The following is a 144,179-nucleotide window of genomic DNA, read 5'->3' on the forward strand; positions in this document are numbered from 1 at the left end:
GAGGTCGTTGCGTCTTTTGTCGGTATAGCACTTTTGACGACTCCGGGCCGTCCGAAGCCTATCTCGGATTTGAACGATCTTCTCGGTGGTTTCGTGAATGAGTTCGGGTCCGGTGATTTGTACGTCGCCTACTTCAGCCCAACAAATTGGAGAACGACATTTTCGGCCATATAATGCTTCAAAAGGTGCGGCTTTAATACTCGCGTGATAACTATTGTTGTAGGAGAATTCGGCGAGAGGTAAGTGCTTGTCCCAAGCTTTTCCAAAATCGACAACGCAAGCTCGTAACATGTCTTCCAAGGTTTGGATTGTGCGTTCGCTTTGTCCGTCAGTTTGTGGATGGTATGCGGTGCTCATGTCTAAACGCATTCCCAACGCTTCTTGTAAAGTACACCAAAATCTAGAAACGAAACGGCCATCTCGGTCGGAGATAATCGATAAAGGTACACCGTGACGGGCGACGATCTCTTTAATGTAAAGTTGAGCAAGTTTTTTCATTTCGTCCGTTTCTTTCATGGCTAGGAAATGTACGGATTTTGTGAGACGGTCAACAATAACCCAAATAGTATCATATCTGCCCGTTGTTTTTGGTAGCTTAGTGATGAAGTCCATCGTTATTCTTTCCCACTTCCATTGCGGAATTTCGGGTTGTTGAAGTAATCCGGACGGTCCTTGGTGTTCAGCTTTGACTTTGGAACATGTCAAACACTTGGCAACATAAGTAGCTACGTCCGTTTTGACGTTCGGCCACCAATATTGTTCTTTAAGGTCATGGTACATCTTATTGGCACCGGGGTGAATCGAGTATCGTGACTTATGGGCTTCATCTAAAATAAGGCTTCGTAGGTCCCCATATCTAGGCACCCAAATCCTTCCGGCGTAATATCGGAGTCCGGTCTCCCTAATTTCGAATCGAGAGACTAGAATGTTCAAGAGCTCGTGTGAAACGTTTTCGTCCTTGAGAGCCTCATCTTGGGCTACCCGAATTTGACTATTAAGGTTGGTGTGGATGGTGATGTTTAAAGCTCGGACACGAAGAGACACCGCTCTTTCTTTTCGACTTAAGGCATCGGCTACTACATTTGCCTTTCCGGGATGGTAACGAAGCTCGCAATCATAATCGTTTAAGGTTTCAATCCACCTTCGTTTGTCTCATGTTTAGTTGCTTTTGATCGAAGATGTGTTGGAGGCTTTTGTGATCGGTGAAGATAGTACTCTTGGTTCCATAAAGATAGTGTCTCCACATTTTAAGTGCAAAGACAACGGCTCCGAGTTTGAGATCATGTGTCATGTAGTTTTGTTCATGAATTTTGAGTTGTCGAGAAGCATAAGCAATGACTTTCATTCGTTGCATCAACACACACCCAAAACCATGTTTCGAGGCGTCGCAATACACAACAAAATCATCGTTGCCTTCGGGAAGTGACAAGATAGGAGCGGTTGTTAGCTTCGTTTTCAAGATTTGAAATGCGGATTCTTGTTCTGTTGCCCAAACGAATTTTCTTCCCTTATGAGTTAACGCGGTTAGAAGACGAGCGACCAAAGAGAAATCTTTGATGAATCTACGATAGTATCCGGCGAGACCCAAGAATTGACGAATGTGAGTAGGAGTAGTAGGAGTCTCCCATTTACTAATGGCTTCGATTTTTGATGGATCGACTTTAATACCTTGATCACTTACAACATGACCAAGAAATTGAACTTCCTTCAACCAAAGTTCACACTTGGAGAATTTGGCATAGAGTCGTTCTTGTCTTAAAAGTTCAAGCACAAGTCGGAGATGTTCCTCGTGTTCTTATTCGCTCTTAGAATAGACCAAAATATCATCGATGAACACGATAACGAATTTATCGAGGTATGGTTTGCACACGTGGTTCATGAGGTCCATGAACACCGCCGATGCATTAGTGAAATCACAAGGCATTACGAGAAATTCATAACTACCATAACGAGTCCGGAAAGCGGTTTTGGAGACATCTTCCTCCTTAACCCTTAGTTGATGATAACCCGAACGGAGATCGATTTTTGAATATACACGTGATCCTTGTAATTGATCAAAGAGGTCATCGATGTGCGGAAGAGGATATCGGTTCTTAACCGTCAATTTGTTTAGTTCACGATAATCAATGCACATTCGTAGGGATCCATCTTTCTTCTTAACGAATAAGATCGGAGCGCCCCATGGTGAATGGCTAGGTTGGATAAAACCACGATCAAGTAGTTATTGGATTTGACTTTACAATTCTTGCATTTCGAATGGAGCGAGCCTATATGGTGCACGTGCTACGGGTGTGGCTCCCGGAATAAGATCGATTTGGAATTCAACCGGTCGATGAGGTGGAAGACCCGGCAATTCGTCGGGAAATACATCGGAAAAGTCACTAACAATTGGCACATCGTCGATATGCTTCTCATCGGACTCGACTTTCTTAACGTGAGCAAGGATCGCAAAACAACCCTTACGGAGTAGTTTTCTAACTTTGAGGCATGAAACGAGATTGAGTCCGGTGCAATTCTTGTCGCCATAGACAATCAAAGGTTCACCATTCTCGATAGGAATTCGGATTGCGTGAAGATCGCAAAGGATGTGAGATTTCGTTTTGACCATCCAATTCATACCGATTATTACATCGAAACTTCCTAGTTCCATGGGTATCAAGTCAATTTCAAATTCATTACCCAAAATGTTTAACGTACACCCCCGGTAATAGGTGTCGGCACTTAATAGTTTTCCGTCGGCCACTTCGATGGAATAAGTAGTATCTAAGGGGCGTGGTGGAATGCAAAGAGTAGGAGCTAAATCTTGGATACAAAACATTTATCGGCACCCGAATCGAATAAGCAAGTAACATAAGAGTTGTTGAGAAGAAACGTACCCGTGACTAGTTCATTGTCATCTCGGGCTTCCTCGGTGTTAATGTTGAAAGCTCAGCCGCATGTGTTGAGGTTGGCTTTCTTCTTCAGGCATGCATTTCTATAGTGACCCGATTGGCCACATTCATAACAAACACCCGGTCTTGGTGCATTGGGCCCCTTTTGAGCAACGGGAGCGGTGTTTCTACATTCGTGGGCCAAATGGCCACTCTTTTGACGCTTGATGCAATACGGCCTTCCACATTCACCCAAATGGTGTTTGTGGCACTTGTTGCAATACGGTAAGGCTCTGGCATAACCTTTCTTGCCGTCGGGAGTGAAAGGCTTTTGGTGTAGGTGTTGTTGTTGTAGTTGCTTGATGGAGTGGCTTCCCATTTTCTTTTGTTGCCACCTGACTTGTCCTCGGCCTTAGGTGCCGGTACTACGATTTCATCCACTGTTTCTATCAATTGGCGGGCCATCTTCAAAGCTTCTTGGTGGTTAGCGGGTTTGGATGACATGACCCCATGTTTGATGCTCTTTGGAAGACCATCCATGTAAAGTTCAACCCTTAGAGATTCGGGGTTCACAAGATTTGGGCACATCAAGGCAAGTTCGGAGAATCGTTGATTATAAGCCTTGAGATCGTTTCCGGCTGCCTTCAAAGTTCTTAGCTCTTGTTCGAGCCTTCGGGCTTCTTCACGAGGGAAATACTCGGTGATCATCTTTCCCTTTAGGTCGGCCCAAGAGAGGGCGTGAGCTTTATCGGTACCCACCGATTGGACATAAGTGTTCCACCATGTGAGAGCGACACCGACGAAAGTGTGAGAATAGTATTTGACCTTGTCTTGGTCCCGACAACCGCTTATGCTAAAGACGGCTTCCGTTTGTTCGAACCATCGAGTGAGAGTAACCGGTCCCTCGGTTCTATCAAAAGTGTGAGATTTGCACCCCATGAAAGCTTTGTAGGAGCACCCTTCGCTTGACTTACCGGCTCCTTGATTGTTGTTGTTGTTGTGGTTATTGTTATTGTTATTGTTATTATTGTTGTTGGTGGAGTGACCGGCCATGGCCGCCTCTACGGCGGTGGCCACCATTCGTTGTAGTGCTTGTTCGGGAGTTTCACGGCGTGGCAGACGGCGAGGAGGCATTGTTCCTTCAAAACAAAAGAATATCGTTGATTAGTATTCTTAATAATACTAACCGTGATATGGAATAAGGATAGAGAGAAAAATTTTCCTTGACTCGCCTTAAATTCTTTATGTCATAATGTCGGAACGTTCACATGAGTCACCGTAATATAATCCCGGCAATTATATTACCCTAATTCATATGTGCATTCGACATTATTTCATATAGTCAAAGTGGCGTGTCAACCAAATTAAACAACGTGAGATTAAGATAGAATAAGAATAGATATGCGTAGGAGAGTCCGAGTATAAATGCACAAGTAGTCAAGTAATTCCTACTTCGAGTCTATATGCCGGTTGTAGTCTAGATTCACTAATGTACTCTATGACTCGGGGTCGACACCAATGAACTCTAAATCCCTACAACCAACGCTCTGATACCATCTGTAGCGACCCGACAAAATCGTCATTGACGGCGCCGTCTACTTAGGTCCCGTTACGTGGTCATAAGTCCTTAAGACAATGTTTGACCAAAATATATGTCGCATTCATTTCAAAAGTGAGGATGTTTCAAGATTTACAAAAGTATTTCAACGACTAAGTATATTACAACGTTCAATAGTACAAATGAAATCTATGCGACATAGTTTAAATATCAAAAGACGCTCTACGTATGCATGTATACTCGACATCCAAGCAAGTATCAAAAAGTATGTGCGGAAGCATGTATCATTAAGCATTCAAGGACCTGAGAAAACATAAAAGAATCTGTCAACGAAAACGTTAGTGAAATCATAGTAGTATGTATAAAGTATGTTTTGAATCACAAGATTTAGTATGAAATGTTTGTCAAGCGTATATATCTCAAAAGATGTGTTTGTATCACGAGCACCCAATTATCAAGCTTAACTGGATCTTACCTCTGCATAATAGTGTTAGAACCTACACTATATATCGAAAGTACGTTTCATTCATCTGAATGAGGGTTCGTCAAACCCGCATGGCCACACAACATAAGTTCTCGCTTACACCCTACAAGTGTAACTAATGATAATTGGACTTGAGGATTTTTATTCTAACTCGTACGTATCTTTGCTTTCGTATTGTATTCAAAGTATGAAAAGTATATATACATGTGAAATGTATATAAGTATGTATTGTATATGTTTCTCATCCCACGATTTTAAAAGAATAAAAGTATTTGAAGAGTGGGACTATAATCTCACCTTGAGTGCACATATGTAAAAAGATACTTCAACAAGTAACGTGTGCAAAGAATAAAGCTAGTCTCCACCTAAACAAATAGGTTGTATCAATAACGGTAACACGATAGGTCAAAGATGTTCAATTAGTCCTATGGCTCGTTACGACTCGATTATATAGCATGTGAATCAAATTGTCAAGTTTCATGCAAGATACAAGTATAGAATCATGTTAGAAAGATTGCATAATCATTTGGTTAAGTTTGACAAAAAGTCAAACTTTGGTCGGGTCAAAGTCAACGAAAAAGTCAACGCATTCGGCTCGGGTCCCGAACTATTTTTCTGTGCTAATTATTCATATATAAGCATGTTAGAACAAGTTTCATGTGAATCGGAGGTCCATAGCATAGCAAACATTTTTCTTATAAGTGACAAGTGGTCAGCCCACTTTGGCGCGCCGCGCGGGGGGTATGGCGCACCGCGCCATTACTTGTTCAGAAATTCTGGCAGTTTTCAAACTTAAGGCACGAATCCAACTTCAAACCACTATAATTTACCAACCGTAATCACTCAAAACGCGTATCTTATATCGTTGGAAAGGTATTTTGACAAGGAATACAACTAAACACATTTCGTCAATCACATTTACCTTTACAACAACCAAAATCGTATTCAATGCTCATCATTTAACGCATTAAAGTTCATAAATGAAATTCAATGATTCGAGCAACCAATTTACATGAATGATATGACGTTTCAAAGATAATCAAGCATACAATACAACCTAACACTTACTAATAACATCTCATGTCATTCGAAGCATCAAAAGTTCATTTCAAGTTCATTAAACCCTAACCCAAATCCACCAAAATCAATAATCAAGTTTATGAAGTTTTCTAAAGCAACCTACACATCAAATTGAAGCTAGTGATACTAGTAACACATTTAATACTTGCACTTTATCATAACAATAACATTTAGGCAACCAAATCATCAATCAAACACACCAAACTTTTAAGTTCATGCTAGTTACCAAAAATAACAAGATCGTACATATAAATCATATATTCATGTTAGACTTGAGCCATAGACACTAATTAACAACTTTATAAGTTAAAAACATCAAGAACACAAAATCTAGTGATTTTAGAAAGTTACCCAAATGTAATGAAATTGGTATGAAATCGATAAGAAAGATGCAAGGATTCCGAATATGTAATTTGTTTTGTTGCTAGCTTCCTAATCCGAATTTGGATGATGAATTCTTGTTGGTGTTCTTGAGAGATTTGGTGAAAGTATTAGAGAAAATGGAAAAAGAAAAGAAATAAATGAATGGATGAGGAAGGGTGTTGACTAGTTGACCTAGTCAAAGGTTTGGTCAATTGGCAAGCCTAGTCCCTCAAGTTTCATTCGGGTGCGTGAATTACCTAAACGAGATAATTTAAAACGCGTATCAACGGAAGATGTTATAAATATATAACGGACTTTAAATAGTTAAACGGAAAAGTAAACGGAAAAAGGCGGGATGTTACATATGCTGCTGAGATAAGAAATATGATATGGATGTCGTTGGAAAGCTGGCGAAAAATTAATAACTTCCCATTTAGAAATCGTGTGGTTTCGATGAACGGATTAAAAGATATGGTCAACTGAATTATCATTAATTTTAGTATTATTATTAAAATGATTATTATTATTACTATCGTCGTTATTATCGTCGATATTATTATTATCTAATAATTATATTTATTATTATTATCATTATCATTATTAATATAAGTATTATCATTAAAACTTGTTATTGTTATTATTATTACTATCGTTATTATCATTAAGGTTATTATTAATATTATCATCATTATTATTATCAGTATTATTTTATCAAATAAATATGTGATACAAAGGTATTTTTACCACACGTAATATAATTACATTAATAATACATACCACTATATTTGTATGATATTAAGTGAACTTTATAAATTTTATTACGTGAGATATATAAAAGTATATTTTTATCATATATAAATATAAATTTTTATTTATTAATAAATGACTTGTATTATTTACTTTAATAAAACCTGATAAATATATTTAAATATATAAAACGACTATATTTAAGTTATATAATAAACATGGATAGATTTTGAAAGTCATTTTTGGATTAGATGACTTTGGTTGACTCTTGTATATCGGTCTCGAGCATTAGGATTGTGATACACTACGACTTGGCCTAAATTGTTAGACAGATATTGACCAACATATATATATATATATATATATATATATATATATATATATATATATATATATATATATATATATATATATATATATATATATATATATATATATATATATATATATATACACACACACACTTATTATAGGTTTGTGAATCCGAGGCCAACCCTGCACTTGTTCAGTATCGTCATATGTATTTTTACTACAAAATACAATATTGTGAGTTTCATTTGCTCATTTTTTAAATGTTTTTGCAATATATATTTTTGGGACTGAGAATACATGCGTTGCTTTTACAAATGTTTTACGAAATAGATACAAGTAATCGAAACTACATTCTATGATTGGATTATCGAATCGAATATCACCCTTTTTAGTCTGGTAATCTAAGAATTAGGGAACAGAAACCCTAATTGAAGCGAATCCTAAAGATAGATCTATTGGGCCTAACAAACCCCATCCGGGTTACGGATGCTTTAGTACTTCAATTTATCATATCCGATGAGAGTCCTGGAATGATGGGGATATTCTAGATGCATTTTTGTTAATGTCGGTTACCATGTGTTCAATCCATATGAATGATTTTTATGCAGACTGCAATAAGCCTGTATGATGTTTATGAAAAATGGAAATGAAAATCTTGTGGTCTATTTAAATAATGGAAATGATTGTTTATGATAAACTAATGAACTCACCAACCTTTTGGTTGACACTTGTAAGCATGTTTATTCTCAGGTTTGAAAGAAATCTTCCACTGTGCATTTGCTCATTTTTAAGATATTACTTGGAGTCATTCATGGCATATTTCAAAAGACGTTGCATTCAAGTCGTTGTGTTCAATAAAGATTATTATTAAGTAAATGATAGATTAAGTCATTTATAGTTTGGATGTATTGTGAAATGGTGTGCATACCTGTCAACTTTCAATGAAATGAAAGTTTGTCTTTTAAAAACGAATGCAATGTTTGTAAAATGTATCATTTAGAGGTCAAATACTTCGCAATGAAATCAATTATTATGTAACGTTTTTAATCGATAAGAACGGGGCATTTCACGTACGAGTGAGTTGTTAACTGCACGGTTGAGGGTTCTCAAACGTGCGAGTGAGGGTGTTACTCGTACGGTTGGCAGATCAGTTTGTTTAAGTGCTTAAGTGTTATTATATTGATGTTGTTGTCTTGTTGTTGGGATGATATCAAGACATGATTACTGACCGTGTTATGTCTGTTCTTAATGAAAAAGATAAAGAGAAAGCTCAGTAGATAGAATATAAGCCGTTGCTGGTAATTGGTGAGTGAGTCTATCTCCGGATAGAGTTTAAGTAGCAAGTCATGCTACTATGGTTTACTCTAATTACCTTGTGTAGTATAATGATTTCCATGCTAGTTGGATAATTGCATGCTATATGAATTATATGTTGTATATGTGCACTGTGCTTGACACCAGTAGTTCCTGAGGAGGTTGAGGACTCGCAACTGTTCCTAGAGAGGTTGTAGTCCGTATGAGGTCAACTGATTCAAGGGAGGTTGGTGTAGTGACCCGAACTTTTCCATGTTTATATATATTAATTGAGATTGATATTTACATGATTAAATATTTCCAACATGTTAAGCAATTAAACTTGTTAAGACTTAATTAATTGAAATATGTTTCATATAGACAATTGACCACCCAAGTTGACCGGTGATTCACGAACGTTAAAACTTGTAAAAACTATATGATGACATATATATGGATATATATATATAGTTAACATGATACTATGATAAGTAAATATATCATTAAGTATATTAACAATGAACTACATATGTAAAAACAAGACTACTAACTTAATGATTTTTAAACGAGACATATATGTAACGATTATCGTTGTAAAGACATTTAATGTATATATATCATATTAAGAGATATTCATACATGATAATATCATGATAATATAATAATTTAAAATCTCATTTGATATTATAAACATTGGGTTAACAACATTTAACAAGATCGTTAACCTAAAGGTTTCAAAACAACACTTACATGTAACGACTAACGATGACTTAACGACTCAGTTAAAATGTATATACATGTAGAGTTTTAATATGTATTTATACACTTTTGAAAGACTTTAATACACTTATCAAAATACTTCTACTTAACAAAAATGCTTACAATTACATCCTCGTTCAGTTTCATCAACAATTCTACTCGTATGCACCCGTATTCGTACTCGTACAATACATAGCTTTTAGATGTATGTACTATTGGTATATACACTCCAATGATCAGCTCTTAGCAGCCCATGTGAGTCACCTAACACATGTGGGAACCATCATTTGGCAACTAGCATGAAATATCTCATAAAATTACAAAAATATGAGTAATCATTCATGACTTATTTACATGAAAACAAAATTACATATCCTTTATATCTAATCCATACACCAACGACCAAAAACACCTACAAACACTTTTATTCTTCAATTTTCTTCATCTAATTGATCTATCTCAAGTTCTATCTTCAAGTTCTAAGTGTTCTTCATATATTCTACAAGTTCTAGTTACATAAAATCAAGAATACTTTCAAGTTTGCTAGCTCACTTCCAATCTTGTAAGGTGATCATCCAACCTCAAGAAATCTTTGTTTCTTATAGTAGGTTATCATTCTACTACAAGGTAATAATCATATTCAAACTTTGGTTCAATTTCTATAACTATAACAATCTTATTTCAAGTGATGATCTTACTTGAACTTGTTTTCGTGTCATGATTCTGCTTCAAGAACTTCGAGCCATCCAAGGATCTGTTGAAGCTAGATCCATTTTTATCTTTTCCAGTAGGTTTATCCAAGGAAATTAAGGTAGTAATGATGTTCATAACATCATTCAATTCATACATATAAAGCTATCTTATTCGAAGGTTTAAACTTGTAATCACTAGAACATAGTTTAGTTAATTCTAAACTTGTTCGCAAACAAAAGTTAATCCTCCTAACTTAACTTTTAAAATCAACTAAACACATGTTCTATATCTATATTATATGTTAACTTAATGATTTAAAACCTGGAAACACGAAAAACACCGTAAAACCGGATTTACGCCGTCGTAGTAACACCGCGGGCTGTTTTGGGTTAGTTAATTAAAAACTATGACAAACTTTGATTTAAAAGTTGTTATTCTGAGAAAATCATTTTTATTATGAACATGAAACTATATCCAAAAATTATGGTTAAACTCAAAGTGGAAGTATGTTTTCTAAAATGGTCATCTAGACGTCGTTCTTTCGACTGAAATGACTACCTTTACAAAAACGACTTGTAACTTATTTTTCCGACTATAAACCTATACTTTTTCTGTTTAGATTCATAAAATAGAGTTCAATTTGAAACCATATCAATTTGATTCACTCAAAACGGATTTAAAATGAAGAAGTTATGGGTAAAACAAGATTGGATAATTTTTCTCATTTTAGCTACGTGAAAATTGGTAACAAATCTATTCCAACCATAACTTAATCAACTTGTATTGTATATTATGTAATCTTGAGATACCATAGACACGTATACAAAGTTTCGACCTATCATGTCGACACATCTATATATATTTCGGAACAACCATAGACACTCTATATGTGAATTTTGGAGTTAGCTATACAGGGTTGAGGTTGATTCCAAAATATATATAGTTTGAGTTGTGATCAATACTGAGATACGTATACACTGGGTCGTGGATTGATTCAAGATAATATTTATCGATTTATTTCTGTACATCTAACTGTGGACAACTAGTTGTAGGTTACTAACGAGGACAGCTGACTTAATAAACTTAAAACATCAAAATATATTAAAAGTGTTATAAATATATTTTGAACATACTTTGATATATATGTATATATTGTTATAGGTTCGTGAATCAACCAGTGGCCAAGTCTTACTTCCCGACGAAGTAAAAATCTGTGAAAGTGAGTTATAGTCCCACTTTTAAAATCTAATATTTTTGGGATGAGAATACATGCAGGTTTTATAAATGATTTACAAAATAGACACAAGTACGTGAAACTACATTCTATTGTTGAATTATCGAAATCGAATATTGAAATGTCCCGTTCTTATTGATTAAAAACGTTCCATATTAATTGATTTCGTTGCGAGGTTTTGACCTCTATATGAGACGTTTTTCAAAGACTGCATTCATTTTAAAACAAACCATAACCTTTATTTCATCAATAAAGCTTTAAAAAGCTTTACGTAGATTATCAAATAATGATAATCTAAAATATCCTGTTTACACACGACCATTACATAATGGTTTACAATACAAATATGTTACAACAAAATAAGTTTCTTGAATGCAGTTTTTACACAATATCATACAAGCATGGACTCCAAATCTCGTCCTTATTTAAGTATGCGACAGCGGAAGCTCTTAATAATCACCTGAGAATAAACATGTTTAAAACGTCAACAAAAATGTTGGTGAGTTATAGGTTTAACCTATATATATCAAATCATAATAATAGACCACAAGATTTCATATTTCAATACACATCCCATACATAGAGATAAAAATCATTCATATGGTGAACACCTGGTAACCGACATTAACAAGATGCATATATAAGAATATCCCCATCATTCTGGGACACCCTTCGGATATGATATAAATTTCGAAGTACTAAAGCATCTGGTACTTTGGATGGGGTTTGTTAGGCCCAATAGATCTATCTTTAGGATTCGTGTCAATTAGGGTGTCTGTTCCCTAATTCTTAGATTACCAGACTTAATAAAAAGGGGCATATTCGATTTCGATAATTCAACCATAGAATGTAGTTTCACGTACTTGTGTCTATTTTGTAAATCATTTATAAAACATGCATGTATTCTCATCCCAAAAATATTAGATTTTAAAAGTGGGACTATAACTCACTTTCACAGATTTTTACTTCGTCGGGAAGTAAGACTTGGCCACTGGTTGATTCACGAACCTATAACAATATATACATATATATCAAAGTATGTTCAAAATATATTTACAACACTTTTAATATATTTTGATGTTTTAAGTTTATTAAGTCAGCTGTCCTCGTTAGTAACCTACAACTAGTTGTCCACAGTTAGATGTGCAGAAATAAATCGATAAATATTATCTTGAATCAATCCACGACCCAGTGTATACGTATCTCAGTATTGATCACAACTCAAACTATATATATTTTGGAATCAACCTCAACCCTGTATAGCTAACTCCAACATTCACATATAGAGTGTCTATGGTTGTTCCGAAATATATATAGATGTGTCGACATGATAGGTCGAAACATTGTATACGTGTCTATGGTATCTCAAGATTACATAATATACAATACAAGTTGATTAAGTTATGGTTGGAATAGATTTGTTACCAATTTTCACGTAGCTAAAATGAGAAAAATTATCCAATCTTGTTTTACCCATAACTTCTTCATTTTAAATCCGTTTTGAGTGAATCAAATTGCTATGGTTTCATATTGAACTCTATTTTATGAATCTAAATAGAAAAAGTATAGGTTTATAGTCGGAAAAATAAGTTACAATTCATTTTTGTAAAGGTAGTCATTTCAGTCGAAAGAACGACGTCTAGATGACCATTTTAGAAAACATACTTCCACTTTGAGTTTAACCATAATTTTTGGATATAGTTTCATGTTCATAATAAAAATCATTTTCTCAGAATAACAAATTTTAAATCAAAGTTTATCATAGTTTTTAATTAACTAACCCAAAACAGCCCGCGGTGTTACTACGACGGCGTAAATCCAATTTTACGGTGTTTTTCGTGTTTCCAGGTTTTAAATCATTAAGTTAGCATATCATATAGATATAGAACATGTGTTTAGTTGATTTTAAAAGTCAAGTTAGAAGGATTAACTTTTGTTTGCGAACAAGTTTAGAATTAACTAAACTATGTTCTAGTGATTACAAGTTTAAACCTTCGAATAAGATAGCTTTATATATATGAATCGAATGATGTTATGAACATCATTACTACCTTAAGTTCCTTGGATAAACCTACTGGAAAAGAGAAAAATGGATCTAGCTTCAACGGATCCTTGGATGGCTCGAAGTTCTTGAAGCAGAATCATGACACGAAAACAAGTTCAAGTAAGATCATCACTTGAAATAAGATTGTTATAGTTATATAAATTGAACCAAAGTTTGAATATGATTATTACCTTGTATTAGAATGATAACCTACTGTAAGAAACAAAGATTTCTTGAGGTTGGATGATCACCTTACAAGATTGGAAGTGAGCTAGCAAACTTGAAAGTATTCTTGATTTTATGTAACTAGAACTTGTAGAATATATGAAGAACACTTAGAACTTGAAGATAGAACTTGAGAGAGATCAATTAGATGAAGAAAATTGAAGAATGAAAGTGTTTGTAGGTGTTTTTGGTCGTTGGTGTATGGATTAGATATAAAGGATATGTAATTTTGTTTTCATGTAAATAAGTCATGAATGATTACTCATATTTTTGTAATTTTATGAGATATTTCATGCTAGTTGCCAAATGATGGTTCCCACATGTGTTAGGTGACTCACATGGGCTGCTAAGAGCTGATCATTGGAGTGTATATACCAATAGTACATACATCTAAAAGCTGTGTATTGTACGAGTACGAATACGGGTGCATACGAGTAGAATTGTTGATGAAACTGAACGAGGATGTAATTGTAAGCATTTTTGTTAAGTAGAAGTATTTTGATAAGTGTCTTGAAGTCTTTCAAAAGTGTATGAATACATATTAAAACACTACATGTATATACATTTTAACTGAGTCGTTAAGTCATCGTTAGTCGTTACATGTAAACGTTGTTTTGAAACCTTTAGGTTAACGATCTTGTTGAATGTTGTTAACCCATTGTTTATTATAACAAATGAGATGTTAAATTGTTATATTATCGTGATATTATGATATATAATATATCTTAGTATGATATATATACAGTTAAATGTCGTTACAACGATAATCGTTACATATATGTCTCGTTTCGAAATCATTAAGTTAGTAGTCTTATTTTTACATATGTATTTCATTGTTAATACACATAATAATATATTTACTTATCATTTAACATAATTAACCAAGTGTATCAATATCTTAATATGATTCATATGTACCTAGTAAGACGTTGTTATAACGATAATCGTTATATATATCGTTTTCGAGTTTCTTAAATTAATAGTCTCATTTTTATGTATATAACTCATTGTTAAAATACCTAATGAGATACATACTTATAATAAAATCATGTTAACTATATATATAACCATATATATGTCATCGTATAGTTTTTACAAGTTTTAACGTTCGTGAATCACCGATCAACTTGGGTGGTCAATTGTCTATATGAAACCTATTTCAATTAATCAAGTCTTAACAAGTTTGATTGCTTAACATGTTGGAAACACTTAATCATGTAAATAACAATTTCTTTTAATATATATATAAACATGGAAAAGTTCGGGTCACTACAGTACCTACCCGTTAAATAAATTTCGTCCCGAAATTTTAAGCAGTTGGAGGTGTTGACGTATCTTCTGGAAATAAATGCGGGTATTTCTTCTTCATCTAATCTTCACGCTCCCAGGTGAACTCGGGTCCTCTACAAGTATTCCATCGAACCTTAACAATCGGTATCTTGTTTTGTTTAAGTCTCTTAACCTCACGATCCATTATTTCGACGGGTTCTTCAATGAATTGAAGTTTTTCATTGATTTAGATTTCGTCCAACGGAATAGTGAGATCTTCTTTAGAAAAATATTTCTTCAAATTTGAGACGTGGAAAGTGTTATGTACAGCCGCGAGTTGTTGAGGTAGCTCCAGTTGGTAAGCTACTGGTCCGACACGATCTATAATCTTGAATGGTCCAATGTACCTTGGATTTAGTTTCCCCCGTTTACCAAATCGAACAACGCCTTTCCAAGGTGAAACCTTAAGCATGACCATTTCTCCAATTTCAAACTCTATATCTTTTCTTTTACTGTCCGCGTAGCTCTTTTGTCGACTCTGGGCGGTTTTCAATCTTTGTTGAATTTGGATGATTTTCTCGGTAGTTTCTTGTATTATCTCCGGACCCGTAATCTGTCTATCCCCCACTTCACTCCAACAAATCGGAGACCTGCACTTTCTACCATAAAGTGCTTCAAACGGCGCCACCTCAATGCTTGAATGGTAGCTGTTGTTGTAGGAAAATTCTGCTAACGGTAGATGTCAATCCCAACTCTTTCCGAAATCAATAACACATGCTCGTAGCATGTATTCAAGTGTTTGTATCGTCCTTTTGCTCTGTCCATCAGTTTGTGGATGATAGGCAGTACTCATGTCTAGACGAGTTCCTAATGCTTGCTGTAATGTCTGCCAGAATCTTGAAATAAATATGTCATCCCTATCAGAGATAATAGAGATTGGTATTCCATGTCTGGAGACGACTTCCTTCAAATACAGTCGTGCTAACTTCTCCATCTTGTCATCTTCTCTTATTGGCAGGAAGTGTGCTGACTTGGTGAGACGATCAACTATTACCCAAATAGTATCATAACCACTTGCAGTCCTTGGCAATTTAGTGATGAAATCCATGGTAATGTTTTCCCATTTCCATTCCGGGATTTCGGGTTGTTGAAGTAGACCTGATGGTTTCTGATGCTCAGCTTTGACCTTAGAACACGTCAAACATTCTCCTACGTATTTTGCAACATCGGCTTTCATACCCGACCACCAAAAATGTTTCTTGAGATCCTTGTACATCTTCCCCATTCCAGGATGTATTGAGTATCTGGTTTTATGAGCTTCTCTAAGTACCATTTCTCTCATATCTCCAAATTTTGGTACCCAAATCCTTTCAGCCCTATACCGGGTTCCGTCTTCCCGAATATTAAGATGCTTCTCCGATCCTTTGGGTATTTCATCCTTTAAATTTCCCTCTTTTAAAACTCCTTGTTGCGCCTCCTTTATTTGAGTAGTAAGGTTATTATGAATCATTATATTCATAGATTTTACTCGAATGGGTTCTCTGTCCTTCCTGCTCAAGGCATCGGCTATCACATTTGCCTTCCCCGGGTGGTAACGAATCTCAAAGTCGTAATCATTCAATAATTCAATCCACCTACGCTGCCTCATATTCAGTTGTTTCTGATTAAATATGTGTTGAAGACTTTTGTGGTCGGTATATATAATACTTTTGACCCCATATAAGTAGTGCCTCCAAGTCTTTAATGCAAAAACAACCGCGCCTAATTCCAAATCATGCGTCGTATAATTTTGCTCGTGAATGTTCAATTGTCTAGACGCATAAGCAATCACCTTCGTTCGTTGCATTAATACACAGCCGAGACCTTGCTTTGATGCGTCACAATAAATCACAAAATCATTATTCCCTTCAGGCAATGACAATATAGGTGCCGTAGTTAGCTTTTTCTTCAATAATTGAAACGCCTTTTCTTGTTCATCCTTCCATTCAAATTTTTTCCCTTTATACGTTAATGCAGTCAAGGGTTTTGCTATTTTGGAGAAATCTTGGATGAATCTTCTGTAGTAACCAGCCAATCCTAAAAATTGACGTATATGTTTCGGAGTTTTTGGGGTTTCCCACTTTTCAACGGTTTCGATCTTTGCTGGGTCCACCTGGATACCTTCCGTGTTCACTATGTGACCGAGGAATTGAACTTCTTCCAACCAAAATGCACACTTTGAAAACTTAGCGTACAGTTTTTCTTTCCTCAATACTTCTAGCACTTTTCTCAAATGTCCTTCATGCTCTTGATCATTCTTTGAGTAAATAAGTATGTCATCGATGAAAACAATGACAAACTTGTCAAGATATGGCCCACACACTCGGTTCATAAGGTCCATGAACACAGCTGGTGCGTTAGTCAATCCAAACGGCATAACCATAAACTCGTAATGACCATAACGCGTCCTAAAAGCAGTTTTTGGAATATCATCCTCCTTTACTCGCATTTGATGATATCCAGAACATGAATTGATCTTCGAATAAACCGACGAGCCTTGTAGTTGATCAAATAAGTCGTCAATTCTCGGCAGTGGATAACGGTTTTTGATGGTAAGTTTGTTCAACTCTCTGTAGTCAATACACAACCTAAATGTACCATCCTTCTTCTTGACAAACAAAACAGGAGCTCCCCATGGTGATGTGCTTGGTCGAATGAAACCACGTTCTAATAGTTCTTACAGTTGGCTTTGCAGTTCTTTCATCTCGCTGGGTGCCAGTCTGTAAGGAGCACGAGCTATTGGTGCAGCTCCGGGTACAAGATCTATTTGAAATTCAACGGATCGATGTGGGGGTAATCCCGGTAATTCTTTCGGAAATACATCGGGAAATTCTTTTGCAATGGGAACATCATTGATACTCTTTTCTTCAGTTTGTACTTTCTCGACGTGTGCTAGAACCGCATAGCAACCTTTTCTTATTAGTTTTTGTGCCTTCAAATTACTAATAAGATGTAGCTTCGTGTTGCCCTTTTCTCCGTACACCATTAAGGGTTTTCCTTTTTCTCGTATAATGCGAATTGCATTTTTGTAACAAACGATCTCTGCTTTCACTTCTTTCAACCAGTCCATACCGATTATCACATCAAAACTCCCTAACTCTACTGGTATCAAATCAATCTTAAATGTTTCGCTAACCAGTTTAATTTCTCGATTCCGACATATATTATCTGCTGAAATTAATTTACCATTTGCTAATTCGAGTAAAAATTTACTATCCAAAGGCGTCAATGGACATCTTAATTTAGCACAAAAATCTCTACTCATATAGCTTCTATCCGCACCCGAATCAAATAAAACGTAAGCAGATTTATTGTCAATAAAAAACGTACCCGTAACAAGCTCCGGGTCTTCCTATACCTCTGCCGCATTAATATTGAAAACTCTTCCACGGCCTTGTCCATTCGTGTTCTCCTGGTTCGGGCAATTTCTAATAATGTGACCCGGTTTTCCACATTTATAACAAACTACATTGGCATAACTTGCTCCGACACTACTTGCTCCGCCATAACTCGTTCTGACACCATTTGTTCCTTTCGTTCTATTAACCCCTGGTCCGTAGACCTCACACTTCGCCGCGCTATGACCATTTCTTTTACACTTGTTGCAAAATTTGGTGCAGAACCCCGAGTGATACTTTTCACACCTTTGGCATAGCTGCTTCTGATTGTTGTTATTGTTGCGGTTATTATTGTTGTTGGAATGATTGTTGTAGTTGCTGTTGTTGTTGTTATTGTTGGGCCGTTTGTTGTAGTTGCGATTGATGTTGCGATTGTTGGGATAATTGTTGCGATTATTGTTGTAATTGCTGTTGTTGTTGTATTGGTGATTCTTATCACCGTTTTCCTCCCGCTTTCTTTTGACTTGCTTCACATTGGCCTCTTCAGCAGTCTGTTCTTTAATTCTTTCTTCAATCTGGTTCACTAGTTTGTGAGCCATTCTACATGCCTGTTGTATGGAGGCGGGCTCGTGTGAACTTATATCTTCTTGGATTCTTTCCGGTAATCCTTTCACAAACGCGTCGATCTTCTCTTCCTCATCTTCGAATGCTCCCGGACACAATAGGCACAATTCTGTGAATCGTCTTTCGTACGTGGTAATATCAAATCCTTGGGTTGGTAACCCTCTTAGTTCTGTCTTGAGCTTATTGACCTTGGTTCTGGGACGGTACTTCTCGATCATCAAGTGCTTGAATGCTGACCACGGTAGTGCGTACGCATCGTCTTGTCCCACTTGCTCTAGATAGGTATTCCACCATGTTAATGCAGAACCTGTGAAGGTATGCGTAGCGTACTTCACTTTGTCCTCTTCAGTACACTTACTTATGGCAAACACCGATTCGACCTTCTCGGTCCACCGTTTCAATCCGATCGGTCCTTCGGTTCCATCAAATTCCAAAGGTTTGCAGGCAGTGAATTCTTTGTAGGTGCATCCTACAAGATTTCCTGTACTGCTAGATCCAAGGTTATTATTGGTATGTAGCGCAGCCTGTACTGCGGCTATGTTTGAAGCTAGAAAAGTACGGAATTCCTCTTCATTCATATTCACAGTGTGTCGAGTAGTCGGTGCCATTTCCTTCAAAATAGTCAAATGAAACAAGTTAATCATACAGAATATTAAGGGTAGTTAATAGTATTTCGTAGCATAATATGAACTCATTTATAAAAGCTTTTTCTTCATATTAGCGTTTTATAAGTTTAAATTCGGGTAGTACCTACCCGTTAAGTTCATACTTAGTAGCTAATATACAATTCAACTACTACAATTCTATATGAAAAACTGATTATAATAATATTTCGCGTTCAAACTTTTACACAATATTTTACAAACTTACAATACCGCTTATTTTACATATAGCATGAAATATAGCACACAATAAATTTGATACAAGATGGTTGTGAAGATAATTCTAGCTAGTACACAAGTCGTTCAGCAAAGGCAATAAAGACACGTAATTCATACGTCCAGAAACAAGTCATGCATTCTGGTTTTACTAGGATTACTTCCCATCCTTGGTCTTGTGGAACATAACCGTTATGGCCGTTGATAAGACAGTGTGTTGTAACGTCTTCAAAGGGACGAGGGTTACGTAATGTCCAACAGTCCCGTAACAGTCTAAAAACCTCATTTCTTACCCCAATTACCGACTCCGTCACTTGTGGGAACGTTTTGTTTAATAGTTGTAGCCTGATGTTCTTGTTCTCACTTTGGTGAGAAACGAACATTACTAATCCGTAAGCATAACATGCTTCTTTATGTTGCATGTTAGCCGCTTTTTCTAAATCACGAAGTCCAATATTCGGATATATTGAGTCAAAATAATTTCTTAACCCATTGCGTAAAATAGCATTTGGGTTCCCTGCAATATATGCGTCAAAGTAAACACATCGTAACTTATGGATTTCCCAATGTAATATCCCCCATCTTTCGAACGAAAGCCTTTTATAAACCAAGGCATTCTTGGAACGTTCTTCGAATGTCTTACAAACTGATCTCGCCTTAAATAGTTGTGCCGAAGAATTCTGACCGACTCTAGACAAGATTTCATCAATCATGTCTCCGGGTAGGTCTCTTAAAATATTGGGTTGTCTATCCATTTTGTGTTTTTATACTGTAAAATAGACAAGAGTTAGATTCATAAAAAAAATACTTATTAATACAAGCAATTTTTACATATATCATAAAGCATAAGCACACAATATTACATATATTACACCACACGAATACAGCTATCTTATTCCGGCTCGCCCGTTTCTTCTTCTTCGGTTTTGGTTCGTTTTGCCAAGTTTCTAGGGATATATGATGTTCCCCTAATACGAGCCGTCGTTTTCCACATTGGTTTAGAAAAACCTGGTGGTTTAGAGGTTCCCGGGTCATTGTTACAACTTAAGGACTTCGGGGGTTGACGATACATATAAAGTTCATCGGGGTTGGAATTAGATTTCTCTATTTTTATGCCCTTTCCCTTATTATTTTCTTTTGCCTTTTTAAATTCAGTTGGGGTAATTTCTATAACATCATCGGAATTCTCGTCGGAATCCGATTCATCGGAGAATTGGTAATCCTCCCAATATTTTACTTCCTTGACGGAAACACCATTGACCATAATTAACCTTGGTCGGTTGGTTGAGGATTTTCTTTTACTTAACCATTTTATTATTTCCCCCACTGGTTCTATTTCTTCATCCGGTTCCGATTCTTCTTCCGATTCCGATTCTTCTTCCGGTTCCGACTCTTCTTCCGGTTCCTCTTCGGGAACTTGTGAATCAGTCCACGAATCATTCCAACTTACATTTGACTCTTCATTATTATTAGGTGAGTCAATGGGACTTGTTCTAGAGGTAGACATCTATCACATAATATCAAACTCGTTAAGATATTAATATATCACATAATATTCACATGTTAAAAATATATAGTTTCCAACAAAATTTGTTAAGCAATCATTTTTCAAGTAAACACGGTCGAAGTCCAGACTCACTAATGCATCCTAACAAACTCGATAAGACACACTAATGCAAAATTCTAGTTCTCTAAGACCAACACTCGGATACCAACTGAAATGTCCCGTTCTTATTGATTAAAAACGTTCCATATTAATTGATTTCGTTGCGAGGTTTTGACCTCTATATGAGACGTTTTTCAAAGACTGCATTCATTTTAAAACAAACCATAACCTTTATTTCATCAATAAAGGTTTAAAAAGCTTTACGTAGATTATCAAATAATGATAATCTAAAATATCCTGTTTACACACGACCATTACATAATGGTTTACAATACAAATATGTTACAACAAAATAAGTTTCTTGAATGCAGTTTTTACACAATATCATACAAGTATGGACTCCAAATCTCGTCCTTATTTAAGTATGCGACAGCGGAAGCTCTTAATAATCACCTGAGAATAAACATGCTTAAAACGTCAACAAAAATGTTGGTGAGTTATAGGTTTAACCTATATATATCAAATCATAATAATAGACCACAAGATTTCATATTTCAATACACATCCCATACATAGAGATAAAAATCATTCATATGGTGAACACCTGGTAACCGACATTAACAAGATGCATATATAAGAATATCCCCATCATTCCGGGACACCCTTCGGATATGATATAAATTTCGAAGTACTAAAGCATCCGGTACTTTGGATGGGGTTTGTTAGGCCCAATAGATCTATCTTTAGGATTCGCGTCAATTAGGGTGTCTGTTCCCTAATTCTTAGATTACCAGACTTAATAAAAAGGGGCATATTCGATTTCGATAATTCAACCATAGAATGTAGTTTCACGTACTTGTGTCTATTTTGTAAATCATTTATAAAACATGCATGTATTCTCATCCCAAAAATATTAGATTTTAAAAGTGGGACTATAACTCACTTTCACAGATTTTTACTTCGTCGGGAAGTAAGACTTGGCCACTGGTTGATTCACGAACCTATAACAATATATACATATATATCAAAGTATGTTCAAAATATATTTACAACACTTTTAATATATTTTGATGTTTTAAGTTTATTAAGTCAGCTGTCCTCGTTAGTAACCTACAACTAGTTGTCCACAGTTAGATGTGCAGAAATAAATCGATAAATATTATCTTGAATCAATCCACGACCCAGTGTATACATATCTCATTATTGATCACAACTCAAACTATATATATTTTGGAATCAACCTCAACCCTGTATAGCTAACTCCAACATTCACATATAGAGTGTCTATGGTTGTTCCGAAATATATATAGATGTGTCGACATGATAGGTCGAAACATTGTATACGTGTCTATGGTATCTCAAGATTACATAATATACAATACAAGTTGATTAAGTTATGGTTGGAATAGATTTGTTACCAATTTTCACGTAGCTAAAATGAGAAAAATTATCCAATCTTGTTTTACCCATAACTTCTTCATTTTAAATCCGTTTTGAGTGAATCAAATTGCTATGGTTTCATATTGAACTCTATTTTATGAATATAAATAGAAAAAGTATAGGTTTATAGTCGGAAAAATAAGTTACAATTCATTTTTGTAAAGGTAGTCATTTCAGTCGAAAGAACGACGTCTAGATGACCATTTTAGAAAACATACTTCCACTTTGAGTTTAACCATAATTTTTGGATATAGTTTCATGTTCATAATAAAAATCATTTTCTCAGAATAACAACTTTTAAATCAAAGTTTATCATAGTTTTTAATTAACTAACCCAAAACAGCCCGCGGTGTTACTGCGACGGCGTAAATCCGATTTTACGGTGTTTTTCGTGTTTCCAGGTTTTAAATCATTAAGTTAGCATATCATATAGATATAGAACATGTGTTTCGTTGATTTTAAAAGTCAAGTTAGAAGGATTAACTTTTGTTTGCGAACAAGTTTAGAATTAACTAAACTATGTTCTAGTGATTACAAGTTTAAACCTTCGAATAAGATAGCTTTATATATATGAATCGAATGATGTTATGAACATCATTACTACCTTAAGTTCCTTGGATAAACCTACTGGAAAAGAGAAAAATGGATCTAGCTTCAACGGATCCTTGGATGGCTCGAAGTTCTTGAAGCAGAATCATGACACGAAAACAAGTTCAAGTAAGATCATCACTTGAAATAAGATTGTTATAGTTATATAAATTGAACCAAAGTTTGAATATGATTATTACCTTGTATTAGAATGATAACCTACTGTAAGAAACAAAGATTTCTTGAGGTTGGATGATCACCTTACAAGATTGGAAGTGAGCTAGCAAACTTGAAAGTATTCTTGATTTTATGTAACTAGAACTTGTAGAATATATGAAGAACACTTAGAACTTGAAGATAGAACTTGAGAGAGATCAATTAGATGAAGAAAATTGAAGAATGAAAGTGTTTGTAGGTGTTTTTGGTCGTTGGTGTATGGATTAGATATAAAGGATATGTAATTTTGTTTTCATGTAAATAAGTCATGAATGATTACTCATATTTTTGTAATTTTATGAGATATTTCATGCTAGTTGCCAAATGATGGTTCCCACATGTGTTAGGTGACTCACATGGGCTGCTAAGAGCTGATCATTGGAGTGTATATACCAATAGTACATACATCTAAAAGCTGTGTATTGTACGAGTACGAATACGGGTGCATACGAGTAGAATTGTTGATGAAACTGAACGAGGATGTAATTGTAAGCATTTTTGTTAAGTAGAAGTATTTTGATAAGTGTCTTGAAGTCTTTCAAAAGTGTATGAATACATATTAAAACACTACATGTATATACATTTTAACTGAGTCGTTAAGTCATCGTTAGTCGTTACATGTAAACGTTGTTTTGAAACCTTTAGGTTAACGATCTTGTTGAATGTTGTTAACCCATTGTTTATTATAACAAATGAGATGTTAAATTGTTATATTATCATGATATTATGATATATAATATATCTTAGTATGATATATATACAGTTAAATGTCGTTACAACGATAATCGTTACATATATGTCTCGTTTCGAAATCTTTAAGTTAGTAGTCTTATTTTTACATATGTATTTCATTGTTAATACACTTAATAATATATTTACTTATCATTTAACATAATTAACCAAGTGTATCAATATCTTAATATGATTCATATGTACCTAGTAAGACGTTGTAATAACGATAATCGTTATATATATCGTTTTCGAGTTTCTTAAATTAATAGTCTCATTTTTATGTATATAACTCATTGTTAAAATACCTAATGAGATACATACTTATAATAAAATCATGTTAACTATATATATAACCATATATATGTCATCGTATAGTTTTTACAAGTTTTAACGTTCGTGAATCACCGATCAACTTGGGTGGTCAATTGTCTATATGAAACCTATTTCAATTAATCAAGTCTTAACAAGTTTGATTGCTTAACATGTTGGAAACACTTAATCATGTAAATAACAATTTCATTTAATATATATATAAACATGGAAAAGTTCGGGTCACTACAAATATGCCCCTTTTTATTACGTCTGGTAATCTAAGAATTAGGGAACAGACACCCTAATTGACGCGATTCCTAAAGATAGATCTATTGGGCCTAACAAACCCCATCCAAAGTACCGGATGCTTTAGTACTTCGAAATTTATATCATATCCGAAGGGTGTCCCGGAATGATGGGGATATTCTTATATATGCATCTTGTTAATGTCGGTTACCAGGTGTTCACCATATGAACGATTTTTATCTCCATGTATGGGATGTGTATTGAAATATGAAATCTTGTGGTCTATTATTATGATTTGATATATATAGGTTAAACCTATAACTCACCAACATTTTTGTTGACGTTTTAAGCATGTTTATTCTCAGGTGATTATTAAGAGCTTCCGCTGTCTCATACTTAAATAAGGACGAGATTTAGAGTCCATGCTTATATGATATTGTGTAAAAACTGCATTCAAGAAACTTATTTTGTTGTAACATATTTATATTGTAAACCATTATGTAATGGTCGTGTGTAAACAGGATATTTTAGATTATCATTATTTGATAATCTACGTAAAGCTTTTTAAACCTTTATTGATGAAATAAAGGTTATGGTTTGTTTTAAAATGAATGCAGTCTTTGAAAAACGTCTCATATAGAGGTCAAAACCTCGCAACGAAATCAATTAATATGGAACGTTTTTAATCAATAAGAACGGGACATTTCAGTTGGGTCCATGCTCTGTTGTTTGTGGACGGATTCAACAGGATGGACTATCGGTAGATGCTAGCCTGATCAGCTAAGTCGTGTGCCCGTACAAGCCGCCGATCCTTTTATTGTTTTTGTTTATATGCTTGTTGGTTGTAGGCATGACCGTTGTTTGATTTATGATGGATGCTTAGGCTTAGTCTGTAGATAGATTCCATTTACTTCGCGGTGCACTAACCCTCACATTCCTCCTCTGCAGGTTTAAGTACTGTTGTTGGGATCGAGCTGTGTAGTTGAAGACATGTTTGACTTTTAACTCTGATGTGGATTGTTGTAACCGTGTTTGTAATAAAGTAAAATCGTTTGTGAGTGTTAAACTTAATTACGAGGCTTTCTGTAATTATTACTAATAATGTTGTGTTTGATAGATAAATGTCTTCCGATATGATTTAAAAAGAATACCGGTATTACATTTACATAGTTAGAAGTTTCTCTAAAATCATATTTACTAAGACAGCTACAGTTGTTTACCTAGTGCTCATATAAAGCCAAACCTATGCTAAAAGTATCGAATACATCCCAATAGGTTAAACAAAACTCGCTTGGCATAATTAGCATGCCGACATGCCCTGAACTAGCCAAACTTTATCGGCACTGAACTGATCACGATGACAAAAGTTTCTGTTAACAAACTTTAGAATCGAAAACACTTTTAAAGTACTTCAAGAATTCGATACGAATAGTAGTAATTTTTATGAGTATTGAATATATATTTAGACTTTTAAATTATGCAACTTTTAATTTTTAGGATATAAATTATTTTAATTTTTGCCTAAAAAAGTTATTGTAATTTTTTCATTTTTGAGAAATTTAAATTAATGTATTTTATATAATTAGTGTGTTAAATTCATTAATTATATGTATTTAATTTAATTTTATTATTAATAATAATAAAAGAATAAATACATAAATAAGCGGGACCTAAAAAATAGCAAGCCTTCTAAATAACATTTACAATAACAAAGTAACAAACATAGTAAAGCTGACATAAAAACAGAGGGAATTGATGAACAACCAAAATATAAGAAAACCAAAAGAGAGTAAACTAATTTTGAATTAATCATCTTTTTTTCTACCTTTAAATAACAAAGTCTCTCTTTGTAGTTGCTATATATAAACAAACACTAGTATACAATTTGCATTGTAGTTGCTTTAAAAATGGGGGACCATTGTAAGATTATTATTTTGTGGTCTAGCTTTGTTTCTAAACGTATCCTTCGGTTTATAAAGTCTATTTTATCTTGTCTGATTGTAAAAGACTTTTAAGTCTTCTCAATTAAAACCAATTCTAATTAGATTGCGTTTACAAACTCTAGCTAATATAGTTCCATTGTTGAAAAGTTAGAATGCTCGAAACAAGCTTCCAAAAATAAATAATTGATCATTATTAGTGTAGATGAAATGAACAAAGATTTGTTTTATGGAAGACATCTAGTTAGAAGTTAGCTGAGACCACCCCTACGGGTGAAACAACACCCGTCGAAATTCCAAGTGGCACGAAAATGAATACTCTTACACACCAATAGGTTTCCATATTACTACCTTGGATCTGTATGTTTTTTGGATTTAGGTAACTAGTAAATCTTTTATGTATGGTTGATAGAACTCTAACATTTCTTATATTGGATTTGACTCCCAAAACCCTAAGCCATATGTAGAACTTTTTAGTAATAAAGCCAAACCTAAAGTGCATATAAAGCCAAACCTATGCTAAAAGTATCGAATACATCCCAGTAGGTTAACAAAACTCGCTTGGCATAATTAGCATGCCGACATGCCCTGAACTAGCCAAACTTTATCGCCACTGAACTGATCAACACGGTGACAAAAGTTTCAGATAACAAACTTTAAAATCGCAAAAAATTTAAAAGTAATTCAAGAACTTTGATACTTAATTGCATTGTACTCCAACCTGCAATCGGGACTCTGCATATAGAATAAGGCAACCTATCGAACACAACCCTTTAATCTTTTGGGTTAAATGATGTATATTAGGTGTTCATTTAATGTAAATAACAACATTTTTTTAGTATTGAAGTTACACTATTTCAAGTACTCGGCCATAATAAAAAAAAAAAGTAGGCATTGTAACCACTCTCTCTATATTCTTATGGAGAGCTTGTGCATGGAAGCATTCACTTTCTCATCAGTTATAATTTTGTGTGTATCATAAAAATCCAGTATTTCCATTGCTATGTTTCACCTGTCAAATAAATAATGAACGCGTCACTAAATTAAGACAAATATGGGTCCATGCATCTACGGAGAGACGTAATTGGAGCAAATAGGGTATGTTTGGCGAAAGTAGTTGTGATCAGTTATAGAAAAAAGCTTTATTTAGAGATGTGAGCAAGAAACGTTTCGTAGCATAGTTGTAAGTAAAATGACATAAATAAAAGCAAAAGCTTTAATCATTTTGGTTTCAAAAGCTATTACAACAATATATGACTATATCGTGTGATATTGACCCATTTGAGATAGAGGTGATCCTTACACCACTATTTTTAACTATATGCCAATATAAATGTGCATTAAAGTGTTGTACAATACAATGCTTTAAAGCATATTTGGTGATGTACATCGAAAACATGGTGGTGTAAGGATCATCACCCATTTGAGATTTTCCATTTTTAGCCAAGTTATACAATTTAATGAATTCCATCTATTAGATATATATATGGTCATAATCAAGAAGGAAACACTTTTTTGGGGGGAGGGGGAAGCAATTTTTTATTTTTTATTTTTTGCATTTTTTGAAAAAAATTTGTTCACGAACATTATAGATTAAATGAAAATATGAACATTTAAAAAAGACACTTTGTGATGAATGTCATTATTTTGGCGGGAAAACGGTCGGAAAAAAAAACATTCAATGCATTGAATGTTTTGCTGCTGAGTTTATTTACATCATTTTGTTTTCATCTTATGTGAAGTGTTTTTTTCGAATTTAGCCTGATTTAGAGTTTAGGGTTTGGGATTTAGGGTTTTCGGGTTTACTCCGTAAACCCTCAACCCAAACCCTTAACCCTAAACTCTAAACCGTTCGTGTTAAAATATTCAATCTAAACCCTAATTTCTAAACCCAAAACCCTAATTTCTAAACCCTAATAGCTAAACCCTAACTTTTAACCCCCTAATTTCTAAACCCCAATTTCTAAACCCTAATTTCTAACCCCTTAAAAAAAACTCAGAATCAAAACATTCAATGCATTGAATGTGTTCATTTTTTTTTCGAGCGTCTTACCGCCAAAATAATAATATTCATCACAAAGTGTCTTTTTTTAAATGTTCATATTTTCATGCGAACTTGATGCCTGAAAAAAAATCGAAAAAATCGAAAAAAATTACTTCCCCCCATTTCCCCCCAAAAAAGTGTTTCCCTCTTGATTATATATATATATATATATATATATATATATATATATATATATATATATATATATATATATATATATATATATATATATATATATATATATATATATATATATATATATATATATATATATATATATATATATATTGTGATGACCCGGGAATTTCCAACCAAATTTAAACTTGAATCTTATATGGTTTCGACACGATAAACAAAGTCTGTAATGTTGAGTCTCGAAAGTTTTGAAATCTATATTCATATAATCAAGTACCCATTGACCATGCCTGACGATTCACGAACATTGATGAATAAATAAATATGTGAATATACATATATGAAACCTATACATATGTAATATTGTAATATATATATATATATAATTAATAAATATTAAAGATTCAATAAATTACATAATAGGTAAATATTATATAATACATGATAATATATTAAAGTTAAATATAATTATTATATTAATACTAATATTACTACTAGTATTATTATTAAGCAATATTATTAATAATATTATTAAATAGATTGTTATTATTATTATTAGTATATATATTGTGATGTATAAAAATTAAATATTAATTGTATGATTACATAATATTAAAAGTAATTACAAGTTAAAACATAAGTAATATATTAACAATACTATAGTTACTTTCGTTATAACTATTAATAATAACATTAATATCTGTACTATTAGTTTTGATATAAAATATATATAAATATATGAAATTTGATAAGTATAAGTAATATTAATATTTTTATAGAAACATGTAACTTATTATATTACTAATATTAACATCATTAAAAATTATTAAAATTATCATTTAAATTATCAAGAATCATTATTATCATATACTAATATAATTATTATTATTATTATAAAAATAATACAATTTATTATTATTATTATTATTATTATTATTATTATTATTATTATTATTATTATTATTAATATCATTATGAATATTTTTATGACTATTAATATTATTATTCTTAAAATTTTTATTATTAGAATAATTATTATTAATAGATTTATTATTATTATTAATAAAATTCAGTATTATTATGTATTATTAATAAAATTTGTATTATTATTATTAATATATATATTAATTATCAAAAATTATTAAATATATAGAGAAAACAGATATAATCGAACCTATTATCAAATCTGTATTAATCTTTTCGGTCGACTCCAATAAGATTCTGTTTTACATCACAATCAACCTTTAATCAAATTTGTTTGTTGTCTGTAAACTGATTGCAAATCGAATTTCATCACAGTAACAATCCAAAGTCAGTAGGGGTCGTTCTCTTTTTTTTCTTTATTTTATTTATATTTATTATTCCCTTAATCTGATCAATTCTTGTCGATCAGCTCTTGTTATAAAACAAAGGAATACATATTGCTTAAGAAACTCGTTCCATTTTATATTCTCTGTATCAATTACAACAACCAACTAATGTTAACCAAATTTATTTTATTAAATTTTTACCATTTAAACCGTACGTCCCCTGTTCTTGTTTCTTTAAAATCAAAATCTCAGGTTCGTATTTAATTTCAAAATCCATAAATACCATTTTGTTAGGAATTTCAATAAACTATCTGCAAAGTTTGGATTTCCAATTCTTCATATCGAATTCGAATTCAAGAGTCAAAGTTTAAAAAATAAAAAGTCAAACGTTTGGTTCATGGGAGAATTCGAATACGTTTTTAGATTTCATGTTAAATTGAATGAACAGAAAGTTTTTAAAAGGAAATTCCAATCTATTTCATGTAGAAGTCTTCTTCTAAAAACGCCTTAATTCCAAAATCACGATTTAAGTTATTACTTTTATTTTATTGTTCTCACAGCCTCTGATGTTCTTCTGTTAGTTTAATTTTTTTTTATCGAGTCTGTTAAGCAAACGATACTAGTTTGATTTAGTTCAATTCCATGATTAATTAAAATTCGATGTTAGATTGGTTCAATGGTCGACCTGTGTTAGAATGGAAGGGATAACAGAAAATAAAATTTAGATAAATACATATGGATTTTGAATAATAACAGAAAAGTTAACATGGAGCATTGGTCAAGAGTGATTGTGGGTGAGCGGGAGGTCTAGGGTTCGAGCCCCGTTGTGAGCATTCTTTTTAATAAAGCTTCTAAAAAGGGTATAAATCTTTTATTTCATTATTATTATTATTATTATTATTATTATTATTATTATTATTATTATTATTATTATTTTTATTATTATTATTATTATTATTATTATTATTATTATTATTATTATTATTATTAATATTATTATTATTGTTATTGTTATTGAGTATTATTATCATTATTAATAATTATTGTTGTTATGATGTATATTAGTATTATTACTAATATTAATTATACTACTAATATTTATCACTAATATAACTAATAATATTGTTATTACTAAGTATCATCAATAAATATTACTAGTATCATTTTAAACATATCAATATCATTACTATCATTATTTACTAAAAGTACTATTATCTTAAACCTATCACTTTTATTAAAATTTGTATTATCGTTATTATTATAAATATTACTAAGTATCATTATTATTAATATAGTAATAGAATTATTGTCTAAACACCATTATTAGTATTGTTACTAATACGATCACTAAAAATTACTATTAAAACTATAATTATTATTAACATTACTAATATCGATACAAATATTATTTTTTTTTTATCATTTTACCAACTGTATTAAAATTATCATTTTTACTATCATTAATAAATTATTATTAGTAATATCATTTATGTTATTAGTATTACTAAAACTATCATGATATTAAAACTATCCTTTTATTTAAAAATTACTTTATTATCATTATTAATTTTATGACAAGTGAATAATATGCATGTGAGAATATATTTATATTACACATAAGTACGTATTAATAATATTATCAAATTTTTTATAATTAATCATATATAATGAATTAGGTATTCTTAATATAATATTAACCAGATAAATATATACATGATATATAACTTAAGGATATAAAATATATATTTGTACGATTACCATTACATGTATTAATATACATGATTGATATAGGTTCGTGAATCCGAGGCCAACCCTGCAATTGTTCAATATAGTCATATGTATTTTTACTACAAAATACATTAAGTGAGTTTCATTTGCCCTTTTTTTACTCTTTACATTTTTAGGCTGAGAATACATGCAAATGTTTTATTAACTGTTTTATAATATTTATATGCGTGAGTTTTCATTACTCCCCTTTTAAATGCTTTTGCAATATATATTTTTGGGACTGAGAATGCATGCGCTTTTATAAATATTTTACGAAATAGACACAAGTAATCGAAACTACATTATATGGTTGAATGATCGAAACTGAATATGCCCCTTTATAGTCTGGTAATCTAAGAATTAGGGAACAGAAACCCTAATTGACGCGAACTCTAAAGATAGATCTATCGGGCCCAACAAGCCCCATCCAAAGTACCGGATGCTTTAGTACTTCGAAATTTATATCATGTCCGAAGGAGGATCCCGGAATGATGGGGATATTCTTACATATATATTGTGAATGTCAGTTACCAGGTGTTCAATCCATATGAATGATATTTTTGTCTCTATGCATGGGACGTATGTTTATGAGAAATGGAAATATGAAAACTTGTGGTCTATTAAAATTATGAAATGTTTATTTATGTTAAATTAATGAACTCACCAACCTTTTGGTTGACACTTGAAAGCATGTTTATTCTCAGGTACGAAAGAAATCTTCCGCTGTGCATTTGCTCATATTAGAGATATTACTTGGAGTCATTCATGACATATTTCAAAAAACGTTGCATTCGAGTCTTTGAGTTCATCAAGATTATTATTAAGTCAATTATATTTGGATATATTATGAAATGCTATACATGTCTGTCAACTGTTGATGTAACTAAAGTTTGTCTTTTAAAAACGAATGCAATGTTTGTCAAATGTATTATATAGAGGTCTGATAATGCTAAAAACGAACATATATTTCATAGCATTATTCCTCAAGAAAGACAAGCTTTTAGTTGCAATTGTTCTAATTAAAAGTGATATTCGTTTAAATAATAAAAGGTGAAGATAAAAGACAGATTCGACGAATTGAAGACGCAAACGACCAAAAAGCTCAAAAGTACAAAATACAATCAATGAGGTTCCAATTATTGATAAGAAACGACTCAAAATTACAAGAGTACAAGATTCAAAACGCAAAGTACAAGATATTAAATTGTACGCAAGGACGTTCGAAAATCCGGAACCATGACCAGAGTCAACTCTCAACGCTCGACGCAACGGACTAAAAATTACAAGTCAATTATGCACATGAATATAATATAATATATAAATAATTCTTAAAAATTATATATATTATATTATTATTTAAAATCGTCGGCAAACAAAGAGCCAAGGCTGAATGAGCTGTAAAAACGAACTCCGCGACTTGCGGAGTTCGAAGGCTAAAAGAACCGCGACTCGCGGAGCCCCAAAAAAATGAAAATGCCTATAAAAGCCAACGCAGTTCGACGAATTTTAATATCAATATATATCCATCCATCTATCTATACGTAATATTTATATTTATAATTTATATTTTAATTTTAATTTTAATTTTAATCCTAATAATAAGGGTATGTTAGCGAATGTTGTAAGGGTGTAAGTCGAAATTTTGTCCGTGTAACGCTACGCTATTTTTAATCATTATAAGTTATGTTCAACCTTTTTAATTTAATGTCTCGTAGCTAAGTTATTATTATGCTTATTTAAAATGAAGTAATCATGATGTTGGGCTAATTACTAAAATTGGGTAATTGGGCTTTGTACCATAATTGGGGTTTGGACAAAAGAACGACACTTGTGGAAATTAGACTATGGGCTATTAATGGGCTTTATATTTGTTTAACTAAATGATAGTTTGTTAATTTTAATATAAAGATTTACAATTGAACGTCCCTATAAATAACCATATACACTCAATCGGACACGATGGGCGGGGTATTTATATGTACGAATAATCGTTCATTTAACCGGACACGGGAATGGATTAATAGCCACTAGAATTATTAAAACAGGGGTGAAATTATGTACAAGGACACTTGGCATAATTGTTAACAAAGTATTAAAATCTTAGGTTACACTCAGTCGACATCCTGGTGTAATTATTAAACAAAGTATTAAAATCTTGTTACAGTTTAAGTCCCCAAATTAGTTGGAATATTTAACTTCGAGTATAAGGATAATTTGACGAGGACACTCTCACTTTATATTTATGACTGATGGACTGTTATGGATAAAAACCAGACGGACATATTAGATAATCCAGGACAAAGGACAATTAACCCATGAGAATAAAACTAAAATCAACACGTCAAACATCATGATTACGGAAGTTTAAATAAGCATAATTCTTTTATTTCATATTTAATTTCCTTTATTTTATATTTAATTGCACTTATAATTATCGCATTTTTATTTATTATATTTAATTACACTTTTAATTATCGTACTTTTTAATTATCGCAAGTTTATTTTATCGCACTTTTATTATTCGCAATTTCATTATCGTTATTTACTTTACGCTTTAAATTAAGTCTTTTATTTATTTAATATTTTACATTTGGTTTTAACTGCGACTAAAGTTTTAAAATCGACAAACCGGTCATTAAACGGTAAAAACCCCCCCCCCCTTTATAATAATAATATTACTTATATATATTTAAAATCGACTTACTAAAAACTACACTACTCTATGATTAGGTACACTGCCTATAGTGTTGTAGCAAGGTTTAGGTATATCCATTCTCTAAATAAATAAATATCTTGTGTAAAATTGTATCGTATCGTATTTAATAGTATGTCGTTGTAAAAATATAAGCTATTTTATATACACCTCGCATAACATCAAGTTTTTGGCGCCGCTGCCGGGGAACAATCTAGCTTAAAAGCCGGAAGTGTAACGCTAAATTTTAAATAAAAAAAAACGCGTCGAATTAAATCCTGTACCTGAGTTGAATTTTAGAACCACGCGACTCGCGGAGTTTTCCTGCTTCGGGCACCGCAACTCGCGGAGCAGCCCTGACACACGTGACAGAAACCCTAATCAGCATTAATTACGGGTTTTATATTTATTAATTAACTTTAAACCCTAATTAGGTTTAATTTTAATATATTAATTAGTTTTACTTTTTATTTAATTTATATATTTAGTTAAATTAGTTTAATTAATGTAAAATTAATAGTTTTAATAAATAAATAATATAAAAATAATATTTTTATAAAAATTGTAATTTTTATAACTTTTTGTATATTTTTATATTTTCTCCCTTTTTAATTGTTTTAAGGTAATATTTGTATTTTTCGCTAGTTTTTAGTTTTAAACTTAGTTTTTTCCATAGTTATATTTTTATTTCTAGATTTTTAGGCCTTGCCGTAAAATTCCTTAAGTGCTTTTTCTTTAGACTAAGATTTAGGTGCTTTAGAATTTTGCGACGCCTTTTTAAGTTTTAGTACCTTTTAAGTTATTTCCTTTTGGGATATAGTTTTACTTGTATGCTTTAATATTTTTAGACGCCTTTTACCTATGTATCAATTAACATTCCAATTAGTAATCTCAATTTGCGATTATAATTTTAAGTTAGTGATAGTAATAAGGTTGGGTTAGTCGAGTATTTTTAAGTTCTATAAGTCACCCTTTTTCTTTCTTATTTTTATTTTTCAATTTTTTTCGACACACTCTTTTTCTTTCTTATTTCTCGCTATTCTAGTTTTAGGACATAGATTTTTATTCTACTTCTTATCTAAATTTCTTAAAATTACGAAAATTTATTTTAAGTGGTTAAATTGATTGACATCAAAATTTTCTGATTCGTAGTAATAGTTGGATTTGTACGTGGACCGGGTTATTGGAGCCAAACAGTCCTCAATTATATTGAGACCAAACGAATCCTGCCCCTCTGCTGTATCTTTTGGCTATTCGAAACGTGGACAAAATCAGAAAAGTCTATTAATTGGATAACTTATATAATTTTTCTTTCCTTTTAAAAACTAATAGGATATTCAGTGAATGCACCGAGCAAGACGTTCACCACCTTTTGTACGTTCACCACCTGTAACTAGATCAAGACATCTAGCTAATATTACGGCCGTTGATTTTTCTTTAGAATCGTCATCCAGTCGACCAAGTACTCCAATTCAAATTTCCGATAATCTATTTTTTGAACCCGACCTCACAATTGAGAATCCGGAGAATATTCAGGGACGATTCGTAGATCCTGAACCATTAATTTTTCCTCCGGAACCACCAATCATTCAAACAGAGATTGTTGAGGAACGAACCATTAAATCAGAATCCTCTAGTGATTCCGATTCAACAAATTCAATTATGGAGAATCTAGAACCTTTAAGTATGGAAGACCGAATGAGAGCTAAACGCACTGGCCAAGGTCACGCAATTACTCATCCAGACATTAATGCGCCAGATTATGAAATCAAAGGATAAATTCTACACATGGTGACTAATCAATGCCAATTTAGTGGTGCGCCGAAGGAAGATCCAAATGAACATCTTCGTACCTTTAATAGGATCTGCACTCTATTTAAAATAAGAGAAGTTGAGGATGAACAGATATATCTCATGTTATTTCCCTGGACTTTAAAGGGAGAAGCCAAAGATTGGTTGGAATCGTTACCTGAAGGGGCGATTGATACATGGGACGTTTTAGTTGAAAAATTTCTTAAACAATTCTTTCCGGCATCTAAAGCCGTAAGACTTCAAGGAGAAATTGTTACGTTCACACAGAAGCCAAATGAAACTCTATATGAGGCGTGGACAAGATTTGGAAAGTTATTAAGAGGATGTCCGCAACATGGTTTAGACACCTGTCAAATAGTACAAATATTCTACCAAGGATGCGACATCACTACAAGGAAAGACATAGATATAGCAGCTGGTGGTTCTATTATGAAGAAAACCGAAACTGATGCTTATAAAATTATTGATAACACTGCTTCCCACTCACATGAGTGGCACCAAGAAAAAGATATCGTTAGATCATCTAAAGCAACTAGAGCCGATTCTAGCCATGACTTAGATTCCATTTCCGCAAAGATAGATGCTGTGGAGAGACGAATGGAAAAGATGACTAAGGATATTCACTCAATACGAATTAGTTGTGAGCAGTGTGGAGGACCACATTTGACAAAAGATTGTCTCAGTATTGAATTAACAATGGAACAAAGAGAGAATGTTTCATATCTAAACCAAAGGCCTGGAAATAATTATCAGAATAATTATCAACCGCCAAGACCTATTTACAATCAAAACCAGAATTATAACCGAAATATTCCATACAACAACCAACAAGGTCCTAGCAATCAACAAGTATCCAATAATACTTACAACCAGTAAAGACCTAATTTTCAAAACAAACCACAAACCGATGATAAAAAGCCGAATTTAGAAGATATGATGACGAAGCTAGTTGAAACTCAAACGCAGTTTTTCACATCTCAGAAACAAACTAATGAACAAAATGCTCAAGCATTTAGAAATCAACAAGCTTCTATTCAAAATCTGGAACAAGAAGTAAGTAACCTAGCAAGGTTAAGAGGTGAAAGAAAACCGGGAAGTTTACCTAGTGATACAAATGCTAACCCCCGGAATGAAACAGCTAAAGCCATTACCACAAGAAGTGGTACAACACTTAAACCACCTAAAATACCTGTAACTTCTGATGAAGCTATTCCTACTCCACAACCTGAACAAGATAAGGAAAAAGAACCGGTAGTTGAAAAGGTTAATGAAGATAACACAGTTAAGGATAAACCTTATGTTAAACCATACCAACCACCACTTCCTTACCCGAGTAAAATGAAGAAAGAGAAACTTGAAGCCGAGCAATCCAAATTCTTGGATATGTTTAAACAGATAAATGTAAATCTTCCTTTCATTGATGTGATTTCAGGAATGCCTAGATATGCTAAATTCTTGAAAGATCTAATCTCAAATAGAAAGAAAATGGAAGAACTCTCGGCTGTTACTATGAATGCTAATTATTCAGCAGTGCTGTTGAATAAAATACCAGAAAAACTATCTGATCCAGGAAGTTTCACAATTCCATGTTTTCTGGGTAGTCTTAGTTCAATAGAAGCATTAGCAGACTTAGGTGCTAGTATAAATCTAATGCCGTATTCACTATACGCTAAACTAGACCTTGGAGAATTGAAACCAACAAGAATAAGCATACAACTAGCCGATAGATCAATAAAATATCCTAGAGGGATAATGAAGAACATGCTAGTTAAAGTTGGTACTTTAGTATTTCCAGTAGATTTTGTTGTTCTGGACATGGAAGAAGATTCTCAAGTTCCTCTCATATTAGGAAGACCATTCTTAAACACGGCTAAAGCAATGATAGACGTGTTCGGTAAGAAATTGACCCTAAGTATAGAGGACGAGAGTGTTACCTTTTCAGTTGATAGAGCAATGCAACAACCGCAATCTGCAGATGATACATGTTATTATATTCAAACTATAGATGCACATGCAGAATTATTAGAAGAATTTCCAGAATTACAAGGAACAGGAGAATGTTCTTTAGGAGAAGGTAATGAACCAATTGATGAAGCTGAAATGTTAGCTACACTAATAGCAAATGGATATGAACCAACAACAGAAGAAATTCAAATGCTAAAAGAAGAAGACAGATATCGATATAAATCATCGATAGAAGAACCACCGAAATTAGATTTAAAGCCACTTCCAAACCATTTGGAATACGCTTATTTACATGGTGAATCTGAATTACTTGTAATAATATCGTCTTCTCTTACTGAAAATGAGAAATCACAACTCATTTATGTGTTGAAAGCTCATAAACCAGCCATTACATGGAAGATTCATGATATTAAAGGAATAAGTCCTTCGTATTGCACACATAAAATCCTTATGGAAGAAGGTCATAAAACGTATGTGCAACGCCAACGAAGACTAAATCCTAATATGCAAGATGTAGTTAAAAAGGAAATTATTAAACTGCTAGATGCAGGTTTAATTTATCCAATTTCTGATAGTCCATGGGTAAGCCCAGTTCAATGCGTGCCTAAGAAGGGTGGCATGACTGTCATTACAAATGAGAAAAATGAGCTTATTCCTACTAGGACTGTAACAGGATGGCGTGTATGTATTGATTATAGAAAATTAAATGACGCCACCAGAAAAGATCACTTTCCCTTACCTTTCATTGATCAAATGTTGGAAAGATTAGCCGGAAATAGTTACTATTGTTTTCTTGATGGATTTTCCGGATATTTTCAAATTCCAATAGCACCCGAAGATCAAGAGAAAACCACGTTCACGTGCCCTTATGGTACTTTTGCTTACAAACGCATGCCATTTGGACTTTGCAACGCCCCTGCAACCTTTCAAAGGTGTATGATGGCGATTTTTCACGACATGATAGATGAATGCATGGAAGTTTTCATGGATGACTTTTCAGTCTTCGGTGATACATTTGAAACATGTCTAGCTAATCTTGAACGAATGCTGATTAGATGCGAATAATCAAATCTAGTTCTTAATTGGGAGAAATGCCATTTCATGGTTAAAGAAGGCATCGTTCTTGGTCATAAAATTTCGAAAGAAGGAATTGAAGTGGATAGAGCTAAAGTAGATGTAATTGCTAAACTTCCACATCCCACCAATGTTAGAGGAGTTAGGAGTTTTCTAGGGCATGCCGGTTTTTACCGACGTTTCATAAAAGATTTTTCTAAAATTGCCACTCCTATGAATAAACTCCTAGAAAAAGATGCTCCATTCATCTTTTCAGATGAATGCATTAAATCTTTTAATATTCTTAAAGAGAAACTCACTAATGCGTCAATCATGATAACACCAAATTGGAATCTACCATTTGAACTAATGTGCGATGCAAGTGATTTTGCAATGGGAGCCGTTTTAGGACAAAGGATTGAAAAAAGATTTCAACCTATATATTATGCTAGTAAGACGTTACAAGGAGCACACACAAATTACATAACTACTGAAAAAGAACTCCTTGCTATTGTCTTTGCTTTTGACAAATTTCGATCATATCTCGTTCTAGCAAAAACGGTGGTCTATACCGACCATTCTGCTCTTAGATACCTATTTTTGAAACAAGATGCTAAACCAAGATTAATCCGTTGGATCTTACTCTTACAAGAGTTCGATATTGAAATCCGAGATAAAAGAGGAGCAGAAAATCTCGCCGCTGATCATCTTTCTCGTCTTGAAAATCCCGAATTAGAAGTTCTAAATGAATCGGCCATACAAGACAACTTTCCTGATGAATATCTATTGAAGATAGATTATAATGAAATTCCATGGTTTGCAGACTATGCAAACTATTTAGTATGTGGATTCCTTGAAAAAGGATTATCGTACCAAAAACGAAAGAAATTCTTCAGTGATATAAAACACTATTTCTGGGAATATCCACATGTATTTAAAAGTTGTCCAGATGGAATAATACGCCGATGTGTATTCGGAGATGAAGCTAGTAAAATTTTAAACCATTGTCACACAGGACCAACAGGAGGGCACTATGGGCCTCAACTAACAGCAAGAAAAGTTTACGATGCTGGATTCTATTGGCCTACAATTTACAAAGACGCACACCTTCTTTGCAAATCCTGTGATGCATGTCAAAGGGCCGGAAAAATAAGTCAACGTGATGAAATGCCACAAAATGTCATCCAAGTATGTGAAGTATTTGACATTTGGGGTATTGACTTTATGGGTCCATTTCCAAAATCTCATAATAATCTCTATATTCTCGTAGCCATTGATTATGTATCTAAATGGGCGGAAGCACAAGCTCTCCCAACTAACGATGCACGAGTTGTAGTCAACTTTTTAAAACATCTTTTTGCAAGGTTTGGAACACCGAAAGCTTTAATAAGTGATCGGGGAACTCATTTCTGTAATAATCAACTTGAGAAAGTTCTTAAAAGATATGGAGTAACTCATAAAATCTCCACCGCATATCATCCACAAACAAGTGGACAAGTTGAAAATACCAACCGAGCTTTAAAACGTATTCTAGAGAAAACCGTAGGATCAAATCCGAAGGAATGGTCCATTAAATTGGAGGATGCACTCTGGGCTTTTAGAACAGCCTACAAAACTCCAATTGGAACCACACCTTTTAGACTTGTTTATGGAAAAGCATGTCATCTTCCTGTAGAAATTGAACACAAAGCATTTTGGGCTTTGAAGACATGTAATCTTGATATACATGAAGCTGGACGTCTACGATTAAGTCAACTAAATGAATTAGAAGAATTAAGACATGAAGCATACGAAAATTCGTTAATCTATAAGGAAAGAACGAAGAAATGGCATGATAAAAGAATCAGAAGTTTAAAAGAATTTAAAGAAGGAGACAGAGTTCTTCTTTTCAATTCACGATTCAAGCTATTTCCTGGAAAATTGAAATCAAGATGGTCTGGACCATTCATAGTCAAAAGAGTTTTCCCATACAGAACAGTAGAATTAATAAATTCAAATGGGATTGAATTTAAAGTTAATGGTCACAGAGTTAAACACTACATAGATAGTCCGATGGAATTCGACAATGAAGTTAATCACAATTTCGATACCACAGCTAACTAAGTGTGGGGAGAATCAAGTCTTTAAAGGATAATATGTATTTCTGTTAAAGTTAGATTGTCTGTTTTCGTGTAGTTCTCGAAAATGAAACCCGAATGGTCTTTCCCTAGCAGACCCTAAAGAACTAGTCTTCTCCCCCCATTCTGAATTTTTATTTTTTTTAGGTTTTTACGAAATGAAGACTGCCTGTGAACTAAACCATGGTCTAATGCTACACACTTTGATCACTAAACGTAATAATGACACACTTCCGAGTGAAATAGTATCAGTAATCAGAGAAAGATTGGACGGAGTAAGAAAAGAATCCAGATGCGAAGATAATAAGTTACAATTTGATAAAGGAAAATCAAAATCCGCAGCGAAAAGAAGAGCACGACACCTTGAAAGATGTCACAAATGCGGAAAATGGTCACATGGAGGTAAATGTTCAAATAATCAAACCTATTCAAATACCGAATTTGTTACTTTATGCAGAGACGGACCGTTCATATGTTTAGAAGAAAAAACACTGAATGCTCGAGGTTACGCCTATGTAGCCATGGAAAACCAATTAAACCGACTATCTTATGAATGGGATAGATCATATAACTAAGAATACTATCTCACAGGTAAGTCTGTACAGTTTTTATTTTTTATTTTTATTTTTAACCTTTTGATAATAAACGCTAATTTGTTCGCTATAAAGTATTAAATTGGTATTGAATAAAATTAGGTTTGGCGACCGAAATTATTGATATCATTCAAAAATTTATTACATCACGGCGAAATTTAACGTTTATTCTTAAGGTATAAATATCTTTAATCAATCAACCTAAAATATTTCAAAAATTCGTCATGAGTTAAATTAGGTTATGGAACCGAAATTACTTTACCGAAAAGAGGGGCGCATATTTTTGATAATATTTGATTGATTAAAGTGGGATAAAAGCCAAAAAGATTTTTAATTTTATTTTTACCATGTTTTTAAAATTAATATATAAATCTTAAATTAATATTGTGAACTTTGTAAAATCAATATATTTAAGTTTGTCAATATTTGAAAATTTTTAATATTTTTAATATAAGTTTGTATGTATAACAACAAAATTAAATATAAGTTTGGTGTGAATTTATAATATGAATTTTTAATTAAGTTTGGTTTGAATTTTTAATTTTATGCATTTTAAATTTAAGTTTGGTGTGAATTTAAAAACAAAAATTTACTTTATTTCGTTAAGTTAAAAATATGATTTTTAAAATTCGTCGTAAGTTGAAGACTAGGTCTTTGAACCGAAATTGCTTTACCCGAGGGAGGGACGAGAACTTTTATTATCATTATTTTTAATCTTATTAAACTAAAGTATGCCAAAAACATAAAAAAAAAACCCAAAAATCTTTACTTTTAAAACCGCGCTTTGAATTGACAAATTTTAAAATTTTGTCGAGGGACGGACTAGGACATCGATCCGAAACGACCTCGTCCTAAAACAAAGAAAAACAAATTTTTAGAATTTAATTAATTATAAGTTGTATGAAGTATAAGGTTTTATAAAAAAAAAAAAAAAAAAAAAAAAAAAAAAAAAAAAAAAACCAAACACCGCGAGTCGCGGAGTTTGAAGGGTAAATATGCCGTGACTCGCGGAGAATGCAAAATATAGAAAAAAAATATAAACAGCCGAACAGATCAGTTTGTGCACAACCAACACCAAAATACTGCAAAATACACACAAAACCACTCCCAAATTCGCAATTTTTGACCGTTTTTCATCAAATCTTTTACTAAAATCATGTTAAGAAGGATTCTATCAAGGAATTACTCAAGAAAAACGGTAAATTTCTACACCTAAACACCATTTAATCCGAAAATTAGTGTTCTTGAGCAATTTTTTTTCCAATTCGATTTTGATGCTTTTTAGTGTAATTATGCTTAAATTGTTTATGTATTATGCTTGTATAACCTAGATTGATGCTATTTAACATGATTAGAAGCCTTAAACTTCAAATTTTGAGTAATCTAGGGTTTGTGTTCTTGAGCAATTTGGGGCTTTTTGATATAAACAGGTTATGGCCGATTTTTGTCATGAATTGTTGCTAAATTAAGTAGTGTAACATGTTTAGGTAGTTAAATGATCCAAACTTTGAGCCTAAACATGATTTTGAGAATTAAAGTGGACTTTTTCAAGTCTAAAATTTATGAACTTGATTTTTGAGAGATAATGCCATTTGAAACTTGTTTAATTGCTAGTAATGATTATTTTGACATGTTATTTGAGTTGAATGCTTATGAACTTGGCGAACATTTTCGTATATGCTTATTTGAAAAAGTGTAGATTTGGTGAAAATATGAAAATGAGCTTAAGTTTGATATAAATTGATCATGTCATTGTAATTATTTTGATTGATGATTTTACTGACACTAATGCATATTTGGATGCACAAAAATTGTGTTTGATGTGTTTTGCAGACTGAAAGAGGTGAATCTTCATCCCAAGCTCGCAATGCTCCTGCTTAGAATACGGAATAACAGGAGGTGGATAACTACTACAAACAAGATATACCTCATCCAGTCATGACATTTTCTGATATGCACTTGGAAGATTTGCACCCGAACCTGAGATTTGACAGGCTTTGGATAGATTATCCAAAATACCAAAGGGGTTTGCATACTCTTCATTCTAAAGCTGTTGAAGTACCTAGGGTCATAGAATGGGGACCATTAGAAGCTGTAGAATTGGCCGGGCCAATTAGGGAATTACTTACACAGAGGTATGGTAATTCTACTTTTAACGATTGGGTACGTTTATTCAACATGCGTAGACCTGTATATAAAGTATGGTGTGAAGAATTGTTGTGTAGTATAGAAATAAATGATCGGGTAGCTAGTTTAACCGATCGATCTTTTATTAGATTTTTGTTAGGAGGTTCGATGCGCCACATGTCTTTACTAGACATGGCTCAGGCTTTACGTATATATACGCCTGAGGAGTTAGCATCTGCCGATTGTAGAGGGTTGATACTAAATGGTAGAAAGATAGACGAAAATTTTGATACGCATGGTGTATGGAGTCAAATGACTAGCCATCACCGATTTAAAGGGAGAAATTACTCTTATTTGGATATAGATAGAGCAGAGTTAAGAGTAATTCATTGATTTTTAGCCAATTCGATTACACAACGAGGTAAGAACAAGGAAAAGGTAAATGAACAGGATTTGTTTTACCACATGTGTATTCGAGACCCACAAAGCGCTGTAAGTATACCTTATTGTGTGAGTTATTATTTATCAGCTATGGTTAGGGGGATGAGACCGCATAGCATAATAGGAGGTGGTATATTTATTACTTTGATTGCTGAATATCTCGGTGTGGATATAAGTCGGGGGGGATTATTAGTCGAAGAACCAGAACCCCGCGATACAATAGGTTTAAATGTATACCATGGTGCGAAGGTTTTGAAGAGGCGAAATAGCGCTGCAGTACGATATAATGGTAGACATCCACAAGTTGAGAGAAACCAACTGCCAGGTAATGTGGGAGGGGGAAATGAAATGACAGAAATGCAAAGGTTTATAGCTTCACAAGAGTACGAAAATGCTAGACATCGAGCATTTGAAGATTGGCAAGTTCATCAAAACCAAATCATAGCTTATTGCTAACAAATAGGTAGAAACTATATTCCTACTCTATCGCCCGTATTTCCTCCCTGGTCTATAGAGATCCAACCACCGTATCCTACGTATAACCCAGCCGAAGCATTTTATAACACATATGGTTATGCATGGAACCCCTACTGGTATCAGTATCATCCCTAGTCTACTTAGTTTTATTTATTTTATAATTTGTAATGTTGATACATTTAATACTTATGTTAATATTGTAATAGTTTTTATAATTTTCTAACTTTTATTATTAGATTTTAATAATTTTTGAATGTGGGGTAATATACCAAACTTCAAAAATATGTATATATGTTTGCAGTTTATCTTATGTACACAACATGGTAAAACAACGCATTTTCAAAGACTGGCATTAAGTTCAGCAAAAGCAACTAATTTTGACGACAAGATGCAAAATAAATGTGATATAACAACAAGACGGAATGAACAAATGACGTGCACCATTTATCATTCAACACAAACACAAATATGTTTGGAAACTTTGGTAAAATTTAATCATTTTCACACAAATCACCCTCAATAATTTAAATTGTTACTGATTTCTTGCAAATGAGGGCATTGCAAGATCTTAAGTGTGGGAAGGGGTTAAATTCTTTCGGATTTTAAAATTTTTACTTTATACACTTGGTTACCATTAGAAATACTAGTAAAGTAGTAGTTGTATTAGAATCTAGTGCTCTCTGATAATAAAGAACAGCCCTAGTCTTATATACTGACTACCCAATTCTAGTAAAATTTCAATTAAATGAACTCAAAATCATGTTTATATATTTATGAACGATAAAACTAGGTTTTAACACCGAAATTATTGTTACCTCAGAAAGGACATAAATTGAGAAACAAACCAAAATGTTAAAATTCATTTCAAATGGAATAGAGGACAATAAAAAGGAAAATAAAAAGCCAAGTGTGGGAAAATTTACCAAGATATTTTAAACATATGTCACATATTTCTGTAACAAGTAACTGAAAATAATTTTGCTTTGGACTAAACTAAACTTTTTTACCCAATGAAAGAAAAGAAGAGATGGATCTACACGATGAATCAATTCCATCATTAAAAGGAAGTAAAGTCTTCCGAAAAAGAAACGCGCTTCTTGATTTAGGTCAGGGAGTTGTCGTCCAGACCAGCTGTAGGTTGACGAAAAATCTAGAAAAGTCATCACTAAAATCAGCAGGAAATCCACGGACCTCAGCATAAAACAGGGTCGCCAAGTGGTCAGATTTATCCTAACCATGAGAAGGATTTATCTCGTAAAATGGGGGGGGGGGGGCACCGTGCAAATTAGCTGGATAAGACTAATGAATCAGATCCCCAGAAAGGATAATCTCCTTAAAGATTAAAAATCAGCTTTTAAGACTGATATTACTCAATCCTATAGATTGACCTTAAAGATTGAGAATTACAAACTCATGGAATTCAATGATATCTAAACTCGAGCATGAACGAGAAAATATTTTGATCAAAATTACAAACCGATTTGTTTTCTGAAAACCCATTTTCAATGCGTTCATTACCATTGAACGTAAAATCCTAGGAATTCACCTAGAATTCATTAGGTCACCTGAACCAAATCGGGTGTCAACCGTAAGAACGGTGGTTGCATAGCATGGTTAAAGACAGGACCTTGTGCCAGACCTAAAAATCATAAGGGTGAGCTTTACTATTGCTCTTACCAAGGATAGTAATTGCGTCCGACACGTTATAGACCATAATTAAAAGCATGTCAGGGGACATTGCCTTAACAGTTGCTTGTTCAACGCTTTCCTTTACAACCGGACCGTAGTTTACCGAAAGGTAATATACAGAGCAAGTATACTGGACGTGTTGCTTTCCTAATACAAGGTTAGCAAGTGGGTGACACAAAACCGCAAGTTTTGAGCTAAAATTTTCAAATCTGAAACCCACCAAACCCACACAAAAAAAAGAATTTGCAAACACCGGTGAAGGGTTATTTCGGAAAACTTATCTAGGGTAAAAACTAGATTTAATTTTCAAAAGATCAAATGTTTTCATAAAGATCCAATTTCCTTAATGGATCTAAATTTTATAGTCATGTGGGACTGTAAACCATATCGTTACTACCATTGTTTATACCGCCGTATAGAAATCACTGATGTACAAAGTGTGAAGAATAAAGAAGTGTTTCTAGTATTTCAAGACTATATTGCTTGAGGACAAGCAACGCTCAAGTGTGAGAATATTTGATAATGCTAAAAACGAACATATATTTCATAGCATTATTCCTCAAGAAAGACAAGCTTTTAGTTGCAATTGTTCTATTTAAAAGTGATATTCGTTTAAATAATAAAAGGTGAAGAAAAAAGACAGATTCGACGAATTGAAGACGCAAACGACCAAAAAGCTCAAAAGTACAAAATGCAATCAATGAGGTTCCAATTATTGATAAGAAACGTCTCAAAATTACAAGAGTACAAGATTCAAAACGCAAAGTACAAGATATTAAATTGTACGCAAGGACGTTCAAAAATCCGGAACCAGGACCAGAGTCAACTCTCAACGCTCGACGCAACGGACTAAAAATTACAAGTCAATTATGCACATGAATATAATATAATATATAAATAATTCTTAAAAATTATATATATATTATATTATTATTTAAAATCGTCGGCAAACAAAGAGCCAAGGCTGAATGAGCTGTAAAAATGAACTCCGCGACTTGCGGAGTTCGAAGGCTAAAAGAGCTGCGACTCGCGGAGCCCCAAAAAAATGAAAATGCCTATAAAAGCCAACGCAGTTCGACGAATTTTAATATCAATATATATCCATCCATCTATCTATACGTAATATTTATATTTATAATTTATATTTATAATTTATATTTTAATTTTAATTTTAATTTTAATCCTAATAATAAGGGTATGTTAGCGAATGTTGTAAGGGTGTAAGTCGAAATTCTGTCCGTGTAACGCTACGCTATTTTTAATCATTGTAAGTTATGTTCAACCTTTTTAATTTAATGTCTCGTAGCTAAGTTATTATTATGCTTATTTAAAACGAAGTAATCATGATGTTGGGCTAATTACTAAAATTGGGTAATTGGGCTTTGTACCATAATTGGGGTTTGGACAAAAGAACGACACTTGTGGAAATTAGACTATGGGCTATTAATGGGCTTTATATTTGTTTAACTAAATGATAGTTTGTTAATTTTAATATAAAGATTTACAATTGAACGTCCCTATAAATAACCATATACACTCAATCGGACACGATGGGCGGGGTATTTATATGTACGAATAATCGTTCATTTAACCAGACACGGGAATGGATTAATAGCCACTAGAATTATTAAAACAGGGGTGAAATTATGTACAAGGACACTTGGCATAATTGTTAACAAAGTATTAAAATCTTGGGTTACACTCAGTCGACATCCTGGTGTAATTATTAAACAAAGTATTAAAATCTTGTTACAGTTTAAGTCCCCAAATTAGTTGGAATATTTAACTTCGGGTATAAGGATAATTTGACAAGGACACTCGCACTTTATATTTATGACTGATGGACTGTTATGGACAAAAACTAGACGAACATATTAGATAATCCATGACAAAGGACAATTAACCCATGGGAATAAAACTAAAATCAACACGTCAAACATCATGATTACGGAAGTTTAAATAAGCATAATTCTTTTATTTCATATTTAATTTCCTTTATTTTATATTTAATTGCACTTCTAATTATCGCATTTTTATTTATTATATTTAATTACACTTTTAATTATCGTACTTTTTAATTATCGCAAGTTTATTTTATCGCACTTTTATTATTCGCAATTTCATTATCGTTATTTAGTTTACGCTTTAAATTAAGTCTTTTATTTATTTAATATTTTACATTTGGTTTTAACTGCGACTAAAGTTTTAAAATCGACAAACCGATCATTAAACGGTAAAAACTCCCCTTTATAATAATAATATTACTTATATATATATATATTTGTATTTTTATAAATTTAAACTAATATAGCGTTAAGCTTTGTGAAAAAGATTCCCTGTGGAACGAACCGGACTTACTAAAAACTACACTACTCTACGATTAGGTACACTGCCTATAGTGTTGTAGCAAGGTTTAGGTATATCCATTCTCTAAATAAATAAATATCTTGTGTAAAATTGTATCGTATTTAATAGTATTTCGTTGTAAAAATATAAGCTATTTTATATACACCTCGCATAACATCAAGGTCAATTACCTCGCGGTGTAATCCACTGTTGTGAATCGTTTGTAATCGATATGGACTTCGTCCGGATGGATTAGGACGGGTCTCTACATATATAGTAGATATCATACCACGTTCATGTCAACTCGTAGATCTTTAAACCAAGCCGTATTATCTTTCTCCTTGAGCACCCTAGATACATAAATGCTGGCTAATCCAATCAAATATGGTGTGTAATGACCCGTCCTAATCCATCTGGACAAAGTCCATATCGATTACAAACGACTCACAATAGTTGATTACATCGCGAGGTACTTGACCTCTATATGATACATTTTACAAACATTGCATTCGTTTTTAAAAGACAAACTTGCTTTACATCAAAAGTTGACGACATGCATACCATTTCATAATATATCCAACTATAATTGACTTAATAATAATCTTGATGAACTCGACGACTCGAATGCAACGTCTTTTGAAATATGTCATGAATGACTCCAAGTAATACCCCTAAAATGAGCAAATGCACAGCGGAAGATTTCTTTCGTACCTGAGAATAAACATGCTTTAAAGTGTCAACCAAAAGGTTGGTGAGTTCATTAGTTTAACATAAATAATCATTTCCATCATTTTAATAGACCACAAGATTTCATATTTCCATTTCTCTTAAATATACGTCCCATGCATAGAGACAAAAATATCATTCATATGGATTGAACACCTGGTAATCGACATTCACAATATGCATATAAGAATATCCCCATCATTCCGGGATCCTCCTTCGGACATGATATAAATTTCGAAGTACTAAAGCATCCGGTACTTTGGATGGGGCTTGTTGGGCCCGATAGATCTATCTTTAGAGTTCGCGTCAATTAGGGTGTCTGTTCCCTAATTCTTAGATTACCAGACTTAATAAAAAGGGGTATATTCGACTTCGATAATTCAACCATAGAATGTAGTTTCAATTACTTGTGTCTATATCGTAAAACATTTATAAAAGCAGCGCATGTATTCTCAGTCCCAAAAATATATATAAAAAGGGAGTAATGAAACTCACGCATATAAATATTGTAAAATAGTTATTAAAACATTGCATGTATTCTCAGCCCAAAAATATATATAAAAAGGGAATAATGAAACTCACGCATATAAATATTGTAAAAACAGTTAATAAAGTATTTGCATGTATTCTCAGCCTCAAAAATGTAAAGAGTAAAAGGGGAGCAAATGAAACTCACGCATATAAATATTGTAAAACAGTTAATAAAGCATTTGCATGTATTCTCAGCCTAAAAATGTAATGAGTAAAAAGGGATTAAATGAAACTCACCATACTGTATTTTGTAGTATAAACACATATAACTATATTGAAACATGCAGGGTTGGCCTTTGGATTCACGAACCTATTATTCAATCATGTATATTAATACATGTAATGGTAATCGAACAATTATATATATTATTAATGATTTTATTCGTTATTTTATATCATATGATTTATTAATAACTTAATTAGATATATTTAATCTTTACATAGATAATTAACATTTATTACAAAAGTATTAATATGATTAGATTTTATGTCATAAGTATATTTTTATATAGAAAATCTTCATTTGATATATTAATAGTACTAATAATAATAATGATAAAAATAATACTAATTATGATAAAAATTATGATAATTCTAATAATAATAATAATAATAATTTTAATATTAATGATAAAGATAATACTAATAATAAAAATTGTTTGTAATGATAATACTAATAACGTTTAATGATAATACTAATATTTATGATGTAATTTTGTTAATAATAATAAATAATCTAACAATACTAACAATAGTAATAATAATAATAATAATAATAATAATAATAATAATAATAATAATAATAATAATAATAATAATAATAATAATAATAATAATAATAATAATAATAATAATAATAATAATAATAATAATAATAAATAAAAGAAGACTACCTTAAAGAGCTTAAAAAGAAATAAATGTCATAGCCCAGGCTCGAACTCACGACCCTTCGTATAACACCAACCCTCCTCACCATCCAACCATTTATGTTTTTCTGATGTCATATCAGATATTAATGTAAATAACCGATATTCGATTCTATTTCATCTTCGTTAACTTCAAATTATCATCATTCCTCCTATTCGATCATCTAACTAACTGTACCATTTCAGCCCAATTACATAAGCCGAATTTTTAGCCAAATAACACGGCCCACCACAAAAAAAAAAATGATATGGTTTTTAATATAAAAAGAAATGAGGCGGCCCATTAAACCATATACAAACGATTTCTTTTTTTTTTTTTTTTTAAACAAGTGGGATTACTTGTTCTAATTTGCCAGTTATCAACAAAGAAAACACCCAACTACTTTGCCTTTATTATGCTTTTAAAATCAACTTAATATCTAATTGGCATCATCATTATTAGTTATCAATCAATCGAAATCATTCTCTAATTCTTACGGTTCCTTATCATCTCTATATAACTCATAACACTCATCATCATGATCATCTTAAACGTATCCATTTCATTTTCTATTCGTCACCTTAAAAGGAAAATAGCAGCCTATTTAAATGAGTTGATTGTTGAAGGTGATAAGTATTATATGGGTTGTGATGGTGTAAACAAAATGGTTGTAGCAACAATGAATCGCGACAAGTAATTGTTTGCAAACAGAAGATAAATGATGAAGCAGCGGGTTTTTGTAAAGAGAGGAAATGAGAGAGAGGATGAGTGAGAGTGAGTGATTTCGGGTCGTGATGGTTTGATCAAAAGATAGTGAGGGTGATGGGTGTTATTACTTGATAGGAAACAAAAATAAACGAGATGAGTGGCGATTAGTGGTTGTGGTTGATGAATGTGGTTGATCAAATGTGAGTTTCATGTGGTGGTTTGGTTTGAACATCAAAAAGAAACAGAAATATGTACAGCATGATTAAGGTTTCGTGTTGGTGGTGATATGAGCTTCGATGGTTTTATGGTTGTTATGGTTGTTTGGTTTTAACCGGTCCAGAAGTAAAAGTGAGTAGTAAATGGGTTTTGGTTTTTGAGTGGTGATCGGGCAAGAAACAACACAGCAGCAACAGTAAAAAATGGGTTCGTGATGGTTGTTATGATGATCGATGAATTGCACAGGGTAAAGATGATAATGGTTACGGTAATAAGGGTGGTGATCTTGGTTGCACAACAACAACCGCAGTTGGTCTCCAATGGTGGTTGTTGAGTGGCAGTTGGTGCGACAACCGAATATAGTAGCATCTTGTGATGGTCTCTCGTGTTGGTGAGGATCGAACATAGTAGGCAGCGAATAATCAAAACCAAAATGGTATAGTAATGGTTCGATGATCTTATAAAGTTGTAAACTATATTTGTATGTTCTTGATAGCATCAATAAATGAAGTAGTATTTGTAATGAAGATAATATCTATTATCAACAAAAGACAAATGGAAAAAAAATTGTGGTGTGGTGGTGGATGACAAAGCCACGTGAATGCATCTATATTTCATTTTAGTTCATGCAAGCTAACAAGAAAACTAGCCCCACATATTTTAATTTTATATACATATGATAATAATAATAGCAAGAATGATTGTTTTCAGACTTGCTTTTTCTTTAGGATAAATCATGTGATGTATGTATATATGCATTTGTCAAAAGTTAAAGTAAGTGGGGGTTAGTGACAAATTGATGATGATTTGGTATTGGTAATCGAATGAAAGTAAAACACATTAGTGAACAAGATGGTTGGTAGTGACGATATACTTGTATATATATATGATTGATAGAATGAGAAGAAATATCCATAAAAACAGTAACATAGGATTCTTTTCAAAGTATTTGTAACAACACGGGATGGTGTTTGTTCTTGGACAAAAGAAAGTACGGAAATATATACAGAGGAGGGGCATATCGGAGGGGCATATCATTCTGTATGTCTTCATATGTAAAGTTGATATTCTAAAACAAAAATAGTATCCATGTGGGGAATCATCGAGTAATATAATTCAAAAGGGAATTGTGAATATAATAAGTTGGGTTGATAAAAGAATAGAACTAGAATGCAGAAATTGAGGTAGGGGCGGATATATATATATATATATATATATATATATATATATATATATATATATATATATATATATATATATATATATATATATATATATATATATATATATATATATATATTTATATATTTATATATTTATTGTAATCATTTTAATTATTTTGTATATTACTCTACATATTTATTTACTTATTTATTTACACACAATTGTTCGTGAATCGTCGAAAATGGTCAAAGGTCAATGCATTCATGAATAATGGTTCAAACATTTTGGGAACTTGGTTTAATAGACTTTGCTCATCGTGTCGAAATAATATAAAGATCAAGTTTAAATTTGGTTGGAAATTTCCGGGTCATCACAGTACCTACCCGTTAAATGCTATAACAGCAGGTCTAACAGCAAGTCTAACAGCAGTCTAACAGCAGTAGCAACAACGTCTAAGCACCTGAGAAAAACATGCTAAAAATATCAACACGAATGTTGGTGGCTATAGTTTTAATAGACAACAATATAATGTAGACTACGAGATCTCGTTTCAAAATAGTATGAAAAGTATATGTTTATCCGTGGGCACTTGGTAACTAACTTAACGTAAATATAATATATCACCACTAAAAGTACACCTGGCGAGTGCGTATGTCCTCGAAGTATTAAACACCCGTTAAATGCTAACGCGACTAGCCCGAGTGGGGATGTCAAACCCTATGGATCCATATCTAAGATTCGCGTTCATGGTTAGAAAACCAATGATTAAACGTTACCGAGCTAAGGGGAAAGTTTATGCCGTTATATAACCCACACATATGTAAAGTTTAAGTACTTGTGTCAAGTAAGTAAAACATAAAAGGCGCATGTATTCTCAGTCCCAAAAATAGTAAAAAGTAAAAAGGGATGCTATAACTCACAGTGTATAAGCAGTAATAGTCGATACGAAAAGTATGCAAGTAGTAAATCGGTCCGAAAGGTCGTCAACCTAAGTCAAAGGTCACTAGGTCAGTATGTTGTCCCCATAAGTTTAAAAGTGCATAAAATAAGTTTAAGTGTCATCATCATCATCATCATTCATCATCGTAAAAGCTAAGTAAGTTTAACAAGTATAGAGATCGAAACAATAGGCTGAATTTGATCAGCTTCTACGACGTTTATGTAAATCGAAAAGATGCATAGTCAGTGGCTATGGCTCCGTATGTGAGTCCTCTAATTGCTGACCAATTTCCAGAGCCAAACTCGTCTTCGTTTGAACGTGGCGATGGTTTAAGTGCGAGTAGGTCAGAAATTTCAGCACAACGTTACAAGGGTGTAGTGGTTTTAAAAGGGCTATAAATCCTAAACCGTATCTTGGATTTAGGTGAGTCTTAAATGAAAAGTCATCTACTCGAACCGAACTATCTGGAAATCAACTTTTCCATTAGCCCAGGAGCCTGATCAGACCCTGAAATCAATAAACAAGTGCTCGGGTGGGATTCTTGGTGCTTGATGCTCATCATGGTTCTCACCCTTGATGCTTGTAGCTTCAAGTGTACAACTCAATGATGTGGTAGCATCACTTTGACCAAGATTTAACCTTCAACACACAAAGTAATAAGACTAAGTAAGGATTCAACTCAAGAGAGTTGGAAGGATGATGAACCAAGGTTACATCATATTCTTAGTCTTAACACAAACACAAATTCTATCTACAACAAAAGCTACAAACTTTCATTCAATTAAACAAGTATGAACATAAACTTGATCAAACAAAGTAATGGATCCCTAAGCTAGAGAGCTTGGATCCTTTTCACACAAGTCATGAGATTACAAAGCTAGAAAGCTTGAAGCTTTGGTGTCTTTGAAGATCTTGAAGCATAAAGCTTGGATCTTTAAGTTACATGAAGATTACAAACACAAGTTTGAATCTTTACAACAAAATAAAAAGATTAAAAGCTAAAAAGATCTAGATCTACAAAATAAGTGAAGATTCAAAGCTAGAAAGCTTGAACCTTCCATATTCTTGAAGGATTCAAATCCATGTTTGAATCTACAAGATATAACAAGATCAAAAAGCTAAAGAGCTTGATCTTATGAAGATGATGATGATTTCGTGACTAGTAGAAGAAGAAGAAGAGAAAGAAAATTTAATACTTACACTTTTTAGAGTGAGAAAGACTAGAGAAAAAATAAGAGAGTAAGTGTGTAATTTGTGAATGAGATCAACTGTGAAATGGGTGAACTAAGGCTTGTATTTATAGTGAAAATGGGTGTGGGGAGGCTCCTTAGGCCGTTGGTTTTGGTGGGGGGACAAGGGAGACAAACTTTTGCTTTTTGGTTAATGGTTGTCTAAAGTTGGTGCTTATGTTAGGATCTCATGCAACATTAAGAATAATGATAATTGAGTCACTGGTCATTAATAATTGGGCTAATTAAATAGTCCACTAGCTAGAGTAGGGTGGGCTAAAGTCCAACAAGGTAGAAAGTCCAACAAGACTAACTAGTATGCTCTAGTAAATTACTAAGCGTAATTAAGCATCCAAAAACCCAAGTAATTGTTATTATAAAATAACAATTAGTATTTCGTAGTCATAATATTTCGATTATGACCAGAGTTAAACGTGTACCGACAAACATAGCTCGTTCAAAACGTTGTCGTAAAAGCAATAAAGGATCATGTTAAGTAATTATACACTTAATAGCACGTTGTAAGATATTAATGAAAGTAATTAATCATTAAATAAGATCCCAGAGCATAAACTAGCTCAGTACGCACATATACGCAGTTTTGTGAAAGCACAAAGCAAGTCGAAAAAGTCGGGTCGTTATATTACCCACCTGTTAAAGAAAATTTCGTCCCGAAATTTTGAGGAGTGACCAACAATGGTACAGTATTTGAATAAGAAGGAGTGTGTCAAAGTTCCGAGGGACTCGTGGACTCAGAAGTGAGCTGTTTACCTTGAAAGGTACTTGGGCGTATGAAAGTAAGAGTAAGTATATGCCATTGATTAAGTCTCTTGTCCTAAGAGATTAACACATTGATTTCGTTTCTGGTTAACATGTGTATGTCATCTGAATATATACCCATGATGTGTAAAATCGTGTCTATAATTTATTATGGAAAATACCGGTTTAAAAGATTACTACACACTAACGGGCAGTGTACCTGATCATGCAATAGTATAAAGTTGGTAATTCCGAAATCGTTCCAAGGACAGTTTTAACGTGAGAATTAAGTTTGCAACTAATAAAAGTAAACTAAGTTAAACTATGAAAATTGAAAGTACGAGAATATTTGTTTTGTGGCTATTTAACGATTAGCCAAATCAAGGATAGATTAAAAGTAAAAGACAATATTTTTGGGTTTTTAAGTTTAAATAAATCAAATTGCAGACTCAACGGAAAATAAAAATAGTTTGAATTCAATAGATAAAAGAATGTTCGCCTAGATCTCCAAATCGCAGTGTCGGATGATTTGTTATTAAGCACTAGTTCTATTTATCAATGCACGCAACTACAGAGTCGGTTCACCCAGAGTTCTCTTTTAGCAAACACGTCAAACTAGGATTTATTGGCTTAGGGTTCCTTTTCACCAAAGACCTCTTTCGTTTGTGACTTAGTAATTAGCTAATTATAAGATTAAGATTCAATTGGTTACGCGTTCGCTCCACACAATTCACCCCTATTTTGTTTAATCTATGTTACCCGGTTTACCCCCTTGGTCCAGTAAGCACCCAATTGGTTAAGACAAATCAATTGGAAATTAGATCACTAAATTGAAACAGGGTTCCCTTTGTTCAAACAAGATTCACTAATCAACCTAGTAACAATAATCAACACCCACAAGAATGATTCTTAATCAAAAATCATAATTATCATGCATTAATCAATAAAACATTAAAGTATCATCCAAAACATACGAATATTTAATCTAGACAAACATTAAAGACTTAGCCAACAATCATGGCTAAAACCAAAATAACAATCAAAATAATAAAAGAATCCATTGTACGAAACAAAGAGATAAACCTATTGAATGATTGAATCTTGAACGATAAACGGATCGAGACTTGTTTCCGGAATGATTGATGTGTTAGAATGACCTTGGGATTCCCCAAAAATCACCCTTATTCGTCAAAAAGCTGCTGGAAATCGTCTGGATGCAATAATAATAATTAGGGTAAATTTTCGGGCCTTAAATAGGTAAAAATCTGAACCCGTCTGAAGATGGCGCGACGCGCCACATATGGAGCGGCGCTCCAAAAATTGTGCGGCGCGCGAATTGCTGTAAAACTGACATCTGGTCCTCTGAAAACTCTCGACTTGTTTTTACTGCCTACTGGAGTGGCGCTCCACATTTCTGAGCGGCGCTCCAGACCCTTTTTGCTGTATCTGGACCGAAAAACTCATAAAATCACTCGTTTTCGAACCAAACTCAAATCGAACCAATCCCTTTCACTTGCTTTCATAGAAAATCACTAAAACCATCAAATATCTTCAAAATTCATCTCCTTGGTCTTAGAACTCGAACTTACACAACATTCATCAAAATAAAACTAAATCGTATCTAAAAGGACCAAAATGTACCCGATATCACTAAGGAAAACGCGTATGAAATATGCGATATCAAACAACCCCACACTAGAGTTTTGCTTGTCCTCAAGCAATTAAACTCGATAATAATCTTCTACCATATAATAACTCTACAAACATGTATGTAGAACCAAACGAACAAGAAACCAAACAAACAACTAGCGTGGGCACGATTTGGAGTAAATAACAACCATGGTTCCCACTTGCATTCCCCCGAAGTAACTTCCCAAACCGCAAACAATATGTAATGGATATAGTAACCAAAGATAATCTCGAATAACGTACTATACTGATGAAGTAGAGAATCTCGAATCATAAAATAAGTCTTCAAAGAAAACGGGAATCAAGTGGGAACCGAGCACCAAAGATATAGCAATCGAACATGTGTGCCAAAAGAACGCACGGGCTACCCCGCAATTGGTCAAGCCAAGCCTCACACAGTACCTAACATCGCGAGATGTCGGTAAGAAAATAATGTGCTTAGGAGGATACACATTACGTCCGGATATCATCGATAATCATGAGGTAATCATTTAATCCGTTAAGTCAATCATAGAGATTGAAGTTCATCAGGCTTAAAAGCTGATATATTACCTTTCTGGAGGTTATCCACTCGGAATCTGATCAATCACTGACATTTTGTGTATCATGGTGCGCTTCCCATTTGGCTAGCAAATCTCCCTCATTGAGATAAGCTTTGACTACCAGTTTCCCTGTTTGACGTTGAGGCCAGGTAGATTTCCAGTCGATTTTAGCAATGACTTTTCAAGATTTTTCGTCACCCTACTACTGGTCTGGACTACATCTTATGACATAAGTCATCAAGTGTGTCGATCGGGAGACTCCCTTTAGGATGGAATGGATACATCCTGTGTGGTAATATTAGGTGGTCGGACGCAACATTGTCCTTGTTAGGAGAAACAATGAGGATAGCCCTATTAAAATTTCTATCCAGCGCATGGCCCGGTTTTGACCATGCGATCCGATCACCGCTCTTACAGTTGACACCCGTTTTTGTACAGGTAACCTACGATTGAATTCCTAAAGAATTCATAGGATTTCACGTTCAATGGTAATGAACGTGTTTGGAAGTTCACAACTTCCTCTTCCCACAGTACCTTATATCGTGAAATGATGGGTAATGAAATGGCACGCTTAAGAGGTATACGTACCAAGTAGAATGGTCGAAAGACTTTACTTCCTTAATGAGTAGATCTGACTCACTCAGAAGTGAGAATCTATTTCAATTGACACTCGGTTTGCCTACTTCCCACATGACAAGCTTTTCTGCTTGTTTTAAGAAAGGTAGGAAGTAGATACTACCCTTCCAATAAATCCCAAAAACCTTTGGGTGCCATAGCTTTTGGCTATGGGTTGTGTTGTCTAAGCAAACACAAGCACGTAGCTATTGCTCCTAAAAAGGACAGCACTGGTGAAGCTCAAGGCTCCTCTTCCCACAGTATCACACCATTAGATGATGTAATAATAAAATGATATAGTTTCGGAAGTCTGATATACCAAGTAACCAAAAGTTTTTGATCTGGCACGTGATTCGGTCACAATCACGCTATGCAATCACCGCTCTCTCACGGTTTCCACCCGTTTTGGTACAGGTGACCTACTATTGAGTTCTCCGAACTCGTAGGATTTCATGTCCAATGGTAATGAACATGTGGAACACTTTTGGCTTCTTTGAAATCACGAATTAGGCCATAAAAAATTTTAAAATTCCCTAAAAATAACTTAAAACGTGATGTTTCACTCTTATTAATGTTCAAGATACCAAGCCATATGTAATACCAAGACTCAAGTTTTAAATACCTGTTTTACCTACCCGCAAGACTTTACATCCCCACCCCACACTTGAGATTAAGTAATGTCCCCATTACTTGAGATAAAAAAAATGGATTAAATTCAGAAGGGTAAAAGGAGGAATAAGGTAAAACTTGCCAAGTTACAACCATGAATCGCGGAATGCTAGTGACAGACTGGCCTGCACTTAATGCCATTCCACGATAGTTATCATGCAATGTTCATCATCAAAAGTACCTGCAATGAATCTAAACAAATATACAATACTCTACAAAATGGTGCATTTCATTGAGTCGTGTACCCGACTCGACCCCTATAATCAGCCTTTAGTGGGGCCTGAATTACCCACACTTAGCTGACAGTACGAGAAATCAGTAGAGTATCTTCCACGAATCAGCAATGTCAACCAGTCATTTATAACGCGAGTTGTGAACATTAAATTTGGGAGTTCATCTACCTTCTTCATGGAGAACTCTAAAATAATCCAAAATTTAGAAGACGTGTCACCCTTAAAATCAGATTGGGACACTCGAATGTACCCCACAGTCATGCTCAAATCAAATGGGTCCTTATATACTGTCGTCCTCATACTATAAACACTGTGATATCTATCCAAAAATGAACCATTACTCTCCTCAATATCAACATCCACTGGAATAAGTGTGGACCAGCTCTGAATCTCAACTATGGAACGGGATTCAACCTCTAACTTCGCTTCCTTCAATTCCTCAGTCGTAGGCTCATACCCATTAGCCATTAGAACAACTAACAAATTATCTTCCTCCTCCACAATAGTCTCATCTATATAACTAGAAGAGCAAGAATGTAACTCGGGGAAATCATGCATAAGCTCAGAAAGTGGATCTAAACGAGTATGTTTTTCAACAACCAGTTCGTCTTGCAAAATAGATTCTGAACTTATAAGTTGTGAAGCTGGACCGGACTCTGTCACATTTGAATGTTCCAAAACCAGAATCAATGGTGAATAAAGATCGGTAGCAAGTTGCGTAGTAGGTAAGGGGCTTGAATGTTTTACGTCCGGATTCATGCAACATTGCCAAGACCCATAATAACACGGGCAGAACCCTTCAGCTATCATTTTCTCTTTCATAGACCTTTTTTAAGTGTTAACCACAATTTCATTAACTTCTTTCTCTTGGTATCCCTCGTTGGTAACACTAGGAGATGAATATAATGCAATTAGTGTCCTCCGTTCAACTCTCATTTTCTCAGCCATTGTCATATTCCTGTAGTCAACCATTTCTCTGCAACTGACAAAAACAAAGAAAAGAATAAAAGCACTGACTCTAGAAAAGGATAAATACTAAAAAGAAACAAGAACTACCTAAAAACATAAAGACTCAAACAAATCACAACTAGAAACAATCTCAAATTGACACAACTGTCCCCGGCAGCGGTGCCAAAAACTTGATGTGTAAAATCGTGTATATAATTTATTATGAAAAATACCGGTTTAAAATATTACTACACACTAACGGGCAGTGTACCCGATCGTGCAATAGTATAAAGTTGGTAATTCCGAAATCATTCCAAGGACAGTTTTAACGTGAGAATTAAGTTTGCAACTAATAAAAGTAAACTAAGTTAAACTATGAAAATTGAAAGTACGAGAATATTTGTTTTGTGGCTATTTAACGATTAGCCAAATCAAGGATAGATTAAAAGTAAAAGATAATATTTTTGGGTTTTTAAGTTTAAATAAATCAAATTGTAGACTAACGGAAAATAAAAATAGTTTGAATTCAATAGATAAAAGAATGTTCGCCTAGATCTCCTAATCGCAGTGTCGGATGATTTGTTATTAAGCACTAGTTCTATTTATCAATGCACGCAACTACAGAGTCGGTTCACCCAGAGTTCTCATTTAGCAAACACGTCAAACTAGGATTTATTGGCTTAGGGTTCCTTTTCACCAAAGACCTCTTTCGTTTGTGACTTAGTAATTAGCTAATTATAAGATTAAGATTCAATTGGTTACACGTTCGCTCCACACAATTCACCCCTATTTTGTTTAATCTATGTTACCCGGTTTACCCCCTTGGTCCAGTAAGCACCCAATTGGTTAAGACAAATCAATTAAAAATTAGATCACTAAATTGAAACAGGGTTCCCTTTGTTCAAACAAGATTCACTAATCAACCTAGTAACAATAATCAACACCCACAAGAATGGTTCTTAATCAAAACTCATAATTATCATGCATTAATCAATAAAACATTAAAGTATCATCCAAACACATACGAATATTTAATCTAGAAAAACATTAAAAACTTAGCCAACAATCATGGCTAAAACCAAAATAACAATCAAAATAATAAAAGAATACATTGTACGAAACAAAGAGATAAACCTATTGAATGATTGAATCTTGAACGATAAACGGATCGAGACTTGTTTCCGGAATGATTGATGTGTTAGAATGACCTTGGGATTCCCCAAAAATCACCCTTGTTCGTCAAAAAGCTGCTGGAAATCGTCTGGATGCAATAATAATAATTAGGGTAAATTTTCGGGCCTTAAATAGGTAAAAATCTGAACCCGGCTGAAGATGGCGCGGCGCGCCACATATGGAGCGGCGCTCAAAAATTGCGCGGCGCACGAATTGCTGTAAAACTGACATCTGGTCCTCTGAAAACTCTCGACTTGTTTTTCCTGCCTACTGGAGCGGCGCTCCACACTTCTGAGCGGCGCTCTAGACCCTTTTTGCTGTATCTGGACCGAAAAACTCATAAAATCACTCGTTTTCGAACCAAACTCGAATCGAACCAATCCCTTTCACTTGCTTTCATATAAAATCACTAAAACCATCAAATATCTTCAAAATTCATCTCCTTTGTCTTAGAACTCAAACTTACAAAACATTCATCAAAATAAAACCAAATCGTATCCAAAAGGACCAAAATGTACCCGATATCGCTAAGAAAAACGCGTATGAAATATGCGATATCAACCCACAAAAGGAAAGATGATGTTTTTAGCCCTACAGGCATCTTCAGTAAACTGGATGCATGAAATACATCATGAATGTTACTAAACTCATCTAAAACTTTGAGCGCTTATGTCGCAATACAAGGCTGACATGTAGAATGGAAAACATGGTGATCATAACCATGCGATTTGATGTCTGGATAGTGTTAGCCACGGATTTTACTAACCCCTTAATTTCGGAAGGAGACCATAGGCATAAAGAACCCGATATTTAAGAATGTTCCATTTGACTATATGAATTGAAATTTTTGCTGAAAGTGACTAATCGGACTTATATGCAATGCAAGCCATAATTATTTATAGTGTCTTCAGGATGGTCTGAACGAACAATGAAGGATATCACCCAGTTTACCATACTGCAGGTGACCTTATCCTTAGATAGAATGAAGGCACAGTTCCATAATGTAACTTTATCCTTTCAGTTACATGTTGAGGTTAGGGTTATCATTAACTAGAACAACTTATAGTTGCAACCAACGAAGGAAGGAATGTGTAGAGTAACCATATCCGTGTTACATACATTTTAAGCAGTCCCTTCCAAGAGGATTTCAAGATTCATAGATTCTTAAGGTATTTTATACTACATTTCCGAAAGAAAATCGCACGAAAGGTGTAATCTTTGAACGAGAGTGAATTCTCCGAGTGGTTCGTCCTGAATTTATCCTTATACTTAAGGGGATGCGCGGATGAGAAGATATGTGAACTCTTGGTCCTAAAGAATGGTTTACACCAAGTGAAAAGAATCTCCAAAAACGATTCCTTGTACCTCAATATACTGATTTATAGAGATGATGGTTACGAGAGGGTTGCGATTAGCCTTGAAATACTGAGAGTAGAAACCCTACCTAGTACTTTTTCTACGATAGAGTGACCATTGAGTGTACCTCAGAGAACTGATTTATCGGCCCGCGTTTTTGCCATATCCAACCTTAAAAGGAACATTTTACGAGCGAAAAGACTTCCTAACAATTTTTGTAAATCTGCCATCCAAAGTGGCTCAAGAGTTTTTAACAAAGATCTTAATGGTAAGTTTCATCCCTAACGGAGGGCGAGAAGAAGTGTGATCTATACATGGTGTAGTTTAATACGAAAACCTTTAATAAAATCAACCAAGGAAGTTTTGAAAAACATATAAACGTTTGAGGTGACAACATAAACGGAATGAAGTTCCTAGTAAATTTAGAAGTATGTACAACGTGTACCATTTTGCACAAAACTATTTGAATTAAGTTAAACAGCTCAATAAAGGAGCGATTTTTAAGTAATTTGAAGGTATAACTTAGTATGTACTAACCAAAATAAGTAAGGGTAAATTTATACATATATGATTTTATAAATCGCATAAGTGACAGAAAAGATTTTAGTACTTTCATTTGTCCATAAATCTCGTAAGGATCACAAAAATAAACATCGTGTAAAAATTTTGATAAACATAGTTTTTCTTATTTCAGAGGTTACGAGTTGAAAAAGATTGAGTGAAAAATCTTTGAATCGTCGGGTGACATGTTACTAGGTAATGAAAACTAATGAATTAAATGTAGTTTTGATAATTATCAGGACATGAGTCTTTGGGCCAAAAATGTTCACGTGCGAAGCCATTGCTAAAAAGTGAGGTATGAAGGATAGAGCATGAGGATGAGAAGTTAATCGATTCTTGACTTTGCAAAATGCCAAACAGGTTATGACTAATACTAGAGTCGGAATACTAATGGTGTTAATATCGCTAGATGAGAATCCCTTGGAATATGTCAGGACTTAAAGTTATGTAAGAAATAGCATCGCTCCGACTGGTGTGACAAATGAGATTCCTGGGGTAACGCAGCAATTTTGAATGGTTTAAGTGTTAGTGGGTGTCCGAAGGCTCTGCATGACGTGGTAGTAAGTGCCTTCATCACATACACACACACACACATGAATCTCTCGATTTCGACGGTTGTAAAGTCTTCACGATGACTTGGATGCGAATAAGCAACGAAAAATTTTATATAATAAGCAACGAAAATTTTATAAAATCATTTTAGGTGACAATGTAGGAAAAGAAACAAAGTTCTTAGTAAACTGTGGTTATGTGCAACATGTACCATTCAAGGTAAAATATCTTTTGTATAAAAGATTTGATTTGTAAAAGCGAAAGTAAAATTTCATATGTATTTGTCAAAAGTAAGTAATCATTTACTTTATTTTATATAACATATACGATTTCATGAAGTTTGCTCGAACAGAAAATAAAATAAATTTTCTTTTATAAAACTTTGAGAGGATCGCACAGTAAAATAGTGTGTGTAAAATTTTGGCAAACAAAATTTTCATATTTCGGAGGTTACAAGTCGAAAAAAGATTGAGTAAAAGATTTTGAAAATTTCGGGTGACATTTGAGCATCAATGTCACGAGGTTATGAAAACTATTGAATTTAAATGTGGTTGATGACTTTTAGTATGACATAAGTCCTTTGATCAAAAATGCTTAAGTGTGAAGTTGTTGCCTATAAGTGAGATACGAATGGGAGAGTATGAGGATGGGAATTAACTACCCATTGATTTTGGAAATTTCGAACTGGTACGACTAATATTGACGTAAGAAGGGTGATGGTGTGATTATCATCGATTAAGAATTCTCTCGGAATAAGTTAGGATTCAGAGTCGCGTAAGAATGAGCATCAAATAAGATTCTTGGGTAGTATAGAATTTGAATTTCTGAAGTGACGGGATACAATTTCCTTTATGTATCGTTGTCCATTGTATCGATTTCTTTCATGGCTAGAAAGTGAGCAGATTTGGTGCGGCGGTCAACGATAACCCAGGTTGTGCCATAACTGCCTACCGTTTCTGGTAGCTTCGTGATGAAATCCATTGTCGTTCCTTCCCATTTCCATTGTGGGATTTCGAGTTGTTGTCATGCAACTAATAAGGTTCAGCTTCGGGGTACTACTCTCTCTGTAATAGCTCACCATTCTCGCGAGGTATACGAAAAATTTTCTCTCTATAAATAACTTTCGCTTTCATTTCATCAAAGCTTCCTATCTTGATGAGTATTAGGTTAATCCTAAAGTCCATTTCAACTTTTACATCAAACTTTCTAATTTGATGGGTATCAGGTTAATCTTAAGGTTCGTTCCAACCAAATCTTATTATACTGTCATGAGAAATTCTATCAATCTTCTCAAATAACATCTGCTTGTGCATAGGTAACTATTCTTTTCCACTAATACTTTAAAAATTCCAAGTTTTGTTGTCATGAGGTCATCTCCAAATGACCCACCTGTTAATTTTAAGGTACTACCTTAAATTATTCCTCTATCTCTGTCAGCTTACCATTAGCTTGTCCTATAGAATACTTAACTCTCATGGTTGTTAATGGCTTATTAGTCATAACACTAAGGTTCTTAGATATAAAGTTTCTATCGCTCTAATATTAAACAATTCTGAGATGATAGATCGTTGTGAAGAAACGTACCCTAACTAAAATCAGGATCCAAGCGAGTCTCCATAGCTGAGATAACGATTGCTCTACCGTAAGTGAGAACAAAGTTTTCCCTATTTGAGAACTTTTTCCTTAAGTGTCTTGGTTGTCTATATTTATAACAGATTTTCGAGTTATCAATTCCGCGATCAAGGCCCTTCTTGTACAGTATCTAGGCTACGTGGTTATTCTTTCCCTACCTCTAACAGACCAGAATGCGTATGCTTAAGTGATTCCTACCAAAATTTCCTTTGAATCACTTCATATTCCTTATATAGTAACATTGGGACTTCTGCATGATTCACTTCAATATAATTACGCTGGCCTGGCGTCATTATCTTGTACTAAATCGTACGTTCATTCCAATATCACTCCATATGGTCAATATAACGTGATCACTTCCAGTTCTACTCAATTTCATCCAACGGTGCTTTATCTATGCTATCTCAAAATAAAATCTACATAATTAATCTCACGGTTTCTCAGTGCAGGTGCGTAGGTTCCGTAGGTCATGCATCAATGCCTAAATGTCCCGAAATTTCTTCAAAATGTTTGGGTTCAAGTAACGTCGTTAGGTTCCTTTCTAGAAATTCAATCCGGGTCTCGCGTCGAGTTGTACGTGTAGCAAGTAGTAATACGATATGTTTTGAGGCGACTCCCAAGTCTTTGGGTATGGCTGAGCATCAGTGGAAAACACTCTGACTTTGTGAAAGGAGATGTCCTCTCGACTTCTCCAATTCCTAAGAGTGTTGGGGACCTAAGTCCAGAAGTGTCGTTAGATCGTCGAGTAGTGGTGAAGAATGAAAGAGATAAGTGACGATCATGAAAGCGTACGGGATGTGAGTTAACTTGCGGGAACTGAACAACCTTCTAATGTTCATACGTTGTACGTGGCTAATTAGAGTGAGCTTGGGGTGCGGTTACCCCCGACAAGTCCTCACAGATCTCCTCCTCCGAGGTTCAAATTCAGCGGGCGCGTAATCCGAGGGGTACTCTTCCTAGATTGCGTGAAGTAATGTTTCAATTTTCGGAACGGTGGAACGGTAGTAACAGGTGGATTACAGTACTAATCCTTAGCGTTAGACGAGCGGGAAAAGGTTCAGAAAAACATCTGAACTAGGAAAGATAATTCTCCAAGTCGGTACAGCGAAAAGCAGATGGGTAGCAAGCACGTAATCAGGCATAGTAACTAAAGCAGCCTAGTGCGTCTACAGCAGTACATAGCATGGCAGTAATAGCAGTACTAAATAGAAGTAACATGCAATCGAAAGCAGATAGTAGCATGCAGTTGCGAGGATAAGCAATAGCATACAGCAAGTTCACATGGCAGTAAGAGTATGCAGTAGCATGCAGCAAGATCATATGGCAGTATAAGTAAGCAGTAGCATGCAGTAGTAGTAAGCAGTAACGAGTAAACGAGCAAGTTGTAGATTAGTCCTATTAGCGAATCCTACCTGACTCGGTCAAGACTCACTAATGCAACCTAATTCCCTACAACCAATGCTCTGATACCAAATGTGACGCCCCGTACAAAATCAACGTGTAAGGATCATCAACAACAGGATCTTTACAAGGTCAAACACTATATGCTGTTTAAAAATGAGTTTTGCATTCATGAAAAAGATAACTTCAAATGTTTTACAAAAGATAACGTGACACAAAATTCATCACAAAACCATTATTCAAAATAACATAAGTTACGAATGCAAAATATAAGTTTCATGATTGAGACATCTCTAAGTAATGCAGCGGAAGTCTAACACAACGTGACTATAACAGCAAGTCTAACAGCAGTAGCAACAACGTCTAAGCACCTGAGAAAAACATGCTAAAAATGTCAACACGAATGTTGGTGAGCTATAGTTTTAATAGACAACAATATAATGTAGACTACGAGATCTCGTTTCAAAACAGTATGAAAAGTATATGTTTATTCGTGGACACTTGGTAACTAACTTAACGTAAATATAATATATCACCCCTTAAAAGTACACCTGGCGAGTGCGTATGTCCTCGAAGTATTAAACACCTGTTAAATGCTAGCGCGACTAGCCTGAGTGGGGATGTCAAACCCTATGGATCCATATCTAAGATTCGCGTTCATGGTTAGGAAACCAATGATTAAACGTTACCGTGCTAAGGGGAAAGTTTATGCCATTATATAACCCACACATATGTAAAGTTTAAGTACTTGTGTCAAGTAAGTAAAACATAAAAAGCGCATGTATTCTAAGTTCCAAAAATAGTAAAAAGTAAAAATGGATGCTATAACTCACAGTGTATAAGCAGTAATAGTCGATACGAAAAGTATGCAAGTAGTAAGTCGGTCCGAAAGGTCGTCAACCTAAGTCAAAGGTCACTAGGTTAGTATGTTGTCCCCATAAGTTTAAAAGTGCATAAAATAAGTTTAAGTGTCATCATCATCATCATTCATCATCGTAAAAGCTAAGTAAGTTTAACAAGTATAGAGATCGAAACAATAGTCTGACTTTGATCAGCTGCTACGACCTTTATGTAAATCGAGAAGACGCATAGTCAGTGGCTATGGCTCCGTATGTGAGTCCTCTAATTTCTGACCAATTTCCAGAGCCAACGTTACAAGGGTGTAGTGGTTTTAAAAGGGCTATAAATCCTAAACCGTATCTCGGATTTAGGCGAGTCTTAAACGAAAAGTCATATACTCGAACCGAAATATCTGGAAATAAACTTTTCCGGTAGCCCAGGAGCCTGATCAGACCCTAAAATCAGTAAACAAGTGCTCCGGTGGGATTCTTGGTGCTTGATGCTCATCATGGTTCTCATCCTTGATGCTTGTAGCTTCAAGTGTACAACTCAATGATGTGGTAGCATCACTTTGACCAAGATTTAACCTTCAACACACAAAGTAATAAGACTAAGTAAGGATTCAACTCACTTAAGAGAGTTGGAAGGATGATGAACCAAGGTTACATCATATTCTTAGTCTTAACACAAACACAAATTCTATCTACAACAAAAGCTACAAACTTTCATTCAATCAAACAAGTATGAACATAAACTTGATCAAACAAAGTAATGGAACCCTAAGCTAGAGATCTTGGATCCTTTTCACACAAGTCATGGGATTACAAAGCTAGAAAGCTTGAATCTTTGGTGTCTTTGAAGTTCTTGAAGCATAAAACTTGGATCTTTAACTTACATGAAGATTACAAACACAAGTTTGAATCTTTACAACAAAATAAAAAGATTAAAAGCTAAAAAGATCTAGATCTACAAAATAAGTGAAGATTCAAAGCTAGAAAGCTTGAACCTTCCATGTTCTTGAAGGATTCAAATCCATGCTTGAATCTACAAGATATAACAAGATCAAAAAGCTAAAGAGCTTGATCTTATGAAGATGATGATGATTTCGTGACTAGTAAAAGAAGAAGAAGAGAAAGAAAATTTAATACTTACACTTTTTGGAGTGAAAAAGACTAGAGAGAAAATAAGAGAGTAAGTGTGTGTAATTTGTGAATGAGATCAAGTGTGAAATGGGTGAGCTAAGGCTTGTATTTATAGTGAAAATGGGTGTGGGGAGGCTCCTAAGGCCGTTGGTTTTGGTGGGGGGACAAGGAGGACAAACTTTTACTTTTTGGTTAATGGTTGTCTAAAGTTGGTGCTTATGTTAGGATCCCATGCAACATTAAGGATAATGCTTAACAAAAATGCTAGTATGTTCCCTCTAATAAATGGGCATTTGTCTTACATATAATTGGGTCACTTGTTATTAATAATTGGGCTAATTAAATAGTCCACTAGCTAGAGTAGGGTGGGCTAAAGTCCAACAAGACTAACTAGTGTGCTCTAGTAAATTACTAAGCGTAATTAAGCATCCAAAAACCCAAGTAATTGTTATTATAAAATAACAATTAGTATTTCGTAGTCATAATATTTCGATTATGACCAGAGTTAAATGTGTACCGACAAACATAGCTCGTTCAAAATGTTAAGTGACACTAACGGTCGTAAAAGCAATAAAGAATCATGTTAAGTAATTATACACTTAATAGCACGTTGTAAGATATTAATGAAAGTAATTAATCATTAAATAAGATCCCAGAGCATAAACTAGCTCAGTACGCACATATACGCAGTTTTGTGAAAGCACAAAGCATAAAAGCAAGTCGAAAAAGTCGGGTCGTTACATCGAAAGCGAGCGTCGAAAACGCGCGTCAAAAACAGAAGTCGAAAATGCGCGCCGAAAAAAGCGCCTCAAACACGCGCCTTGAAAACGGTTGCCGAAAATGCGTGCTGAAAATAGCAGCCGAAAACAGGGGCGTCGAAAACGCAGGTCGAAACCGGGCGTCGAAAGCGGACCTGGAAAGCGGGCGTCGAAAACGCGCGTCGAAACCGGGAGTCGAAAACGAACGTAAAAACGTGCGCCGAAAAACGCGTGTAGAAAACGCGGGACGAAAACACGCGTCGAAAACGGTTTCGAAAAAGCGCCTCAAAACCAGGCGTTGAAAAGGCGCCTCAAAACCGGGCGCCGAAAACGCGCGCCGAAAACGAGCGAAGAAAACGAAAACGCGCGCCGAATCCGAGCGTCGAAATCAGGCATTGAACGTGCCTCGAAAACGCGGTTCGAAAAAGCGGGTCAAAAACGGCGGGTCGAAACTAGGCGTAGAAAACGCGGGTCGAAATACGCGCGTCGAAAATGTGCGTCGAAAACGCGCGTCGAAAAAGCGCCTCGAAAACGCTCCTCGCAACCGGGCGTCGAAACCGCGGGTCGAAACCGGGTGTTGAAACCGGGCGTCGAAAGTGCACGTCGAAGCGCTCGTCAAAACGGCGGTTCGAAAAAGCAGGTCGAAAACGTCAGGTCGAAACCAGGCGTCGAAAACGCGCGTCGAAAACGCACGTTGAAAAACGCAGCTCGAAATCGCATGTCGTAATCGAATCTTTTGAAGTAAACCTATTTGGACCCATTTGGGTCTTCAAGTGATTTTCTATTATGTGATTTTGGACCCATTTGAGTCTTCAAGTAATTTTTGATATTATGTGCTTGGACCCATTTGAGTCTTCAAGTAAACTCAATGGACGCATTTTTTAAGCTTTGGGTCTTATTTGTCATGTCTACTTATACGCGTCATTTACAAGTCCCCTAAACAACGCAAAAGAATATATATAAAAAATTTAGAACTTACATGATTACGCTAAAATAATACTACACGGAATTAAAAAAAAAAAAAAAAAAAAAAAAAAAAAAAAAAAAAAAACCTTACTAGTTGACAGTAAATATGGTGATATTGTTTTGAATAATAACGAATAAAGATGGTTGCTTTATAGATAGTCATGAAAACTAAGTTTGGAAAAAGTCAAACTACTTGATGACCAGATTCTTACCAGGTCAAACTACTTGTTTTGAACCAACTTGTTCAACAAAACTCAAAATGAGCACGCTAAACACGATGATTGGGTCGAAAGGTCAAAATGGGTCTCCTTCATGATTGTGGCCAGCGAACCCCAAATTCCACAGGACACTATTGACTGTAAGAATTTAAGATTCACCTTGGAGGGCTCACGACCCATTTGACCCGTTTCGTTTTGGAAGCTAAATTTTTTGATTCATTTAACCCACATGAGATAACCATAACCCAAATGGATTTGAATAGCCACCCCTAGTTGAAACTCATATGATACTTACTGAGGCAACGAGCGATAAGGATGAAACACAACAAGGTAATAATTTAGTGCTTTCAAAATTTTCATTTTCATTTCAAGAATCTCTTTTATTTCCAATCAATACTTTTCATCCGAATCTGCAAATAAAGATAAGTACAAGTTTGAATTTTTAAAATAATCGTTACATATTTTCTTAATGTAGCATACAAGTAGTCTTGCTTGCACAATGCTTTCTTCTGATTTAGCAGCTAAGTACAAGCACGATGGAGCCAATAAACGTGGGTCATATTCGGTCATATTTTTCCTGAAGGCACAAAAAAATTTATATATTCAGATCATTTACAAATTCGCCTGCCCCGCCCATTTCACCACCTAATAAGGTATGCAAGATAACAGAAATACCTAGTATAAACACGTCTAATATATGCTAATTGTTGTAAATTTAGTGTAATTTTGGGTTTTAATCTACACTTGTAAATGGGTTTGGAGGTACGGAGTGTACACCCATTAAGTGATAGATTACCCGAACCCAAAAGTGGTTTTCCATTATTTACTATCATGACTTGGTCTACCTGAAATTTGACTAAGTGTTTTCAGTACTAAGTTTTCTTAGTAAGCTGAAATTTGGCTAAGTGTTTTGTGCTGGTTGTTCTGCATTGCTGGTCCTTGTACTGGTTGTTCTGCATTGCTGGTCCTTGTGCTGGTTGTTCTGCATTGCTGGTCCCTATGCTGGTTGTTCTGCGCAGCTGGTCCCTGTGCTGGTTGTTCTGCGCAGCTGGTCCCTGTGCTGGTTGTTCTGCGCAGCTGGTCCCTGTGCTGGTTGTTCTGCGCAGCTGGTCCTGTTTGCTGGTTCCTCTGCGCTGCTGGTCCTGTATGCTGACTTTTGCGCTGCTGGTCCTGTTTGCTGATTTTTGCGCTGCTGGTCCTTTTGCAGTGCTGGTTCTTAAGAGACAGCAGTAAGAAAACACTTAACACAATTTTGAGTGATTACGGAAGAATTATTCTTGCACCCACTTTTGCTTTAGTGGTTGAAAGAATAATACTTGTTTATTATAAAGTGATCACTCATGCTTTGATAGTTGTAAAATATAATATTTGTTTATTGTAAAAGTAACAACTTTTACTTTAATGATGGAAGTGATAATATTTGTTTATAGAAATATTCTTCCTGTAACCACTTTTGAATATTATAGAAGATACTTTTATTAATCAATCGGCCAATTGATTTTAATAAAAGACTCTTTCATGATTAAGGGTGTATATAAATATATTAACCAATATGCATGAGAAAAAAAAATACACAAGTTACGAACACCAAAATATTCTTCTGCAAAAGGAATTCTTGTTTCTGCCAAAACAAGAATTTAATCTCTGTCTTATCCCAAAGTGATATTCGTGTAACCCAGGCTATAAGGGTCGAATAATTACTTTCGGAAAGTGATACCACGATTCAGTGATTTATCCGGCTATCGATTATTTTACCCTACACGAAAGTATTTAATAAAACCTCCAACAATCGAAAGTAATTATTTGTTATAATCGATGGCGGCTACGATGAAACACATGACGGCGAATTTCTCCAAACTTGATAAGTTTGAGGGAATTGATTTTAGGAGATGGCAAAAGAAGATGCACTTCTTTCTGAGCATCATGAGTGTGGTGTACGTACTCAGCACACCAATTCCTGAAGATCATGGTGATGATGCCACTATTGAACAAATTCGGAAAAGGTGCAAGTGGGAGAACGATGACTACATCGCTAGAGGTTTAATCCTCAATGGTATGGCTGATTCCCTTTTTGATATTTACCTAAATGTTGAATCTTCTAAAGAACTATGGGACTGTTTAGAAACCAAGTATATGTCTGAGGATGCTTCTAGTAAAAAGTTCCTTGTGAGTAATTTTAATAATTACAAGATGGTCGATTCTAGACCGGTCTTGGAACAATACAATGAGCTCATTCGTATACTTGGTCAATTCACACAACATAAGATGAACATGGATGAGTCTATTCAAGTCTCAAGCATAATTGATAAACTACCTCCATCTTGGAAAGAATTTAAACATTCTTTGAAACATAAGAAGGAGGAGTTAACTCTTGTTGAGTTGGGTAGTCATCTGCGTATTGAGGAATCCCTCAGGTTGCAGGATAATGACAAGCCAAAGAGCAACGAAGTTGCTGGTACGTCTGTTGTCAATATGGTGGAACATAAAAAGTTCACTAGTAATAATGACAAAAAGGGCAAACGTAAACATCAAGGTTATAACAAGGCTAATCCGAACAAGAAGTCTAAATTGACTTGTTGGAAGTGTGGTAAAACTGGACACATGAAAAAGGATTGCAAGGTTATTTTTGGTAATAATAATGCCAAAGGATCTAGCACAAGCAGTTCGGGAAATGGTTTAAACAACCACAACTCGAAAGGTCAGAATATATTTAATAATTCAAATGAGAATTATTATGTTTCATATATATCTGAGGCTTATTTTGTGCAGGATGATGATGTCGCGTGGTGGGTTGACTCGGGAGCCACCACCCATGTATGCAAGGATAGATTTTGGTTCAAGACTTACGAGTCCGTGACTGATGGATCAATTCTTCATATGGGAAATGAGTCAGCAGCCTCTGTTCATGGACGTGGAAGTGTGGATTTGTGTTTTAGTTCTGGAAAAACTATTTGTTTGTTTGATGTTTTGCATGTACCACAAATAAGAAAAAATTTGGTTTCCGGTAGTGTGTTAAATTGTTGTGGTTATAAACAAGTGATTGAATCTGATAAGTTTGTTTTGTCAAAACATGGTATGTTTGTTGGTTTTGGTTATTTATGTAATAGAATGTTTAGACTTAACATTAATCACTTGAATGTTAATTTTGCTTTTATATCTACTTCTAGCATAAATAATTCTACACTTTGGCATGCTAGACTAGGACATATACACTTTAAAAGAATGCAAGATATGTCTAAAGATGGATTAATACCGGCTTTTGACATGAACAATGAAAAGTGTAAAACGTGTATGTTAACAAAGATCACTAAGAAACCATTTCAAAATGTACATCGTGATACTGAAATTTTGGAATTAATACATAGTGATTTATGTGATTTGCATGCTACTCCTACTTTAGGGAACAAGAAATATTTTGTGACTTTTATTGATGATGCTTCTAGATTTTGCTATGTTTATTTGTTACATACTAAGGATGAAGCATTAGATAAATTTAAAATATTTAAAACTGAAGTAGAATTACAACAAAAGGCTTTGATTAAAAGACTTAGAACAGATAGGGGAGGTGAATACATTGACCAATCGTATTTTCAATCCGTTGGTATAATCCATGAGACCACAGCTCCTTATACTCCACAACAAAATGGTATATCTGAAAGGAAGAATAGGGTCCTTAAGGAAATGGTTAATTCCATGTTATCCTATTCGGGTTTAAGTGAAGGATTTTGGGGGGAAGCTATGTTAACAGCTTGTTATTTGCTTAATAGAGTTCCTAACAAAAGAAACAATATTACACCTTATGAACTTTGGAATAAAAGGAAACCTAACTTGAATTATCTTCGGGTATGGGGCTGTAGGGCGGTTGTAAGACTACCTGATCCCAAGAAGAAAAGTTTAGGTGAAAGAGGTATAGATTGCATATTTGTTGGATATGTTGAACATTCCAAGGCATATAGGTTCTATGTAATAGAGCCTAATGAGTTTGTCTCAATCAATTCTGTGATTGATTCAAGGGATGCAATCTTTGATGAAAATCGATTTTCATCTATACCTAGACCAAAGGATATGATTCCAAGTAACAATGGAATCAATAAGGATTGTAATGATGAAGTCTCTGAAAAGGCTGTTGATCAGTCACTTGAGCTTCGGAAAAGCAAAAGAAAAAGGAAACCTAAATCATTTGGACCAGATTTTCAACTATACTTAGTTGAAGGTTCTAGGGATGATGTTTCTACCCAATATTCGTATTGTTTCAATGTTGATGATGATCCTAAAACATATGATGAAGCAATGAGGTCTCAGGATGTTGCATTCTGGAAAGAGGCAATTAATGATGAGATAGATTCTATCATGGGCAATAACACTTGGGTGTTAGCTGATCTACCTCCTGGTTGCAAACCTTTGGGTTGCAAATGGATTTTCAAAAAGAAGATGAAGGTGGATGGAACTATTGAAAAGTTCAAGGCAAGGTTAGTCATTCAAGGCTTTAGACAAAAGTCTGGAATTGACTATTTTGATACTTATGCTCCCGTGGCACGTATCACTACCATTAGACTGCTGATTGCTTTGGCTACGATTCACAATCTAGTTATTCACCAGATGGATGTGAAGACAGCATTCTTGAATGGTGAATTAGATGAGGAGGTTTATATGAACCAACCTCAGGGCTTTGTCATGCCAGGAAATGAAGGCAAGGTGTGCAAACTTGTGAAATCCTTATATGGTTTGAAACAAGCACCTAAGCAATGGCATCAAAAGTTTGATGAAGTGATTTTATCTAGTGGTTTTAAATTAAACCAAGCAGATAAATGTGTATATAGTAAATTTGATGATTCTGGTAAAGGAGTTATAATTTGTCTATATGTTGATGACATGTTAATCTTTGGGACTGACCAAAGTCAGGTTGATTTAACAAAAGAATTTTTGTCATCAAAATTCTCCATGAAAGATATGGGGGAGGCTGACGTTATCCTTGGCATTAGGATCAAACGTGAAAGCAAAGGAATTTCGATTTGTCAATCTCATTATATTGAGAAGGTGTTGAAAAAGTCCAATTGCTTTGAATGTAATCCTGTGAGTACCCCTGTTGATCCAAGTGAGAAGCTTATGCCTAATCAAGGTGAAGCTGTATCAAAACTTGAGTATTCTCAGGTGATTGGCTGTTTGATGTACGCCATGACTTGTACAAGGCCGGATATTGCTTTTGCCATGGGAAAACTGAGTAGATATACTAGTAATCCTAGTACTCATCACTGGCAAGCAATTAGGCGGGTACTGAAGTACTTGAAGAAAACTATGGACTATAGTTTATCTTATAATGGGTTTCCTTCGGTAATAGAAGGATATTCTGATGCGAGTTGGATAACCAATATTGAAGATCATTCTTCAACGAGTGGTTGGGTGTTCTTGCTTGGGGGAGGTGCTATTTCATGGGCTTCTAAGAAGCAGACATGTATTACCAACTCAACGATGGAATCTGAGTTTGTTGCTTTAGCTGCTGCTGGTAAAGAAGCAGAATGGCTTAGAAACTTGATCCATGAGATACCATTATGGCCTAAACCTATAGCACCCATGTCTATCCATTGTGATAGTGCTGCGACATTGGCAAAGGCTTATAGCCAGATGTACAATGGAAAGTCTAGACACTTAGGTGTCAGACATAGCATGATTCGTGAACTCATCATGAATGGGGTGATTTCTATAGTGTTCGTGAGGTCACAACAGAATTTAGCTGATCACTTGACGAAGGGATTGGCAAGAGACTTGGTGAACAAGTCTGCTGTGGGGATGGGTTTAAAGTCCACATAAATTTCTAATTATAATATACCCAATTCCCTTCTGATGAAAATTAGAAGTTGAATTCAATGTGGAAGACTTATACTTAGAAATTTGGAGTACAAAATTTTGTATCATCCCAAGGTAAGGTATGTACTCGGACCTGTTGAAGGTGAGGATGAAGTTTAGCTTCTTAATGGTTTATTTGAAAAAGTGCAATAGCAGGTGCATGACTGAAATGAACTACCTATGTGAATGTGAAGTTTTGCCGCTTCAACAAAGCTTGGACTTTTGCTTTAGATACATTCATGAATGGATATGGACACATGGCTTGTAAAGTGTCAGGATAGCTTTAGAGTATTTGAAAACTTATGTGTATGTTATTTTCAGTTATTCAAATGGGTTGAAGGGTTCAATTCTTAGAACACCCCGATTCTCGAATATTTGGAATGTGTAATGTACTAAGGTGAAAATTCAATCTTCAAGATATTTTCATTTATGCATGAGTTTTGTTTTAATTTGTTTAATTCTCATGAAACGAATTGCACTAAATTGGGGAGGATTGTTGTAAATTTAGTGTAATTTTGGGTTTTAATCTACACTTGTAAATGGGTTTGGAGGTATGGAGTGTACACCCATTAAGTGATAGATTACCCGAACCCAAAAGTGGTTTTCCATTATTTACTATCATGACTTGGTCTACCTGAAATTTGACTAAGTGTTTTCAGTACTAAGTTTTCTTAGTAAGCCGAAATTTGGCTAAGTGTTTTGTGCTGGTTGTTCTGCATTGCTGGTCCTTGTACTGGTTGTTCTGCATTGCTGGTCCTTGTGCTGGTTGTTCTGCATTGCTGGTCCCTATGCTGGTTGTTCTGCGCAGCTGGTCCCTGTGCTGGTTGTTCTGCGCAGCTGGTCCCTGTGCTGGTTGTTCTGCGCAGCTGGTCCCTGTGCTGGTTGTTCTGCGCAGCTGGTCCTGTTTGCTGGTTCCTCTGCGCTGCTGGTCCTGTATGCTGACTTTTGCGCTGCTGGTCCTGTTTGCTGATTTTTGCGCTGCTGGTCCTTTTGCAGTGCTGGTTCTTAAGAGACAGCAGTAAGAAAACACTTAACACAATTTTGAGTGATTACGGAAGAATTATTCTTGCACCCACTTTTGCTTTAGTGGTTGAAAGAATAATACTTGTTTATTATAAAGTGATCACTCATGCTTTGATAGTTGTAAAATATAATATTTGTTTATTGTAAAAGTAACAACTTTTACTTTAATGATGGAAGTGATAATATTTGTTTATAGAAATATTCTTCCTGTAACCACTTTTGAATATTATAGAAGATACTTTTATTAATCAATCGGCCAATTGATTTTAATAAAAGACTCTTTCATGATTAAGGGTGTATATAAATATATTAACCAATATGCATGAGAAAAAAAATACACAAGTTACGAACACCAAAATATTCTTCTGCAAAAGGAATTCTTGTTTCTGCCAAAACAAGAATTTAATCTCTGTCTTATCCCAAAGTGATATTCGTGTAACCCAGGCTATAAGGGTCGAATAATTACTTTCGGAAAGTGATACCACGATTCAGTGATTTATCCGGCTATCGATTATTTTACCCTACACGAAAGTATTTAATAAAACCTCCAACACTACCACAGTGGCCATAACCCTGAAATAGTAACATCATGAGAAATTGACAGCCCATTAAACCGAACATGGAAGATATGATCGCCGAGTGAGTTTGAAGATTTAGAAAACAAACACCTTTGTTAGGATGATTAGAGGGACCACGTACAGTGGAGCTTAAGTGGGGATGTAGCAGATAAATTATATATATATATATATTGAGTTGTTGCAGTTTTTATATGTAGAACTAAACTAAATAGACAATTGTAAAATAAGATTGAATATGAATATATGTTCAAAATAAAAAAAAGCATATTGAAATGTATGGTAGTTTTTAAAAAAGTAGCCAGTTCATAAATAGAGAATGAATTTATCATTAATTTCTATTTGTAATTTAATAAAAACAACAAGAAATATATACCATAATATAAATAGGACAGATGAAGAGTTGTAACAATACTTTATTTGAGTTGGTATTGAATGCTTACATATCATATATGCAACTCGACTTCTTAAAATAAACATTATACGATATCACTATGTCTTTAACGCAACACAATTTAACTGAGAAGCTTCTCTAAGTCAAAAGGTGTTAGGATATTAGGACCCAAACAACGCTAGTAATTCTACAAGACTACTAGCCGAGTAGTGATTCTATCAAGATCACTCAAACCCACTTAATGAACGAAAGATAATAAATGCGTAAATGTAAGAACGACACAAGATATAACGTGGTTATATGCAATCGGTGTGATTGCTTTAGTCCACGGACCAACTATAGAGTGTTTATTACTGAGAATCTGTATTTGGTATGTTACAATTGCATACAATGAGTTCTATATATAGGAGAAAACAAGAACACCATGACAACTAGCTAGGAATCTTCATCATGACAAGTAATCATCTTGTTTACCAACTAGCCATGCTTTCCACCTTGTAATGGCATGATCACAGCCCTAATTTTAGGTGTAAAGTGATTAACTTTGCACCTAAAGTGAAAGGAGGCCAAAGCATGCTCGGATGTAAAAGTTGCAACTTGCCAACTTGCTGCCAGACACCAGATGCGCCGCATCTGATGTGTGATGCGCCGCATCACTTGCTTTTCACGTTCCAGATTCATGTACCAGCACTCGATGTGCCGCATCGAGATGGTGATGCGTCGCATCTGACCCCTGATGCGCCATATCAGCTCAATGCTCCGCATCAATAAATCTCGGACTATTTTGCTCGATGAATGCATTTGACTGCTTCACGCTTCCCGAAATCTGCAAAATCCGTGCAAGTGTTGGAACAGTTTTTTTTTTTTTTTCTCGTTTTGTATAAATGTCTCCATAATCTAACAAATCTCCCACTTGGAGACTTTGAACAAAACTCCAATCATATCAATGAATTAACCAAGAACATTAAACCACCTTCGATTACCGCCAAATGCCATTTGGGACACGCACACTCAACACATTCTTCGGATGAGTAGACTTTCGATAAAAGGTCTTCAATACTACTTGTTAAACTTGTAACACCATTCACATCTCTAGCTGGGGTCTTCTCTCATCAATTCATGAGAAGACCAATTGAGGTAATGCAAAACCTCAATTTCTCCGTCGTAACCACCTTAGTAAACATATCGGCAGGATTCTTCTTACCAAGGATTTTCTCCAAGAATAAAGTGCCATCATTTATATGTTGTCGAATAAAATGATACCTTATCTTGATGTGTTTCGTTCGACTATGAAATACCGGATTCTTCCCAAGATGAACCGCACTTTGATTATCACAATACAAGACGCAATAGTCTTGTCTTTTACCCAACTCACCTAAGAAGTTCTTCAACCACAATAGCTCTTTAGAAGCTTCCGCAATAGCCATGTATTCGGCTTCGGTGGTTGACAAAGCAACACTCTTTTGCAATCGAGATAACCAACTAATCGCCGTCTTCCCCATTGTGAAAACATAACCCGTAGTGCTTTTCCCCGAATCATCACATCCACCCAAATTAGCATCCGCATAACCTCTAAGTATGAGATTGTTTTTGGAGAAACACAATCCCATATTAGAAGTACCTTTCAAATAACGAAGCAACCATTTGACCGCTTCCCAATGCTCTTTTCCCGGATTAGACATATAACGACTTACAACTCCCACTGCTTGAGCAATATCGGGTCTTGTACAAACCATGGCATACATAATGCTACCCACGGCCGATGCATATGGAACCTTTTCCATATCCTTCTTGTCTCTTTCTGTCTTTGGTGATTGACTTTTCGATAACTTTAAGGTGCTTCCCAAAGGCATAGAACGGGCCTTTGAATCTTCCATGTTGAACCTCTCTACTACTTTCTCAATATATTTGGATTGAGACAAGTATAGAGTACCCTTCAAACGATCACGCACAATACTCATGCCAAGTATTTGCCTAGCACCGCCAAGATCTTTCATCTCGAATTCTCGGGAAAGTAATCCCTTCAACTTGTTAATTTCGGACATGTTTGAACCTGCAAGTAACATGTCATCAACATACAACAATAAGATTATGTAAGAAGACTTGAATTTCTTCAAGTAGCAACAGTGATCCGCTTCACATCTTAAGAAACCAATCTTCTTCATAAACTCGTCAAACTTCAAGTACCATTGCCGAGGTGCGTGCTTCAACCCATACAAACTTTTCTTTAGCTTACAAACCCACTTCTCTTTACCCTTTACCTCAAAGCCCTCGGGTTGCCTCATGTAGATCTCTTCACCAAGATCACCATGTAAGAATGCAGTTTTTACATCTAGTTGCTCAAGATGTAAGTTTTCGGATGCAACCATAGAAAGTACTAAACGGATAGTAGTCATTTTAACTACCGGTGAAAATATCTCTTTGTAGTCAACCCCTTCCTTTTGTTGAAAGCCTTTGACTACCAAACGAGCCTTGTACCTTTTCTTGCTATCCATCTCATTCTTGATTCTATATACCCATTTGCTTTGCAATGCCCTTTTATCATGAGGTAACTTCACTAGTGACCAATGAAAGGACCCGTCCTAATCCATCTGGACAAAGTCACCAACATCTGGTTCCATTGCGATGATCGACTCCAAATAATGTCTTTAAAATGAGCAAATGCACAGCGGAATGTTTCTTTCATACCTGAGAATATACATGCTTTCAAGTGTCAACCAAAAGGTTGGTGAGTTCATAAGTTTATCATAAAACAATAAAATTCATCATTTTAATAGACCACAAGATTTCATATTTCCAATTCTCATAAACATACGTCCCATGCATAGAGACAAAAATATCATTCATATGGATTGAACACCTGGTAACCGATATTCACAAGATGCGCATTAGAATATCCCCATCATTCCGGGATCCTCCTTCGGACATGATATAAATTTCGAAGTACTAAAGCATCCGGTACTTTGGATGGGGCTTGTTGGGCCCGATAGATCTATCTTTAGGATTCGCGTCAATTAGGGTGTCTGTTCCCTAATTCTTAGATTACCAGACTTAATAAAAAGGGGCATATTCGATTTCGATCATTCAACCATATAATGTAGTTTCAATTACTTGTGTCTATTTCGTAAAACAGTTATAAAAACAGCGCATGTATTCTCAGTCCCAAAAATATATATTGCGAAAGCATTTAAAAAGGGAATAATGAAACTCACACATATAAATATTGTAAAACAGTCTTTAAAACAGTGCATGTATTCTCAGCCCAAAAATATAAAAAGTAAAAGGGAGCAAATGAAACTCACCATACTGTATTTTGTAGTAAAAATACATATGACGTCATTGAACAAAAGTAGGGTTGGCCTCGGATTCACGAACCTATATCAAGTATCTATATTAACACATACCCCATTTAATCAACTAAGTTTACTTAGATTTTATAATTTATTAAAATTAGTATCTTTAAATATAATTACACTTATAATAAATATATGTTATATAATTTAATTAAAGTTCTATCAATATAAATGGTGATATATTAGTTAAAAACGTATTAGTATGTAATATTAGTTGTCTTGTAATATATTTTTATATAGATAACATTTGTTTGTTAAAAATAATAACTATAATAATACTAAAAATAATAATAGTAAGGATAATAATAATAATGAAAATGATAATACTTAATAAAAATACTTTTGTTAATAATATAAATTTCAAAAGTGATTATTTTAAGGATAATACTAATAATAATATTAATAGTAATAATAATCCAAATGCTCATTTTAATGATAATAATAATAATAATAATAATAATAATAATAATAATAATAATAATAATAATAATAATAATAATAATAATAATAATAATAATAATAATAATAAGTGTACTACCTTAAAAGCTTTCCCCAAAAACAAATGTCTAAAATAAGTCTCGAACTTGCGACCTCCCGCCATCCCACTATCACCCTTAACCATTCATGCTATCTTGTTTTTCTGATATAACTCGTAACCATATATACTTAACTAGTTTCTTTCGGCCCAACATAAAGTCCATAACTCATTTAAACAAGCATGGCCCAACATAAAGCAAGTACTTGTCTAAGATTTGTTTCGGCCCAACGGGAAATGTATCGGCCCAACAGGAAATTAGAATATAGTGGCCCAACAATTTCATTTGTATAAAAAAAATAAAACGTCCTAGCCTAGTTTCGAACCTAGGACTCCTTGCTTAATCACAAACAGTCCAACCATCCCTCCAGCTCATCCTTTTGGTATTAGTAACGGAGTAAATCTTTATACATTACTCGACTGTTTTCCCTAATTCCATCATCATCATTATTTAATTACTATATACATCATCATCATCATAATCATTACCATAATCAACATCGATCATCATCTTATCATCTTGTATATCAACATCATTTCGTGATCATAGTCATCTTCATTATCTCGTACAGAATTATCATCATTCATAATCACTATCGGTTTTTTTTTTTTTAAAGATAAATAAATTAAAGGTGGCGGTGGAGTGGAGGTCAAGGTGGCGAGGTTGAAGGGTGATGTCTGTTTGAGGTTTCGTTTAAATAGAAGTTTGAGTACAGCAGCATCAGAAAGAAAAGTAATCCAACTGCAACCGTGTGATCATCCTCCATCATTTTGCGTTTTTTTTTTTTTAAAATCAATATAGAAACAGTAAAAGTTGTAGGTTGTTTTGGGTTTAAATGGATGATGGTTTACGGTTACAAATAGTGGCAAGTGGAGGTTGAAATGGGTGGTCGACAAAAAAAATAATATATATATATATATATAATCGATTAGCAGAGAACTAAATGGGTTTAGTGATAGTGTTCGGTCATGATTAAAATAGAGATGGAAAGAAGTTTAGGTGATTGTGGGTTTGGTTTGATTTTGGTTGTTGGACATTATGGTGATGTGGGTGTGGATTGTGTGGTGTTCTCGAAAAAAATGAAACGATAATGATGGTGGTGGAGGTTTGTCGATGGGTGAAAGGTGGAGAGTTGTGAATGATGATGGTGGTGGTGAATGGGTGGTCATTGGTTGATTGGTTCACGGTGGTGGCCATGGTAACCGGTGGCGGGTAGTGGTGTTGGAGAAGAAGGAGAGTGTGAGGTAGTTTTGTGGATATCCTTTCCTCTCTCCCCGTAGATACATATTTATATAACTTATATATTAATATAAGATAAGATTAATAATAATTAATAATAATAATAATAGATTAGTAATTCAATTTCAAAGAATGCACAGTACCCCAATTAGTAATATTAATAGATTAGCAGCCACCATTCTTGTCACTTATGCCGACAGTTTTATCACGCGGGACTTTATCGTGTCCATTGCTAAACAGTTGATGTATAAAAGTGTCCCTAAAAATCTCAAATTTTTAGATTAAACATATTTAATTATTTCACTCATTACCTGATTGAAACCTGATCAAAAAGGTTCAAAAATTATCTATTTTCTGTTCCGATTTATATGTACGGAGTACTAATATTTAAACTTAAAAATGTAAAAATATTTCTAACAAATCTAAAATCTTCGTAATCAATTTACAGTTCATCTTTTATTTTAATCCATCATAAACTTATATTAAATCTATATGAACGCTAACGGAATGTCAACCGAGTATTACTGACGTTTACTAATTAAGCTCGAAATCATTTATATTCCCTTTCTATATATAAACAGTTTTAAAATAGCGAAGTTAATTACTAAAACAAATATGTTATATATTTTTAAACAAATAGATTTAATATAACTTTATATATTTACAAGTAAAATTTATATACATAAATACATATATCTATATATAATATTAGTTTTTTTTTTATTACATCGCATATTATTTTACATATTTATTTCCAACAATTAAATGTATATGCTAGTTTATTAATGTTCATGTTTTTATATATATTATACATATATTTATATATGCACATATTTATATATATCCACATATTTACAAGCAATGGTTCGTGAATCATCGGGAACAGTCGAAGGTCAAATGATTTCATGTAACCAGTTTCAATAATTTTGAGACTCAATCTTACAGACTTTGCTTATCGTGTCGAAAACATATAAAGATTAAGTTTAAAATTTGGTCAGAAATTCCCGGGTCATCACAGTACCTACCCGTTAAAGAAATTTCGTCCCGAAATTTGAGTAAGGTCGTCATGGTTAACCATAAAAATGTTTTCATGACGAATATTAGTTGACAAATAGAGTTTTATCATTATTGAGTAATACAGATAAAAATAATTCGATTATTCGAAGAGTATGAATGAAGCTATCATAAAAGAGTGAAATGAATAAATAAGGTTTCGTCTTAACTTTTGACGTTGTCTTGGTTGAATTCTGAAATTCAAGGGATTTAAAAGAAAATCTTGGAAATCTATAAGATCTGATTCTTCGGCGAATAAGGAAATTAAGATCTCTCTAATTAAATACGGTGATCTGCTTCGATTACTTTGTCTGATATTTCCATTATAAATTAAACTCTTCCGTTCCATTATTCTCACCATTCCTATACTTTCCTTCTTGTTTCATACATCCAAAAGATTCTGAAAATGCTTAATCCAGTTCTGATCCTTGTCCTCATCCTTACTATCGCAACAATCATTCTCCTTTTCCAATTTCCACCAGAGGAATCTGCTTTCTTCTACTTCGCCCTTGGGATTATAATGTTTTTAATTCTCCCGCGTCTTTATGTTGCGATAAACATTGATATACACGGTTTGTAATTTATGTGTTGTTATCGGGCTTTATATTCTCCCTTATATTTCAAAGCTCTATGCTTTTGTTTTCTCTTCCCGACTTCAAGTCAAGCGAATAATGGTCCATAATTTGTAGATATAGAGTTTCGAATGATTATAATGTTCTAAGCAGGAAGGAACGTGATAGCACGATTTGATTTTCAAATTTATCAACATCACGTAAGATAGAACCATCAAGAATACATTTTCTTGATTTGTTCAGGAGTTAAGTAGAATGAAAGAGTTATGTAACATGGCACATGATGACGTTATGATCTGTGAATCATCACATCTCATTAGAAACTCAGCATGACTTACTGTAATATAATCACGTTGATCAAGTGTCATTATATTATATTAACTCATACATCAGTTCCCATCATTACTTCAATAACATTCATATTTTAAGCTTCAAAGTTTACAGAATATAGAAACTAACAGTTTCTATATGATGTAACACTGATAGCACGAAGAGATTAATGATTTCAGATAAGAATAGTTATGAAAATATCTTCAGAAATATGGAGGATATTTATAATGAAAGATTCGATGATATCTTGGAATATTTAAGATCAGAGGATGATGGAGACTATTGTCCGCAAGGGTTTAGGGTAAGGAGCAAGATATTCGCTAAAGACTTCAGCAGGCATTGAATCATTTGGATTCTTTGAAGTCAAACTTATTCTTTGTGATTTGTCCACGGCTTTCTTCATAGTTTCGCATAATCTGCTTTTCGATACTAAATTTTCTATTGAATGTTTCCGATATAATGATACACAGGAAGCACGAAGAGGTATATAATTTCAGACGAGAATATTTATGAAAATATCCTCAGAAATATCGAAGATATTGATGATGATATTTTTTTTTTTTTTTTTTTTTTTTTGAAATTTCTAGGTTCAATGGTTGATGGAGAAAGATTTTCCGCAAGATTTTAACATGACTTCGGAGCAAGATATTCTCTAAAGATTTCAACGGATCCAGAATTATCTGGATTCTTTGAATATAGGGTATGGTCCTTATATTTATCCTTGGTCTCCTTCATGGGTAGCTCAACCTGTTTTTCAATACCCAATTTTCTATCGAGCGTTCCTAACACTCCTTTCTTTATCATCAAACTTTTGGCCGTTTAGACCACCTATCATTTTTCTGTTTCCTCTGCAATTAATGCTATGATATCTGGATCATCGGTTATTAATCCGAGGTGGTTTCAGGGTAATTGTGTTTTTAGATGATTAAATGCTGATGGTAACATGGTGGAATATGAAAGGTTCTCTGGTGACAATAAAAGAGCACGCGTATATATCAACGTTATAATAAGGTTGTTTTGTACGAAAAGTCAAAGTTGTCTTGCTGGAGCTGTGACAAAATTGGCCATTTTGAAGAAGAACTGCAAAGTTATTTTGGGTGATAATAACACTAAAGAAATTAGCACAGCTATGTGTTAAACGTTTACTCAGTTTCCGAGAGTTTTTCAAGTGTATAACTATATGCATCAATCTTTTCTTCCGTAGATGAAGTGCGGTTGGTTCATCCTATCGATTGAAGTGTTTTCAAGAATCATGAAAGGTTTGAACGCAGAATGTAATCGTCAAGATACAAATGAGGTTTAAGGTGAAATCAAGTGGCAAACTTGAAGATTTGTTTAGTTTCATATGTTATAATCAATATTTTAATTCATTTTAATTGTCCAATGTTGGTAGTCCTCGATTGATAGTCCACAGTTAGCAATTCAACAATTCATATATAATTTAATATATAACATTCGAATTAATTAATACGTATCGTGACCCGTATTCGTCTCAGACTCGATCACAACTCAAAGTATATATATTATTTGAGAATCAACCTCAACCCTGTATAGAGAACTCAATCATTACTGCATATAGAGTGTCTATGGTGATTCCAAATAATATATATAGATGCGTCGATATGATATGTCAAAACCTTGTATACGTGTCCCGATATTTAAAGTGCGTAAAATAAATAACAGAAATTAAATGACGATAAATAAAATTGCGAGAATGTAAATTGCGATAAATAAACTGCGATAAAAAAATTGCGATAATTAAATGGTAATACGGAATTAACAGTTAGCTAGGAACAGTTAGCTAGGATTTTGTTAGGGTGGATTCTTAATAGAATTTCATATTGTTAATTAATCTGTTTCTAATCAATTTTTATTGTGTCCATTATTTCTTCATTATGCCACTTGTTGGATTCTGATAGGTCAAAATTCAAATATGTAATTGGATGAATATGGTTATTCTGTGGTGAACGGATTTGTATATCGGTGGATGTAAGTAGGATAGTATATGACTGTTGAAACAGATTCGAAGAACGTACAATGTAACTTATTAATGTGAAATTTAAATATTCCTCGGGTATTACCTACCCGTTAAAATATTTTCATCATTAACAGTTTGTACAAAAGAATTTTTAATTACAATCTTTATGAAAATATATATACATATATATTTTCTTCAGATATAATCATGGACTTAATGAGTTAATATGATATTAACTCATTTGGTTTACCATTAGAACTAGAATACATAATCTCTAAAACATTTAGAGATTACTTAATCGTCATGAAGAACGAAGATAATCGATGTAGAACGATACGTAGAACGATGAATATACTCGAGGTACATAATGAGATGTTGAGGCATGGATTGTTGATGGTACTGGTGTTGTTATTGATTGTACTGTTGGTGCCGGTGATGTTGCTGAAGCTGGTACATTTTGCACCATATTCTCCGAATTGATTATTCGAGCGCGAAGTTCGTTGACTTATTACTCCAGGATGATTGTCGGTCAGAATGAGCGGATGAATAAGGTTCAGAATTGTGGATAGAATATGATCTTGTCGAGTTACCCTGGAAATGAGACTGAAAATGGTGTCTCGAACAGGTTCGCCGGTAAACGCTTCAGGTTCATTGTCAAGAGGTGAATTCGGTTGATGGAAGGGATTGCCTTCTGCGCGTTTCCATTAATTAAGTTAACTACAAACCCATTAGATGAATTGATAATGGCTGATTGGTTGATTCATACTGATGACGCTGTTTTCGGAGCTTAGGTGAACATCTATGTCGGAATAGCTGTCGGAATAACTATCAGAATAGCTATCGGAATCTGAGGGACTCGAACTGGTTGCAGAATTCATCTCGTACGATCAGATGAAGGATTTTTGCTAAGAAATAGATTATAGGATGTAGATTAGTACCCTGCAATACATAATTTACATATGCATATATAATACTAAAATCCTATAAGTTACGGAGGAATCTACGGAAGTTTTCAAGCAAAGTTACAGTAACAGATACGCTACGATATGAAGTACCAGATACGCCAAGATACGAATTTATCTATACACTATCTATGCAATAGAGGCAATAAGACGTGTCTAGACTTTAAGGATGATAAGCAAGTAAATTTCGACACGAAATGATAAGCAAAACTTTTGACATGCAGACACGGTCAAAGTCCGGACTCACTAATGCATCTAAACACCTATCAGTTAGACAAACTAATGCAAGACCTGGTTCGCTAAGACCACCGCTCTGATACTAATTGAAAGGACCCGTCCTAATCCATCTGGACGAAGTCACCAACATCTGGTTCCATTGCGATGATCGACTCCAAATAATGTCTTTAAAATGAGCAAATGCACAGCGGAATGTTTCTTTCATACCTGAGAATATACATGCTTTCAAGTGTCAACCAAAAGGTTGGTGAGTTCATAAGTTTATCATAAAACAATAAAATTCATCATTTTAATAGACCACAAGATTTCATATTTCCAATTCTCATAAACATACGTCCCATGCATAGAGACAAAAATATCATTCATATGGATTGAACACCTGGTAACCGATATTCACAAGATGTGCATTAGAATATCCCCATCATTCCGGGATCCTCCTTCGGACATGATATAAATTTCGAAGTACTAAAGCATCCGGTACTTTGGATGGGGCTTGTTGGGCCCGATAGATCTATCTTTAGGATTCGCGTCAATTAGGGTGTCTGTTCCCTAATTCTTAGATTACCAGACTTAATAAAAAGGGGCATATTCGATTTCGATCATTCAACCATATAATGTAGTTTCAATTACTTGTGTCTATTTCGTAAAACAGTTATAAAAACAGCGCATGTATTCTCAGTCCCAAAAATATATATTGCGAAAGCATTTAAAAAGGGAATAATGAAACTCACACATATAAATATTGTAAAACAGTCTTTAAAACAGTGCATGTATTCTCAGCCCAAAAATATAAAAAGTAAAAGGGAGCAAATGAAACTCACCATACTGTATTTTGTAGTAAAAATACATATGATGTCATTGAACAAAAGTAGGGTTGGCCTCGGATTCACGAACCTATATCAAGTATCTATATTAACACATACCCCATTTAATCAACTAAGTTTACTTAGATTTTATAATTTATTAAAATTAGTATCTTTAAATATAATTACACTTATAATAAATATATGTTATATAATTTAATTAAAGTTCTATCAATATAAATGGTGATATATTAGTTAAAAACGTATTAGTATGTAATATTAGTTGTCTTGTAATATATTTTTATATAGATAACATTTGTTTGTTAAAAATAATAACTATAATAATACTAAAAATAATAATAGTAAGGATAATAATAATAATGAAAATGATAATACTTAATAAAAATACTTTTGTTAATAATATAAATTTCAAAAGTGATTATTTTAAGGATAATACTAATAATAATATTAATAGTAATAATAATCCAAATGCTCATTTTAATGATAATAATAATAATAATAATAATAATAATAATAATAATAATAATAATAATAATAATAATAATAATAATAATAATAATAATAATAATAATAATAATAATAAGTGTACTACCTTAAAAGCTTTCCCCAAAAACAAATGTCTAAAATAAGTCTCGAACTTGCGACCTCCCGCCATCCCACTATCACCCTTAACCATTCATGCTATCTTGTTTTTCTGATATAACTCGTAACCATATATACTTAACTAGTTTCTTTCGGCCCAACATAAAGTCCATAACTCATTTAAACAAGCATGGCCCAACATAAAGCAAGTACTTGTCTAAGATTTGTTTCGGCCCAACGGGAAATGTATCGGCCCAACAGGAAATTAGAATATAGTGGCCCAACAATTTCATTTGTATAAAAAAAATAAAACGTCCTAGCCTAGTTTTGAACCTAGGACTCCTTGCTTAATCACAAACAGTCCAACCATCCCTCCAGCTCATCCTTTTGGTATTAGTAACGGAGTAAATCTTTATACATTACTCGACTGTTTTCCCTAATTCCATCATCATCATTATTTAATTACTATATACATCATCATCATCATAATCATTACCATAATCAACATCGATCATCATCTTATCATCTTGTATATCAACATCATTTCGTGATCATAGTCATCTTCATTATCTCGTACAGAATCATCATCATTCATAATCACTATCGGTTTTTTTTTTTTTTTAAAGATAAATAAATTAAAGGTGGCGGTGGAGTGGAGGTCAAGGTGGCGAGGTTGAAGGGTGATGTCCGTTTGAGGTTTCGTTTAAATAGAAGTTTGAGTACAGCAGCATCAGAAAGAAAAGTAATCCAACTGCAACCGTGTGATCATCCTCCATCATTTTGCGTTTTTTTTTTTTTTTTTTTTTAAATCAATATAGAAACAGTAAAAGTTGTAGGTTGTTTTGGGTTTAAATGGATGATGGTTTACGGTTACAAATAGTGGCAAGTGGAGGTTGAAATGGGTGGTCGACAAAAAAAATAATATATATATATATATATATATATATATATATATATATATATATATATATATATATATATATATATATATATATATATATATATATATATATATATATAATCGATTAGCAGAGAACTAAATGGGTTTAGTGATAGTGTTCGGTCATGATTAAAATAGAGATGGAAAGAAGTTTAGGTGATTGTGGGTTTGGTTTGATTTTGGTTGTTGGACATTATGGTGATGTGGGTGTGGATTGTGTGGTGTTCTTTAAAAAAATGAAACGATAATGATGGTGGTGGAGGTTTGTCGATGGGTGAAAGGTGGAGAGTTGTGAATGATGATGGTGGTGGTGAATGGGTGGTCATTGGTTGATTGGTTCACGGTGGTGGCCATGGTAACCGGTGGCGGGTAGTGGTGTTGGAGAAGAAGGAGAGTGTGAGGTAGTTTTGTGGATATCCTTTCCTCTCTCCCCGTAGATACATATTTATATAACTTATATATTAATATAAGATAAGATTAATAATAATTAATAATAATAATAATAGATTAGTAATTCAATTTCAAAGAATGCACAGTACCCCAATTAGTAATATTAATAGATTAGCAGCCACCATTCTTGTCACTTATGCCGACAGTTTTATCACGCGGGACTTTATCGTGTCCATTGCTAAACAGTTGATGTATAAAAGTGTCCCTAAAAATCTCAAATTTTTAGATTAAACATATTTAATTATTTCACTCATTACCTGATTGAAACCTGATCAAAAAGGTTCAAAAATTATCTATTTTCTGTTCCGATTTATATGTACGGAGTACTAATATTTAAACTTAAAAATGTAAAAATATTTTTAACAAATCTAAAATCTTCGTAATCAATTTACAGTTCATCTTTTATTTTAATCCATCATAAACTTATATTAAATCTATATGAACGCTAACGGAATGTCAACCGAGTATTACTGACGTTTACTAATTAAGCTCGAAATCATTTATATTCCCTTTCTATATATAAACAGTTTTAAAATAGCGAAGTTAATTACTAAAACAAATATGTTATATATTTTTAAACAAATAGATTTAATATAACTTTATATATTTACAAGTAAAATTTATATACATAAATACATATATCTATATATAATATTAGTTTTTTTTTATTACATCGCATATTATTTTACATATTTATTTCCAACAATTAAATGTATATGCTAGTTTATTAATGTTCATGTTATTATATATATTATACATATATTTATATATGCACATATTTATATATATCCACATATTTACAAGCAATGGTTCGTGAATCATCGGGAACAGTCGAAGGTCAAATGATTTCATGTAACCAGTTTCAATAATTTTGAGACTCAATCTTACAGACTTTGCTTATCGTGTCGGAAACATATAAAGATTAAGTTTAAAATTTGGTCAGAAATTCCCGGGTCATCACAACCAAGTCTTGTTCTTCTCAAGTGATCCCGTCTCTTCTTTCATGGCAAGTTCCCATTGTATGGATTCTTTTGTTTTTCTTGCCTCAAAGTAACTTTCGGGTTCACCATTCTCGGTATAGAGCAAGTAGTTTGCTGATGGAGAATACCTAGGATCAGGTTTGGGCACTCTAGTCGAGCGTCTTGGTGTAGGAGTAACCGGAATGGTTGGACCGGTTTCATTTATGTCCTCCTCATCACTAGAACTCACACTATGTTCGGAATCATCACCGCTTTCCGAATCATCCCCATCATTAGCATTTTCCGACGCCTCACCGTTATTTGGCAATTCATTGTTCCCCGTACTCCCACTAGAACCTGCAAGATCATCAATAGAAACATCGTCAAAAGTAACTTGACTCGGTTTAGGACTCCCCGTTTCCGGTTTGCCATAGACCGAATCTTCATCAAAAGTAACATCTCGCGAACGAATTACTTTTCTAGCTTCGTTGTCCCAACAACGATAGCCAATTTCATCTGACCCGTAGCCTATGAAAGTACACTTCTTTGACTTAGCTTCAAGCTTGTCTTTATCCGCATCTTTGGTCTTCACATATGCATTACACCCAAAGATCCTAAGGTGACCATAACTCACCTTCTTGCCTTGCCATTCTTCCTCGGGAATTCGGAAACCCAACGGTGTTGAGGGTCCCCTATTTATCAAATAAGCCGCCGTGTTAACCGCATCCGCCCAAAACATTTTAGGCAAACCGGCATGTAGTCTCATACTCTTAGCCCTTTCATTTAACGTACGATTCATACGTTCGGCGACCCCATTGTGTTGCGGTGTCTCAGGTACCGTTTTCAACATTCTAATACCGAGCTTTGCACAATGGTCTTTAAACTCAAGACTACCATATTCCCCTCCATTATCCGACTTCAAGCTCTTGACTTTCAAGTTAGTTTCATTTTCTACCATAGCTTTCCACTTCACAAAAGTATTAAATACATCGGATTTAGCTTTAAGAAAATAAACCCATACCTTTCGAGTGGAGTCGTCAATGAAGGTGACATAATAGGAGAACCTCCATGTGATTCTACATTGGTTGGACCAAACACATCTGTATGAACGAGCTCCAATTTCTCCAACTTAGGTTCATTCCCTGATTTCCCAAAGGTCACCTTCTTTTGCTTCCCATATACACATGGTTCGCAAAACCCAAGTTCTACCTTTTTCAAATCCGGAATTCTCCCACTCGAAACAAGCATCTTCATACCCTTCTCACTCATATGCCCGAGTCTTCGGTGCCATAGAGTTGATTCGGACTCAACATTAACCGTAGCAACTACCGTGTCTTCATCAAACACTTCAACCATATAAAGAGTTCCCCTTTTATGTCCACGAGCCACAATACTACTACCCTTAACCACCTTCCATTGGCGGTTTTCAAAAGTAACTGCGTTACCTTCATCATCTAATTGACCAACCGAAATAAGTTTCCTTTTCAATTTAGGAATGTACCTTACGTTCTTCAAAGTCCAATTAGAACCAAGAGTAGTCTTCAAAACAACATCTCCAATGCCCTCTATGTTGAGTTGCTTGTTGTCCGCCAATCTCACCTTGCCTTGATATGAACGAAAATTCTTCATCATGCTTTTGATATGAGTAGCATGAAACGAAGCTCCCGAATCCAAAATCCAAGACTCCATAGAATTTTCAACACTACACAAAAGTGCATCATCACTTTCCCCTTCGGCCAAGTTTACACCTTTCGTGGAACCATTTTTGCAATTCCTTTGAAAGTGCCCTTTTTGATTGCAACCCCAACAAACGACTTCGCTTCTATCCTTCGATGGATGCCTCTTCTTAGACTTCTTCCTACCCTTCTTCTCACCGCGTTCAAATTTTCTACCACGGTTGTCGGTACTTAACAAAGAACCGGATGTCGATTCTCCCGAGTTTCTTCTACGAGTATCTTCACCAAGAATCAAATCCCTTATAGCTTCAAACGCTAGCTTAGTAGTTCCCGTAGAGCTACTAACCGCGGTAACCGTACCCGACCAACTTTCCGGTAATGATGAAAGCAAGATAAGTGCTTTTAGTTTATCATCAAACTTAATCTCTACCGATTCAAGTCTTGAAACGATATTATTAAATTCATTGATATGATCCGTTGCACTCGTACCTTCCTTCATCTTAGTATTAAACAATTGACGCATGAGAAATACCTTATTTGCAGCTGTAGGTTTCTCATACATGTTAGAGAGTGCTTTCAAGCAAGCAAACGTCGTCTTCTCATTCACAACGTTGTATGCAACGTTCTTAGCAAGTGAAAGACGAATAGCACCTAAAGCTTGACGATCCAAAAGCGTCCAATCGGCATCGTCCATGCTTTCGGGCTTGGTCTCTAACAAGGGTTGGTGTAGCTTCTTTTGATACAAGTAATCTTCAATTTGCATCTTCCAAAAGCCAAAGTCTCTCCCATCGAATCGGTCGATTCTAAACTTCCCATCTTCCGCCATCGTTCCGTTAACGAAACCTTGTGCTCTAGATACCAGTTGTTAGGATATTAGGACCCAAACAACGCTAGTAATTCTACAAGACTACTAGCCGAGTAGTGATTCTATCAAGATCACTCAAACCCACTTAATGAACGAAAGATAATAAATGCGTAAATGTAAGAACGACACAAGATATAACGTGGTTATATGCAATCGGTGTGATTGCTTTAGTCCACGGACCAACTAGAGAGTGTTTATTACTGAGAATCTGTATTTGGTATGTTACAATTGCATACAATGAGTTCTATATATAGAAGAAAACAAGAACACCATGACAACTAGCTAGGAATCTTCATCATGACAAGTAATCATCTTGTTTACCAACTAGCCATGCTTTCCACCTTGTAATGGCATGATCACAGCCCTAATTTTAGGTGTAAAGTGATTAACTTTGCACCTAAAGTGAAAGGAGGCCAAAGCATGCTCGGATGTAAAAGTTGCAACTTGCCAACTTGCTGCCAGACACCAGATGCGCCGCATCTGATGTGTGATGCGCCGCATCACTTGCTTTTCACGTTCCAGATTCATGTACCAGCACTCGATGCGCCGCATCGAGATGGTGATGCGCCGCATCTGACCCCTGATGCGCCATATCAGCTCAATGCTCCGCATCAATAAATCTCGGACTATTTTGCTCGATGAATGCGCCGCATCCATGTCAAGATGCGCCGCATTTGACTGCTTCACGCTTCCCGAAATCTGCAAAATCCGTGCAAGTGTTGGAACAGTTTTTTTTTTTTCTCGTTTTGTATAAATGTCTCCATAATCTAACAAAAGGAAGGTACAACTCCACAATAAACTATTCAAAATACAAAATATAGTCTATTTCAAACAACCCAACTCCATGCATAACCTTCTACCTGCATAAAATTTGAAAAGGAAACTGAGCACTTTAACAATTTGTTGAAATAAGAAACACATGAAATCGTACCTTTCGGAAAATAACTTTATTATCTTCCAATAAATATGTATCTTCTCTTGGTTTGCCGTGTGCGGATTAAATATATTCCAGCATCAGCAATATCATTAAACCACTTTGGTCTTCCGGTTGATAACATGAAATATCCCATGAGCAGCCCAACAAAGGTTCCACATCCATATCCCATCATAACAACTTTCCATGTGAAACCATTGTCTTCTTCTTCATCTTCTTCAAGTTGTGGCTCGTGTGGATGCTCGCTGCAATTGGGCAATGGAAATCCACAGAGTTTTGGATTACCTTGAAATGAGCTCATTTCAAAAGTGCTAAATTGTTTTCCTTCCGGAATACGCCCCACAAGGTTGTTTTCTGAGAGATTTAAATATTCAAGGTTTGTGATACCGGCAATGCTTTTAGGGATCTCTCCTGTGAGTCGGTTACAAGATAGGTCTAAAGATTCAATCTCTGAGAGATTCCCTAGAGCATACGGAATTTCGCCTTTAAGGTTGTTGTGGGATAAGTTGAGCACTTTTAGTGAAATAAGATTACCAATGACATTTGGAATATCTCCTTCAAATTTGTTACTGGATAAATCGATAATCATATAGTTAACCAAAAGATATTCAAATAGGAGGTCCTGACCTTTTACTGTCATATCGACGGCAATGTTCAAATACTCCGGCATTGTGCTACCTCTTATAACATGCTTCATGGCATTAAAACTTTGAAAGTATTTTGTCGGAAGTTGTCCCACAAACCTATTATGAGATAAGTCAAGAACTAACAGACTTTGGAATGAAACTTCAACAACATAAGAGGTTACAATGGGTCCATAAAACATGTTTGATCTTAGGTTAAGAACCTGCAGGTTCGAAAGACCTCCCAACCAATCTGGAAATGTACCATTTAAGTAGTTGCTTTCCAAATCAAGAACTCCCAAATCATGACAATTGGATAAAGAATTTGGCAACTCTCCTTGTAAATTGTTTCCCTTCAAAATAAGCCATTGTAAGGTTCCAGGATATCCAATCGTGTTTGGAATCGTACCATGGAAATCGTTATTCCCCAAATTCATAATTGCAAGATTTGAGAGATTTCCAAAGCATTGTGGAATCACTCCGCCTAAGCTATTATTAGATAAATCTAGTGAGGATAATCTTCCCAGGTTGCAAATTGATGGAGGAAGTAATCCTTCTAGCTTGTTAGAGTACATATATAAACGGTCCAAGTCGGTTATATTTCCTAAACATTGTGGAATCACTCCCCTAAAGCTATTCTCGGACAAATATAGTTTGCGTAAATTGCTCATGTTGCAAATTGACGTAGGGAATTGTCCATGGATGTCATTGCTAGATAGCTCTAATACTTCAAGATTTCTCAAGTATCGTAAGGACACCACCGGAGACTCATTTAATTTGCAGGACCTCAATCCTAAGAATCGCATATTAGGATTGGCATGATGAGTAGTAGCGTTATTGGTCGTAATTGATAAACCACTGAACGAGAGATCGAGAATTTCAAGGTTTGTGAGACTTGATAACAAAGCATCCAACTCCCAGTGACTAGTAAAATTATTCGATGAAATATCTAAGTACCTAAGGTTTGTGAGTTGGAGAATGAGGGTTTGATCAATTTGGCCACCTAACTGCATCTGACTAAGGGATAATGCTTTAAATGAGGGAAGAGCGGACGCATTAAAGGGTCGTACACCTCCATTGAACATGTTATTATCTAGTAAGAGATATTCTAAAGTGGGGAAAGTAAACAACCACGACGGCAATGTCCCGTTAAGTTTGTTATATGATAAGTCCAGATAAGTGAGGTGTGTTAGGTTCAACGGAGACTTGGGAAGGGACCCCATCAAATTAACAGAAGAAAGCCTGAGTTCTCTCAAAAGAGTTGAATTGTTAACCAATCTAATGAAAACATGACGTTGAATTCTCAAGTTGTCGGAGAGATCAAGCGAAACCAATTTCGGAAGAAGAGATATTCCTGAAGGGATTTCATCAATACTGACATTGTTTCCTGACAAGTCTAGTATTTCCAAAGATGGAAGATTAAAGATGTAACCTGGTAATTTTCCTTGCAATCCTGTCGACCTAAGATTTAGTAATTCCAACGATAAACAAGATATGTTACGATAACTAGGTAAAGGTGAAGAGAGATTATAAATATCAGAAAGCGAAAGTTTTTTCAAGAAAGTAAAATTTTGAAGCATATGTATGAAACCATCAGGTTCAAGACTTATAGGATTCTGAGAGAGATCGAGAGACACCAAATAATGAAGAAGGGTGATGCCCGGTGGGACATCTCCAGAAAACATGCACCCTGACAAGTTGAGATGCGTGAGACTTTTTGAAAACCTTCCAATTTCACGTGGAATTTTGGAATTACTAAAATCATTAAAAGCCAGATTGAGTCTCTTGAGGTGAGGAAGGTTGAAAAGGGAGGTGTTATGATGGAGGGTACCTTGTAACATACCACAACTAAGATCGAGACCGATAACGTCAGCGGTGGAGTGATCGCACGTGACTCCATTCCAATCACAACAATCAGTATTTGTTTTCCAGTTCATCATAATTGGATAGTAACCTGCAGCACCAAGCCAATCCATACACATGAAATCGTGTTCATAATATGAGTTATTGATGGATAATAGGCTGTGTTTGAAGAGAAGTAGAGCCCGGGACTGTTGAACAGAGCATTTATATTTATTATGAGTAGTAGTAGTAGTAGTAGTTAAGCTGGTGTTGGAATAAGAAGAAACTGATGAACAAACAAAATATAAGAAAACCAAAACAAAGTAAACCAATTTTGAATTAATCATATTTTTTAATTTCTTTGAATAACAAGACTCTGTTTGTTAGTTGATATATTTAAACTAACACCTCTGTATTATATTATATATACTCATCATAGTAGTATATTTTTTGCATTGTAGTTGCTTTAAAAAGGGGGCCTACTAAGATTAATTTTGTGTGGTCTACCTTTGTTTCTAAACGTATCATTTGGTTTGTAAATGTCAAGTTTATTTTTCTTGTCTGATTGTATTATTTTGCATTTTTGTGGTCCAGCTTTGTTTCTAAGCGTATCATTTGGTTTGGAGATGTCAAGTTTATTATTCTTGTCTGATTGTAAAAGACTTGAGTCTTCTCAATTATAACCAATTCTAAGTGTCTTCTCAATTGTAGATGTCCAGCTTTGTTTCTAAACGTATCATTTGGTTTGTAAATGTCACTTGGTTACAGACTCTAACTAATATCGTTTCATTGTTAAAAAGTTGGAATATATGCTCAAAACAAGCTTCGAAAAATAAATAATTGTTCATTATCATTGTAGATGAAATAAACAAAGATTAGATTATGGAAGACCTCTAGTAAAACCTCTAGTAAAAAGTTGACTAGGACATTTTAAGTTGCGTTTAGGTTTTATGCAAGGAAAATGAAATGCTAAACTGAAATGTGAATCTAAAAAATAAAACGTGAAACTAAAAACTGAAAAATAAATCTGAAAACTAAAACGTGAAATTGAAACTCAATATTTAAACGCAAAACTAAATCTTAAACGCAAAATTGGAAACTGAAACCTGAAATAGAAATATGGATCTCGAAAATGAAGCGCAAAAATGAAAAAGAAATGTGAATCTGAAAGTTGAAACGCAAAACAATACTTTAGTTACGACCCAGGTTATCATCAACCCATTCACACATGCCTGGTTGAGTACCGTAGGTTCACACCAAGTTCTCTAAAATTAGATTTTTAAAGATAGCTTCTGTAGCTTTCTAAGTAAGCTTATAAAGCCACAACTATGGTAAAAGTATTGAAAACATCGCAGTAGGTTAAACAAAACACGCTTGGCATAATTAACATGCCCCGCACGTAACCACACTTTTTCAACACTGAAGTGATTAACACGGTGACACAAAATTCAAAATGCCAGTAGCTTTTAATTTTCAGGTTCAATGTTGTATATTTGCTTTTAATTTAAAGGTTCATGACAACAACATTTTTTTTTTAAGTATTGAATCTACACTAATTCAAGTACTCAGCCATAACGGAAAAAAAAGTAATTGTAACCGTTATCTCTATGTTCTTATGGAGAGCTTGTGCATGGCAGCATTCACTTTTTCATCAGTAATCGTTTTGTGTGTATCGTAGAAATCTAGTATTTCCATTGCTATGTTTTTCACCTGTCAAATAAATAACGAACACGTCACAAATTAAGACAAATATGGGTCTATAAATCTACAGAGTGACAATAATTGGAGCCAATATAGGTATCTTTGGCGAAAGTAGCCGAGACTAGTAAGCCTGAGCCTTATGTAGAGTTTTGAGAGAAAAACGTTTGGTAACATATTACATTTCAGCCAAGTTATACAATTTAACGTCTTCCATCCATTGTATATATGTATATATATGTATAGTGGCGTAATATCATTCATCACACATATGATAAATGATACTCTCTCTATCCCAAATCTATTGTTCCCAGACAAGAAACACACAAAAAAAATGACTGTCACATATACTTTTTGTTAACTTTCCAGTCTTACCCCTTACTTTTTACCTATATTTTTGTCTTACATGTATAAAGTTAGGGATAAAAGAACTTTGTCATATTATTCTTATCTATTTATGAAACGGAGGGAGTAATTAACATTCATCACACATATGATGATGAATGTTGATTATCATTCGTCACGTTACTTCCCCTCTTCCCCTTTCTTTTGTTTCTCCCTGCATCGCGCCCCTCTATGTATATATGTATATACATATATACATATGTATATATAGGTATACATATAGTAGAAACCATACCACGTTCATGTCAACTCGTAGATCTTCAAACCAAGCCGTATTATCTTTCTCCTTGAGAACACTAGCTACATAAATGCAGGCTAATCCAATCAAATGTGGTGGGTGTACGAGAATTAGATCCATCTTATAAGTATCATTAACAAGTCCCCTACACAATGCAAAATAATATATAAAAATTCAGAGCTTACACGATTATACTACAATGACACTGAATGAAAATAAAATAAAGATGGTGAAACTGTTTTGAATAATAATGAATAAAGATAGTTGCTTTATATAATCAAGAAAACCATGTTTGGAAAAAAGTCAAACTACTTAATGACCAAATTCTAACCAGGTTATTTGAGTTGCATCGTTCATCCCCGCATCCTGCACCAACCTGTTAAACAAAATTCAAAATGAGCACGACCCATTTGACCCGTTTCATTTTGGTAGCTAATTTTTTTGATTAATTTGACCCACATGAGATAAACATAACCCAAAAGGGTTTAAATAGCCACCCCGAGTTGAAATGACTCATATGATACTTACTGAGGCAATGAACGATAAGGATGAAACACAACAAGGTAATAATTTAGTGCTTCCAAAATTTTCATTTCCATTTCAAGAATCTCTTTTATTTCACATCGATACTTTTCATCCGAATCTGCAAACAAAGATCAAATTTTTACTGTGTTTACCCAATATATATGCAAAATAACATAAAGTTTGATTTTTGAAAAAGAAGTTACATATTTTCTTAATGTAGAATACAAGTAATCTTGCTTGCACAGTGCTTTCTTCAGATTTAGCAGCCAAGTACAAGCACGATGGAGCCAGTAAACGTGGGTCATATTCAGTCATACTTTTCCTGAAGGCACAAAATATTATAGATTCAGACCATTTACCAAATTCGTCTGCCCCGCCCATTTCACCACCTAAAAAGGTATGCAAGATAACAAATATACCTAGTATAAACACGTCTCATATATGTTACCGCAGTCGCCACAACCCTGAAATAGTAACAACATGAGAAATTTTCAGCCCATTACTGCAACACACTTAAAAAAATTGAGAAATCACGTGAAGTAACAACATTTATAAATGACAAAAAAAATTATGACGCATTAACGATGTAATGACTAATGAAAAAATCAGCACCAAAATATGTTTTATAAAAACAAAAAAGGTGAGGCAAACCTTTGCCTCACTTTCACATGTTGAGCCAATCTTGCAATGTCTGGAAGAAAAAACAAAAATAACAAGTACAAGATTAAATTAAATTAAATTCTACACGCAATCTATATTTATAAGTAATCTGCAAATTAGTTATGATATTTATCAAGATTACGGTTCATGAACAGTTCCTATATTGGAAAAACAATAAAATCCAATTATGTAATGACACAATGCGAAAAGCTTGGAACTTTAGACTCAAATCATTAACTAGTATAACAAACATCACCTCATTTCGAAAAAGCCTGAATCAAAATTTGAAGTCATCAATGAAAGGCAGCAAGAATCAATTTTAATCACAACATCCACATAAAAGGAAGTAAATTTAAGTAATCTACACAGCCCCAAATGAAACCCAAATCTTTTTTTTATATAAAAAAATTATAACGACCAATGTATTAAACAATAAATAAGAAATAAAATTAAGATGAAGATGAAGGGTATTGGTAGGTAAAAATAAACATCATAATCAAATTCAATCAAAACATATATACAAATTTATAAGCAAATAGACGTATAGATACAGATAAATATACAGAAACATACAATTGGTCATATGTAATTTGATGAGCTTAAAATCATCAAGTGTAATCCCTCTTTCTTTATCAAGATTGTGCACAACATCCACTTCTTCTTGGTCTAATAATTCTTTGCTACACATAGTTTAAAATAGAAAGAAAAAAACATAATTATAAATCAGGATGATTAATTGTCAAATAGCAAAAAATAAAATAACAGATGAAACCCTAACTAGTGCGTTGATGCCCAGAAATTGGTCGCCATTTTTGTTGAAATGGATGCTAGCAGAAATTTCAGGTTATTAAATTGAGTTATGGGCCTCAACTGTTTCTAAATCATGATAATATTAATTGTGGCCCATAATCTTTTTATCTGGGGATTATCACCAAAATGCCCTTTTTTTTTAAGCTTGTCGATTGACAGCCCTAAAAAAAAAGTTTGACAATTTTCCCTCGCAAGGCGCAAGACACCTTGCGTCTTTGCATCTTTGCGACCTTGTGACGTTGCGACCTTGCGTGTTTCAGTAAAAGAACTAGTTAAATGATCAGTTTGCGTTCACTGTTCCCACACACATACGCAAACTCCTCTCTGGTGCCCTTTCGCTCGTCATTTGCAAGATCGTTATCAAGCTTTCTTATATTCTCCAAACACTCGCAAATCACTCGCAAAATCTTCATCATCATCCTCACGTCATCCTCCTCACATCTTCATCGTTACTAGATCTTCTTCATCCTTCCATCTTCAATCTTCCCGAGTACAAGCGAGCTTCTACGCCACCAACATCATCGAATCACCATCATCGTTCACTATGTCTCAAGAACAGGTTAGATTTCTTAGATCTATGTTATATTATTCGATCTACTTCATAGTGCTTAGATTTATGTGCTAAAACAAAGTTTTTGCACTCTTTGCACGCCAACTGTTCGAAAAAATGTGTCAACGAAATTTGTTTGTATTTTGTGTTTTTGATTGTATATTATTGAGATTGCGTACGATACCCAGGAATTTTTGCTAGATTCAAGTTGTGTAACTCTGTTGCTATGTAGACGCAAGACAATCCTTGCGTCCTTGCGTATGCCTCACAATGTACGCAAGGTGATATTTGCGACCTTACGTTTGCTATAAGGTTACCTTTGCATGTGCACGCAAGGTAACCCTTGCGTCCTTGCGTCTTGATCATATGTTACGCAAGGTTAACCTTGCGTCCTTGCGTCTTGCACATCTGTTACGCAAGGTTAACCTTGAGTCCTTCCGACCTTGTACGCAATCTCTGTCTTGCGTGCTTGCGTCTATGTGATTTTCTTCTGATGTTCTTCTGACTTTTACAGGGCTATGTGGAAGGTAAATTGACCATGAAGAATATGTTGACCGTGATTCCTCAGGTCAAGAAAATGTTGACTGAGAGACAAGAAAAATTATTTAGAAGTACATGCTTTGGTCCCTGGTTAGATCTTTCATACACGGGTAATGATCCTGGCCCAGTACATGCCATGCTCCAACGGAAATGTGAGCGTTCAGCAAAATTAGATGCTAGTAAGTACCCTGAAGAGCAACAAGATATATGGTTTCATTTTTCTCCTAATTTTATGATTAGATTTGGTCGGCGTGAATTTTGTTTAGTCACCGGCTTTATGTTTGGTAGCCGGACGGACATGGCATATTACATCCCTCGAAATTATGAATCTAAGACCGCACCCATTAGACGGCGTTGTTTTTCAGAGCGTCCCGATGCCAGCAACATTTTGGTTAGTGATATACAAAACATCCTTATCAAAAAACAAGGTGATGTAAAGGTTACCAAGGTTAGTAACGATGATATTGTTCGACTAGCTATAATTTTGATCGTAGAGAGAGCGTTTATGGGGAAACAGGGGCAACATGTGGTTAGTAAACAGTTTCTATGGTTGGTTGAAGATTTCAATAAGGTGAACGCGTACCCATGGGGGTCTCGTATTTGGGATGCTACTTACTCAGCGGTGAGCGAAGGTTTTGAGGTTCGAGAAAGCCAATTAGAGAGTGGGGGTGAAAAGGCTTACACTTTGGCTGGTTTTATGTGGGCATTTAAGATTTGGATCCTCGAGGCATACCGTCGTACCATTAAGAGTTTTCCAACCAAAAATGATAAGGATGGAGTACCAAGAGCATTATTTTGGAAGCGTTCATCTGCTGAAACCTTTACAGTGTCTGACTACCTAAAACTTCTACATATAATGGTTAGTTAATATCTCCAAGAGCTTTTTATATAGTGTATATACAGCAGTTTCTGTTTTAACAGAGCAGTTTTGTGTGTCGCATGAGGACGCAAGATACACCTTGCGTCCTTGCGTGTGTCTCAAGGATGTCCTTGCGTCCTTGCGTGTGAACCCTGGGTTATACTTGTTACAGGCGCAAGAATCATGCTTGCGTCCTTGCGTGTGTCGCAAGTTTACTCTTGCGTCCTTGCGTCTACTCGCAAGATGATCTTTGCGTTCTTGCGTCTAGACGCAAAATGACTTTTGCGTCCTTGCATCCTTTTGTTTTTACTAATATAACTTCATTTCAGGATGATTGTCCGAAGAGAAAAAGACCTTTTCGTTCCCTGCACCCATCTGAGACAGAGAGAGGTTATCAATGGTGGATCCAGAGTTCCTCTTACTTTCAAGGAGATGTTGTTGAAGATGGGGAAAATACACAAGATGATAATCAAGTTGAAGAGGAGTTGGGTGGCAGTTTGAAGGAATTATTGCAGGAGGAGTCAGAGCAGACCTCGGACCCTCATCCAACACAAAAAGGCAACAATTTGCAGGAATTATTGCGTATGGTTAATATGTTGACTAAGAGGGTGGATGATCAAGAAAAGGAGTTGGCTGATTGTAAAAAGAAGCTTGATGATCATGAAAAACGTTTGAAAGAACAGGAACACCAGGAACACCAGGAACATCAGGTAAACTAGGCGCAAGGTTTTTTTGCGACCTTGCGTCTTGCCTGTTATGTTGGCGCAAGGTTTTACTTGCGTCCTTGCGCCTGACGTTATATCAGACGCAAGTACCATCTTGCGTCCTTGCGTCTTGATTGTAATTTAGGTGCAGGTTGTGCTTGCGTCCCTAATTCAGACGCAAGGACTTATTTGCGACCTTGCGTATGGCTTCTTTTCTTATTTTTTTGCGTTTTGTTCATTATAATATGTTGATAACGAGGATGCATATGTGGATCCTCGATCTTTCTCTGACAATGATACATCTCCGAGGGTTGTTAGACGTGGGAAAAGAGAAAGAAGGCCTACTCATTTTTTAAATTCCCCTTTCACAACACAGGGCTACAGAAAACCATTGGAGAAGGTATGTCTGTAACATTCACCAGACGCAAGGTTTTCCTTGCGTCCTTGCGCCTGATGTTTATAAGACCTTGCGTTTTGTGTCTTGGTTTATGCAAGATATATCTTGCGTCCTTGCGTATGTTTGCTGACTCATAGATTATATACAGTTGTCTGACGAAGTAGCTTCTAGAGTAAAAAGGCTGAAAGTTTCTCATCAAGGGACTAAAGAAGCTGAGAATGTGTTGCCAATGGAAACTGAAAAGCCTACTGAAAAAGGGGCTGAAAAAGCTGTTGATAAACAAGATGAGAACGTGGCTCTGGTGTCTGAGGAGATTGAGCAAGGAGTTGATTTGCCATTGGTTAATGAAGCAGAAAAACAAGCAGACCAGCATGAGGTTAGTGAATGACGCAAGGATCACCTTGCGTCTTTGCGTCTTCTTCATTGTTGGACGCAAGGATTACCTTGCCTCTTTGCGTATACTTCACTGATGGACGCAAGACCTATATTGCGTATTTGCGTTTGCATTACACCGACGCAAGACAATTCTTGCGTCTTTGCGTCTTTATTACTAAATTTTTTTTTTCAGAAAAAGGAAAGGAAGAGAAAAAGGAAGGAAAAGGATTGGGTTGGTGAGGAGGAAATTTGGTCAATGGTTGATAAATTTATAAACGATCAAGGAACTTTGCAACCACCACCACCAAATGCATGGAGAGATCAAAGGAAGCATGTGGGGCCAGCAAAAGATTTGAAATCACTAATCCTCAATAAGCAAGATGCGCGTTGCATGTTCATTTTCCAAAATGAAACCTTCCTCTTCCTTGATACTGAGTTTTGGAAACGTTTATTGGGAATTGCATTTTCTGGTTATTTGGAAAACATAGTAAGTTTGTTAATAATTATAAACTTATGCATGTTTTGTTTTGTTTTTAGCTTTATAACATATTGATGGATGGGCTACCTTCCTGTTGAGATTTCGGCAGAGGTTTCTGCCCCGAGCTAGCCAGATGTCCTCGAGTCCTCAGTTTCCGATTGCAGATTATACATGTAGTTCTCGATGGACGATTATGCCATTGGGTTTCCTCAATCAACTGGAGAAATTCAAGTCCTTTTATGATGATGACACTCAAAATGAGGAGGAGAAGGGGGATACATCTAATCCTGAAGCAGAGGGGATCATTAAATCTAATCCCCCAGATTATATGTATTTGATTGGTCTTGGGATGGTAGTGATGACCTTTATCCATCCTGGGCTGAATGTGATAAGGTTAGTCCTTTTTTTTATATATAAACTATACATTTTGAGTAAACTGTAATAGGCGCAAGACAAATCTTGCGCCCTTGCGTCCGTTCGCAAACACTCTCTTGCGTCCTTGCGACCCTTGCAAGATTAACCTTGCGTCTTCACGATGGACGCAAAGTCAAAATTGCGTCCATGCGTCCACTCGCAAGGTGTACCTTGCGCCCTTGCGCCTAACGCAAGGTCTACCTTGCGTCCTTGCGTGTCTCGCAAGGTCAACCTTGCGTCCTTCCTTATTGACTTTTTATGTTTCTTTTGTTGTAGATTTTGATTCCAGTACATTTTTCAGATCCTGAACATTTTATACTACTCACTTTGAACTTAGATGAACAGAGAGTATTAGTCTATGATAGTTTAAAGGGTTGTTTGAAAAAAGGTCAACTCGAGGCTGTCTTCAAAAACTTGTTAGACAACTTGCCGTTATATTTGAAGGCTATTGATTACTTTAACAAGAAGCAGGACTCACAAATTGTTGACTATTATGAGAACAGAGAAGATGTAGAGTTGATGATCGAGGATGCACCGTATGTGCCAATGCAGAGTGGTGGCCATGGTGATTGTGGTGTTTGGGTCTGCCTTCATATTGTAGTGACCCGTCCTTATCCACCTGGACAAAGTCATCAACATTTGATCCCATTGCGATGATCGACTCCAAGTAATGTCCTTAAATTGAGCAAATGCACAACGGAAGACTTAATTCGTACCTGAGAATAAACATGCTTTAAAGTGTCAACCAAAAGGTTGGTGAGTTCATAGGTTTATCATAACAATCATTTCAATATTTTAATAGACCATAAGATTTCATAATCATAAACATAATACACTCGCAAGTGTATGTAAAGCATTCTAAGTGGTTGAGCACTTGGTAACCATACTTAACATTTAATCACGTCGCATATTCCCTTTATTATGAAATCTCACTACACCGTACCAAGTGTAGTCACCAAAATGAAGTACTGTGCAACCGTTGAATACTGGTCGTCCAGTCCGGTTGGGGTTGTCAGGCCCGATAGATCTATCAACAGGATTCGCGTTTACAATACCCATGTAAATAGTAGTTACCAAGCTACAGGGAAATATGCCAGTGGTACAACTCAACGTAGAATATATTTTTAAGTACTTGTGTCTATTTTGTAAACATTTATAAAAGCAGCGCATGTATTCTCAGCCCAAAAATATATATTGCAAAAGCAATTAAAAAGGGAGCAAATGAAACTCACCTAATGTATTTTGTAGTAAAAATACATATGACGACATTGAACAAGTATGGGGTTGGCCTTGGATTCACGAACCTATATCAGGTATATATATTAATACATATATTCGGAATCAAATAACTTTATATGTTATATCTTAAATCATATATCTTATATATTTACTTTGTATATATTTATAATAGTTAATATAGTTTAATATTATATTTAAAAATCAATAATTTGTTATATGTGAATAATTATATAAGTAATCTTAATATATATAGTTATATGTAAAATTATGGTAATTGTAATATATACTCATATATAGAAACTATAGAAAATATTATTTGTTATAATAATATTGTTAATATAAAAGTAGTAATCATAATAATACTATTAATAATAATAATAATAATGTAATAATTATAATAATAATAAAAATAATAATAATGATAAAAAGACTACCTTAATGATCAAGCCTTAACAAAAAGTAAAAGCCTCTACCCAGGCTCGAACCCACAACCTCTCGCTACCTTGATAACACCCCAAAGCATGGCTCTACTTAATCACTTCTGTTTTAATAAAGGATTCGATTTCTTTTAATCTTTATATGCGTACACAGCAAAAAAAGAAAAGTACGGATCTCGGCCCCAACTGCAGTTTCCCTAAGCCCAAGATTACACGAGCCCAAACACAATTTAAAAGCCCAAATACGCAGTCCATCAAGGATACAGTTCAATAGGGTAGCCCATGATAGATTAAGTTTTAGTTTTCTGCTTGTGTTCGATTGGAAAAGAGGGACTGCATTGGACATATTGACTCGACACCATCACCATGACATCACTTCAGCATCATCATGTGATCATCATCTTCTCTCATCATCTAATCATCATCGTCGGTCACCATCGTGTATCATCATTTTCGTATCATCTTCAACATCATAATCCTTCATCATCATTACTCGTATCATCAGCCATATCATGATCACCATCTTCATCACTCATCATTCTATATCATATTTATTGTTTGAAAAACGAAAATCATGAAGCAGCAACTTGATGAATTAATAATGTTGTCTGTTATGGCCCAACTTCCTAATCTATATGAAGCCCAATTAAAGAAGTTCCTATACGGTTGTATGTTAAGAAAGGGTCCACTAGATGTCGGCTAATTGAAAAAGAAAAAGATAGTATCAATTGCAAGTGGGTCGTATCTGATGTTATAAGTGTCGGCCATGAGCTGAATTATATCCCACTTGTATAACTTTTGGTTAAAATACTCTATATAACCCTTTTGACAACACTCCATACACTACCTTATTCATAATATCATCATTTATATCGCTGAAACAGAAGCCAAATTAGAGCATAAATATGCAGTTGCAGCAGTGACAACGGTAGTGATAATCAAGTTATAGCAGTAGCGTAATAGCAACAATGGTAATAGTGTCGAGTGTTCATGATGGAGATGTGAAAACAAACTCTGTGCAGCAGCCTGTGATGGCCTTCGAACAGCGATGATATTCAATCGAATGAAAGAGAAAATTGGGTAGAGAGAGAAGGAGAAGGTGGTCATGGGTGTTCGTGGAAGTTGTAACCGGAAACAAAAGTGCAGTTTGTAACGGGTTTAAAGTGGTGGTTATTTGGCGATGATTTGAGGTAGAAAGTGTGGCGTATAATGGTTCCAAAGTGGCGAGGTGATTGATTTGCTAATTCAAAATGGGAACATAAAGGAAATAGATCGAAACAGGAAGGAGGTAGTAACAGCTGGGTAGTCCTCGGTGGTGGTGGCGTTTAATGTAAAGGTTGGTTGGTGATTCAAGAATTAAACATGAAAAACACAAGATAGTTTTAGGATGGCGGCTGATGGTGATCATCGATAGTTGTTGTGGTTTCATCAAGTAAGAAGAGGGAGGTATGATGATGAGATTTTGGTTGATGTTTGATAGTTAAATTGTAAAGGTATTGTACAGACACAAAGATATTTGTGGTGGTTATTGAATTATTCTGTGGTTTGTAAATGATAATTTGACGTTGTATCCTGTCAATTAACCACTGATTTGGAATTATATCATCAAATTGAAGACAACAAGGATCAATCGTACATGACAATAAATAAAATAAATAAAGGAAGATATCACAGATAACAACTTTGGATTCTTTCCTATAATTTAGCACTTGATTTGTATGATATATTTGACAAATAAACAATCTACTATAGTCTGAAATCGATGGAGTTTGGTTTTGTGTGTTTGTCAATATATATGTAAATATGTGTATATATAAAATGAAAAGAAAAGGGATCATAAAATAACATTGCATCTGCATATTCAATTGCTTTTAAAAATAAGAATTTTAAGAAGACTTCAAAAACAGTGATATCCACTAACCAATTTTATCAATGTATTAGGTAATTGATTGATTATGTTTGCATGATTTGATCCTAGTTGTTTTGTAGTATCCAATGAAGTCGATTATCAATAATTAGTAGATAGAAAAACAAAATTTGATAAAGTCGATGGGGATGTGAAACAAAGTTTAACCCTATATATATATATATATATATATATATATATATATATATATATATATATATATATATATATATATATATATATATATATATATATATATATATATATATATATATATAATTTTATATGTAATTATTATCAATTAATAATTATATTATTGATAACCATAATTTTGATAATATTATTCATAATAATAAAAATACTAATAATAATAATAATAATAATAATAATAATAATATAACATAATAATACTAATTAATAATATCAAATAATACTATTAATAAGAATGGAATCAATCAATAATGATATAATAATAAAAATGATAATTTTTGAAAATAATAATACCTAATAATTTATTTAAATCATAACTAATTTATAATTTCAATCATTCGTGTAATAATTTTTATATTTAAAAATCTTTATTTTGATAACCCTAAAATTATTAGAATTTCATTAGTTATGGTTATAACATTTTTAATTTTAACAACCAAATCACATAATACTTTACAACCTATTGTTCGTGAATCGTCGTGCACAGTCAGAGGTTTACTAAATCCATATAAATAGTTCAAAGATCAAATGTATGCATGAACACAGTTCAAAGTTTATAAGATTTCAATATTACAGACTTTGCTTATCGTGTCGAACTCATGTAAAGATTAAGTTTAAATTTGATCGGAAATTCCCGGGTCGTCACAGTACCTACCCGTTAAAGAAATTTCGTCCCGAAATTTGAGTGAGGTGGTCATGGCTAACAATAAAAATGTTTTCATGACTAATATGGGTTGATAATTAGAGTTTTATCATCATTGAGTAATATGGATAAAACAATTCGATTATTCGAAGAGTACGAATGAAGCTATCACTAAAGAGTGAAATAGGAAAGTAAAGATTCATCTTAACTTTTGACGGAGTCAGGGTTGAATTTCAGAATTCAAGGGATTTAAAGAAAATCTTTGAAATCTAAAAGATTTGATTCTTCGGCGAGTAAGGAAATTAAGATTTCTATAATTAAATACGGTGATCTGCCTTGATTACTCTGTCTGATATTTCCATTATAAATTAATCTCTTTCATTCCATTATTCTCACCATTTCTATACTTTCTTTCTTAATTCATACATCCAAAAGATTGTGAAAATACTTAATCCAGTTCTAATCCTTGATATTTTTCTAATTATCATTTCTATCATCCTTCTTTTCAATCTTCCATCAGAAGAATCTGTTTACTTCTACTATTACCTTGGGGTGATACTATTCTTAATTATATCGTGTCTTTATATTGCTATTCGTATTAATATCCATAGTTTGTAACCTCGGTGTTGTTATTGAGCTTTATACTTTCTCTTATATTTTGGAGCTCTTTGCCTTTTTATTCTCTTCTCGAACTCTAGTAAAGCGAGTAATGGTACAGAATTCGTAAGTATGGAGTTTCAAATGAACTTAATGTTCTAAACAAGAAAGAACATGATAGCACGATTTGATTTGTCAAATTACCTGAGTCACTGAGAATAGAACTATCAAGAAATATGTTCTTGATATGTTTAAAGATTAAATAGAATAAAAGAGTTATGTAACATGGCACATGATAATGATATGTCTGTGAATCATCACATTCCATTTAGAAACTCAGCATGACTTACTGTAATATAATCACGTTAGCCAAGCGTCATTATATTATACTAACCCATGCTTCAATTCCCAACACTTCTCCACATTTCATTCATAATTTATACTTAGATTTTACAGAAGTTTCCAATATAATGGGATACAGAAAGCACGAAGAGGTAGATAATTTCAGATAAGAATACTTATGAAAATATCCTCAGAAATATCGAAGATATTTATGATGATATTTTAGAATTTCTAAGATCGAAGGTTGATGAAGAAAGATTTTTCGCAAGATTCTAACATGACTTTGGAGCAAGGTATTCTCTAAAGATTTTATCGGATCCAGAATTTCCTGGATTCTTTGAATATAGGGTTTGGTCCTTGTATTTGTCCTTGGTCTCCTTTATGGTTAGCTCAATCCGTTTTTCAGTACCAAATTTTCTATCGAGCGTTCCCAACACTCCATTCCTTATCATCAACTCTTGGCCATTTAGGCCATCTACAATTTTACTGTTTCGTCTGCATTTAATGCAGCCATATCTGAATCGTCGGTTATCAATCTGAGATGTTTTCAGGAGAATTGTGTTTTTAGATGATTAAGTGTTGATGGTAGTAAGGTGGAATATAAAAGGCTTTCCGGTAGCAATAAAAGAGCACGCATATATATCAAGGTTATAATAAGGTTGTTTCGGATGAAAAGTCGGAGTTGACTTGCTGAAGCTGTGACAAAATTTGCTACTTTGAAAGGGATTACCAAATTATTTTGGGTAATAATAACACTAAAGGAATTAACACAGCTACGTGTTAAACGTTTACTCAGTTTCCGAGAGTTTTTCAGGTGCATAACTATATGCATAAATCTTTCCTTCTGTGGATGAAGTGCGGTTGGTTCATCCTCTCGATTGAGGTGTTTTTAAGAATCATGAAAGGTTTGAAGGCAGATTGTAATCGTCAAGATACAAAATGAGGTTTAAGATGAAATCAAGTGGCAAACTTGAAGAAATGTTTAGGTTCATATGTTACAATCAATATTTTAATTCATTTTAATTGTCTAATATTGGTAGTCCACAGTTGATAGTCCACATTTAACAGTCCAATAATTCATATATAGCTTAATATATAATATTCGAATTAATTAATACGTATCGTGACCCGTGTACATGTCTCAGACTCGATCACAACTCAAACCATATATATTATTGTAGAATCAACCTCAACCCTGTATAGAGAACTCGATCATTACTGCATATAGAGTGTCTATGGTGATTCCAAATAATATATATAGATGTGTCGATATGATATGTCAAAACCTTGTATACGTGTCCCGATATTTAAAGTGCGTAAAATAAATAACAAAAATTAAATGACGATAAATAAAATTACGAGAATGTAAATTGAAAGAATGTAAATTGCGATAAATAAATGTAACCAGTTAGCTAGGAACAGTTAGCTAGGAACAGTTAGCGTGGATTCTTAACAAAATTCTTCATAATTAATTTGTCTGTTTCTAACAAATTTTATTTTGTCATATATTTTCTTCATTATGCCACTTGTTGGATTCTGATAGGTCAAAATTCGAATGTGAAATTGAATGAAAATGGTCATTCTGCAGTGAACGAATACGTATATCGGTGGTTGTAAGTAGGATGGTAAATGACTGTTGAATCAGATTCGAAGAATGTACAGTGTAACTTATTAATGTGAAATCTAAATATTTCTAGGGTATTACCTACCCGTTAAAATATTTTTACCATTAACAGTTTGTACAAAAGAATTTTTAATTACAATCTTTATGAAAATATACTTACATATATATTTTCCTCAGATGTAATCATGGATTTAATGAGTTAATATGATATTAATCTCATTTGCTTTTCGGTTTGAGCTAGAATAAATAATCTCTAAGACTTTAGAGATTACATAATCGCCATGAAGAACTAAGGTAATCGATATAGAACGATATGTAGAACGAAAATAAAGTAGATCGAACGATACGTAGAACGATGATTATGCTCGAGGTACAGAATGAGATGTTGAGGCATGTGATGTTGAAACTTGGGTTGTTGATGCCGGTGATGTTGCTGGAGCTGTTAAGTTTTGCACCATATTCTCCACAGCCACTACTCGAGCGCAAAGTTCGTTGACTTCTTCTATTACTTCGGGATGATTTTCGGTCGAAACGAGCAGATGAATAAGGTTTAGAATTTGAGATAGTATTTAATCGTGACGAGATACTCTGGAAATGAGAGAGAAAATGGTCTTTCGAATATGTTCGCCGGTAAGTGCTTCAGGTTCATCGCCAAGAGGTGAAATTGGTTGATGGAAAGAATCACCTTCTTTTTGTCTCCAATGATTAAGTAGGCTACGAACCCATCAGATGAATTGGTTGATTCATTCTGATGACGCTGCTTTCGGAGCTTAGGTGAAACTTCATTTCGGAATAGCTATCAGAATTCGAGGAATTCGAACTGGTTGAGGGATTCATCTTGTACGATCAGATGAAGGATTTTTCGATATGAATTAGATTATAGGATGTAGATTAGTATCCTGCAATACATAATTTACATGTGCATATATAATACAAAAATCCCATTAGTTACGGAGGAATCTTCGGAAGCTGTCAGGCAAAATCTATTGTAACAGATACGCCAAGATATGAATTTTGTCTGTACACTATCGATGCACTAACTGCAGTAAGATGTGTCTAGACTAAGAGTGATAAGCAGGTAATTTTCTAAGGATGATAAGTAGGTAATTTTCAACACGAAATGATAAGCAAAACTTTTGACATGCAGACACGGTAGAAGTCCAGACTCACTAATGCATCCTAACAACTATCAGATAGACACACTAATGCATAACCTGGTTCGCTAAGACCACCGCTCTGATACCACCGGTAGTGACCCGTCCTTATCCACCTGGACGAAGTCATCAACATTTGGTCCCATTGCGATGATCGACTCCAAGTAATGTCCTTAAATTGAGCAAATGCACAGCGGAAGACTTAATTCATACCTGAGAATAAACATGCTTTAAAGTGTCAACCAAAAGGTTGGTGAGTTCATAGGTTTATCATAACAATCATTTCAATATTTTAATAGACCATAAGATTTCATAATCATAAACATAATACACTCGCAAGTGTATGTAAAGCATTCTAAGTGGTTGAGCACTTGGTAACCATACTTAACATTTAATCACGTCGCATATTCCCTTTATTATGAAATCTCACTGCACCGTACCAAGTGTAGTCACCGAAACGAAGTACTGTGCAGCCGTTGAATACTGGTCGTCCAGTCCGGTTGGGGTTGTCAGGCCCGATAGATCTATCAACAGGATTCGCGTTTACAATACCCATGTAAATAGTAGTTACCAAGCTACAGGGAAATATGCCAGTGGTACAACTCAACGTAGAATATATTTTTAAGTACTTGTGTCTATTTTGTAAATATTTATAAAAGCAGCGCATGTATTCTCAGCCCAAAAATATGAAATGTCCCGTTCTTATTGATTAAAAACGTTCCATATTAATTGATTTCGTTGCGAGGTTTTGACCTCTATATGAGACGTTTTTCAAAGACTGCATTCATTTTAAAACAAACCATAACCTTTATTTCATCAATAAAGGTTTAAAAAGCTTTACGTAGATTATCAAATAATGATAATCTAAAATATCCTGTTTACACACGACCATTACATAATGGTTTACAATACAAATATGTTACAACAAAATAAGTTTCTTGAATGCAGTTTTTACACAATATCATACAAGCATGGACTCCAAATCTCGTCCTTATTTAAGTATGCGACAGCGGAAGCTCTTAATAATCACCTGAGAATAAACATGCTTAAAACGTCAACAAAAATGTTGGTGAGTTATAGGTTTAACCTATATATATCAAATCATAATAATAGACCACAAGATTTCATATTTCAATACACATCCCATACATAGAGATAAAAATCATTCATATGGTGAACACCTGGTAACCGACATTAACAAGATGCATATATAAGAATATCCCCATCATTCCGGGACACCCTTTGGATATGATATAAATTTCGAAGTACTAAAGCATCCGGTACTTTGGATGGGGCTTGTTGGGCCCGATAGATCTATCTTTAGGATTCGCGTCAATTAGGGTGTCTGTTCCCTAATTCTTAGATTACCAGACTTAATAAAAAGGGGCATATTCGATTTCGATAATTCAACCATAGAATGTAGTTTCACGTACTTGTGTCTATTTTGTAAATCATTTATAAAACCTGCATGTATTCTCATCCCAAAAATATTAGATTTTAAAAGTGGGACTATAACTCACTTTCACAGATTTTTACTTCGTCGGGAAGTAAGACTTGGCCACTGGTTGATTCACGAACCTATAACAATATATACATATATATCAAAGTATGTTCAAAATATATTTACAACACTTTTAATATATTTTGATGTTTTAAGTTTATTAAGTCAGCTGTCCTCGTTAGTAACCTACAACTAGTTGTCCACAGTTAGATGTACAGAAATAAATCGATAAATATTATCTTGAATCAATCCACGACCCAGTGTATACGTATCTCAGTATTGATCACAACTCAAACTATATATATTTTGGAATCAACCTCAACCCTGTATAGCTAACTCCAACATTCACATATAGAGTGTCTATGGTTGTTCCGAAATATATATAGATGTGTCGACATGATAGGTCGAAACATTATATACGTGTCTATGGTATCTCAAGATTACATAATATACAATACAAGTTGATTAAGTTATGGTTGGAATAGATTTGTTACCAATTTTCACGTAGCTAAAATGAGAAAAATTATCCAATCTTGTTTTACCCATAACTTCTTCATTTTAAATCCGTTTTGAGTGAATCAAATTGATATGGTTTCATATTGAACTCTTTTTTATGAATCTAAACAGAAAAAGTATAGGTTTATAGTCAGAAAAATAAGTTACAAGTCGTTTTTGTAAAGGTAGTCATTTCAGTCGAAAGAACGACGTCTAGATGACCATTTTAGAAAACATACTTCCACTTTGAGTTTAATCATAATTTTTGGATATAGTTTCATGTTCATAATAAAAATCATTTTCTCAGAATAACAACTTTTAAATCAAAGTTTATCATAGTTTTTAATTAACTAACCCAAAACAGCCCGCGGTGTTACTACGACGGCGTAAATCCGGTTTTACGGTGTTTTTCGTGTTTCCAGGTTTTAAATCATTAAGTTAGCATATAATATAGATATATAAAATGTGTTTAGTTGATTTTAAAAGTCAAGTTAGAAGGATTAACTTTTGTTTGCGAACAAGTTTAGAATTAACTAAACTATGTTCTAGTGATTACAAGTTTAAACCTTTGAATAAGATAGCTTTATATGTATGAATCGAATGATGTTATGAACATCATTACTACCTTAAGTTCCTTGGATAAACCTACTGGAAAATAGAAAAATGGATCTAGCTTCAACGGATCCTTGGATGGCTCGAAGTTCTTGAAGCAGAATCATGACACGAAAACAAGTTCAAGTAAGATCATCACTTGAAATAAGATTGTTATAGTTATAGAAATTGAACCAAAGTTTGAATATGATTATTACCTTGTATTAGAATGATAACCTACTGTAAGAAACAAAGATTTCTTGAGGTTGGATGATCACCTTACAAGATTGGAAGTGAGCTAGCAAACTTGAAAGTATTCTTGATTTTATGTAACTAGAACTTGTAGAATTTATGAAGAACACTTAGAACTTGAAGATAGAACTTGAGAGAGATCAATTAGATGAAGAAAATTGAAGAATGAAAGTGTTTGTAGGTGTTTTTGGTCGTTGGTGTATGGATTAGATATAAAGGATATGTAATTTTGTTTTCATGTAAATAAGTCATGAATGATTACTCATATTTTTGTAATCTTATGAGATATTTCATGCTAGTTGCCAAATGATAGTTCCCACATGTGTTAGGTGACTCACATGGTCTGCTAAGAGCTGATCATTGGAGTGTATATACCAATAGTACATACATCTAAAAGCTGTGTATTGTACGAGTACGAATACGGGTGCATACGAGTAGAATTGTTGATGAAACTGAACGAGGATGTAATTGTAAGCATTTTTGTTAAGTAGAAGTATTTTGATAAGTGTATTGAAGTCTTTCAAAAGTGTATAAATACATATTAAAACACTACATGTATATACATTTTAACTGAGTCGTTAAGTCATCGTTAGTCGTTACATGTAAGTGTTGTTTTGAAACCTTTAGGTTAACGATCTTGTTAAATATTGTTAACCCAATGTTTATAATATCAAATGAGATTTTAAATTATTATATTATCATGATATTATCATGTATGAATATCTCTTAATATGATATATATATATACATTAAATGTCTTTACAACGATAATCGTTACATATATGTCTCGTTTAAAAATCATTAAGTTAGTAGTCTTGTTTTTACATATGTAGTTCATTGTTAATATACTTAATGATATGTTTACTTATCATAGTATAATGTTAACTATATATATATCCATATATATGTCATCATATAGTTTTTACAAGTTTTAACGTTCGTGAATCACCGGTCAACTTGGGTGGTCAATTGTCTATATGAAACATATTTCAATTAATCAAGTCTTAACAAGTTTGATTGCTTAACATGTTGGAAACATTTAATCATGTAAATATCAATCTCAATTAATATATATAAACATGGAAAAGTTCGGGTCACTACAGTACCTACCCGTTAAATAAATTTCGTCCCGAAATTTTAAGCTGTTGAAGGTGTTGACGAATCTTCTGGAAATAGATGCGGGTATTTCTTCTTCATCTGATCTTCACGCTCCCAGGTGAACTCGGGTCCTCTACGAGCATTCCATCGAACCTTAACAATTGGTATCTTGTTTTGCTTAAGTCTTTTAACCTCACGATCCATTATTTCGACGGGTTCTTCGATGAATTGAAGTTTTTCGTTGATTTGGATTTCATCTAACGGAATAGTGAGATCTTCTTTAGCAAAACATTTCTTCAAATTCGAGACGTGGAAAGTGTTATGTACAGCCGCGAGTTGTTGAGGTAACTCAAGTCGGTAAGCTACTGGTCCGACACGATCAATAATCTTGAATGGTCCAATATACCTTGGATTTAATTTCCCTCGTTTACCAAATCGAACAACGCCTTTCCAAGGTGCAACTTTAAGCATGACCATCTCTCCAATTTCAAATTCTATATCTTTTCTTTTAATGTCAGCATAGCTCTTTTGTCGACTTTGGGCGGTTTTCAACCGTTGTTGAATTTGGATGATCTTCTCGGTAGTTTCTTGTATAATCTCCGGACCCGTAATCTGTCTATCCCCCACTTCACTCCAACAAATTGGAGACCTGCACTTTCTACCATAAAGTGCTTCAAACGGCGCCATCTCAATGCTTGAATGGTAGCTGTTGTTGTAGGAAAATTCTGCTAACGGTAGATGTCGATCCCAACTGTTTCCGAAATCAATAACACATGCTCGTAGCATGTCTTCAAGCGTTTGTATCGTCCTTTCGCTCTGCCCATCAGTTTGTGGATGATAGGCAGTACTCATGTCTAGACGAGTTCCTAATGCTTGCTGTAATGTCTGCCAGAATCTTGAAATAAATCTGCCATCCCTATCAGAGATAATAGAGATTGGTATTCCATGTCTGGAGATGACTTCCTTCAAATACAGTCGTGCTAACTTCTCCATCTTGTCATCTTCTCTTATTGGCAGGAAGTGTGCTGATTTGGTGAGACGATCAACTATTACCCAAATAGTATCAAAACCACTTGCAGTCCTTGGCAATTTAGTGATGAAATCCATGGTAATGTTTTCCCATTTCCATTCTGGGATTTCGGGTTGTTGAAGTAGACCTGATGGTTTCTGATGCTCAGCTTTGACCTTAGAACACGTCAAACATTCTCCTACGTATTTAGCAACATCGGCTTTCATACCCGGCCACCAAAAATGTTTCTTGAGATCCTTGTACATCTTCCCCGTTCCAGGATGTATTGAGTATCTGGTTTTATGAGCTTCTCTAAGTACGATTTCTCTCATATCTCCAAATTTTGGTACCCAAATCCTTTCAGCCCTATACCGGGTTCCGTCTTCCCGAATATTAAGATGCTTCTCTGATCCTTTGGGTATTTCATCCTTTAAATTTCCCTCTTTTAAAACTCCTTGTTGCGCCTCCTTTATTTGAGTAGTAAGGTTATTATGAATCATTATATTCATAGATTTTACTCGAATGGGTTCTCTGTCCTTCCTGCTCAAGGCATCGGCTACCACATTTTCCTTCCCCGGGTGGTAACGAATCTCAAAGTCGTAATCATTCAACAATTCAATCCACCTACGTTGCCTCATATTCAGTTGTTTCTGATTAAATATGTGTTGAAGACTTTTGTGGTCGGTATATATAATACTTTTGACCCCATATAAGTAGTGCCTCCAAGTCTTTAATGCAAAAACAACCGGGCCTAATTCCAAATCATGCGTCGTATAATTTTGCTCGTGAATCTTCAATTGTCTAGAGGCATAAGCAATCACCTTCGTTCTTTGCATTAATACAAAACCGAGACCTTGCTTTGATGCGTCACAATAAATCACAAAATCATCATTCCCTTCAGGCAATGACAATATAGGTGCCGTAGTTAGCTTTTTCTTCAATAACTGAAACGCTTTCTCTTGTTCATCCTTCCATTCAAATTTCTTCCCTTTATGCGTTAATGCAGTCAAGGGTTTTGCTATTCTGGAAAAGTCTTGGATGAACCTTCTGTAGTAACCAGCTAGTCCTAAAAACTGGCGTATGTGTTTCGGAGTTTTCGGGGTTTCCCACTTTTCAACAGTTTCTATCTTTGCCGGATCCACCTTAATACCTTCTTTGTTCACTATGTGACCGAGGAATTGAACTTTTTCCAACCAAAATGCACACTTTGAAAACTTAGCGTACAATTCTTCCTTCCTCAATACTTCTAACACCTTTCTCAAATGTTCACCGTGTTCTTGGTCATTCTTTGAGTAAATAAGTATGTCATCAATGAAAACAATGACAAACTTGTCAAGGTATGGTCCACACACTCGGTTCATAAGGTCCATGAACACAGCTGGTACATTAGTTAAACCAAACGGCATGACCATAAACTCGTAATGACCGTAACGTGTTCTGAAAGCAGTCTTTGGAATATCATCTTCTTTCACCCGCATTTGATGATACCCGGAACGTAAGTCAATCTTTGAATAAACAGACGAGCCTTGTAGTTGATCAAATAAGTCGTCGATTCTCGGTAGTGGGTAGCGATTCTTGATGGTAAGTTTGTTCAACTCTCGGTAGTCGATACACAACCTGAATGTACCATCTTTCTTCTTGACAAACAAAACAGGAGCTCCCCACGGTGATGTGCTTGGTTGAATGAAACCACGCTCTAAAAGTTCTTGTAATTGGCTTTGCAGTTCTTTCATCTCGCTGGGTGCTAGTCTGTAAGGAGCACGAGCTATTGGTGCAGCTCCTGGTACAAGATCTATTTGAAATTCAACGGATCGATGTGGGGGTAATCCCGGTAATTCTTTCGGAAATACATCGGGAAATTCTTTTGCGACGGGAACATCATTGATGCTCTTTTCTTCAGTTTGTACTTTCTCGACGTGTGCTAGAACAGCATAGCAACCTTTTCTTATTAGTTTTTGTGCCTTCAAATTACTAATAAGATGTAGCTTCGTGTTGCCCTTTTCTCCGTACACCATTAAGGGTTTTCCTTTTTCTCGTATAATGCGAATTGCATTTTTGTAACAAACGATATCTGCTTTCACTTCTTTCAACCAGTCCATACCGATTATCACATCAAAACTCCCTAACTCTACTGGTATCAAAACAATCTTAAATGTTTCGCTAACCAGTTTAATTTCTCGATTCCGACATATATTATCTGCTGAAATTAATTTACCATTTGCTAATTCGAGTAAAAATTTACTATCCAAAGGCGTCAATGGACAACTTAATTTAGCACAAAAATCTCTACTCATATAGCTTCTATCCGCACCCGAATCAAATAAAACGTAAGCAGATTTATTGTCAATAAGAAACGTACCCGTAACAAGCTCCGGGTCTTCTTGTGCCTCTGCCGCATTAATATTGAAAACTCTTCCGCGGCCTTGTCCATTCGTGTTCTCCTGGTTCGGGCAATTTCTAATAATGTGGCCCGGTTTTCCACATTTATAACAAACTACATTGGCGTAACTTGCTTCGACACTACTTGCTCCGCCATTACTCGTTCCGACACCATTTGTTCCTTTCGTTCTATTAACCCCTGGTCCGTAAACCTCACACTTCTTCGCGCTATGACCATTTCTTTTACACTTGTTGCAAAATTTGGTGCAGAACCCCGAGTGATACTTTTCACACCTTTGGCATAGCTGCTTCTGATTGTTGTTGTTGTTGCGGTTATTATTGTTGTTGGAATGGTTGTTGATGTTGCTGCTGTTGTTGTTGTTGTTGTTGGGCCATTTGTTGTAGTTGCGATTGATGTTGCGATTGTTGGGATAATTGTTGCGATTATTGTTGTAATTGCTGTTGTTGTTGTATTGGTGATTCTTATCACCGTTTTCCTCCCACTTTCTTTTGACTTGCTTCACATTGGCCTCTTCAGCAGTCTGTTCTTTAATTCTTTCTTCAATCTGGTTCACTAGTTTGTGAGCCATTCTACATGCCTGTTGTATGGAGGCGGGCTCGTGTGAACTTATATCTTCTTGGATTCTTTCCGGTAATCCTTTCACAAACGCGTCGATCTTCTCTTCTTCATCTTCGAATGCTCCCGGACACAATAGGCACAATTCTGTGAATCGTCTTTCGTACGTGGTAATATCAAATCCTTGGGTTCGTAACCCTCTAAGTTCTGTCTTGAGCTTATTGACCTCGGTTCTGGGACGGTATTTCTCGTTCATCAAGTGCTTGAATGCTGACCACGGCAGTGCGTACGCATCGTCTTGTCCCACTTGCTCTAGATAGGTATTCCACCATGTTAACGCAGAACCTGTGAAGGTATGCGTAGCGTACTTCACTTTGTCCTCTTCAGTACACTTACTTATGGCAAACACCGATTCGACCTTCTCGGTCCACCGTTTCAATCCGATCGGTCCTTCGGTTCCATCAAATTCCAAAGGTTTGCAGGCAGTGAATTCTTTGTAGGTGCATCCTACACGATTTCCTGTACTGCTAGATCCAAGGTTATTGTTGGCATGTAGCGCAGCCTGTACTGCGGTTATGTTTGAAGCTAGAAAAGTACGGAATTCCTCTTCATTCATATTCACTGTGTGTCGAGTAGTCGGTGCCATTTCCTTCAAAATAGTTAAATGGAACAAGTTAATCATACAGAATATTAAGAGTAGTTAATAGTATTTCGTAGCATAATATGAACTCATTTATAAAAGCTTTTTCTTCATATTAGCGTTTTATAAGTTTAAATTCGGGTAGTACCTACCCGTTAAGTTCATACTTAGTAGCTAATATACAATTCAACTACTACAATTCTATATGAAAAACTGATTATAATAATATTTCGCGTTCAAACTTTTACACAATATTTTACAAACTTACAATACCGCTTATTTTACATATAGCATGAAATATAGCACACAATAAATTTGATACAAGATGGTTGTGAAGATAATTCTAGCTAGTACACAAGTCGTTCAGCAAAGGCAATAAAGACACGTAATTCATACGTCCAGAAACAAGTCATGCATTCTGGTTTTACTAGGATTACTTCCCATCCTCGGTCTTGTGGAACATAACCGTTATGGCCGTTGATAAGACATCGTGTTGTAACGTCGTCAAAGGGACGAGGGTTACGTAATGTCCAATAGTCCCGTAACAATCTAAAAACCTCATTTCTTACCCCAATTACCGACTCCGTCACTTGTGGAAACGTTTTGTTTAATAGTTGTAGCCCGATGTTCTTGTTCTCACTTTGGTGAGAAGCGAACATTACTAATCCGTAAGCATAACATGCTTCTTTATGTTGCATGTTAGCCGCTTTTTCTAAATCACGAAGTCCAATATTCGGATATATTGAGTCAAAATAATTTCTTAACCCGTTGCGTAAACTAGCATTTGGGTTCCTCGCAATATATGCGTCAAAGTAAACACATCGTAACTTATGGGTTTCCCAATGTGATATCCCCCATCTTTCAAACGAAAGTCTCTTATAAACCAAGACATTCTTGGAACGTTCTTCGAATGTCTTACAAACTGATCTCGCCTTAAATAGTTGTGCCGAGGAATTCTGGCCGACTCTAGACAAGATTTCATCAATCATGTCTCCGGGTAGGTCTCTTAAAATATTGGGTTGTCTATCCATTTTGTGTTTTTAAACTGTAAAATAGACAAGAGTTAGATTCATAAAAAAATACTTATTAATACAAGCAATTTTTACATATATCATAAAGCATAAGAACACTATATTACATATATTACACCACACGAATACAACTATCTTATTCTGACTCGCTCGTTTCTTCTTCTTCGGTTTTGGTTCGTTTTGCCAAGTTTCTAGGGATATATGATGTTCCCCTAATACTAACTGTCGTTTTCCACAACGGTTTAGAAAAACCTGGTGGTTTAGAGGTTCCCGGGTCATTGTTACAACTTAAGGACTTCGGGGGTTGACGATACATATAAAGTTCATCGGGGTTGGAATTCGATTTCTTTATTTTTATGCCCTTTCCCTTATTATTTTCTTTTGCTTTTTTAAATTCAGTTGGGGTAATTTCTATAACATCATCGGAATTCTCGTCGGAATCCGATTCATCGGAGAATTGGTAATCCTCCCAATATTTTGCTTTCTTGGCGGAAACACCATTGACCATAATTAACCTTGGTCGGTTGGTTGAGGATTTTCTTTTACTTAACCGTTTTATTATTTCCCCCACCGGTTCTATTTCTTCATCCGGTTCCGATTCTTCTTCCGGTTTCGATTCTTCTTCTGGTTCCGACTCTTCTTCCGGTTCCTCTTCGGGAACTTGTGAATCAGTCCACGAATCATTCCAATTTACATTTGACTCTTCATTATTATTAGGTAAGTCAATGGGACTTGTTCTAGAGGTAGACATCTATCACATAATATCAAACGCGTTAAGAGATTAATATATCACATAATATTCACATGTTAAAAATATATAGTTTCCAACAAAATTTGTTAAGCAATCATTTTTCAAGTAAACACGGTCGAAGTCCAGACTCACTAATGCATCCTAACAAACTCGATAAGACACACTAATGCAAAATTCTGGTTCTCTAAGACCAACGCTCGGATACCAACTGAAATGTCCCGTTCTTATTGATTAAAAACGTTCCATATTAATTGATTTCGTTGCGAGGTTTTGACCTCTATATGAGACGTTTTTCAAAGACTGCATTCATTTTAAAACAAACCATAACCTTTATTTCATCAATAAAGGTTTAAAAAGCTTTACGTAGATTATCAAATAATGATAATCTAAAATATCCTGTTTACACACGACCATTACATAATGGTTTACAATACAAATATGTTACAACAAAATAAGTTTCTTGAATGCAGTTTTTACACAATATCATACAAGCATGGACTCCAAATCTCGTCCTTATTTAAGTATGCGACAGCGGAAGCTCTTAATAATCACCTGAGAATAAACATGCTTAAAACGTCAACAAAAATGTTGGTGAGTTATAGGTTTAACCTATATATATCAAATCATAATAATAGACCACAAGATTTCATATTTCAATACACATCCCATACATAGAGATAAAAATCATTCATATAGTGAACACCTGGTAACCGACATTAACAAGATGCATATATAAGAATATCCCCATCATTCCGGGACACCCTTCGGATATGATATAAATTTCGAAGTACTAAAGCATCCGGTACTTTGGATGGGGCTTGTTGGGCCCGATAGATCTATCTTTAGGATTCGCGTCAATTAGGGTGTCTGTTCCCTAATTCTTAGATTACCAGACTTAATAAAAAGGGGCATATTCGATTTCGATAATTCAACCATAGAATGTAGTTTCACGTACTTGTGTCTATGATAGTGCTCCAAATGAACATATATTTAGTATCAATATCCCTCCGATATGTAAAGATTTCAGTTGCAATTGTTCCATTTTCATGTAATATTCGTTTATATTAAATAAGTGCGAAGACAAAAGGCGAAAACAACGAATTGAAGACGCAAAGGTCCAAAAAGCTCAAAAGTACAAGATACAATTAAAAAGGTTCAATTTATTGATAAGGAACGTCTAAAAATGACAAGAGTACAAGTTACGAAACGCAAAGTACAAAATATCTCAGCGTACGCAAGGACGTTCGAAAATCCGGAACCGGGACATGAACCAACTCTCAACGCTCGACGCAACGGAAAAAAAATTACGAGTCTACTATGTATATAAATATAATATAATATATAAATAATTATAAAAATTATTTATATATTATATATATTTAAATAAAAACCGTCGGCAGCCTTGGATCTTGAACTTGTGGGCTGGTTTAGGAACCTCCGCGACTTGCGGAGCTGGAAGGCCAAAATGGCCGCGACTCGCGGAGCAGTGAATTTCAGTTCTGGCTATAAAAGCTCTCGAGTTCTGCATGTAAAATATATAATACATAATAATAATAATACTCCATAAGATAATAATATAAATAAATATATATATGTATATATAGTATAGATTAGTGTTATATTAGATTAGTTTGGGTTATGTAAAAGTTATTTTTACGGGTTTTTAAAGTCGGAGCTCTGTCCATGTAACACTACGCGATAAATAATCAATGTAAGCTATGTTCTCCTTTTTAAATTAATGTCTCGTACTTAAGTTATTATTATGCTTATTTGAGCCAAAGTAATCACGATGTTGGACTAAATATTAAAGACGGGGTAATTGTGTTTTGTACCATAATTGGGGTTTGGACAAAAGAACGACACTTGTGGAAATTAGACTATGAGCTATTAATGGGCTTTATATTAAATTAACGATACCTCGTTAATTTAATATAAAGGTTATGATTTTAAGTATCTATATATAACCACATACGCTTAATCGGACACGATGGGCGGGATATTTATAAGTACGAATTATTGTTCATTTGACCGGACACGGGGATGGATTAATAGTCAATGGACTCATTAAAACAGGGGTGGATTACATTCAAGGGTAATTGGTGTAATTGTTAACAAAGTATTAAAACCTTGGTTTACGCACAGTCGATAACCTGGTGTATTCATTAAGCAAAGTATTATGACCTTGTTACAGTTCGAATCCCCAGTTAGTTGGAATATTTGACTTCGGGTATAAGGTTAAATTTGCCGAGCAGTTTATAATTATGACCGATGAACTATTATGGACAAAAACCAGATAGGTTTCAAATACATCCAGGACAAAGGACAATTAGCCCAGGACAATAGATTAAAATCAAAACGTCAAACATCATGGTTACGGAAGTTTAAATAAGCATAATATATTTTATTTCATTTTCCTCGTACTTTTATTTATTGTCATTTTAATTATTGTTATTTATTTTACATTGTTATTTAAATATCGTCATTTACTATACGCTTCGCTTAAAATATAAATCGACAAACCGGTCATTAAACGGTAAACCCCCTTTTATATATTATTATATATAATTATATATATTTTGTACAAATATAGTTGTTTAAAAATATAGTGTGCAATAAGCCCGCTCCCTGTGAAACGAACCGGACTTACTAAAAACTATACTACTCTACGATTAGGTACACTGCCTATAGTGTTGTTGCAAGGTTTAGGTATATCCCATTTGTAAATAAATAATTAAAACTTGTGTAATTTGTAACGCTTTTCGTATAAAAAATATATAGTATTTCACGTACACCTTGCACGACATCAAGTTTTTGGCGCCGCTGCCGGGGAATCGGCAAAACTCTATATTTTTAATTCATTTTTGTATAAATATATATTATTTTTAGAAAAACAATATAAAATCCTATAAAAAAAAAAAAAAAAAACGTCGAATTTCAAACTGTACCAGAGTTGAATTCTGGAACCCCGCGACTCGCGGGGTTTGCAGCTTCGGGAACCGCGACTCGCGGAGCCGTCTGACACGAACCTGGTCCAGCAATTAATACGATTTAGGTTTTAATTATTTATTATTATTATTATTAAACCTAATTAGGTTTTATATATAATATTATTTAGTTTAAGTTTTTAATTAATTTGTAATATTAAGTTTTAATTAGTTTTATTTATATATAAAAATTAATACTATTATAAAAAAAAAATATTTTTATAAAAATTGTATTTTTTACAACTTTTTGTATATTTTTATATTTTGTCCCTTTTTATTTGTTTTTAGCATAATATTTGTATGTTTTTCGCTCGTATTTAGTTTTAAGACATAGTTTTTGCCGTAGCTTATTTTTATTTCTAGATTTTTAGGCTTTGCCGTAAAATCCCTTAAGTGCTTTTTCTTTAGACTAAGATTTAGGTGCTTTAGAATTTTGCGACGCCATTTTTCGCTTTAGTTTTAAATAGATTTTAGTGCCTTTAAGTAATTGCCGTTTTCTGAATAAAATTGCATTTACCTTTAGACCTTTAGGCGCAACTTTTTAGATATAATTTTTAGACTTTTAAGTTACGACGCGCTATTTTCTTATTTTTATTTTTCGACGTTTTTCGACATGCAATCTATTTCTTTCTTATTTCTCGACGCTCTAGTTTTTAGGACTTAGAATTTTTTCTATTTCTTATCTAATATCTCAAAAGGAAAGAAAAATTATTTAAGCGGTTAAATTAATGGACGTTGACATTTTTCTGCTTCGTAGTAATAGTTGGATTTGTTAGTGGCTGAGTTGTGGCTTTTCCGATTTAAAGGTGCCTGGCTCCCTGCTACATCTTTTGGCTATTCGAAACGTGGGCAAAAGCAGAAAAGTCTATTAATTGGACAACTTATATAAGTTTTTCTATTTTTATAACTAATAGGATAATTAGTGAACGCACCACATTGTAGCTAAAAATTTGGCCATCGCAATAAAATGGAAAATTTTGAAAACAGGGCCTTGGAAACTCTTTTTGAACTCCAAAATCAATTAAATCAATACCCTCAAACGAGTGTTGATAACAATTCATTCGGTCAATCTTGGATCGCGAACGACGAAACAATAACTGGTTGTGAAATCTGTGGAGATTATCACTCAACATGGGAATGTTACTATTACGTTCCTATGGAAAATTACGCACCCACGGAACCTGAATGGAACGATTACGAAGAACACAATTCAAATTGGGATTATTCCCAAGAATATATCCAAACTCAATAACCAGAAGACGAGGAAAATTACGTGTCCGAAAATTCTTTAAACATTATAAAAATCAAACTCGAAGAACTCGATGCTCAAAATGAACAAATGAGAGAGTTTGTAAACCGGCAAACTGAAACTCTATCAAATTACACACCTGTTGATCTGAGGAGACATGTTCAAAAAAATCCCATATCATCGAATTTTGATGAATTCGAGAGCCCCGAAATCACCAACTACCCCGATGATACTTTTTATTCAGTCTTACCAAATTCACAACATATCGACACATTAGCCTCTACCGACAAAATCATCAATCCATCAATGAATGATGAAGAAGAAATAAGGGTGACAAATTGGTACTCTTGGGAAAACGATAACGTTGAAAATTTTAACCCCGAGACCAAACCGAACTTCACCATTCCACAACCTTCCAACCCAATATTCTCTATAGAAGAGTCATCTACCGAAGATGAACTACGAGCTGTAATAGATAATGACACCTCAGATTTCACCCAATTGGGTAATAGAGGTGAAAACTTTGATCCCGAGAATAAACGGAAGGAAATATTAGGAATTGTCCACCCTATAGAAATATGTATGTCGGTATATATCGATCCATTTGACCAAGAACCAGAAAAGAGACATATCCATTTACTAAAAGCTACACTTAAAAAAGAATTAAGTAGTGACGATCGGGTGAGTCTAAACTCTAAACCTATTGATATAATATATACCACCCGAGATGCAAATAACTGGCTCACTATTTTAATTCGTGGAACTTATTCCACCGACTTCACATGTCGTCAGCTAAGTGTGGGGAAGTCTAACCCCACTTAATGTTAAATTCGGGGTTCGGGTTAGTGCATAACTCGTTAATAAAAATGCACAATTAGGGTAAAATACGTATATTCAAAGATTCGCAAACAGTTCAGAAAAGCAACCATTTTTGAAGAAAAACATGTGTGATAAAACAATAAAAGGAATGAACGATGAGGCGCGCCATCTATCATTCGACGAGCTTTGTAATTACAAACTGGGTATTTTCAATCACTTTTCTACACTAATCACCCTCATGAATTTATAATTATAGTCTGATTTCATGCAAATGAGGGCATTGCATGATCTCAAGTGTGGGGAAGGGTTATAAATTCTCTCGGGTTTACACTTGGTTTATTTGCCAAATTTTGTGAAAATTTTTCAAAATTTTCAACTAAATGAAGTCAAAATCATGTTTATATATATTTATGAACGGTGAAAACTAGGTGTTAATACCGAAATTATCGTTACCTCAAAAAGGACATAAATTGAGAAACAACTTAAAACGCTTGAATTCATTTAAAATGGAATAGAAGAGAATAAAAAGGCAAAGAAAGAAACTAAGTGTGGGGAGAATATACCAAGTTATTCAATTAAAAACTGTCTATCACATGTTTCTGTAAAGTTATTGCAGGTGATTTTGTTTTGGACTAAATTAACTATTTTACTCGGTAAATTGTAATAAAGATGAAAGAAAGATGGATCTACACGATGAATCAATTCCATCATTAAAAGGAAGTAAAGTCTTCCGAAAAAGACACGCGCTTCTTGATTTAGGTCAGGAAGTTGTCGTCCAGACCAGCTGTAGGTTGACGAAAAATCTAGAAAAGTCATCTCTAAAATCAGCAGGAAATCCACGGACCTCAGCATCAAACAGGGTCGCCAAGTGGTCAGACTTATCCTAACCATGAGAGGATCTGTCTCGTAAAATGGGGAGGGCGCCGTGCAAATTAGCTTGATAAGACTAATGAATCAGACCCCCAGAAAGGATAATCTCCTCAAAGATTAAAAATCAGCTTTTAAGCCTGATATTACTCAATCCTTGAGATTGACTTTAAAGATTGAGAATTACAACTCATGGAATTCGATGATATCTAAACTCGAGCTTGAACGAGAAAATATTTTGATCAAAAATAAAACCGATTTGTTTTCTGAAAACCCATTTTCAATGCGTTCATTGAACGTAAAATCCTAGGAATTCACCTGGAATTCATTAGGTCACCTGAACCAAATCGGGTGTCAACCGTAAGAACGGTGGTTGCATATTGGTCGAAGACAGGACCTTGTGCCAAGACCGAAAAACTATAGGGTGATCTTTACTATTGCTCCTACAAAGGATAGTATTGCATCCGACACGTTAAAGACCATAATCAAAAGCATGTCACGGGACATTGCCTTAACAGTTGCTTGTTCATCGCTTTCCTTTACAACCGGACGATAGTTTACCGAAAGGTAATATACGGGACAAGTAAACTGGACGTGTTGCTTTCCTAATACAACGTTAGCAAGTGGGTGACACAAAACCATAAGTTTTGAGCTAAAATTTTCAAATCTGAAACCCACCAACCCACAAAAATATTTTTCAAACACCGGTGAAGGGTTATTCCGGAAAACCTGTCTAGGGTAAAATCTAGCATGAATTTTCAAAAGATCAAATGTTTTCATAAAGATCAAATTTCCTAACGGATCTAAATTTTCATAGTCATGTGGGACTGTAAACCACAAATGCTACTATCATTGTTTATACCGCCGTATCAAAATCATTGATGTACAAAGTGTGAAGAATAAAGAAGTGATTCTAGTGTGTTTTATTTCAAGACTGTATTGCTTGAGGACAAGCAACGTTCAAGTGTGGGGATATTTGATAGTGCTCCAAATGAACATATATTTAGTATCAATATCCCTCCGATATGTAAAGATTTCAGTTGCAATTGTTCCATTTTCATGTAATATTCGTTTATATTAAATAAGTGCGAAGACAAAAGGCGAAAACAACGAATTGAAGACGCAAAGGTCCAAAAAGCTCAAAAGTACAAGATACAATTAAAAAGGTTCAATTTATTGATAAGGAACGTCTAAAAATGACAAGAGTACAAGTTACGAAACGCAAAGTACAAAATATCTCAGCGTACGCAAGGACGTTCGAAAATCTGGAACCGGGACATGAACCAACTCTCAACGCTCGACGCAACGGAAAAAAAATTACGAGTCTACTATGTATATAAATATAATATAATATATAAATAATTATAAAAATTATTTATATATTATATATATTTAAATAAAAACCGTCGGCAGCCTTGGATCTTGAACTTGTGGGCTGGTTTAGGAACCTCTGCGACTTGCGGAGCTGGAAGGCCAAAATGGCCGCGACTCGCGGAGCAGTGAATTTCAGTTCTGGCTATAAAAGCTCTCGAGTTCTGCATGTAAAATATATAATACATAATAATAATAATACTCCATAAGATAATAATATAAATAAATATATATATGTATATATAGTATAGATTAGTGTTATATTAGATTAGTTTGGGTTATGTAAAAGTTATTTTTACGGGTTTTTAAAGTCGGAGCTCTGTCCATGTAACACTACGCGATAAATAATCAATGTAAGCTATGTTCTCCTTTTTAAATTAATGTCTCGTACTTAAGTTATTATTATGCTTATTTGAGCCAAAGTAATCACGATGTTGGACTAAATATTAAAGACGGGGTAATTGTGTTTTGTACCATAATTGGGGTTTGGACAAAAGAACGACACTTGTGGAAATTAGACTATGAGCTATTAATGGGCTTTATATTAAATTAACGATACCTCGTTAATTTAATATAAAGGTTATGATTTTAAGTATCTATATATAACCACATACGCTTAATCGGACACGATGGGCGGGATATTTATAAGTACGAATTATTGTTCATTTGACCGGACACGGGGATGGATTAATAGTCAATGGACTCATTAAAACAGGGGTGGATTACATTCAAGGGTAATTGGTGTAATTGTTAACAAAGTATTAAAACCTTGGTTTACGCACAGTCGATAACCTGGTGTATTCATTAAGCAAAGTATTATGACCTTGTTACAGTTCGAATTCCCAGTTAGTTGGAATATTTGACTTCGGGTATAAGGTTAAATTTGCCGAGCAGTTTATAATTATGACCGATGAACTATTATGGACAAAAACCAGATAGGTTTCAAATACATCCAGGACAAAGGACAATTAGCCCAGGACAATAGATTAAAATCAAAACGTCAAACATCATGGTTACGGAAGTTTAAATAAGCATAATATATTTTATTTCATTTTCCTCGTACTTTTATTTATTGTCATTTTAATTATTGTTATTTATTTTACATTGTTATTTAAATATCGTCATTTACTATACGCTTCGCTTAAAATATAAATCGACAAACCGGTCATTAAACGGTAAACCCCCTTTTATATATTATTATATATAATTATATATATTTTGTACAAATATAGTTGTTTAAAAATATAGTGTGCAATAAGCCCGCTCCCTGTGGAACGAACCGGACTTACTAAAAACTATACTACTCTACGATTAGGTACACTGCCTATAGTGTTGTAGCAAGGTTTAGGTATATCCCATTTGTAAATAAATAATTAAAACTTGTGTAATTTGTAACGCTTTTCGTATAAAAAATATATAGTATTTCACGTACACCATGCACGACATCAGTCTATTTTGTAAATCATTTATAAAACCTGCATGTATTCTCATCCCAAAAATATTAGATTTTAAAAGTGGGACTATAACTCACTTTCACAGATTTTTACTTCGTCGGGAAGTAAGACTTGGCCACTGGTTGATTCACGAACCTATAACAATATATACATATATATCAAAGTATGTTCAAAATATATTTACAACACTTTTAATATATTTTGATGTTTTAAGTTTATTAAGTCAGCTGTCCTCGTTAGTAACCTACAACTAGTTGTCCACAGTTAGATGTACAGAAATAAATCGATAAATATTATCTTGAATCAATCCACGACCCAGTGTATACGTATCTCAGTATTGATCACAACTCAAACTATATATATTTTGGAATCAACCTCAACCCTGTATAGCTAACTCCAACATTCACATATAGAGTGTCTATGGTTGTTCCGAAATATATATAGATGTGTCGACATGATAGGTCGAAACATTGTATACGTGTCTATGGTATCTCAAGATTACATAATATACAATACAAGTTGATTAAGTTATGGTTGGAATAGATTTGTTACCAATTTTCACGTAGCTAAAATGAGAAAAATTATCCAATCTTGTTTTACCCATAACTTCTTCATTTTAAATCCGTTTTGAGTGAATCAAATTGATATGGTTTCATATTGAACTCTTTTTTATGAATCTAAACAGAAAAAGTATAGGTTTATAGTCAGAAAAATAAGTTACAAGTCATTTTTGTAAAGGTAGTCATTTCAGTCGAAAGAACGACGTCTAGATGACCATTTTAGAAAACATACTTCCACTTTGAGTTTAACCATAATTTTTGGATATAGTTTCATGTTCATAATAAAAATCATTTTCTCAGAATAACAACTTTTAAATCAAAGTTTATCATAGTTTTTAATTAACTAACCCAAAACAGCCCGCGGTGTTACTACGACGGCGTAAATCCGGTTTTACGGTGTTTTTCGTGTTTCCAGGTTTTAAATCATTAAGTTAGCATATCATATAGATATATAAAATGTGTTTAGTTGATTTTAAAAGTCAAGTTAGAAGGATTAACTTTTGTTTGCGAACAAGTTTAGAATTAACTAAACTATGTTCTAGTGATTACAAGTTTAAACCTTTGAATAAGATAGCTTTATATGTATGAATCGAATGATGTTATGAACATCATTACTACCTTAAGTTCCTTGGATAAACCTACTGGAAAATAGAAAAATGGATCTAGCTTCAACGGATCCTTGGATGGCTCGAAGTTCTTGAAGCAGAATCATGACACGAAAACAAGTTCAAGTAAGATCATCACTTGAAATAAGATTGTTATAGTTATAGAAATTGAACCAAAGTTTGAATATGATTATTACCTTGTATTAGAATGATAACCTACTGTAAGAAACAAAGATTTCTTGAGGTTGGATGATCACCTTACAAGATTGGAAGTGAGCTAGCAAACTTGAAAGTATTCTTGATTTTATGTAACTAGAACTTGTAGAATTTATGAAGAACACTTAGAACTTGAAGATAGAACTTGAGAGAGATCAATTAGATGAAGAAAATTGAAGAATGAAAGTGTTTGTAGGTGTTTTTGGTCGTTGGTGTATGGATTAGATATAAAGGATATGTAATTTTGTTTTCATGTAAATAAGTCATGAATGATTACTCATATTTTTGTAATCTTATGAGATATTTCATGCTAGTTGCCAAATGATGGTTCCCACATGTGTTAGGTGACTCACATGGGCTGCTAAGATCTGATCATTAGAGTGTATATACCAATAGTACATACATCTAAAAGCTGTGTATTGTACGAGTACGAATACGGGTGCATACGAGTAGAATTGTTGATGAAACTGAACGAGGATGTAATTGTAAGCATTTTTGTTAAGTAGAAGTATTTTGATAAGTGTATTGAAGTCTTTCAAAAGTGTATAAATACATATTAAAACACTACATGTATATACATTTTAACTGAGTCGTTAAGTCATCGTTAGTCGTTACATGTAAGTGTTGTTTTGAAACCTTTAGGTTAACGATCTTGTTAAATGTTGTTAACCCAATGTTTATAATATCAAATGAGATTTTAAATTATTATATTATCATGATATTATCATGTATGAATATCTCTTAATATGATATATATATATATATACATTAAATGTCTTTACAACGATAATCGTTACATATATGTCTCGTTTAAAAATCATTAAGTTAGTAGTCTTGTTTTTACATATGTAGTTCATTGTTAATATACTTAATGATATGTTTACTTATCATAGTATCATGTTAACTATATATATATCCATATATATGTCATCATATAGTTTTTACAAGTTTTAACGTTCGTGAATCACCGGTCAACTTGGGTGGTCAATTGTCTATATGAAACATATTTCAATTAATCAAGTCTTAACAAGTTTGATTGCTTAACATGTTGGAAACATTTAATCATGTAAATATCAATCTCAATTAATATATATAAACATGGAAAAGTTCGGGTCACTACAAAATATATATTGCAAAAGCAATTAAAAAGGGAGCAAATAAAACTCACCTAATGTATTTTGTAGTAAAAATACATATGACGACATTGAACAAGTATGGGGTTGGCCTTGGATTCACGAACCTATATTAGGTATATATATTAATACATATATTCGGAATCAAATAACTTTATATGTTATATCTTAAATCATATATCTTATATATTTACTTTGTATATATTTATAATAGTTAATATAGTTTAATATTATATTTAAAAATCAATAATTTGTTATATGTGAATAATTATATAAGTAATCTTAATATATATAGTTATATGTAAAATTATGGTAATTGTAATATATACTCTTATATAGAAACTATAGAAAATATTATTTGTTATAATAATATTGTTAATATAAAAGTAGTAATCATAATAATACTAATAATAATAATAATAATAATGTAATAATTATAATAATAATAAAAATAATAATAATGATAAAAAGACTACCTTAATGATCAAGCCTTAACAAAAAGTAAAAGCCTCTACCCAGGCTCGAACCCACAACCTCTCGCTACCCTGATAACACCCCAAAGCATGGCTCTACTTAATCACTTCTGTTTTAATAAAGGATTCGATTTCTTTTAATCTTTATATGCGTACACAGCAAAAAAAGAAAAGTACGGATCTCGGCCCCAACTGCAGTTTCCCTAAGCCCAAGATTACACGAGCCCAAACACAATTTAAAATCCCAAATACGCAGTCCATCAAGGATACAGTTCAATAGGGTAGCCCATGATAGATTAAGTTTTAGTTTTCTGCTTGTGTTCGATTGGAAAATAGGGACTGCATTGGACATATTGACTCGACACCATCACCATGACATCACTTCAGCATCATCATGTGATCATCATCTTCTCTCATCATCTAATCATCATCGTCGGTCACCATCGTGTATCATCATTTTCGTATCATCTTCAACATCATAATCCTTCATCATCATTACTCGTATCATCAGCCATATCATGATCACCATCTTCATCACTCATCATTCTATATCATATTTATTGTTTGAAAAACGAAAATCATGAAGCTGCAACTTGATGAATTAATAATGTTGTCTGTTATGGCCCAACTTCCTAATCTATATGAAGCCCAATTAAAGAAGTTCCTATACGGTTGTATGTTAAGAAAGGGTCCACTAGATGTCGGCTAATTGAAAAAGAAAAAGATAGTATCAATTGCAAGTGGGTCGCATCTGATGTTATAAGTGTCAGCCATGAGCTGAATTATATCCCACTTGTATAACTTTTGGTTAAAATACTCTATATAACCCTTTTGACAACACTCCATACACTACCTTATTCATAATATCATCATTTATATCGCTGAAACAGGAGCCAAATTAGAGCATAAATATGCAGTTGCAGCAGTGACAACGGGAGTGATAATCAAGTTATAGCAGTAGCGTAATAGCAACAATGGTAATAGTGTCGAGTGTTCATGATGGAGATGTGAAAACAAACTCTGTGCAGCAGCCTGTGATGGCCTTCGAACAGCGATGATATTCAATCAAATGAAATAGAAAATTGGGTTGAGAGAGAAGGAGAAGGTGGTCATGGGTGTTCGTGGAAGTTGTAACCGGAAACAAAAGTTCAGTTTGTAACGGGTTTAAAGTGGTGGTTATTTGGCGATGATTTGAGGTAGAAAGGGTGGCGTATAATGGTTCCAAAGTGGCGAGGTGATTGATTTGCTAATTCAAAATGGGAACATAAAGGAAATAGATCGAAACAGGAAGGAGGTAGTAACAGCTGGGTAGTCCTCGGTGGTGGTGGCGTTTAATGTAAAGGTTGGTTGTTGATTCAAGAATTAAACATGAAAAACACAAGATAGTTTTAGGATGGCGGCTGATGGTGATCATCGATAGTTGTTGTGGTTTCATCAAGTAAGAAGAGGGAGGTATGATGATGAGATTTTGGTTGATGTTTGATAGTTAAATTGTAAAGGTATTGTACAAATACAAAGATATTTGTGGTGGTTATTGAATTATTCTGTGGTTTGTAAATGATAATTTGACGTTGTATCCTGTCAATTAACCACTGATTTGGAATTATATCATCAAATTGAAGACAACAAGGATCAATCGTACATGACAATAAATAAAATAAATAAAGGAAGATATCACAGATAACAACTTTGGATTCATTCCTATAATTTAGCACTTGATTTGTATGATATATTTGACAAATAAACAATTTACTATAGTCTGAAATCGATGGAGTTTGGTTTTGTGTGTTTGTCAATATATATGTAAATATGTGTATATATAAAATGAAAAGAAAAGGGATCATAAAATAACATTGCATCTGCATATTCAATTGCTTTTAAAAATAAGAGTTTTAAGAAGACTTCAAAAACAGTGATATCCACTAGCCAATTTTATCAATGTATTAGGTAATTGATTGATTATGTTTGCATGATTTGATCCTAGTTGTTTTGTAGTATCCAATGAAGTCGATTGTCAATAATTAGTAGATAGAAAAACAAAATTTGATAAAGTCGATGGGGATGTGAAACAAAGTTTAACCCTATATATATATAATTTTATATGTAATTATTATCAATTAATAATTATATTATTGATAACCATAATTTTGATAATATTATTTATAATAATAAAAATACTAATAATAATAATAATAATAGAACATAATAATACTAATTAATAATATCAAATAATACTATTAATAAGAATGGAATCAATCAATAATGATATAATAATAAAAATGATAATTTTTGAAAATAATAATACCTAATAATTTATTTAAATCATAACTAATTTGTAATTTCAATCATTCGTGTAATAATTTTTATATTTAAAAATCTTTATTTTGATAACCCTAAAATTATTAGAATTTCATTAGTTATGGTTATAACATTTTTAATTTTAACAACCAAATCACATAATACTTTACAACCTATTGTTCGTGAATCGTCGGGCACAGTCAGAGGTTTACTAAATCCATATAAATAGTTCAAAGATCAAATGTATGCATGAACACACTTCAAAGTTTATAAGATTTCAATATTACAGACTTTGCTTATCGTGTCGAACTCATGTAAAGATTAAGTTTAAATTTGATCGGAAATTCCCGGGTCGTCACACATATGGAGAGGATAGTTTTTGGTTGGGATCAGATTGACAACATTGGAGACCCTAAAAAGGCTGCTAAGGACTATAGAATTCGAATGGCAAGAACATTCTTCTGTGCACGCTTTGATACACAGGAACCAACACCACCAGAGGACCCAAAGGACCCAAAGGTTGTTAATTAGTTAACTTGTAGATGTAATTATTATACAGTTTTTAGGTAAAACATGTAATTTTTGTATGTAAATAATCTGGGACAGACGCAAGGCCTTTTTTGCGTCCTTGCTTCTGGTTTTTTGTCAGACGCAAGGTGTTGTTTGCGTCCTTGCATCTCTTTAAATGGCTTACGCAAGGTTTTGTTTGCGTGCTTGCGTATGTTTGAAGACTTACGCAAGGTTATGTTTGCGTCCTTGCGTCTCTTTAAAAGATATACGCAAGGTGATGTTTGCGTGCTTGCGTATGTTTCATGACATACGCAAGGTATTGTTTGCAAAGTTGCGTCTTATTTAAAGACAGACGCAAGTTATTGTTTGCGTACTTGCGTGTGTTTGATGACATACACAAGATTTTTCTTGCGTTCTTGCGTCTGTATGTAGGTCAATCCATAACACATATTTAAACAACAAACTGAGACTGATAAACATAAACAACAAACTGAGACTGATAAACAACAAACTGAGACTGATAAACAAGCAACTAATTCTGGTCCCCTAATTCTAGTCTAAATCGTACGTTTGATAAAATTGAGACTGATAAGCTTGCGAAGGTTCGACTTTCTCTTTCGACTTTGACTTTGATTTTGAGGCTATTTTTTTAACCCTCTGAGAAGTAGATTCACCGGTTAGGTCATAAGAAGCGCTACATGTTGTTCGGTTATGACCTGCTTGCTTGCAACGAGTACATGTTCTTACTTTTTTTCAGTTTCTTCACCTTGAGATGGAATCCGATCGATACTTTTTGGGCGTCCAGGTGCTCTTTTCTTTTGAATTGGGGGCTTTACGATTTTCAAGATCGATGGGGCAAAGGAAGGATGTGTTCGGAATATGTATTTATATAAGTTTGAGACAAGAACCAATGTGATACATAACATGTAACATCTTCCACTCCAAAGAGTCGTGCTGCTGCCAATACATGTCCGCAAGGTATGCCTGATAATTGCCATTACCCACATGTACATGTTCTATCTTCTAGATTAACGAGGCTATTTTTCCTTCCATCACGCACCTCTATTAGATTGTTTGTCGATGGAAATGCTTGCCATCTTCTTGATTTGTTCGTCCTCTTACCTAATTTACGTTCATCATATGGAGTAACCGTTGAAGTGAGACTAACTGCTTTGTTGTGATGTTTGAAAAACCAATCCTGTATAGAAGCGCGAAAAAATTCCAATAACATGCAAACTGGTAGTTTGCGAGCATGTTTGGATAGAGCGTTAATAGACTCTACACTGTTGCTAGTAAGGTATGCATACCTAACATGATCAGCATGACTTCTGGACCATTTGTTGAAACCAACGTCATTTAGATACTTGTGAGACGCTTTTAATCTTCGTTGAAATACACTAACATGATCTTGAAAATCTGACAAACGATAACCCTTAACCATTTTCCAATAGTGCCATTCAAAATATTTGAATTTGTTGGACATCGTTTTTATGTTCATGAATAGATGACGTGCGCAAAAAGAGTGAAAGGCTTCAGGAAACACATTTGAAATACCATGTGCTATTGAAGGAGCACGATCAGAAATAAAGGTAATCTCTGACATACGATTACTCATACCACAACTCTCTAAATGATCTCTTAGATTGCCAAAAAACCATGACCAAACCTCGTTTGTCTCGCCTTCACCAATTCCATAAGCAAATGGCAAAATTCCGTTATTGGCATCCATTGCAACAGCGACTAAATTTGTACCCAAGTATCCAGCTTTCAAATGTGCACCATCAACGATGATAATAGGGCGAACATTTTGGACAAATGATCGAATCTACACGCAAACAAATCAAATGAGATTGCTATTAGTTTAAGATAAAACAATTGTAGGATGAGTGATACTTACAACTGCGCCAAAGGACATGTAACACATCACAAATCTATTTTCATTGTCAGTCACCACATTTGTCATGCTTTCTAGGTTATGAATCTTAATGTTATGAAGATAAATGGGAAGCATTCGGAACGAGTCATTCATACTGCCACGAAGCATCTCTATTGCATGACACTTGGCTCTCCAGGCTTGATTGTAAGAAATGCTCACCCGAAAACGGTTGCCAACATCATCACGTATATCTTTTGGATTATACTCTCGATTTGCAGCTTTGAACGATTCCATCAAAATACTTCCTAGCACCTTTTTGGAAGCATGTTTATTATTTCCCATAATTTGGGTACGTGAGCATGTGTGTACGTCATGCAATTTCTTTACGATGAAGTTGTCAGTGTGGCGTATTTTGTATGCACTACATTTCCACTCACAATTTGGCAACATGCATTTAGCAGTGAATCGAGATTTGTCAGACTTTACAGGCTTAATTTAGAAGTTTTCTTCAAGACATTTTGTGTATAGATGGTTTACAAAATCATCCTTGTTTAAAAAAGTTTGTCGAACTTTAATCAAATCGGATACTCTATAACTGGTTGTTATTTGGCTCGTAGATTCAGTCTCTTGGTCATGCTCACTCAATAAAAGTGGCATATTCCAGAATACATCCTTTTTTTCTTCCTCTTCTTCATTTTCATCTTCATCTTGATCTTCTCTATCATTTTCTTCCTCCGAAGCACTAGACGCGACAACTGATTCAAAAGGGTGATCTGTTTTTTTAATTTTACATACGTTCTCAACTCCATAGTTGAAGAAATCAAACTCTTCTGTGTTTGGAGGTGGTACTTCAGGTCGTGCTTCTTCCAAATTGGGTGTCAGAAGGTTTGTGCTCTCCTCGTTTGTTGGTAG

General features: G+C 34.3%; 2 protein-coding genes and 1 pseudogene across 2 annotated transcripts; all 3 read right to left on the reverse strand.

The window, feature by feature from the left end:
* Positions 1 to 27,799: 27,799 nt before the first annotated feature.
* Positions 27,800 to 84,423, reverse strand: LOC139874553 (cyclin-C1-2-like; annotated as a pseudogene).
* Positions 84,424 to 97,095: 12,672 nt separating this feature from the next.
* LOC139874209 (receptor-like protein 9DC3) lies at positions 97,096 to 100,586 on the reverse strand. Its single transcript, XM_071861668.1, has 2 exons — positions 97,256 to 100,586; positions 97,096 to 97,184 (listed from the first exon to the last, which is right to left on the reverse strand). Exon 1 carries the CDS (start codon positions 100,068 to 100,070, stop codon positions 97,275 to 97,277), a length of 2,796 nt encoding a protein of 931 aa, XP_071717769.1. The 5' UTR covers positions 100,071 to 100,586; the 3' UTR covers positions 97,096 to 97,184; positions 97,256 to 97,274.
* A 565-nt stretch (positions 100,587 to 101,151) lies between these two features.
* Positions 101,152 to 104,120, reverse strand: LOC139874210 (cyclin-C1-2-like). Its single transcript, XM_071861669.1, has 9 exons — positions 104,028 to 104,120; positions 103,823 to 103,929; positions 103,241 to 103,280; positions 103,009 to 103,053; positions 102,793 to 102,911; positions 102,593 to 102,707; positions 102,396 to 102,440; positions 102,062 to 102,209; positions 101,152 to 101,433 (listed from the first exon to the last, which is right to left on the reverse strand). Exons 1-9 carry the CDS (start codon positions 104,057 to 104,059, stop codon positions 101,329 to 101,331), a joined length of 756 nt encoding a protein of 251 aa, XP_071717770.1. The 5' UTR covers positions 104,060 to 104,120; the 3' UTR covers positions 101,152 to 101,328.
* Positions 104,121 to 144,179: the final 40,059 nt, after the last annotated feature.

This window comes from Rutidosis leptorrhynchoides, chromosome 11, assembly GCF_046630445.1.
Source record: "Rutidosis leptorrhynchoides isolate AG116_Rl617_1_P2 chromosome 11, CSIRO_AGI_Rlap_v1, whole genome shotgun sequence".
Classification (NCBI taxonomy): domain Eukaryota; kingdom Viridiplantae; phylum Streptophyta; class Magnoliopsida; order Asterales; family Asteraceae; genus Rutidosis; species Rutidosis leptorrhynchoides.

What these genes read in the sequence shown, in the direction of transcription:
- LOC139874209 (XM_071861668.1), bottom strand. Translation starts at nt 100,070, where the DNA reads ATGATTAATTCAAAATTGGTTTACTTTGTTTTGGTTTTCTTATATTTT.
- LOC139874210 (XM_071861669.1), bottom strand. Translation starts at nt 104,059, where the DNA reads ATGGCGACCAATTTCTGGGCATCAACGCACTA. An exon ending in CAAATTACATATGACCAATT is followed by an intron (nt 103,281 to 103,822) that starts GTATGTTTCTGT and finishes TTTTTCTTCCAG; the next exon opens with ACATTGCAAGATTGGCTCAA. An exon ending in ATTCTACATTAAGAAAATAT is followed by an intron (nt 102,708 to 102,792) that starts GTAACTTCTTTT and finishes CTTTGTTTGCAG; the next exon opens with ATTCGGATGAAAAGTATCGA.